The 144,179-nt window shown below is 47.0% G+C and overlaps 1 protein-coding gene across 1 annotated transcript; it reads left to right on the forward strand.

The window, feature by feature from the left end:
* The first annotated feature begins 3,902 nt into the window (after positions 1 to 3,902).
* On the forward strand, positions 3,903 to 113,212 carry LOC138520555 (E3 ubiquitin-protein ligase TRIM11-like). The gene is made up of 6 exons (XM_069632896.1): positions 3,903 to 4,071; positions 33,500 to 33,679; positions 36,079 to 36,099; positions 36,202 to 36,228; positions 49,851 to 50,401; positions 112,773 to 113,212. Exons 1-5 carry the CDS (start codon positions 3,903 to 3,905, stop codon positions 50,180 to 50,182), a joined length of 729 nt encoding a protein of 242 aa, XP_069488997.1. The 3' UTR covers positions 50,183 to 50,401; positions 112,773 to 113,212.
* Positions 113,213 to 144,179: the final 30,967 nt, after the last annotated feature.

Below are 144,179 nucleotides of genomic sequence, written 5' to 3' on the forward strand. Positions count from 1 at the left end.
AGGTACATTGGGGTGCTAGAAACATTATAGAAGGAAATAAGACTTATAGAACAATATATGGACTGGGCTGGTGATATATCTTTACTTTACAGGTTGCCCAGGTGGGGGGATCTCCACACAGGACTGTGTCTAGGGGTAGGTGCCAGTATTCTGACAATTGTTCTAACCAACTGCTTTCCTCCTATGTCTATTGTTGGTTACCTTTATTAATTGATTTGTGTGACATTTAACCAGAGTACAGTTGATGCACTTTAATGGAATCTAATAATAATTGTGGTACCACTTAGAACTGTATATATTTGCCATTGTAGATTTTCTGAGGACAAAGTGAGTTATTGTGATTGTGTACATAACCTTGAACTTAATTATATAAAGACTGTGTTTTAACTAATACAGCGTGTGGACATTCCTTTGTGGGGGCTTGGGGACTACACTGTACTTAAGAACCAGCCCGCATCACCTCCTGAAAAGCTAGGCCTTGATTGCTCGTCCATTGCTACCGCAATAGAGAATCTTGGCTGGGGTCCTCTGTGCCTCTCCTCTACCATATAGAGAGCAGAAGTACAGACCCCGCCTCCAGTCTTTACAATGAACTCCACTGGACCATCTTCCCCGACTGGCTGTACTTCTTCGCTGCTGCAAGAACTGAGTGCCAGGGGTAGAGAAATCCGTAGTCGAGTGCAACGTCTGAAATCCAGATAAAAGCTCCAGGAGTCTCCTAAGGACCCTCCAGAAGCAGGACGACCGGAGCTCGAGACCCCTCACCAAAGTGCAGGAACCAAGGAGTGATGGAAGCCCAAATGATATCTGAGATCTGTGACGGTGCTGTTTACTAAGCGCTGAAACCACGAAGTACCGCTGAACCGAAAGAGCCCGTAGCTGCCAACGACCTACAAATTGCTGCCGCAGGACCCTGCAGACGTCCTTCCTCTTGTCCCCACGACTGAGGGTCAGGAACCCACGGTCTGCACCGCTGCAACAGGACAGAATCCAGCTGGACCACTCTTCTTCAAACCAGAGATACTGTCTAGACTGGGTTGCTTACCTCATTGTCTTTGAGCTGTGCTTTTCTCAGCTGAGATTTGCTGTGGCTTACCTTTAGACTTGATTCCAACTCTGTTTTTCACAGGGTTAACAGCTTGTGATCCTACAAGTGATTTTCCTTAACAAACTCTCTAACTTTGTGCAAGACCTTGATTCTAAGAAGTGCCTCAGCTCCGTAGACTGTGTTCCAATTGGCTTTGGCTGTCCTGGCTTCCTGTAGACTCTTCTAGCACATTGACTTTGATATTGATTTTCCTCATTGGTGGTAACTATGTTTAGACTGATATTGCTGGGAAAGGCTTGTCTAGATTTAATTGGAAGATTAAAGTGCCCTCACATATACTGAGAACCTGTTTAACCTTTTCCTTCTTAAACCTTTTCCTTCTTAAACCTTTCCTTTCTGCAACCTCAGAATCTGCAAAGTATAACTAGTGTGATACATAAATGCCATTCTCCAGAATTGGATCTTTCATGGATTCACATACTGTGAATATTTCCCGTCGTCAGGCTGGGAAACCTCGGTAACTTTTAATATAGTGGTTTTCCTATGGAATATTTCGACACCTTGAGTGCCATATCGATGTCCTTATGGGTGCTTTATGCCGCACCAATGGGACGGCCACTATATAGCCCGCCCCGCGGCTTCCCTTCAGATTTCAACTGTCTTCCTAACTGTTGGGATCATCTCGTGTTCTCTCCTGAGAATTTGCTCATTTTGTTCTAGAACCTTCGCCGTTTCCTTTCCAGTGGATACTTTGGTTCTTCTAGGCCCGTCATGTCCTCTGTGGGTCAGAAGAAGTTGTTATTTTGGCCGTGTGAGACCTCCAGCCTTAAGAATGTCTATGAAGGGGGCGGCCATGCAGACTGCTTGTACTGCCTATACCCCAATCACTCTGCCAACAACTGTGCTATCTGTCGGGGGTTCTCCCACAAGACTCTCAAGGACCGGAACCGGAGACTCATTTGCTGGCTGAACGAAGGATCCTATCCGGGTTCGGAGGTGGGCTCGTCCCACGGGGGCAGGGCCTCTACTCCTTCGGCCAAGAGTTTGCCATCGCATCAGAGAGCAAAGTCGGCGGAGCTAGCGCCTACGCAGCATAGAGGCAGCGAGGCTGCGGGGGCAGGTACGGTGCCGAGTAGTGCATGGTCGGGGCCCCTTCTCATGCCAAGCCTGCGCCAAAAGTTAAGCCGAAGGACTCAGCTCCACGCCGGCAGAAGCCTGCGCAACTGTCGCATAAGGCCTCAACATCGAACAAGGAGAAGACCAGGTCTCATTCATCCTCCTCGTCAACAAGGAAATCGTCTTTCGAAGGACAGGCATCACTCTTCGTTGGGCCATGAGTCAACGAAGCACCGCTCCAGATCCTCGCCCAAACGGCCCTCTTCACCGGCTAAGGAGGTATTGGTGCAAAAGACCACGCCAACGGCTGATCTGTTCTCGACCGATCCACAGCCGATGGCTTCCTCGATGAGGGATCTTCCATTGAAGACGACTTTAACTTCTGTGACACCGTCGACGACCCTGAGGGTGACGGCCCCGTCGATGACCACACTGGTGGCTTCCCCATTGACAACCTTGCTGCCGATGGTTTCAACGACAGCCCCTCTGTTGAAGAGAGCTCCGGCGACAGAAATGCAGATGTCCATGGCGAAGCAGGTGGCTGCAGTGGATCAGTCATCTTCCAGGGAGACACTGTGGCAGTCGGGGGCAGGATTTACATCCATCCACCTGAACGAGATTCTTCAGGATGAGCCGCCCTCGCCCTATGGGTTTGGCTTGGGCCAGGAGGAGGAGGAAGAGCAGGCTTTTCTGGATCCTTTGGTTTTGGGCCTGCAGCCTTCTCTTCCATCCACGTCTGGGGGCCTGGGGACTGTCCCGCCTCAATATCCTCTGGTGAATCCGCACTCGTTGCTCTCGATGCAGGTGTTGACGACGTTGCAAGCACTCCTGGGGCAGTTGGATGCCAGACTTCCTGTGCCTCAGGTTCCGGCTGTTCAGGTGATGCAGGACTTGCCTACCATTTCTACTCAGAAGGATGTACCGGAAGCCCCTCGCAGTTGAGGGCCTCATTGCAGAAGGTCTTCCCCGGTTCGCCCGCATGCGCCTTCTCCCAGGGGGTTCAGCCCGACTCGTAGGGATCAGGAGGAAGGGGAATTGGTGGAGTCACAGCTGGATAGCGTTCCGCAGGACACTCTCAACGGTCTCCTCATCGCCCCGAAGGGCGGATACCTGGGATACTGATCCAGAAATGGATGCTCCGAGTAGCCCAGCCATCCCCGCCGGATGATATTGGAGCCTTTCATGCCATGATGGCGAAGGCCTGTCACGAGTTTGGCCTCATTCCAGAGGAGAAGAAAGACTGTTTTTTGTTTGACCATATGGGGAAGAGGAGGAAGGCAGTCTTCTTGATCGCCATATTGGATCATGTGTGGCAGGAGGGGCTGCGGACGATGCGCCACCCATTTACAGAGCCTGCGATCAAGGGCCGCCTGGAGAAAAAGTTCAAGGCACCAGAGTCAACTCCAAAGTGCCTGACGTCGCAGCCCACACCGGAATCGGTTGTTTCGGCTGCAGCTGGTAGAAAGGCCCAGACCCAGCACAAGTGTGCGACTCCCCCCAACAATGAAAGCCGTGAGCTGGATGCATTCGGCAAGAAGGTCCTCACGGTGGGGGCTACTACGGTCAAGGCTGCCAACTCGTTGGCGATCGTGGCACCGTATGACCGCGAAATGTGGCACAGATTGGCTCCTCTGTTGGACCACCTGCGAGAGCAGCGGAGAAGGAGGCGATGCTTTTGGTTCGTGAGGGGGAAGAAGCGTTGAATCATAGTAGGAAAATGGGATTAAGCAGGTTAATAATGGTGTGGTTCTTTGGAATCAACCCTGACTTCGCTGTATTGATTTCCGGGCAGAAGGTGGTAGACATGCCCTGCGAGGGGGAACATCTTTTCGGAGAGAAGATTGATGATGCGCTGAACAATATGAAGGAGGACTCTGAGACGGCGAAGTCCCTGACAGCCCTGCAAGGTAGACATTCTTTTTGCCCCTTTTGCTCCTTTCGTGTGGTCTCGGGGAACTCAAGGTTTGCAGGTTCTCTGGACAAAGGTTATGGTAAACCTACCTATTTCTCCCACGGTTTCCGACGATCCTTCCAGTCCTCACAGCAGAACTAGTAGTATCGAGGATAGTGAAAGAGAGCTCCTCCTCCTCTCAAAGAGGCCGTCAGTCCAAGCCTCAACAATGACTGCCACAAGGGCAGTCGATTAGGGGGGAGAGTGGTGCACCACGTCGACGAGTGGAAGTTGATCACGACAGACAGATGGGTGCTGGATGCCATCCAATACGGCCACTCGTTGGAGTTCCGGCATCCGCAACTACCTATTCCACCGGTACAAAGAGCTCAGCCACATCTAAAGGTCTTGCGTCAGGAGGTGCGTCTGATTCTGCAGAAGGGCGCTATAGAGACAGTCCTGAGGTCGGAAAGAGGAAAAGGAACCTTTTGTCATCAAAAACCTGAACGGAAAATGGCGCCCCATTTTGGACCCGAGACCTTTCAACAAAAATATCAAGAGCCAGAAATTCAGGATGCTAACATTGCAAGATGTCATCCGGGCCGTGCAGCCGGGGGAATTTCTGGCATCATTGAATCTCGAGGATGCATATTTTCACATCCCCATGCACCCCAGGCATCGAAGATTTCTACGGTTCATGGTCGGCAACAAGCTTTACCAGTTTTGCGGTTCTTCCCTTTGGCCTAAAGTCTGCTCCAAGGACGTTCACAAAGTGGCTGGCGCCAGTGGCGGCTTACCTCAACAGGCAAGGACACCATGTTTATCCATATCTGGACGACTGGTTGATCAGGGGGGCAACTCGTCAACAGACATCGGAATCTCTCAGCACAGCTATGCTCCTGTTACAGCGTCTGGGCTTTGAAGTCAACTTTGGCAAATCCTGTCTGATGCCCTCGAGGGACTTGGTTTTTTTGGGGGCTTATTTTCAAACAGCACTCTATCAGGTCAGGCGGGCTCGTTTGTACCGGGAACGTCAGTCACGGTCCGCATGTTCATGTCTCTTCTTGGCACCATATCTTCTTCCATCTCCCACTCATCCCGAATTGACGTCTGTTCATGCAGCCTGTGCAGGAGGTTCTCGCGTCAAGGTGGTCACAGACCCAGGGTTCCTGGTTGGACAGGGTAGTCGTCTCCAGGTCTCTGGTAGACGCCCTGCTGTGGTGGACTCACTTCAGCAATATTGTAAAAGGAATGTCCCTGGTGGAACCAGAGTTTTGGTACACAATCGTGACCGATGCCTCCCAGGTGGGATGGGGGCCTCATCTAGACCAGTTCCAGGTCAAAGGCCTATGGTCCCTCAGGGAGGTTTCGTTGCATATCAACATTCTGGAAATGAGGGCAGTTCACTGGGCACTCAAATCATTTCTACCCCTCATTCAGGACTCAGTGGTACGGATACTTACAGACAACACCATGATGATATTCTATCTACGAAAACAGGGGGGCACACATTCAAAGCTGCTGTCCAGGGAGGCTCAGGACATTTGTCACTGAGCCTTAGCACACAGGGTTCAGATCTTGGTTTTCTACTTACCAGGGGATTCAAAATGTTCAAGCGGATGCCCTCAGCAGAGCATCCGCTCAGATGCATGAATGGCGACGGAAGGATGCTCAGGTGGGGAGGATATTTGTAAAGTGGGGGACTCCCCATATGGACTTATTCGCCAGCCCACAGAACAAGCAGTGTCGTCTCTTCGCCAGCAGGTGTCTCATCCGGACTCCAGAGGGCACGCGTTCTCGTTTCCGTGGACGGGCCTGTTCGCTTACGCGTTTCCTCTGTTTCCCCTGATCAGGAAAACGATTCAGATGATTCGCAGGGTTCCATGCAGGGTGATTCTGGTGGCCCCGTTCTGGCCCGGACAGACTTGGTTCTCGGGTCTTCTTCACCTAGCTGTGGACAACCCTCTTCACCTGGGATGAGAGCCGGATCTTCTTTCACAGGACAAAGGGAGGGGGTGGCATCACAACCCAGGCTCCCTCTACCTTGAAGCATGGCTCCTGACCACTCAAGAGTTCGGGAATTTAAGGATTCCTCAGGATTGTTGCTGCATCCTGGCAGCAGCAAGGGCACCATCGACAAATGTGTCTTATGTCCGTAAGTGGAAAAGGTTCTGTAGCTGGTGTTCGCAGCAGCCATACTTACAACCATTGCAGGTTTCACCTCCACAAATCCTTTCTTACCTTCTGTTGCTAGCGAAGGAGGGTCTAGCGTTGTCATCTATCAAGGTCCACTTGGCGGCCATCTCAAGGTTCATGCAGCGGAGTAACTCTACACCTCTGTTCAGTGAGGCGTTGATTAAACATTTCCTAAGGGGCCTTTTCAGGTCTTTTCCTCAGAAAAATTTGTTTTCTCCTGTCTGGAGTCTCAACTTGGTAATCGTGGCCCTCATAAAACCACCATTTGAGCCTATGTCAATGGCGAAGATGAAGTTTCTCACATGGAAGGTCATTGTTCTGGTGGCCATTACATCCTCCAGGCGGGTGTCGGAACTGCAGGCTTTGGTCATTGATCCTCCATACCTACGTTTCATGAGGGACAAGGTTCTCTTTTCTGCGAATCCCCACTTTATTCCAAAATTTCCGTCTGACTTTCACAAAAACTCTACGATAGCCTTACCTACCTTTTTTCCTAAGGCTTCCTCTCCGGCGGAGAAGGCATTGCATTCTTTGGATATCAAGAGAGCTTTGAAGTTCTATCTGGACCGAACGATGTTGTTCAGGACATCTCGGCAACATTTTGTGGACTTTGGCCCCTCCAACAAGGGGAAGCCGATCTCAAAGCAAGGCATATCATGATGGGTCTCGTCTACAATATCTTTGTGCCACGAAAAAGCCAACCAACCTTTACAGTCAACGCCCAGGGCTCACTCTACAAGGTCTGCGGCGTCTTCGGCGGCTCTTTGGGTGGGCATACCGCTTAGTGATATTTGCCAGGCAGCGACGTGGGCAGTACCGCACACGTTTACCAGACACTACTGTCTGAATCAACAACATGCTAAGGAGATGCAAGTGGGGCGTGCTGTGCTTCAACGCCTGTTCCAGTAAGATAAGCCCTGCAGCTTCTGGGGTTTTGGCTCTGCTCATATTTTTCTTTTTTTTCGAATATCTGAAAGTAAGGTCTTTCCGTTGATGTTTGCATTACCTGTACTATAGGTCCTGTTTGCCTGTTCTGCATCTCCAGGTCTTCTTACTGCTACGTAGTCTATTCACAGCCTGTAATCCATGAAAGATCCGATGCTGGAGAAGGGAGTCGTTTCTTATCTGTAACTCAATTTCTCCAGCGTTGGTATCTTTCATTGATTCACATGTGCCCTCCGGCCTCCCCCCTTCAGGCAAACATCCTCTTCAGGTATCCTCCTTGTTTGGAGAGGTTACAATCTGAAGGGAAGCCACAGGGTTGGGGCTATATAGTGGACGTCCTATTGGTGCAGCATAAAGCACCCATAAGGACGTCGATAGGACACTCAAGGTGTCGAAGTTTTTCATAGGAAAACCATTATATTAAAGTTACTGAGTTTACCCAGCCTGATGACGGGAAATATTCACAGCATGTGAATCCATGACCAATGCTGGAGAAATGGAGTTACAGGTAAGAAACCACTCTCTTACTCTCCTTGTGAATCAAGTCACCTCAGGGTGTAGGAATTGTGTAAGAAGCATATCCAAAGATTATCCACTAACTTATGCTGATCCTGAAAAGTGATTTTAAAGTATATTGACATTGTTCCATGAATTGCCTTTTTAACGAATGCATATTTAAAACTTTATGTTAATTAAATAAATAATTATTTAGAACTGAAACCTTGAGTGTAAGTGTTACTTGGTTACTTGTAGTTATGAATTTCATTGCTACAGCTCTGCAGCTCACATTTATCCCTCTTGAGATAGGCCTGGCTGCTCAGTCACACTACCAACTTGTGTAGTACAGACCTATACCAAAAAGTGGGTTACCTAATACCAAGCAGATAAGTGTTGTTTAGTCTCACACAGTGTTACTACATCAATTCTTACCTAACAAACGTCCTGGTATAAAGTGACCCAGGCAGAAGTGGAAGTGGAAGTCCTGGTATGACCCAGGCAGACGTGGAAGTGGAAGTCGTGATATAAAGTGACCCAGGCAGACGTGGAAGTGGAAGTCCTGGTATAAAGTGACCCAGGCAGACGTGGAAGTGGAAGTCCTGGTATAAAGTGACCCAGGCAGAAGTGGAAGTGGAAGTCCTGGTATAAAGTGACCCAGACAGAAGTGGCAGTGGATGTCCTGGTATAAAGTGACCCAGGCAGAAGTGGAAGTGGAAGTCCTGGTATAAAGTGACCCAGGCAGAAGTGGAAGTGGAAGTCCTGGTATAAAGTGACCCAGATAGAAGTGGAAGTGGAAGTCCTGGTATAAAGTGACCCAGGCAGAAGTGGAAGTGGAAGTCCTGGTATAAAGTGACCCAGACAGAAGTGGAAGTGGAAGTCCTGGTATAAAGTGACCCAGGCAGAAGTGGAAGTGGAAGTCCTGGTATAAAGTGACCCAGGCGGAAGTGGAAGTCCTGGTATAAAGTGACCCAGGCGGAAGTGGAAGTGCTGGTATAAAGTGACCCAGGCAGAAGTGAAGTGGAAGTCCTGATATAAAGTGACCCAGGCAGAAGTGGAAGTGGAAGTCCTGGTATAAAGTGACCCAGATAGAAGTGGAAGTGGAAGTCCTGGTATAAAGTGACCCAGGCAGTAGAGGAGGTGGAAGTGGAAGTCCTGGTATAAAGTGACCCAGATAGAAGTGGAAGTGGAAGTCCTGGTATAAAGTGACCCAGTCAGAAGTGGAAGTGGAAGTCCTGGTATAAAGTGACCCAGACAGAAGTGGAAGTCCTGGTATAAAGTGACCCAGGCAGAAGTGGAAGTCCTGGTATAAAGTGACCCAGGCAGAAGTGGAAGTCCTGGTATAAAGTGACCCAGGCAGAAGTGGAAGTCCTGGTATAAAGAGACCCAGGCAGAAGTGGAAGTCCTGGTATAAAGTGAGCCAGGGAGAAGTGGAAGTGGATGTCCTGGTGTAAAGTGACCCAGGCAGAATTGGAAGTCCTGGTATAAAGTGACCCAGGCAGAAGTGGAAGTCCTGGTATAAAGAGACCCAGGCAGAAGTGGAAGTCCTGGTATAACGTGACCCAGTCAGAAGTGGAAGTGGAAGTCTTGGTATAAAGTGACCCAGACGGAAGTGGAAGTCCTGGTATAAAGTGACCCAGGCAGAAGTGGAAGTCCTGGTATAAAGTGACCCAGGCAGAAGTGGAAGTCCTGGTATAAAGAGACCCAGGCAGAAGTGGAAGTCCTGGTATAAAGTGACCCAGACAGAAGTGGAAGTACTGGTATAAAGGGACCCAGGGAGAAGTGGAAGTGGATGTCCTGGTATAAAGGGACCCAGGCAGAAGTGGAAGTCCTGGTATAAAGTGACCCAGGCAGAAGTGGAAGTCCTGGTATAAAGTGACCCAGACAGAAGTGGAAGTCCTGGTATAAAGTGACCCAGACAGAAGTGGAAGTACTGGTATAAAGAGACCCAGGCAGAAGTGGAAGTCCTGGTATAAAGTGACCCAGACAGAAGTGGAAGTACTGGTATAAAGTGACCCAGACAGAAGTGGAAGTACTGGTATAAAGAGACCCAGGCAGAAGTGGAAGTCCTGGTATAAAGTGACCCAGACAGAAGTGGAAGTACTGGTATAAAGTGACCCAGACAGAAGTGGAAGTACTGGTATAAAGAGACCCAGGCAGAAGTGGAAGTCCTGGTATAAAGTGACCCAGACAGAAGTGGAAGTACTGGTATAAAGTGAGCCAGGGAGAAGTGGAAGTGGATGTCCTGGTGTAAAGTGACCCAGGCAGAATTGGAAGTCCTGGTATAAAGTGACCCAGGCAGAAGTGGAAGTCCTGGTATAAAGAGACCCAGGCAGAAGTGGAAGTCCTGGTATAAAGTGACCCAGACAGAAGTGGAAGTACTTGTATAAAGGGACCCAGGGAGAAGTGGAAGTGGATGTCCTGGTATAAAGTGACCCAGGCAGAAGTGGAAGTCCTAGTATAAAGTGACCCAGACAGAAGTGGAAGTCCTGGTATAAAGTGACCCATGCAGAAGTGAAAGTACTGGTATAAAGGGACCCAGGGAGAAGTGGAAGTGGATGTCCTGATATAAAGTGACCCAGAAAGAAGTGGAAGTCCTGGTATAAAGTGACCCAGGCAGAAGTGGAAGTGGAAGTCCTGGTATAAAGTGACCCAGGCAGAAGTGGAAGTGGAAGTCCTAGTATAAAGTGACCCAGGCAGAAGTGAAAGTACTGGTATAAAGGGACCCAGGGAGAAGTGGAAGTGGATGTCCTGATATAAAGTGACCCAGAAAGAAGTGGAAGTCCTGGTATAAAGTGACCCAGACGGAAGTGGAAGTCCTGGTATAAAGTGACCCAGGCAGAAGTGGAAGTCTTGGTATAAAGTGACCCAGGCAGAAGTGGAAGTCCTGGTATAAAGTTACCCAGGCAGAAGTGGAAGTGGATGTCCTGGTATAAAGTGATCCAGGCAGAATTGGCAGTCCTGGTATAAAGTGACCCAGACAGAAGTGGAAGTCCTGGTATAAAGTGACCCAGGCAGACATGGAAGTGGAAGTCCTGGTATAAAGTGACCCAGACGGAAGTGGAAGTCCTGGTATAAAGTGACCCAGGCAGAAGTGGAAGTCCTGGTATAAATTGACACAGGCAGAAGTGGAAGTCCTGGTATAAAGTGACCCAGGAAGAAGTGGAGGTGGACGTCCTGGTATAAAGTGACCCAGGCAGAAGTGGAGGTGGAAGTCCTGGTATAAAGAGACCCAGGCAGAAGTGGAAGTCGTGGTATAAATTGACACAGGCAGAAGTGGAAGTCCTGGTATAAAGTGACCCAGGAAGAAGTGGAGGTGGACGTCCTGGTATAAAGTGACCCAGGCAGAAGTGGAGGTGGAAGTCCTGGTATAAAGAGACCCAGGCAGAAGTGGAAGTCCTGGTATAAATTGACACAGGCAGAAGTGGAAGTCCTGGTATAAAGAGACCCAGACAGAAGTGGAAGTCCTGGTATAAAGTGACCCAGGCAGAAGTGGAAGTTGAAGTCCTGGTATAAAGTGACCCAGGCGAAAGTGGAAGTCCTGGTATAAAGTGACCCAGACAGAAGTGGCAGTGGGGGTCCTGGTACAAAGTGACCCAGACAGAAGTGGAAGTGGAAGTCCTGGTATAAGGTGACCCAGGCAGAAGTGGAAGTGGAAGTCCTGGTATAAAGTGACCCAGACTGAAGTGGAAGTTGAAGTCCTGGTATAAAGTGACCCAGGCAGAAGTGGAAGTGGAAGTCCTGGTATAAAGTGACCCAGGCAGAAGTGGAAGTGGAAGTCCTGGTATAAAGTGACCCAGACTGAAGTGGAAGTTGAAGTCCTGGTATAAAGTGACCCAGGCGGAAGTGGAAGTCCTGGTATAAAGTGACCCAGGCCGAAGTGGAAGTGGAAGTCCTGATATAAAGTGACCCAGGCAGAAATGGAAGTGGAAGTCCTGGTATAAAGTGACCCAGACAGAAGTGAAGGTGGAAGTCCTGGTATAAAGTGACCCAGGCAGAAGTGGATGTGGAAGTCCTGCTATAAAGAAGTGGCAGTGGAGGTCCTGGTAAAAGGTGACCTGGGCAGAAGTGGAATTGTAAGTCCTGGTATAAAGTGACCCAGGCAGAAATGGAAGTGGAAGTCCTGGTATAAAGTGACCCAGCCAGAAGTGGAAGTGGAAGTCCTGGTATAAAGTGACCCAGGCAGAAATGGAAGTGGAAGTCCTGGTATAAAGTGACCTAGGCAGAAATGGAAGTGGAAGTCATGGTATAAAGTGACCCAGGCAGAAATGGAAGTGGAAGTCCTGGTATAAAGTGACCCAGGCAGAAATGGAAGTGGAAGTCCTGGTATAAAGTGACCCAGCCAGAAGTGGAAGTGGAAGTCCTGGTATAAAGTGACCCAGGCAGAAATGGAAGTGGAAGTCCTGGTATAAAGTGACCCAGGCAGAAATGGAAGTGGAAGTCCTGGTATAAAGTGACCCAGCCAGAAGTGGAAGTGGAAGTCCTGGTATAAAGTGACCCAGGCAGAAGTGGAATTGGAAGTCCTGGTATAAAGTGACCCAGACAGAAGTGGAAGTGGAAGTCCTGGTATAAAGTGACCCAGGCAGAAGTGGAAGTGGAAGTGCTGGTATAAAGTGACCCAGGCAGAAGTGGAAGTGGAAGTCCTGGTATAAAGTGACCCAGGCAGAAGTGGAAGTCCTGGTATAAAGTGACCCAGGCAGAAGTGGAAGTCCTGGTATATAGTGACCCAGGCAGAAGTAGAAGTGGAAGTCCTGGTATAAAGTGACTCAGACAGAAGAGGAAGTGGAAGTCCTGGTATAAAGTGACCCAGACAGAAGTGGAAGTCCTGGTATAAAGTGACCCAGGCAGAAGTGGAAGTGGGAGTCCTGGTATAAAGTGACCCAGACAGAAGTGGAAGTGGAAGTCCTGGTATAAAGAGACCCAGGCAGAAGTGGAAGTCCTGGTATAAAGTGACCCAGACAGAAGTGGAAGTACTGGTATAAAGGGACCCAGGGAGAAGTGGAAGTGGATGTCCTGGTATAAAGGGACCCAGGCAGAAGTGGAAGTCCTGGTATAAAGTGACCCAGGCAGAAGTGGAAGTCCTGGTATAAAGTGACCCAGACAGAACTGGAAGTCCTGGTATAAAGTGACCCAGACAGAAGTGGAAGTACTGGTATAAAGAGACCCAGGCAGAAGTGGAAGTCCTGGTATAAAGTGACCCAGACAGAAGTGGAAGTACTGGTATAAAGTGACCCAGACAGAAGTGGAAGTACTGGTATAAAGAGACCCAGGCAGAAGTGGAAGTCCTGGTATAAAGTGACCCAGACAGAAGTGGAAGTACTGGTATAAAGTGACCCAGACAGAAGTGGAAGTACTGGTATAAAGAGACCCAGGCAGAAGTGGAAGTCCTGGTATAAAGTGACCCAGACAGAAGTGGAAGTACTGGTATAAAGTGAGCCAGGGAGAAGTGGAAGTGGATGTCCTGGTGTAAAGTGACCCAGGCAGAATTGGAAGTCCTGGTATAAAGTGACCCAGGCAGAAGTGGAAGTCCTGGTATAAAGAGACCCAGGCAGAAGTGGAAGTCCTGGTATAAAGTGACCCAGACAGAAGTGGAAGTACTGGTATAAAGGGACCCAGGGAGAAGTGGAAGTGGATGTCCTGGTATAAAGTGACCCAGGCAGAAGTGGAAGTCCTAGTATAAAGTGACCCAGACAGAAGTGGAAGTCCTGGTATAAAGTGACCCATGCAGAAGTGAAAGTACTGGTATAAAGGGACCCAGGGAGAAGTGGAAGTGGATGTCCTGATATAAAGTGACCCAGAAAGAAGTGGAAGTCCTGGTATAAAGTGACCCAGGCAGAAGTGGAAGTGGAAGTCCTGGTATAAAGTGACCCAGGCAGAAGTGGAAGTGGAAGTCCTAGTATAAAGTGACCCAGGCAGAAGTGAAAGTACTGGTATAAAGGGACCCAGGGAGAAGTGGAAGTGGATGTCCTGATATAAAGTGACCCAGAAAGAAGTGGAAGTCCTGGTATAAAGTGACCCAGACGGAAGTGGAAGTCCTGGTATAAAGTGACCCAGGCAGAAGTGGAAGTCTTGGTATAAAGTGACCCAGGCAGAAGTGGAAGTCCTGGTATAAAGTTACCCAGGCAGAAGTGGAAGTGGATGTCCTGGTATAAAGTGATCCAGGCAGAATTGGCAGTCCTGGTATAAAGTGACCCAGACAGAAGTGGAAGTCCTGGTATAAAGTGACCCAGGCAGACATGGAAGTGGAAGTCCTGGTATAAAGTGACCCAGACGGAAGTGGAAGTCCTGGTATAAAGTGACCCAGGCAGAAGTGGAAGTCCTGGTATAAATTGACACAGGCAGAAGTGGAAGTCCTGGTATAAAGTGACCCAGGAAGAAGTGGAGGTGGACGTCCTGGTATAAAGTGACCCAGGCAGAAGTGGAGGTGGAAGTCCTGGTATAAAGAGACCCAGGCAGAAGTGGAAGTCCTGGTATAAATTGACACAGGCAGAAGTGGAAGTCCTTGTATAAAGTGACCCAGGAAGAAGTGGAGGTGGACGTCCTGGTATAAAGTGACCCAGGCAGAAGTGGAGGTGGAAGTCCTGGTATAAAGAGACCCAGGCAGAAGTGGAAGTCCTGGTATAAATTGACACAGGCAGAAGTGGAAGTCCTGGTATAAAGAGACCCAGACAGAAGTGGAAGTCCTGGTATAAAGTGACCCAGGCAGAAGTGGAAGTTGAAGTCCTGGTATAAAGTGACCCAGGCGAAAGTGGAAGTCCTGGTATAAAGTGACCCAGACAGAAGTGGCAGTGGGGGTCCTGGTACAAAGGGACCCAGACAGAAGTGGAAGTGGAAGTCCTGGTATAAGGTGACCCAGGCAGAAGTGGAAGTGGAAGTCCTGGTATAAAGTGACCCAGACTGAAGTGGAAGTTGAAGTCCTGGTATAAAGTGACCCAGGCAGAAGTGGAAGTGGAAGTCCTGGTATAAAGTGACCCAGGCAGAAGTGGAAGTGGAAGTCCTGGTATAAAGTGACCCAGACTGAAGTGGAAGTTGAAGTCCTGGTATAAAGTGACCCAGGCGGAAGTGGAAGTCCTGATATAAAGTGACCCAGGCAGAAATGGAAGTGGAAGTCCTGGTATAAAGTGACCCAGACAGAAGTGAAGGTGGAAGTCCTGGTATAAAGTGACCCAGGCAGAAGTGGATGTGGAAGTCCTGCTATAAAGAAGTGGCAGTGGAGGTCCTGGTAAAAGGTGACCTGGGCAGAAGTGGAATTGTAAGTCCTGGTATAAAGTGACCCAGGCAGAAATGGAAGTGGAAGTCCTGGTATAAAGTGACCCAGCCAGAAGTGGAAGTGGAAGTCCTGGTATAAAGTGACCCAGGCAGAAATGGAAGTGGAAGTCCTGGTATAAAGTGACCCAGGCAGAAATGGAAGTGGAAGTCCTGGTATAAAGTGACCCAGGCAGAAATGGAAGTGGAAGTCCTGGTATAAAGTGACCCAGGCAGAAATGGAAGTGGAAGTCCTGGTATAAAGTGACCCAGCCAGAAGTGGAAGTGGAAGTCCTGGTATAAAGTGACCCAGGCAGAAATGGAAGTGGAAGTCCTGGTATAAAGTGACCCAGGCAGAAATGGAAGTGGAAGTCCTGGTATAAAGTGACCCAGCCAGAAGTGGAAGTGGAAGTCCTGGTATAAAGTGACCCAGGCAGAAGTGGAATTGGAAGTCCTGGTATAAAGTTACCCAGACAGAAGTGGAAGTGGAAGTCCTGGTATAAAGTGACCCAGGCAGAAGTGGAAGTGGAAGTGCTGGTATAAAGTGACCCAGGCAGAAGTGGAAGTGGAAGTCCTGGTATAAAGTGACCCAGGCAGAAGTGGAAGTCCTGGTATAAAGTGACCCAGGCAGAAGTGGAAGTCCTGGTATATAGTGACCCAGGCAGAAGTAGAAGTGGAAGTCCTGGTATAAAGTGACTCAGACAGAAGAGGAAGTGGAAGTCCTGGTATAAAGTGACCCAGACAGAAGTGGAAGTCCTGGTATAAAGTGACCCAGGCAGAAGTGGAAGTGGGAGTCCTGGTATAAAGTGACCCAGACAGAAGTGGAAGTGGAAGTCATGGTATAAAGTGACCCAGGCAGAAGAGGAAGTGGAGACCCTGGTATAAAGTGACCCAGACAGAAGGGGAAGTGGAAGTTCTGGTATAAAGTGACCCAGGCAGAAGTGTAAGTGGAAGTCCTGGTATAAAGTGACCCAGGCAGAAGTGGAAGTGGGAGTCCTGGTATAAAGTGGCCTAGACAGAAGTGGAAGTCCTGGTATAAAGTGACCCAGACAGAAGTTTAATGTACTGTGAAGGAAGCAGGTGTTGCTCACGGTGTTAGGAGAGAAACACTGTGGCTATATCCTGACAAAGAAGTGGTTGTGTTTAATGGTGCTGAGAGAGAAGCAGTGTGATGAGATTTCAACTAAACTGTGTTTTGTGAATCAACTAAGTTGTGACGGAAAACATCCTAACCAAGAATCCCATTGGTACTGTTTAAGGAGCTTTGACTTGTGCATTTCCTGGAGGAAAATGATCTTTTCTGTGTTGAACTGTGGAGTGTTGGAAGTTTTTCTTAACATACTGACTTGGCCAAAAACTGTGTTTGAACTTTGTTTCAACCCTGGATTTTCTTGTTGTTTTGTGTTATTCAATGGAACTAACCTTGACTTAAAACCTGGGGTAGGGGAATTCGCTCAGGTTACAATCAAAGACTTGAATGTGTTGATAATACAAGTATTGCCATATGTTTTCTTGTTTATGTTTATGTATAAGTGTGAGGGTCAGAAATGTTATGCTAGAGTGTTTGCCTTCGTTTATTTAGGCAGAGAAATCCCTGTTAGAGTAGGGCAAGTGAGGCCTTGGTCTGCACTTTTGATTTAATAAAACGGCATTGTTTGAAAAATGATTTAAAAGTTGTCCGCCTCACATTTCTGACACCTCACACTACCTAAACAATTCGGAACCCCTACAAAAAACAGATCAGCTCTTTGTTTGCATAGCATTTGGTAGAGAGGGAGATTATGGGCCTTATATAAGTATGGCGGTAAGGCAACAGCGGCGCTGGTAGCGCTACCGGCACCGTTGCTACCGTACTGCCATACTACAAGTTGTGCTCGCGGGTTTCGCTCTGCCCGCCAGGACCGACCTGGCGGGCAGTGCGACACCCTCGAGCACAACTCATGGATGCACCGGCACCGTTATGAACGGCCTATGGGGCCGAATGGGGATGGGGAGTCCCTTATTGCCAGCACCCGCGAATGGGCAATTATCGGGTCCAACGACCTTGGCATGACCCGGTAATTGCCCATTCGCGGGTGCCAGTAAAAGCACGGGTCAGGGTGCAGCCGTGCCTTTGTTACAGGCAAGGCTACAGCCAGACCCATAATGAGGCCCCATGTCTCTAAATCCGCTAACTCAAAATGGATAGTCAAATGCATCCAGGTTTGCTACTCGCTATCTAAAAAATCCTTTCCTTTCACACCGAGAGCCCACTCTACTCGAGGCACAGGGGCTACTCTAGCTTTCATTGCAAATATTCCATTAGATGCAATTTGCAAAGCTGCTACTTGGAGTTCCATTCACACAACATTAATGCTTAGACACACACTCTAAAGCAGATTCACAGGTGGGTAAAGCGTTATTAAGACATCCATTTGCCACTGTCCCTTCACACAACTCACCTCCTCCAGGTACTGACGCTAATCTATGCATTGCATGTGATTCTAAGAAGATACACAAGCCTCAGAAGGCATGCATTACTCACCGTAATCGTATTTCTGATGCATGTATCTGCTTAGATTCACGTGTGCCCAGCCTGCCTCCCCTCCTGGAGTTTCACCTTTATCTTTTATACTTTGACTTTCTTGTACTCACACAAACCCTTCATGCTTGTAAAGTCACTGTATGTCATGTTCATTCCCATTTGTGTAGGTCCTGCAGATGCAAAGTGTGACCTCAGCACTTCTCAGTAATGCCATCTAATCGCAGTTAATGCCTTGTATGTATGACAAAGTCACTACATGTAAGTGCAGCCTCGAATACCCCAGTAATGTCAGGCTCTGGGCCGCTTGTCTGAGCCAAATGTTACCCGCCCCCACCCCCCCACCTTTAGTTCACAGTGGCTGTAGTTCCCAGCACAAACAATGCAGCTATGGTTCTGGCACCAACAATTTGATCGCCAGTTATGGATGACCCGCGCTTTCGCTGCAGGCTACTACTCTGCTTCCCAGACACAATGCTGGTGACATCAATTTGATATGTGGCAAGATGTAGCCTTGTGCCTTCTCTAGAACTTCAGCAACCATTAGAAACCGGATCAAACAGCATGACTCCTTGTGCATCTCTATGACCTACACACACACACACGCAAACACACACACAAACATGCACACACACGCATTGAGCATCTACCTTCCTGCACATGCACACTTGTGAACCTGCAACACACACTGCACTGAGTACAGGCAACCATGTCCAAGCTGGCAAAGTGTGTCGAAAAAACCAGTAGCTCAGAAGAAACAGTTTAGAAACACCAGGATATGGCTTTAAAGCGAGAGGACTGTAGGTCACCTTCAAGGTTTTGGGTGACGTTTGCTTCCATTACTCTGAAACACCGGATAGGGGGTGAGTCAGTATCTGATTTTGTGACATGCATCTTGGCATTGTCTGACCAGAAACTTTCCAGAAGGCTTAACTGATTCCTAGACTAGATAATGCAGCAACCTAACTCTTTCCTTGAATCACAGTTTAGGGTCTCTGTAAAATGGAAATCAACATTTAGAACAATGTGGGATGACTATTTACCTTGTCCTCTTTCTCTTTCTCTCTCTAGGATGTGAAGAGTGTCTTGAGCAGGTAATTCTCCTCTTGCCCTGATGTGCCCTCAATGTGGAATCACTTTTATCTGGTGGATGTCCTCTGTTCCTCAAATGTATTACACACTACAGACCCCGGCTCCATCTTAACTCCTGGGAGATTTACCATTTCTATGTGTGATTTAAAAATAGAGACTCTGGGTTTTACATTACCACTTGCAAGCCTCTCCCCTCTCTCTCAAACTCAGTGCGGGCCCCTCCTTCTGTATAACCCTATAGACTCTGGGCTATTAACCCGTTGCAAGCCTCTCACTCCTCTCTCAAACTCACAGTGCAGGGCCCCGCCTTCTGTATTATCCTATATACCCCATATAGACTCTGTACTATTACCCATTGCAAGCCTCTCACTCTCTCTCTAAGCCTCTCACTCTCTCTCTAAGCTCACAGTGCAGGGCCCGCCTTCTGTATAACCCTATATATCCACCTGAATGCTTGCTTCCCAGACTTGCATTAGCACTTAGCTATTCCATCATCAGTGATCCAAGGGAACTAGCAAAGATGGCTGACTTGTGGGTCTCTCACAGAGTTAACCACAGTGATCAGGGACAGGTAAGGCAGGCCAAAATTCTCCCTTCTTACAGGGCCTCAAAGTAGAAGTGGGTAAACCCCTTGTGGGTGGGTCCAAAAGGAAGGATCGCACCACTAACTCAAACGTGAGTGGGGGTTCCTCAGTAATTCCCAGACTCCCTAGCACCTGCTGGCACTGTGGAAAAACTGACCATCCCAGAGGTCAGCCTAGCTGCCCTAAAAAGACTGCTGAGCAGAGTGCCTAAAGCATGGCCTCTGGTCACCGGGAGACTTGCCCTTGTGCACACATCCCAAAGATGTCCTCAGCTTTGCTTAATGTGGGAGGGTTAAGCCCCAAAAAGGGGACAGGGAGAGGGCTATTTCCCTCCAATACTTAGCAGCATGTCCATTCCATTATAGTGCACAGCCACCCTACCACTGGAATCAGAGACACTACTTCCAGTACCACTGTTATTGACAGCACTTTTGGGCCAGAGGTTCTAACAAATAGTCCTCTGCAGGCCACTAAGTTATCTAGTGCCCACTTAAGACTTTCTCTGTCGCTAACATTTCCCTTCAGATAGTTAATTGGAAGTTAGCTCTTCCTGTTCATGTGCATGAAAATGTCCCTGGCAGTTTTTTCCTGGGAATGACTTGGAAGAGAGAGGTATCTTTAAAGGCACCGCTCTCATTCCAGGAATTCTGAAGTTAAATTCCACCCCTGTGGGTTCGATGTGTTTTTTACCTGGCATTTTTCATCACTGATTTGATTTTCACTGTTTCTTTCTGTAAAAGATGGGCAGAGGCCCATTAATATCCCTGTTCCCCCAGCCCGCCACCACCTCCCCTACCAACCCCCAACTCAGTGAAAAATTGGCAGTAAACAAATACAATGAAAAATATATGGGAAAAAGTGATCTTTCTTTTAATCACCTAGTAAAATCTCACCTGTCTTAAAAGTCGTCCTGAAATGATCACCTGCCTAAATCTCGACCTCATACACTTGCACTTAATTTACCAAAATGCCAACCCCCCCAAACCTCGCCACTAGTATTTAAACATAGAGATATGAAAGTGAAGCAATACAAACGGGGGCAATCCTCCCTTTACCCCCAATTCTATCAGAATGTAGATATCCCTGAGCCCTCTCTCTCCTCCTGGGCATCTCTCATTCAGAATGTAGAGATTCCTGAGCCCACTCTCTCCTCCCTGGGGGTCTCTCATTCAAAATGTATCCGAAAGTAGAGATTCCCAAGCCCCCCCCTCGAGCCCCCCAGGGATCTCTCCTTCAAAATGTATCATGTAGAGATTCCTGAGACCACCCTCTCCTCGCTGGGGGTCTCCCATTCAGAATGTCTCATGTAGAGATTCCTGAGCCCACCCTCTCCCTCCCAGGGGTCTCTCCTTCAAAATGTATCATGTAGAGATTCCTAAAACCACCCTCTCCTCTGCGGGGGTCTCTCATTCAGAATGTATCAGAATGTAGAGATTCCTGAGCCCACCCTCTGATCCCTGGGGATCTCCCATTCTCCAGCATGGGGTCTGGCATGGATTCACATGCTCATGAATATATTCCCTGTCGTCAGGCTGGGAATCCTCGGTAAAGAAAAAATCAGTATCAGTTTCGTTTCTGATCTGTCTTTCTTAGTAGTAACCAATCACTGGTTTCTGGGTCATACTGCCCCAGCCAATGACTGCCCTCTCCCTAAAACCCTCCCCTGGCAGCCATCCTCAGATTTTTACCGCACGTTCAAGTGTTGGGAGTCCTCGTGCTATAGCTCTGGAGCTTTACTGCGTTTGTGATTTTTTCAAGAGTCTAACACTCAGTTTTCTCGGTCAATCGAGCCTCAAGCTCCACCGTTTTATACTTCCGATCAACGGGGACCCATTTCAGAATTTTTCTACGCCCCTCAAGGGCGAAGTTTCGTTGAGTTTCCACCTCCGGAGGATCTTGAGGCCTACCCCGCGTGGTCATGGCCCAGAAAAAGGGAAACACGACGCCCGGATCCAAGCTTTTCAGGAGCTGCCCTCGATGCGGATTGCAGAACGTGTTCAAGGAGGATGAACACTCTCGCTGCCTCTACTGCCTTCATGGAGACAAAACGCACGTGGAGAAAGACTGTGCGTTTTGCAACAACATGTCAGAGCGTACCATGAGGGATCGGCAGACCCGTCTCGCCAACTGGCTGGAAGGTAAGAGCCCAGCAGGCGAGAAGAAGAAGAAAGTCGAGCGGTCTTCTAAGACCTTTGAGGGCGCTCCGGCGAGGAGGGCCCAACAGAAGACAAAGAACTGTGAGCCCACTGGGTCCGGGAGCGCCGAACCATCGGGCTCCAGGGATACCAGGCAGAGTGCATTATCCCCGATGCCATCGTCCACGAGCCAACGCTCTGGGTCGGGGAAGAGAAAGTCGGAGAACCCGGGTAAGCTTCTGGAGAAGCCCCGGTTGATCCCGACGGAGACAGCCGAGGGGGAGCGAGGCAGTGACCCTCCCCCCAAGGTGAAGGCCTTAGGTGCGTCCAAGGTTGCGAAGGCCCAGATTCACCAGGCTAAGGCCTCTATTGAAGGAGTCGTGGCTGCCCTGGCTAAACCTAAGGAGGTTGCCCCAGTGGAGACGACCTCAGGGGCGAGAGTTTCCCTGCCACCACGGAGGGAATCGTCTTCCATTCCAATCGAGAAGACCCCCGTGAAACCCCAGCAGGCAAAAGAGGGGGGGGCGTGGTAGCCCAAACGGACACGGAATCCACCTCGGAGGACGAGCTGGCAAGCATCCAGAAGCTTCTGGACGAGAAGCTCAAGGAATCCAAAGCCCGTGGGAAGGATCCCAACGAGGCCGACGAGGAAACCAACAGAAGCGACGAGCAAGATCAGGCCGTGGAGGAACCCAGGCCCCAACCGCCAGCCCCGTCGCAACCGGCCGTACCCCAGGATAATACTGGAGCTATCCTGATGGCGATTCAGGCCCTCTGCATGGAAATAAGGACAAGAATGCCCTTAACCCCCGCCGGGTCGTGGGTGCCCGGCCCATCGGGGAGACCGCCGAACAAGCAGAGAAGAATCCATCCTCCACCACCATTTCAGCCTCCGCCACCCCCATCTCCCACGGAGGGAACGGGTACTGGGACGGCGACGACGGGCACGGATGACGACGGTGACGACGACGGGATGGATCTCCCGTCGCCACCTCCTCGGGCCTCACCCCCCGACAAAATTGGCTCTTTCCACGCCATGATCGCCAGGGCAACAAGCTCTTCCAGCTCTGCCCCGAAGAGCAGAAAAAAGAGGGCTTCCTTTACCAACGACGGGAAGCCAAAAGGAAGACGGTCCTCTCTGTACCTCTGCTGGATGACATTTGGGAAGAGGGACTGGCTCTCCTCAAGAACCCTTCCACGGCCCCTGCCAGAAGAGACAGGTACGAGAAGAAGTACAGAGTCCCGGATTCAGCCCCCATGTGTCTCAGGGCACAGCCATCGCCGGATTCTGTGTTATCCGCGGCAGCTAAGAAGAAGGCGGCTGGGGCGACGGCATCAACTTCGACCTCCCCACCCGACGGTGAGGGGAAGAAGCTAGATTCTATGGGACGACGGGTGATCTCGTCAGCGGGGAAGACAATCAAAGCGGCCAACGCCCTTGCCATCGTGGCCCGCTACGACAGGGAGCTCTGGTTCAAGATAGCTCCCCTGCTGGATTTCTTCCCGGACGACAAGAGGGCTGAGGCTCTTGAGATCCTATAGGAAGGAGAAGTGGCGTCGGACCACGCCATCACAGTCGCCACGGACATTGCCGACACTGGGTTTCGCCAGATGGGCAACGGCATTTGCCTTTGTCGGCGTGGCTGGCTCAAGGCCACGGATTTCCGCCAGGACGTACAAACCAGGGTTCTGGACATACCTTTCGACGGCACTAACCTCTTTGGCAAGGCGGTAGACAAGCCGCTACAAGCCATCAAGGTGGACATGAGACGGCACGCGCTTTGGGTGTCCTTCAGCAGCGGTGGCCGCCCTTTCAGAACACCGGAGGCAAAGGCACCTTCAGAGGATCCAACAGCGGTACACCAGCATACCGTCAAGCGGCCCGCTCCTCATCGCAGGAGGCCTACCGAGGTCGGGGAAACTCAAGAGGATCTCGTCGTCGTCGCCAAGGTGGCCAAGGAGGCAAGGCGGCGACGAAGCAGGACTGAACCGGCCGTTGCGTCGGGCCCACACCTGAGCACCCCGGTGGGAGGCCGGCTGGCGAACTTCGTCAGCGTGTGGGAGTCCATCTCCACCGACCGTTGGGTGCTGGACGGCCTGGCCAACGGGCACACCCTAGAGTTCTCAAGGAAATGTCCCCGCATTCCACCCGTGGCCAGGAAGGAAAATCACGTCCCTCAACTACTTCTGGAGGTACGGGCCATGCTAAAAAAGGGAGCCATCGAACCCGTGCCAAAGGGGCTGCGGGGCTCTGGAGTATACTCAAGGTACTTCCTCGTACGAAAGAAGACCGGCGGATGGCGACCCATCCTGGACCTCCGACGACTCAACAAGTACATAAAGTCCAAGAAGTTCCGGATGGTGACCCTCCAGCATGTGCTAGCACAGCTGGAGGAGGGCGACTTCCTGTCGTCTCTGGACCTGGAGGATGCCTACTTCCACGTCCCCATTCTAAAGCGGCACCCAAAGTTTCTAAGGTTCATAGTGCAAGGACGGCACTATCAATTCAAGGCCATGCCCTTCAGATTAAAGTCAGTGCCCCGGGTATTCACAAAGTGCCTGGCACCAGTGGCAGTGCGGCTGTGCCTGCGGGGGATCCACGTCTACCCCTACCAGGACGATTGGCTCGTACGAGCAAGATCAAAGGATCTCGCCGTAGAGCACACAGCGACGCCTGTTCAACTCCTGACGGATCTGGGATTCTCAATCAACTTCCCCAAATCACACCTGGTGATGTCGCAAGTCGCCCTGTTTCTGGGAGCCAGGCTCGACACAGTGGCACGGTTAGCTTCACCGTCGGAAGAAAGTACGAAAGCCATCCTGGGCAAGGTTCAACGGCTGTTCACCACGGACGTGGCCAGGGTGAGATCCATCAAGTCCCTTCTCGGCATGATGTCCTCCTGCATCTTCCTAGTTTTCCTGTGCAGGCTGCGGATGTGACCCCTGCAAGAATTCCTCGATGCCCGTTGGATGCAAGCGACGGGCAGCTTCGAGGACAGGAACTCTCTCAACGAGACTTTTCGCCAAGCGATCCGGTGGTGGGGCTCCCGCGCCCACTTAACGACGGGCACGGATTTCCAGACCCCGGCGCATCAGGAGACAGTGATGACGGATGCGTTCCTAGAAGGATGGGGTGCGCACATGGGGACCTCCACGCGAGAGGCCTGTGGCTCCCGGAGGAGGGACACCTCCACATCAACGTCCTATAACTCCAGGCCGTCTTCTGGGCCCTCAAGTCTTTCCTCCCATCCCTCAAGGGCAAAGTGATGAGGATCTTCACCGACAACACCACCACGATGTTCTACATCCGGAAGCAAGGAGGCACCAGATCCCCAGCCATATCCAAGGAAGCCCAGGATCTGTGGCACTGGGCGGTCGCCCAAGGGATGTTTCTGGTACCCTTACACCTGGCAGGAATAAAAAACACCATTGCAGACTCGATCAGCAGGGAGCTGAGATCTTGCCACGAGTGGGAGCTGAAACAGGATCAAGTGGATTCCCTATTCCGACGATGATGCAATCCCCAGATCGATCTCTTCGCGACGGCGGCGAACAGCAAGTGCCAGAAGTTCGCCAGCAGGTTTCCCCAGCCGGGGAGCATGGGCGATGCCTTCTCATTCCCCTGGGACGGCCTGTTTCTGTATGCATTCCCACCGTTGCCTCTACTACTACGACTCATCAGCCAACTCCGACGGTCCCGGTGCAGTATGATCCTCGTTGCACCGGCGTGGCCGAGGCAGATCTGGTTCCCGGACCTTCTGGACATGTCAACGTCCCCACCAGTCAAGCTGCCGACGGACCCGGATCTTCTCACCAGAGAAGGAGGCGCCATCCTCCATCACAACCCAGCATCGTTGAACTTGCAGGCCTGGCTCCTGCAGCACTAGAGTTCGGAGGGTACGATACCCCGGCAGACTGCAAGGCGGTGCTTGCTAAGGCCAGGGCGTCCTCGACTTTCAAGTGCTACGGACACAAGTGGAAGAGGTTCTCTGTCTGGTGCCGTGCACAGAAGATTAACCCTCTGCGGATTACGGCCCCTCAAGTGCTGCCGTACCTACTGTCGCTGGCCAAGGCGGGGCTGGCCCATGCCTCCATCAAGATCCATCTAGCAGCGATCTCTAGATATACCAGAACCCCGGGGCGATCATCTCTGTGGTCTCATCGCCTGGTTAAGGAGTTCATGAAGGGACTGTTTCCGGTCATTCCCGCCGGTGAAAGCTCCGACCCCGGCGTGGGAACTCAACGTGGTGCTGAGCAGGCTCATGGGACCGCCATTCGAGCCCCTGCATGCAGCGCCGTTGAAGTTTCTATCATGGAAAACAGCGTTTCTTGTGGCCATCACCTCCGCACGACGAGTGGGAGAGATCCAGGCCCTTTCCTGTAAACCCCCTTACCTGACTTTCCACCAGACGAGGGTGGTGCTTAGGACGCACCACTCCTTCATGCCCAAGGTGCCATCGGACTTCCACCTCAACGAGCCCTTGGTGTTGCCTATTTTCTTCCCGTCACCTTTGTCGCCGGCCGAGAGGACTCTGCACTCACTAGATGTGGCTAGAGCGCTGAAGTTCTACGTGGACCGCACGAAGACCTTTCGGAAGACATCACAGCTTTTTGTGAAATTTGGACCTGTGAACCAAGGGAAGGCCCTCTCGAAGGCTTCCATTTCCAGATGGCTCTCCGGCTGCATCATGCACTGTCACTGGTTGGCAAACCGACCGCTGCCCGTCTGTCCGAGAGCCCACTCAACCAGAGCGATCGCAGCTACCACGGCGTTCCTATCTGGTGTGCCCTTGCTGGACATCTGCAGGGCTGCTACGTGGAGGTCGACGCACACCTTCACGAGATTCTACTGCGTCAACCAGGATTCCAGGGCGGAGTCCAGAGTCGGCCAGGCAGTGCTGCGCAACCTGTTCGCCTGAAAGGTGGGCCTGGTGAGGAGGTAAGAGATGCTTAATGTTGGGTTGATAAATGCTTAATGTTGAGCCTTGCCACCTCCCGTGGTTGTGGTTGTGCATGTGTGTACTGCTATGTATTCTTATATTCTCACCACTCACCACTGCAGAGGTGGAAAACATCATCCTGAAGATCAAACCGTCCAACTGCCAGGGTGATCCCTGCCCCAATCATTAAGGAATCGGCCTACGATTTGGCCCCATTTATCACATCCTTCATCAATGCTTCCTTTAAAACAGGAACTGTCCCTGACAACCTCAAGGACGCTTGATCCCTCTGCTCAAAAAACCCTCCCTTGACCCTAGCATACCCACCAACTACCGTCCTATTACTACTGTCCCGTTTTTGCTAAAAATCTTAGACCGCGCAGCATACCTGCAAATACAAGAGTACCTGGAAGCCAATAACCTCCTCGGTCTTAGACAATCAGGCTTCCGCCCCAGATACGGAACTGAGATAGCTCTACTAGACTTAAAAACTCAAATTGAAGTCCTAAAGGACAACGGCAAACTGGCCCTGTTACTTCTACTCGACCTCTCTGCAGCATTCGACTTGGTCAATCACCAAATCTTATGCAAGCATCTTCACTCTGCCGCCCATTTCTCTCTGTCAGCTACGGCCTGGATCAAATCATTCTTGAGCAATAGATCTATGCGGGTCTTCTCTCAATCTGCAGCCGCAGATCCCTCCCCTATTCACTGCGGCGTCCCCCAGGGCTCTTGCGTGTCGCCAACACTCTATAATGTTTTTACAAAACCGCTCTTTGATGTACTTGACTATCTGGGTGTCTCATATACGAATTACGCTGACGACACCCAGATAGTCATTTCCATCACTGGAGACTACTTGGCTGACACCAAAGCCCTGAATGACGTCTACCTGGTCATCCAAGCCTGGATGGCACAACACAAGTTATGCCTCAACGATGGCAAGACTGAGCTCCTCATCTTGGGCACTACGCAACGCCTTAGTAAACTTGACCCGTCTCTCCAATCGTTTATCATCGATGGCAACACCATCCAAGTTTCGAAAGACACTAAAACCATAGGCGTCTACCTTGACGCCACCTTATCCCTATCCCGACACACACATGCAGTCAGATCTGCTTCAGCATTCACCTGCAAACTCATTGCAGCCTGCAGGCCATTTCTGACCACCCCCAACGCAGTCACACTGGCCAGAACCCTCATCATGGCCAAACTCCTCTACCTAGGAACCAGCCAAGAGAATCTGAGCAAATTGCAAATCTCCCAGAATAACGCCATTAGAGCAGCCCTAAACATCTCGCGAAACCATCACATCTCAGAATCCAGATCCAATCTACACTGGCTACCGGTCAAACAGAGAATTTCACTGAAAGCTTTAGGCCTCACCCACAAATGCCTAGCCAACCAAGCCCCCCCGTATCTCTGCAACTGGCTATCCCGCCACGCGCCTACCCGCCCTCAAAGAACCACCCAGACGCACTGTTTAACCATCCCTAGGTTCAAACTACAAAAAGCGGGTGGATCAAGCTTCCCCGTCCTAGCCTCTAAGCTGTGGAATGCCCTCCCCCTCACCATCAGATCAGAAGAATGCTTCAGTGCCTTCAAGTCCAAAACGAAAGCCTGGCTCTTCAATCAGCCATGAAACGTGGATTTCTTATGTACCTGGGAGCCCTTTCCCAGCAAGCGCCTGCTCTAATATCTATTCTGTAAATAATGTGTATTGCTGTATACTCTGAATACTTTGCACTGTATATAAAGTTTGATTATATGTATTTTAATTATGTAACCATGTCTAAAGTTGCGCCCTGATGCCTCCGGGCATGACGGTGCGCGTTACAAATAAAACAAATACAAATACAAAATACAAAATGTGAATCCATGCCAGACCCCATGCTGGAGAAGGAACAAGTTACTTACCTGTAACTGTTGTTCTCCAGCATGGGTCTGGCATGGATTCACATGCGAACCCTCCCTCCTACCCCTCTGCGGCTCTTCACTTGGTCATACTGCCACTTCACGTGCTACCAAATCTGAAGATGGCTGCCAGAGGAGGGGCTTAGGGAGATGGCAGTCATTGGCTGTGGTCAGTATGACGCAGAGATCAGTGATTGGTTACTACTACGAAAGACAGATCAGAAACGAAACTGATACTGATTTTTTCTTTACCAAGGATTCCCAGCCTGACGACGGGGAATATTCATGAGCATGTGAATCCATGCCAGACCCATGCTGGAGAACAACAGTTACAGGTAAGTACCTTGTTCCTTCAGAATGTAGAGATCCCTGAGCCCACCCTCTCATCCCCGGGGGTCTCTCATTCAGAATGTATCAGAATGTAGAGATTCCCAGGCCCACCCTCTCATCCCCGGGGGTCTCTCATTCAGAATGTATCAGAATGTAGAGATTCCTGAGCCCACCCTCTCATCCCCGGGGGTCTCTCATTCAGAATGTAGCAGAATGTAGAGATTCCTGAGCCCACCCACTCCTAACCAGGGGTCTCTCATTCAGAGTGTAGAGATTCCCAAGCCCACCCTCTCCTCCCCGGAGCTCTCCCATTCAGAATGTAGCAGTTCCTCTGCCCACCCTGTTCTCCTGGGGGTCTCTCATTCAAAATGTATCAGAAAGTAGATATCCCTGAGCCCACCCACTCCTCCCTGGGGTTCTCTCATTCAAAATGTATCGATTCCTGAGTCCACCCTCTCCTCCTCGGGGATCTCTCCTACAGAATCTATCATCTAATGGTAGAGATTCCTGAGCCCACCCTTTCCTCCCCTGGGGTCTCTCATTCAAAATGTAGAGATTTTTGAGTCCAACCTCTCTTCCCCTGGGGTCTCCCATTCAAAATGTATCAGAATGTAGAGATTCCCGACCCCACCCCCTCCTCCCTGTGGGTCTCTCATTCAAAATGTATCAGAAAGTAGCGATTCAAAGCCCACGCTCTCCTCCCCGGGGGTCTCTCATTCAGAATATATCAGAATATAGAGATTCTCGAGCCTACCCTCTGCTCCCGAGGGGTCTCTCCTTCAGAATGAAGAGATTGCCAAACCCACCCTCTCCTCCCCAAGGGTCTCTCATTCAGAATGTATCAGAATGTAGAGATTCCAGAGCCCACCCGATCCTCCCCGGGTCTCTCATTCGGAATGAATCACTATGTAGAGTGTCCCGAGCCCACCCTCTCCTCTCCAGGGGGTCTCTCATTCAAAATGTATCAGAATGTAGAGATTCCTGAGCCCACCCTCACCTCCCTGGTGGTCTCCCATTCAAAATGTATCAGAATGTAGAGATTCCTGAGCCCACCCTCTCCTCCCGGGGATCTCTCATTCAAAATGTATCAGAATGTAGAGATTCCCGAGCCCACCCTCTCCTCCACGCGGCTCTCCCATTCAGAATGTAGCAGTTCCTCTGCCCACCCTCTCCTCTCTGGGGGTCACTCATTCAAAATGTATCGATTCCTGAGTCCACCCTTTCCTCCCCAGGGGTCTCTCATTCAGAGTGTAGAGATTCCCAAGCCCACCCTCTCCTCCCCGGGGCTCTCCCATTCAGAATGTAGCGGTTCCTCTGCCCACCTTGTCCTCCCGGGGGTCTCTCATTCAAAATGTATCAGAAAGTAGATATCCCTGAGCCCACCCACTCCTCCCTGGGGTTCTCTCATTCAAAATGTATCGATTCCTGAGCCCACCCACTCCTAACCAGGAGTCTCTCATTCAGAGTGTAGAGATTCCCAAGCCCACCCTCTCCTCCCCGGGGCTCTCCCATTCAGAATATAGCGGTTCCTCTGCCCACCCTGTCCTCCCGGGGGTCTCTCATTCAAAATGTATCAGAAAGTAGATATCCCTGAGCCCCCCCACTCCTCCCTGGGGTTCTCTCATTCAAAATGTATCGATTCCTGAGTCCACCCTCTCCTCCTCGGGGGTCTCTCCTACAGAATCTATCATCTAATGGTAGAGATTCCTGAGCCCACCCTTTCCTTCCCAGGCGTCTCTCATTCAAAATGTATCAGAATGTAGATATTCCCGAGCCCACTGTCTCCTCCCTGGGGTCTCTCATTCAAAATGTAGAGATTTTCAAGTCCAACCTCTCTTCCCCTGGGGTCTCTCATTCAAAATGTATCAGAATGTAGAGATTCCCGACCCCACCCCCTCCTCCCTGTGGGTATCTCATTCAAAATGTATCAGAAAGTAGCGATTCAAAGCCCACGCTCTCCTCCCCGGGGGTCTCTCATTCAGAATGTATCAGAATATAGAGATTCTCGAGCCTACCCTCTGCTCCCCAGGGGTCTCTCCTTCAGAATGAAGAGATTCCCAAACCCACCCTCTCCTCCCCAGGGGTCTCTCATTCAGAATGTATCAGAATCTAGAGATTCCAGAGCCCACCCGATCCTCCCCGGGTCTCTCATTCGGAATGAATCAGTATGTAGAGTGTCCCGAGCCCACCCTCTCCTCTCCAGGGGGTCTCTCATTCAAAATGTATCAGAATGTAGAGATTCCTGAGCCCACCCTCACCTCCCCGGTGGTCTCCACTTCAAAATGTATCAGAATGTAGAGATTCCCGAGCCCACCCTCTCCTCCACGCGGCTCTCCCATTCAGAATGTAGCAGTTCCTCTGCCCACCCTCTCCTCTCTGGGGGTCACTCATTCAAAATGTATCGATTCCTGAGTCCACCCTTTCCTCCCCAGGGGTCTCTCATTCAAAATGTATCAGAAAGTAGCGATTCCAAAGCCCACCCTCTCCCCCCAGAGGGTCTATTATTCAGAATGTATCCAAATGTACAGGTTCCTCAGCCCATCCTCTTCTCCCTGGGGGTTTCTCATTCAAAATATATCAGAATGAAGAGATTCCCGAGCCCACCCTATCCTCACCGGGGATCTCTCATTCAGAATGTATCACATTGTAGAAATGCCCAAGCCCATCCTCTCCTCCCTGGGGGTCTCTCAAATCAGAATGTAGAGATTCCCCAGCCTAACCCTCCTCCCCGGGGGTCTATCAGTCAAAATGTAGAGGTTTCCGAGTCCACCCTTTGCTCCCTGGGGGTCTCTCAATCAGAATCTATCATCTAAAGGTAGAGATTCCTGAGCCCACCCTCTCCTCCTGGAGGGTCTCTCATTCAGAATGTAGAAATTCCCAAGCCCACCCTCACCTCACTGAGGGTCCTCATTCAAAATGTATCAGAATGTAGAGATCCCCGAGCCCACCCTCTCCTCCCTGGGGCTCTCTAATTCAAAATGTATCAGGATGTAGAGATTCCTGGTCCCACCCTCTCCACCTCCCCACGGATCTCTCATTCAGAATGTATCAGAATGTATGCATTCCCAAGCCCACTGTGATGAATCCGGTTGAGTCCTCACTGATCTCCTGTTGGTAACCTCCTCTCTTGTGGCAAGGGGACGGGGGCAGCAATATGAGGGAGGACCACATGAGAGGAGGCAGCCTCTGCAGAGATGTCATGGCTCCATTCGGTGAGAAATGGTATTTCCCATGTTCCCTTGAGAATAACCTCCCCATGTCTGAAACCCTCATGGCTTATTGCCATGTTTCCACTCCCTTTCCCATGAAGAGAAGGGAAACCCCTTTGATCAGATCTGTGGATCAACCTTGCCTATTTGATGGAATTACTTTTTTCGATTCCACTTATCAATTCAATCAAAAGTGATTTACCATCAAAACCTTTTTTAATGCTCATCCAAAATCATTGGATTGATATTCCCAGAGTTTGCGAAGTACTTGGACGAAGAAGAGAGATCGAGCAATGTGGAATAGGAAAGACTGTGGACCTAGTGATCGCTCTAGTGTTTCCGGACACGCACCTGTGCCCGGGAAATGTAAGCAACCCAAACTGAGAATGGAAGGCAGCTGCTGTGGCGACTGGTAAGAGACAGTTGCACCTCTATGCACGGGGCAGAGAGACGAGAAGTCAGAACCGGTGTGGTGGGGCCAGGCTTTGCACCACTGGAGGAAGAAGGAACTGCTAAGCCGTGGGACACTGCGAGAATGCCAGGTGCCAGTGAGGAGCTCCTGTGCGTTCGCAGAAGGTGAAAAGCAGTATTCCACTTACCGGAGCCGAGGGAACAGCAGGCGTGCCGAATGGCAGCCGAGAAGGACCCTCTAAACGAAGGAAAGCAGACTGTGAGAGGGAGACTAGAGGGATTCCTTCACCGGCCACCCGCGAGAGACAAAACCAACGCCTACAGAGACCAGTGAGTCCTCCTGAGAGCAATGGGGACACCAGTGCGTGTCAGCGAGAGTGCCGAAAGCGAAATAAACCACTTTCTAACGTGTAAATGTACACAGTGTCAATATGAAAACAGCAGAACAAAGATAATATATCAAGAAGATACATTATCCAATATCATATACAAGCAGCTTTTGCTCCCATCCCCGGGGGTCTCCCATTCAAAATGTATCCGAATGTAGAGATTTCCAAGCCCACCCTCTCCTCCCCGGGGGTCTCTCATTCATTATGTAGAAATGCCCAAGCCCATCCTCTCCTCCCCGGGGGTCTCCCATTCAAAATGTATCCGAATGTAGAGCTTCCTGAGCCCACCCACTCCTCCCCAGGGGTCTCTCATTCAGAATGTAGAAATTCCCAAGCCCATCCTCTCCCCGGGGGTCTCCCATTCAAAATGTATCCGAATGTAGAGATTCCCAAGCCCACCCTCTCCTCCCCAGGGGTCTCTCATAAAGAATGTAGAGATTCCTGACCCCACCCTCTCTTCACCGGGGGTCTCTCATTCAAAATGTATCCAAATGTAGAGATTCCAGAGCCCACCCACTCCTCCCCGGGGTCTCTCATTCAAAACGTATCAGAATATAAAGATTCCTGAGCCCACCCTCTCCTCCTTGGGGGTCTCTCATTCAGAGTGTAGAGATGCTCAAGCCCACCCTCTCCTCCCCGGGGTCTCTCATTCAAAACGTATCAGATAGTAGATATTCCTGAACCCCCGCCTCTTCTCCCTGGGTGTCTCACATTCAAAAGGTTTCAGAATGTAGAGGTCCCCAAGGCAACCCCCTCATCCCCGGGGGTCTCTCATTCAGAGTGTAGAGATTCCCAAGCCCACGCTCTCCTCCCCGGGGGTCTCTCATTCAGAATGTGCTTCCCGGTAGTGACTCCTTTGCCCTTCATCACTCCCCTGCCGGTCTCTTGTTTCTCATTTATCACACGTGTGGTGCTGTCTACCCCTCTCTTTTACGGGGGAAGTGCCTCCCCTCCCTTTCGTGCATGTTGATTCAGAGCCTTCCTTTCCCATCTTTAGGAATGGCGTCTCTTTTTCCTCCCCCTTATCTCACCCTTTAGACCCCCTTTACTCTTACTTGTCACTGGAGGCCGAGGGTTATATACAGCAACTTTCTATAATTCTCAGGTGCAGTGAAGTGAAGGCTCTGAAGCCCCAGGAAGATGCCCCTGGAATGGAGACGCCGCTGCAGAGCACCACGCGACATGCCCACCTGCAGGAGAAGCTCACGGAATTGAAAGGTAGATATGAGTCCAGGCCCACCCAAGAGGTGATGCTGATCGGGAAGGCTTTTCCAACCATCTCAACACACTTATTTATTTGAAATACATGTAAATATGCACAGCTCAATGAAAAACAAACATGTCGGCAATCTTGTACTTGTATCGCGCACAGGTAGATAGCAAGCAATGGAGAGCGTCACAGTGGTTGAGTCCAGGTGCCGAGAGCCGCATACCCTGAATGGGCATTTTTGGCACTTGAGGATAGCTTCGGCATTAACTCTTCGTGGTCCATGCTAGCTAGCCATGATTGAATGAGTGTTTGATTGGATGAGCCATGATTGGATGAGTGATTGATTGGATGAGTGTTTGATTGGATGAGTGATTGATTGGATGAGTGTTTGATTGGATGAGTGATTGATTGGATGAGTATTTGATTGGTGGGGTTCCCGAGAGGTAAAAACATGTTTTTTGAGGGGTCGATTATAAGAAATGAATCTGTCATCCATGACTGGTTGAAAAAACTAAATGCATATACATTTCACTGATAATGCACTTGTTGAGTTGTACATAAAACTCATCAAATCTAGCAAAATATATAGTGGTGAGAAAAAAGATTAATTGGAAAATTAAACTAAATATTTAATTTAGTAAGTCAAAATAACTCCTAAAAAAGGATAAATGGAAGGACTGACTCAAATCATTAAAGGGGAGGGGGGACAATTAGAAGGGGACAATAAAAGGCTAACCAGTCTTTTTTACCATTTTACTTTAGAGAAGTGAGGAATACAACTTTAAAATAAATTATAATGCAGAAAAAATAAACCAAAAGGTTGTTGATATTAAAAGGAGACGTGCCAAAAGACTTCTTTCATTAAGAGAAATGTGTTGCAAAAATGAAAAGAGTTTTTATTTTGGTCAGAAGTATTGTGGTGAAAAGTCAGATCCGTTAGAATATGTGTGGCTTGGACCCTCCCCTTCCTGCAGTAGAAACTGAACGGTTCTGCAGGAACGGCTGCAAGGGCTGTTGTCCTATACCATGTGTTGGAGGTCGTAATGACGCATGTACATATGTTGATAGTGTACGGTTAGTGGTTTAGCTTCCCTGTGATTTTCATTGATAAGAGTTGGTTCAAGGCCTAATAAATATGATTGCATTTGTATAGATTCTGCCTAACTTATTAGAGTGCTCTGTGTGTGCTTAATTGAACCCATCACCACCCCACACTCTCCCAAGTCTAAGCCTTACTGCCCAGTCACACTACCTTGATAGAGTTTGGTAGACATTAGTGTCCTCCTGGTCACCAGAATAGGGGGGCCTCTCAGAATCTATCCATAGGGCTGATTCTGAATATCCTATCTTTACCACCTCAGTAGACCATGTTTCCTGATTAGAGTAGAGTAGAGAGAACCCCAAAAGGCCAATAAAGACATTATTAATATCCTGAGAGCGCTGCATCAGGGACCACTTGGCCTCTGAATAGTTTGAACACAGGTCTGACCATACTCGTGACGCAACAGTCTGGCCAACAATGTCTCAGGCATATCGGCTTCCCAGATTTCTGGACTTGGACCGGCTCAGATAATAATTTAGCTTCCCGGTCGGCTAGAGCCTGAAACTTGGCAACGCCTTTAGGGCTTGTGGTGTTGGGGTACTAGGGTATGTTTGTTCCAATGCATGAAGGTACTCTCCCAATGCAGTCAATTGCAATAGTTTGTATTTGAGAGATGCACAGTAGGGGGTAATGCCATACCTCGGGGGTCACTTTTAAATCCCCCCGAAGTATTGCTTGCACGGACACTGAGCCAGAATTGGGTTCATAATAGGAGGTCCTTTTATCAGATTTAGTGGCATGATACGCCTGATCCAATAAAGAGACTACATTATCTGTGATCTTAATGCCCTTTTCCATGGTCCTTTACTGACTGCTGAGAATGTTAAGCTCTGAAAGAGTGAGATCTGTGGGTGTGTGACCTCCCCTATGGGGTGCCGGGGAGGACAAGCCAACACATGACAATTGGACACACAGGGTGGTGGGGTGCAGTGGTGGGAGCTGGAGGGGAGGCATTAGGGGAAGGACAGGGAGTGGGGGTTGCAGTGGTGGGAGCTGGAGGGGAGGCATTAGGGGAAGGGCAGGTAAGTGGGGGTGCAGGTGTGGGAGCTGTAGGGGAGGCATTAGGGGAAGGGCAGGGAGTGGGGGTGCAGTGGTGGGAGCTGGAGGGGAGGCATTAGGGGAAGGGCAGGGAGTGGGGGTGCAGTGGTGGGAGCTAAAGGGGAGGCATTAGGGGAAGGGCAGGGAGTGGGGGGTGCAGTGGTGGGAGGTGGAGGGGAGGCATGGGAAGGACAGGGAGTGCTGGGTTATGTTTTGCAGTAAAAAAGTTTGGGGTCTAATACATCACTTGTTTTTCTTTTACTACAGAAATATTTCCTGCAGAAATGGGTAAGTTTCATTAATGGTAATAAATATATTATATTTAACACACTTCAATGTCTCGCTGGTTTGTCTGATTTCACAAACCCTTAATGTTCTTCTTGCTTTCAGATTGGAGATACGTGAAATCCTGTGAACGTGAGTACTTGTGATTTACAAATCCCAAACTCTAACCCTCCATGGGGCCTCCTGGATCTCAGGAGTCACTGTCAGGTGAGGCAGCTTGAGTCCCCTGCAGCAACGCTCGGTCATAGGAAAGGAACACGATTCACAGAGAGTCACCAGTAGGTGAGCCTGCTTGAGTCCCCTGCAGCGACACTCGGTCATAGGAATGGAACATGAGTCACAGAGAGTCACCAGTAGGTGAGGCGGCATGAGTCCCCTGCAGCGACGCTCGGTCATAGGAAAGGAACACGAGTCACAGAGAGTCACCAGTAGGTGAGGCGGCATGAGTCCCCTGCAGCGACACTCGGTCATAGGAAAGGAACACGAGTCACAGAGAGTCACCAGTAGGTGAGGCGGCATGAGTCCCCTGCAGTGACACTCGGTCATAGGAAAGGAACATGAGTCACAGAGAGTCACCAGTAGGTGAGGCGGTTTGAGTCGCTGCAAGGCGGCTTGAGTTCCCTGCAGCGACACTCGGTCATAGGAAAGGAACATGAGTCACATAGAGTCACCAGTAGGTGAGGCGGCATGAGTCCCCTGCAGCAACACTCAGTCATAGGAAAGGAACATGAGTCACTGCTAGGTGACGTGGCATGAGTCCCCTGCAGCGACACTCGGTCATAGGAACGGAACATGAGTCACAGAGAGTCACCACTAGGTGAGGTGGCGTGCGATACTCGAGGCCCGATTCTGAGCCTGCGCTAAATGCCACGTTGTAATACGACATTCCCTCCTCCAAATCCTCCCACCTGTATTCCGAGGGTGATGAGAAGAGTGGAGGAGAGATGTCGTCCAGCAGGCCAGAAAAAACATGTAAAATATGTGCAGATGGAGCGCTGCAGGGTTACCGTGCGCAGAGCACCTCTGGCCAAAATGCAAAAAGCAAAGACACATTTCTACAGTATAGAAAGTGTCGGCGAGCTTGAAGAGGCTCGGCAGCACTTTCTGTAATGCAGAAAATATGGCGCTGACAGCTTGAAAAGAAAACTTCTTTCAGACAGTCCTAGACTTTTTTTTACAGAAAAACAAACGCTTTGTAAGGAATGCCGCCTCTTTTAATAACTAACCACATCTCTTAAATCCAACGGTGGGTCATTCCAAGCCCTAGGGGCAATAGCATAGAAGGCTCCTGTTGAGGCCTTCTCGGTCCTATACCTCGAGATCATCAAAAGATCCTGATTGCTGGACCTCAAAGTTCCTATTTGTCTTTTATTTGCAAGTAGAGCTTCTACACTTCTGTGTAATGACCAATAATCTGACCAGTATTCTAGACTCCACCTGGAGCCACTGAAGAGCACGCCTTGCTGTAGAAACATGATCTCTACGTGAAAGACCCGTTACAGCTCCATTTTGTACAACCTGCAATATCTTGCAGGTCGTTTTATTAATGCCGACTAAAAGACTAGAGCAATAATCAATCTTGGCTCCCACTATCACCCTTGCTATATTCTCTGCATTCGTCTGCAATACAAGAGGTCTTAGATGAACCAATAGTTTGATATAATAAGCACATGATGAGACAACACTACACACATGAGGCTTCATGCTGAGGTGTGGGTCCCGAATAACCCCCAACGTTATGGAAACAGTCATATGTTTGACCCAGTTTTTGTGTCATGTTGGGTGAGCCAACCCCCAGCAGCTCTGTTTTTTCATGGTTCAAAGCCAATGTGTTCTGCACCATCCAGGTCTCGATCAGCGCTTCATCTGAGTCATGATTTCCAAGGAGGGGGGCGACACACTGCATATTATCTGCATCATTTATGAAATTCACCCCTTCATGGGCTAACATGGCAAAGAACGGCACTGCGAAAAGGTTGTACAAACAGGGCCAAGTACAATGTCTATGGGTACAGCTTCTGCTTTTAGGGCAAATACACTACTTTACTGAGAAAAGACGAGAGCCATTGTGATGCTATAGGGGAGAACCTGGTGGCCAGAATGGGATGGTCCACCAGGTGGAAGGCCGCTGACAGGTCCAACAACATTAGCAGAGAGGCTTCATTTTTATCCATGCCATTCAGAAGCCTGGATTTAAGTTCTAGTAGCGCCGTCTCTGTGCCAAAACCAACCCTAAAGCCTGACTGAGAATCATTCAAAATGGGATGTTCTTTCATGTGTATTGCTATTTCTCTGTATGCCACCTGGTCCCGAATTTTCAGGAGAAAAGGGGTATTTGTAATTGGCCTGAAGTTAGTAGGTATGTCAGTAGGTAATCCTGGCTTTTTTATAATGGGAGTGACCCAAGCCTTTTTCAGGACCTGAGGAACTACCCCTGTTTCAAAAGATGCATTAATTAACGGGTGCCGTTAATTAACGCCTCTTTAGGTGGTTGGCAAGGCTGTTGCTATGCCGTAAATCACGGCTTTGCAGGAGTGGCAGACTTGATATATTGCCGCCACTCTCGGATTACATCAGAATCCATTTCTTCATCGAAAAGTGTCATTCAACTGAGACACGGCACTTTTCCATTTTAACATGCACCTCTGACTCAGGCCCAGACACACGGCACTTTTCCATTGTTACATGCACATCTGAATCAGGCCTAGAGACACAGCACTTTTCCATTTTAACATGCACATCTGAATCAGGCCCAGAGACACTGCACTTTTTTCCCATTTTACCAGGCACCTCTGAATCAGGCCCACTTCTGCAATGTAACTAGCAGGAAAGCGATGCCGCAGTTGAGTAAGGCCTCTGCACTGCAAGTGGCGTGTGAATCTAATTCGAGATCAGTGATCAAGCAAACAGCCTTATTAATATTACCTGGATTCCAACTCGCCCTTGGTTTATAGTAATGTTGCTGATAGGGTCACTATCATGAGCCGGCTCAGTGTAATCTATATAGGAGAAGAGGGGAACGTGGTCACTTTCTGTTCTTGTTAAGACCTTCATATTTGGGTACATGTTGATGTTTACAAAGACCTACTCGATAGTCGATGCACTGTTGTCAGTCACTCTGGTATATCACTCTGGCGATACACCTGGGCAAAGAGCGTTTAGCATGATAAAGCCTCGGGAGTAAATCATAAATGTTGATGATTAATAGAGAAGTTGTAGGGCCACACTTCGGGGCCCAATTAATAATAGCAGCAAGCACTGAGTCGCCTGAAGTGCTGATCTTGGTGATTTGGTAAGTATTATCAACACTAATGATCAGTCCTCCTTTTGGTCGCCCTTGAGTCCCCTTGTGGCCATAGTTTGAATGGAATGGCAGCCGCCGATTTCCAAGTTATCCTGAGCCAGGTCTCCTGTAATGCCAACACACAGAAATTGGGGATGTTCTCTAATAAACCTTCAGGCTCAGTATATTGGGAGAAGACTCGGGTGTTCGAGGACAAAATGGTAAAAGTGCAGCTAGGATCTACGTGGATTTTGTGGTTGTAGAATTAAGGGTAAGCACTGCCAGCTGGTAGCAGCCAACCCTGCTTTCTCTTCCAAGGGAGAGTGGACATCAACAAGTCTTAACCCAAGAGCGTCAATAGTGACAGTAATAGCATTGCCTTGTGAGCTGGGAGATAGCTTTGATAGATTAAGGTTGACTCCCATAGGTTGGATGTAGAGGGTCTAGTAGAAAGCAAAGGAACAGGTCTTCTAGATTTCTGCCCCCCCCTATCTAGATTCATCATGGCTTAACCCAAGAGCATCATTGGCGACAGTAATAGCGTCACCTTGTCAGCTGGGAGATAGTGTTGATCGATTAAGGTTGACTCCCATAGGTTGGATGTAGAGGGTCTAGTAGAAAGCAAAGGAACAGGTCTACTGGATTTCAGTACCCCCCTCTCTAGATTCAGCCCAAACTTTCTAGATGGAGCTTTCACAATAGAACAGTCATAACCTAACTTTCCCAAATCATCATCATGCGACGTGACTAAATCTAGTCCAGCAGGATTGCGAAAATAAACTATCATGCTAGCATAGTAGGAGTCTTCTAGGAGGTCAACAATCGCGATGTCCTCCATTTGTAGAGACTGCAGAGGAATGATGTCATTGACTAAATGGAAGATGGTTGTTCGATTTGGATAATAGTCCCGACTAACATAAAAAAGGCTCTGTACTTTGAGGGCGAAGCAGTCAGCATCTGAATTAGAATGAGGGTGGTAGAGGCCCCTCTTCCCATTTACTGATTTAGCGCCTCCATTTTCCTCATGGACGGATATTAGGTGGAGCCGTTAGGGTGCGTGTCCGAAGCAATGGCGTTAGATGTTATCCCATGATTGTCCTCTGGAAAAGGGTTTCCCAAATCTTCCAGAATGTGGGAATCTTCGGGTAATGGTTGGCACTTAATAGTTCCTGTAGTCTGTATAAATGAACCAGGTGTTCCTGCGATGTTGTCTTTATTTCTGGAGGCACCTCTAGTAGAAAGAGTATTAGACTCAGCAGCTGGAAGCCTTTTGATGTAGTTTTGTTTTTTAGTAGGATGTTAAGCGGAGACTTTGGTCTTATTTCCTTCTAATGGTAGAGTGCCATATGAACCCTTATCATTGATCACAAGGGTAGTAACTCTGGAGCTGGAATTAATCAAGCCAGGCGTGTTGCTCAGGCTGGATTGCTGCTAAAATCAGCCTGTTTAGTATGAGCGTTTTTCTTGTGCGCCTTCTTTTTGCTCTTTTTAGCCTTCTATTTGTTAGCAGGTTCATTAGTGATTGAGCCCTCCTTTGACTCATTGTTGTCGATGATCACACAGTTATCCAAGCTTAAGGACCGAGCGGAGTCGCCTCCCCATTAAACGATGGCAGGAGTCCTTGACCATCAGCTCCTGTGGTATCTGCTGGCATTTACCAGGTGTAAATAGCAGGCGGAGTCCATAGGAAACCATTGGTTTAATGCCAGCATGAAATTGTGTGCTGGTGTTAAACCATGTGCTTTTTTTTGGGGGTTGGAGTAAGGATATATGATGGACAGTGTTATTGTGTTCAGTGCCCCAGTCTCCTCAAAACAACCGCTCAAGTATCTCAAGATGGAATGCCCCGGTTAACCTCCTGTCGAGCACAACTCCAAGATATTTATATTCGTCGATGACCTCTAGTTTTTGTTCTCCAAGGTACCATTCAAAACGCTGGGCTTTAGCACATGCTGCGGTGAAAAAATCATGATTTTAGATTTATTAGGATTAACAGAGAAGGGGCCTCATTATAAGTTTTGTGGTAGCCTTGCCGGTAAAACCGGCAGGCTACCGCCAAACCTGTAAAATATTCTGGCACTGCACCTGGGAATGGGCAATTATCGGGTCATTACGACCCGGCCGGACCCAGTAATTGCCCATCCGCGGGCACCGGAATTAAATGGTCCCCATTCCCATTTGAGCCCCATAGGGCTCAATGGGAATGTGGAGGTCGGATGCACCAGCACCGTTCAAAACGGTGCCGGTGCATCCGTCTAATTGTGCTTGCGGGTGCCGGTCTGCCCGCCAGGACAGACCTAGTGGGCAGAAAGGCACCCGCAAGCACAACTCATAGTTTGCCGGTCCGGAAACAACGGCACCGGCAAGCTTACCGGTGCCGTTGTTTACGGACTGGCAAACTTGTAATGAGCCCCAAGGAGTTAAGGTCAGAATATTCCTTAAGTTTAGACAAAGCAGCCTGCAGCCCTACAGGAGTACAGTCGAGCAGGACAATATCATCGGCATAACCCATACATTGTAGGGAAAGATTCCCCAATTTAGGCGGGATAGAGGTAGGGTTATGCAGCGCCGATCCCATGTCGGCCTTGTAGAGATTGTAGAGCATCGTGAAGTGTGACTATCGTAGAGAGGAGACCTGCTGGAATATTCCAACTCGGCAGCTGATTCCAAAGCCTACGCCTATCAACAGAGTCGAAGGCAGCGCTGTAGTCTATAAATGCCACATACACTGTTCTACGACAAATACTCCAGGCTTGTTGGATCACTGTTAACAGCACAAGGCAATTGGTGGATGTACTCAGGCCCTTATGAAAGCCAGTTTGGTTGAACGGTATTATGTTCAAGCTGACTGCCCAATTCCACAATTCCTCCAATAAAGAGACAAGTGAAGTTTTTTAATGGGGCGTCTAGCATGGCCAACAGCCGGTAATTGCTCGGATCAATCCTATTGCCCGTCTTCCAAATAGGCACAATGGCACTGTCCCGCCAGGATGGCGGAATCAATTGCGCTTCTGTGATCCAGCCAAATTAACCAGGGAAGGGCATTAGCCCAATGGGTAGCATCGGCTTTGATCAGGGTACTACAAATACCATCCGGCCCGGGTGCTCTGGAGGTTTTACTTCTCCCGATTAGCCTCAGAACATCAGCGGGACCCTTGGAGTAAGTCCACTTATTCTCAGATAAGTTTGTGAGGGTGTCCACCGTCGCACCACACACAATTATATCCACCATGGCAACTCGCCCCAAGGTGTTGCCAATGAAATCAACCCAAGCTGTTTACGAAACCCTGACTAAATCACCTGTCACGTGGGAATCACCCTCAACGATCTTCCTAAACTCTCTTACAGCAACATGAGAGCAGATCCTCATCTGCCACAATGATCTCAGAGGTGGCTTCACAGTCCCGGCGGGACAATTCCCTCGGTATCCTGGAATTAAAGTCCCCACAGATTATACATGGGGTACATCCAAGCTTACACTGGAGGAATAAGTCCAACTCTGACATCACCATCTCGCGTGGGGTCCTATAGGGTGGATCATAGACGTTCACAACAATAAGTTCACTGGACACCCCACAGAGCGAACCAATTGGAAAGGTAATCTTACCAACTAACAAACTAGGAGAAGTAGTAACAATCTCCAGCTCAATAAGGGGGCTCTTAACTGCGGGCAGTAGGCCTCCCTTGGGGCGACCCCATAGACCCTTGGCCGCCAGTTTATGGCAAGATTGCCAACCATCAATGACAAATTCTTCAGTAAGTCAAGTCTCTTGGAGAGTCACCAAGGAGTGGTCATCATTTTCTTCCATCAAGCCATGGCGATGTCCGCGTGTGTTCCCACTGAGCAGACTCGCCATTTGGTCAGGGACATGTGCTAAGGGCCTGGTCCCCCGTGTAGAGCCACCAATTTTGCCAGCCAAGTCCAATGAGATTTTTCCCCCTCAGAAAGGGCTGGAAATCCAGCCTCATAGTTCATTTTGGGGGCAACAGGGATTTTATTTAAGTTTAATTCTTTAATGCCAGGTAACCAGTTGTCATATCTCGTGCCCTACTCAGTTTCCACCATTACACGCTCATCTCCCATACGTCCAAATAATATCTCGTGCCCTACTCCGTTTCCACCAGCACACACTCATATCCCATACCTCCAAAATATATCTCGTACCATACTCCGCTTCCACCAGCACACACTCATATCCCATACGTCCAAATGATATCTTGTGCCATACTCTGTTTCCACCAGCACACGCTCATCTCCCATACCTCCAAATTATATCTCGTGCCATACTCCGTTTCCAACAGCACACACTCATATCCCATACCTCCAAATTATATCTCATGCCATACTCCGCTTCCACCAGCACACACTCATATCCCATACGTACAAATGATATCTTGTGCCATTCTCCGCTTCCACCAGCACACACTCATATCCCATACGTCCAAATGATATCTCGTGCCATTCTCCGCTTCCACCAGCACACACTCATATCCCATACATCCAAATGATATCTTGTCCAAATGATATCTCGTGCCATACTCCGTTTCCACCAGCACACACTCATGTCCCATACGTCCAAATGATATCTCGTGCCATACTCCGTTTCCACCAGCACACACTCATATCCCATACGTCCAAATGATATCTCGTGCCATTCTCAGCTTCCACCAGCACACACTCATGTCCCATACGTCCAATGATATCTCGTGCCATTCTCCACTTCCACCAGCACACACTCATGTCCCATACGTCCAATGTTATCTCGTGCCATACTCTATTTCCACAAGCACGCACTCATATCCCATACGTCCAAATGATATCTCGTGCCATACTCTGCTTCCACCAGCACACACTCATGTCCCATACGTCCAAATGATATCTCGTGCCATACTCCGTTTCCACCAGCACACACTCATATCCCATACGTCCAAATTATATCTCGAGCCATTCTCCGTTTCCACCAGCACACACTCATATCCCATACCTCCAAAATATATATCGTGCCATACTCTGTTTCCACCAGCACACACTCATATCCCATACGTCCAAATTATATCTCGAGCCATTCTCCGTTTCCACCAGCACACACTCATGTCCCATACGTCCAAATGATATCTCGAGCCATTCTCCGTTTCCACCAGCACACACTCATATCCCATACGTCCAAATTATATCTCGTGCCATACTCCGCTTCCACCAGCACACACTCATGTCCCATACGTCCAATGATATCTCGAGCCATACTCCGCTTCCACCAGCACACACTCATATCCCATACATCCAAATGATATCTCGTGCCATACTCCGCTTCCACCAGCACACAATCATATCCCATACATCCATTGATATCTCGTGCCATACTCCGTTTCCACCAGCACACGCTCATATCCCATACGTCCAAATGATATCTCGTGCCATACTCCGTTTCCACCAGCATACGCTCATATCCCATACGTCCAAATGATATCTCGTCCCATACTCCGTTTCCACCAGCACACGCTCATATCCCATACGTCCAAATGATATCTCGTGCCATACTCCGTTTCCACCAGCATACGCTCATATCCCATACATCCAAATGATATCTCGTCCCATACTCCGCTTCCACCAGCACACAATCATATCCCATACATCCATTGATATCTCGTGCCATACTCCGTTTCCACCAGCACACAATCATATCCCATACATCCATTGATATCTCGTGCCATACTCCGTTTCCACCAGCACACGCTCATATCCCATACGTCCAAATGATATCTCGTGCCATACTCCGTTTCCACCAGCACACGCTCATTTCCCATACGTCCAAATGATATCTCGTGCCATACTCCGTTTCCACCAGCATACGCTCATATCCCATACGTCCAAATGATATCTCGTCCCATACTCCGTTTCCACCAGCACACGCTCATATCCCATACGTCCAAATGATATCTCGTGCCATGCTCCGTTTCCACCAGCACACGCTCACATCCCATACGTCCAAATGATATCTCGCCCCATGCTCCGTTTCCACCAGCACACGCTCATATCCCATACGTCCAAATGATATCTCGTGCCATGCTCCGTTTCCACCAGCATACGCTCATATCCCATACGCCCAAATGATATCTCGTCCCATACTCCGCTTCCACCAGCACACAATCATATCCCATACATCCATTGATATCTCGTGCCATACTCCGTTTCCACCAGCACACGCTCATATCCCATACGTCCAAATGATATCTCGTGCCATACTCCGTTTCCACCAGCACACGCTCATATCCTATAAGTCCAAACTGGCTTTCCTGGTCCAATACATATGACAAAATACTGTCTGAATGGAAAAAGACAATTGAAGTAGGTTTGGTAACTTTCTCACATATATCGACTGTTTTTATATCGCTGCTCAATAAATATCGTAGAGGGATAATAGCGGGGAACAAGTCCAGTATATGGGCACGATTCAAAACTAAAGTGTCCTGGCCACAGAAGAAACTCCGGACCCTAAGGGCCCTCTGGGTGCAGCTACCCTTGCTTTTAGCCCCCCCCCCTTGTGTCAATTCAAGTGTAGGCGGTGGGCGACCCCCTGGGCTTTGCCCCCTGATATGTGACAACTCGCCAACCACTGACAGTCCATGAGGAACATTAGACTCGTTACTGGGCCCTGTTGCTTTGTGTCTCTTTCTGCATGTCTCTGTCTTGCTGTGTTTCTCTCTGCCTGTCTCTTCCTTGCTTTCTTTCTCTCTGCCTGCCTCTTTCTTTCTGTGTTTCCCTCTGCCTGCCTCTTTCTTGCTGTGTTTCTCTCTGCCTGCCTCTTTCTTGCTGTGTTTCTCTCTGCCTGTCTTTCTTTCTTGCTGTGTTTCTCTCTGCATGTCTCTGTTTCCTGCTGTTTCTCTCTGCCTGTCTCTCTTTCTTGCTGTTTTTTTCCATGCCTGCCTCTTTCTTGTTGTGTTTCTCTCTGCCTGTCTTTCTTTCTTGCTGTGTTTCTCTCTGCATGTCTCTGTTTCCTGCTGTTTCTCTCTGCCTGTCTCTCTTTCTTGCTGTTTTTTTCCATGCCTGCCTCTTTCTTGCTGTGTTTCTCTCTGCCTGTCTTTCTTTCTTGCTGTGTTTCTCTGCCTGCTAATCGTTCTTTCTTTCTGTGTTTCTCTCTGCCTGTCTCTCTTTCTTGCTGTGTTTCTCTCTGCCTGCCTCTTTCTTGCTGTGGTTCTCTCTGCCTGTCTTTCTTTCTTGCTGTGTTTCTCTGCCTGCTAATCGTTCTTTCTTTCTGTGTTTCTCTCTGCCTGTCTCTCTTTCTTGCTGTGTTTCTCTCTGCCTGCCTCTTTCTTGCTGTGGTTCTCGCTGCCTGCTTCTTTCTTGCTGTGTTTCTCTCTTCCAGTCTTTCTTTTTTGCTGTGTTTCTCTCTGTCTGTCTTTCTTTCTTGCTGTGTTTCTCTGCCTGCTAATCGTTCTTTCTTGCTGTGGTTCTCTCTGCCTGCTTCTTTCTTGCTGTGTTTCTCTCTTCCAGTCTTTCTTTCTTGCTGTGTTTCTCTCTGTCTGTCTTTCTTTCTTGCTGTGTTTCTCTGCCTGCTAATCGTTCTTTCTTGCTGTGGTTCTCTCTGCCTGCTTCTTTCTTGCTGTGTTTCTCTCTTCCAGTCTTTCTTTCTTGCTGTGCTTCTCTCTGGCTGTCTTTCTTTCTCGCTGTGTGTCTCTCTCTGCCCTCTGGGTTTATTTCATACTTTCATCCAAACCCTCACCTTTGGAATCTCAAGCAATATCCAGCATTTGCATTAAAAACACGAGAGAAGCGCCTGTGTGTGTGGGGGGTAGGGAAGGGGGCGGGCCAAGGCAACGGTCCTGCCTTTATTTCTTCATTTCTCTCCCTCCTCTTTAGTTTTCTGTCTCCTTCCCTCTCTCCTCCCTGCCTCTCTCCCTCTGCTGGGATTTCTATCTCCCTTGCTGTCTGCCTATTGATCACCAGCTCCTCTATTTTCTCTCTGCGTGTCTTTTTTTCTGCCTTTTCCTATTATTCTTCTCTATCTCCCTTTTATTCTCCCCACTGTTAGCCCCTCTATCTTTCCCTCCCACTCACCTTCTCTCCATCTCTTCTGTCTCTGCTTCTCTTGTGTCCATGTTCTCTGTTCTTCCGCCTCCTCTGTCTTTTCCTAGTATCTCTCCCCTTTGCAGGCCTGTATTCTCTCCTCTGTCTCAGCCTGTCTGTCTCTTTCTCTCTCTCCTGTATGCCTGTCTCTGTCTTTCCATGTGTCTCTTCCTGGTTAAGTTTCTGTCCATGCTCCTCTGTCACTCACCCGGTCTCCCTCTCTCGCTCTCTTCTTGTCGCCTCTTTCTCTTTCCTGTATTTCTCTGGCCTCCTCTGTTAGTTTCCCGCCTTTTTTTATCTTGGTCTCCTGTCACTACATGTCTCTCTCTTAGCTATTTCTTTCTTTTTCCCGTTCCTCCTCTGTGTGTTAGTTTGGTGCTCTGTCTTTCTTGCTTGGCTTCTCTTCTTTCCATGTCCCTTTTCCCCTCACTCTACTGTGCCTCAAAGTCCTCTCCACTCTGCTTATCGCCCTCACTCGCTCTCCTCCAGTCTCTCTCGTTCCTGTTGTTTCTCTGTGTTAGTCTGTTTCTCTTTACTGTTCTTCTCTGTCTCTCTCTCTTTCCTGTTGTTTCTCTCTGTTAGTATGTCTCTCGTTCCTGTTGTTATTCTGGGTTAGTCTGTCCCCATCTTCCCTATTGTTTGTCTGTCTTAGTCTGTCTCTCTCCTGTTGTTTCTCGGTGTTAGTCTGTATCTCTTTCCTGTTTCTCTCTTTTAGTTTGTCTCTCTCTTTCCTGTTGTTTCTCTCTTTTAGTTTGTCTCTCTCTTTCCTGTTGTTTCTCTCTGTTAGTCTGTCTCTCTCTTTCCTCTTGTTTCTGTGTTAGTCTGTCTCTTTCCTCTTGTTTCTGTGTTAATCTGTCTCTTTCCTGTTGTTTCTCTGTTAGTCTGTTTCTCTTTCCTGTTGTTTCTCTGTGTTAGTCTGTCTTCTTCCTGATGTTCCTCTCTGTTAGTCTGTCTCTCTCTTTCCTGTTGTTTCTCTGTGTTAGTCTGTCTCCCTATTTTCTGTTGTTTCTCTCTGTCAGTCTCTCATTTTCCTGTTGTTTCTCTCTGTTAGTCTGTCTCTCTTTCCTGTTGTTATTCTGGGTTAGTCTGTCTCCATCTTCCGATCTGTCTCTTTCATCTCTGCCTGTCCCACTCTGTCTTTTTCTCCCAGTCTCTGCCTCTCACTGTCTCAGATCTCCCGTCACTGCATGTCTCTTTCTTCGCTGTCCCTGTGCTGTCTCTTCACCCCTTCACTTCCTTTGCTCGGCAGAGCTGCAGGGCACTCTCTGGCCGGGAGTGAGGTGTGTAAAGATGTCGGAAGAGAAGGGGGTTGGGGGGGTGGGGGATTTCCCAGGAGTTCACTCTGTTGTATCACGAGGCTGCCTGGGGGGTGTGGGGAGGGGTGGGGGTGGGGGTGGTCTGAATAATATGAGAGGGATTATAAGTGTCTCTCTCTATTCCACCACCTCTGTCTCCCGTTCACTGTCTCTGATCTCTTCCTCTCTCTGCTTCTCATCATGTCCATGTTACTCTCTCCCTCTAAACGTGTCTCTCTCTGTTCCACCTGTGACTGTCTCCCGTTCACTGTCTCTCCTCTCCTCTCTCTCTGCTTCTCATCGTGGCCATGTTGCTCTCTCCCTCTTCACGTGTCTCTCTCTTCACTCATCCTTTCCTCCATGTTCGCTCTCTCTGCATCTTCAGCGGTTCCCTCTCGTGTCTCTGTCGTTATTGCTCTCTCTTTTCTGTCTTTAATCTGCAATATTTCTTTATTTCTATCCGACATTCACAGTCGGTCTCCCCTCTGCATGTTTTTCAGTCTACCTTTCTGAGTCTCTCTACTGTCTGTCTCTCCGTTCTGTCACTGTCTCTTCCTTGCTGTCTCGTCTCCTTCTCTCTTCTCACTGTCTCCTCTCTGCCTTCCTCAGTGTCCCTCTCCCTGCCACTCTCCTCTCTGCTTCTCTGCTGTCTCGTCTCTCCCTTTTCTCTGCAGATCTCTTGTACCCGCCTCTCTCTCCTCTCTGCCTGTCTCTTCTCTGTGTCCCTCTCCTTTCCTTTCTCGCTCTCTACTCTGGCTGTCTCTTGCATTCTTCTCTCTGTTTCTTCGTTTCCATCGCACCCCCTCGCTCCCCCATTCCTTGCAGACCCGAAGACCCCCTGGGGCCTGAGGTGAAGGGTCCTGGTGGAGGTGGATAATGGGGAATTGTGGGGAGGGGTGAGAGCTCTCCCCGTTATCTCTTGAATTTTGGGGTCACTTGGGGTTTCATTTAAGAATCGAGGAACAGCCGCATCCCCCTGTGCTGTGGGCGGGGTCTGCAGGTGTCTGGTGACAGGAAGGTGTGATTGGCTGAGCTCTCGCTGTTGCTGTGATTGACAGGCTGTTGGCGCCCTGTTATTGGCTGGTTTCTGAGCCGGGCTTCTCTCTTGCAGGTGAGGTGACTCTGGATCCTGGCACCGCGAATCCCTGGCTCATCGTGTCCGCGGACGGGAGAAGGGTGAGACGCGGACCCCGAGCCCAGGACCTGCCCGACACCCCCCAGAGATTCACTAAAGCCTTATGTGTCCTGGGGAGGGAGGGGCTGAGCTCTGGGAGGCATTACTGGGAGGTGGGGGTAGGGGGCAACCCGACTGGACCCTGGGGGTGTGTGATGAGTCTGTTCCCAGGAAGGGGGAGATTACAGCATCACCTGAGGATGGACTCTGGACAGTGGCGCTCTCGGCTGGTAAATACTGGGCTCTCACCTCCCATCCCACCCCCCTGACCCCTGCGCGCCCCCCCAGGGTCCTGGGCCTCTTCCTGGACTATGAGGCGGGCAGGCTCTCGGTCTACGATGCTCAGGACCGGGCTCTGCTCTTCACCTTCCCCGGGGCCTCCTTCCCCCGCACCCTGCGGCCCTACTTCAATACATGGAGCCCCGAGGGGGGGCTGCGGATCCTCCCGGGGGCAGGAGGGGACTGACAGCAGTGGAGCCCAGCATCAGGTAAGGGGGGGATGTGTCTGCTGTGAGGGTGGGGCACAGGTGGCTGCAGGTAAAGGGGGGCTGTGTCTATGAGGGCGGGGCGAGGGGGGCGCAGGTGAAAGGGGGCGCTATGTCTGTGGCTCATCTTTATTGGGGGGGGCACTGCTGGCCCTTGCAGTGTCCGTGGCTCACCTGTTGGTTTACTTCTGGGGGTGGGGGGGAGACTGGGGGGTTACTTCTTTCGGGTTTAGTGGTACACCTACATATCAAATGTACAACTGTCCGTCTGTCTGTTATTATGCTAACAATTGATATATTATATGTATCATCACCAAAATTCAGAGATTAAACTAAAATTATCCTGAATCTCATAAGTGTGGGTCTCCCATCCTGGTTTTTTGTTTGAATATACGTTCACCCTCCTGGGCATATCAGGACCTAGCCAGACGCCCTGTATTATTACCTGGGTTTGGGCGCTGTCCTGGGATGCTTAAGAATTGCGGGGTACCTTTGCCTCTTTTTAGTGGGGAAAGAAATGAGGTAGGCGGGCGGGCACTGTCCTCTGTTTTGGGGGGCTGGGGTTACTGTCCTGTATCTGAAAGGGAGGGGCCCTGGTATTTTGATCCAGGTCATATATATATATTTTGTAGGGGGTTAAGGGTTTTGATGGGTGCCTCGTTCGAGCGGCTCCTGTGGTTTTGCAGATTTCATTTGGGGTCTACACGGAAGGAGAGGGGGGGACACAGTGGGGTCTTTTTGTTCATGAATTGTTTTAGAATTCTATTATGTCCCTCCGCTCCCCCCCCCCCTACACTAGGGCTCTTTGAGACGCCCTTTGCATCCCCCCCCCACTCCTTTTAATCTTCCCAGCCTATCTACACCCCAATATATGCGGCTCTCACATTTACATTGCAACACTGTAGCAACTTTGCTCACACGTCACCCGCGTCCGCACAAGAAGGCTTTTCAATGTAAGTTTTATGTGCAATAGTTATTATATAATGTCCCTCTATAGGCGCTTGGTGTGGAGTCATTTCTTCAGTGATATTTCCTGTGCTTTGGAGTTTCACTTATATTTTACGGCTCATCTCTATGGCAGGAAAGCCACTTTACTTGGTTATGAATCACTATCTTTCTCGGTAACTGCTAGTCTCCCATTCCCGAGCCAACACTAACCCCTAGTGGCACATTTAGGAAGGGGTTATTTACATCCATTGGTAGGTCTCTTTCTCGCTATTATTTCTTTCTCGGTAACTGCTAGTCTCCCATTCCCTGGCCAACACTAACCCCTAGTGGCACATTTAGGAAGGGGTTATTTACATCCATTGGTAGATCTTAATACATTTTAGTATTTATTAAAAACTGTTTTATGGTTTTCTTTTTGCTGTCCTCTCTCTTGGTGACATCTTTTCAAACCACATGGTCTTCAGCTCTATGTTTGTTTTATTTAATCCTGTTAGACAGCTGCGCTAACTACATACACATTCATGTTTGCAATGATATGTTCCTTTCTATGTTTGCATTGTACTTATGTCTCCACTATTGACTCTTGGCAACTATCAATTCATTATTTTATTTTCTGAGAGAGTTTTACTAACTACTTGCACTTACCTCTGACCATCTCCCCTTCTCTAAACATTTGCACAAAACTTGGATAATTCTTCTCTGTTCCTTTTACCGCCTTTTCTTACTTACTTCATTACTCCTAATATCTTCAACAGTTTATCAAATGAACAATGTGCGTGATATATTCGGAAAAAAAAACCTTCAAGGGACGTTATGGTTTAGTTGCTCCCATAAAAACCTTCTGAAATTCAGAAAAACAACCTTAAAGGGATGCTGTGGTTGCAGCACAAAATCGGAAAACCAAAGAAATTCACCAGTTATCGTAAGCTATGCAACCATATGCACTGCTCAGAATAATAACACCGAGAACATCAAAGATGGCATCACAAATGGCATCACTAATGACATCACATTTCCTGGAAAGTTCTTTTTGTTCAGTGACAGTAAGCAGTTAAAGCATTACCTGGAGGTACTGCTTTGAGAACATGACAATCATACTCTGAAGGCGCTATATATGTGAGCCTTCACCTTGCAGCATGTTCCAAAGTTAATTTCCTTGGGGTTTGCCCTGAAGACATGGTGCACATACATGGAACAATAAGCAGGACCCAGACAGATCGTACAGTTTGCATCCTTTATATGTGTGATGGCTGACTCTAATCTTAGATTCATTCACTGGCTGTAGTATTGGTTTCCCACTTGCTAGATGTTACCTGTTTGTGCGCATAAACCCACGTGTCTAGTAATCCCTGTACACTCAGCCCTTGGCTCCAAGTGCAACGTCACTCAAGGTCCTGATAGGCTTGGACTTCACATCCACCATATCTGGATCTACTCGTCTAGTCCATGCTGGACCCATTGCCTATATCCATGGATTGTTAGATTGCTGTATTATCCACCCACGTGTCTAGTAATTCCTGTAAACTCAGCCCTTGGCTCCAAGTGTAACGTCACTCAAGGTCCTGATAGGCTTGGGCTTCTAATCCACCAGATCTGGATCTACTCTACTCGTCTAGTCCATGCTGGACCCATTGACTATATCCATGGATTGTTAGATTGCTGTATTATCCACCCACGTGTCTAGTAATTCCTGTAAACTCAGCCCTTGGCTCCAAGTGTAACGTCACTCAAGGTCCTGATAGGCTTGGGCTTCTAATCCACCAGATCTGGATCTACTCTACTCGTCTAGTCCATGCTGGACCCATTGCCTATATCCATGGATTGTTAGATTGCTGTATTATCCACCCACGTGTCTAGTAATTCCTGTAAACTCAGCCCTTGGCTCCAAGTGTAACGTCACTCAAGGTCCTGATAGGCTTGGGCTTCTAATCCACCAGATCTGGATCTACTCTTCTAGTCCATGCTGGACCCATTGCCTATATTCATGGATTGTTAGATTGCTCTATTATCCACCCACGTGTCTAGTAATTCCTGTATACTCAGCCCTTGGCTCCAAGTGTAACGTCACCCAAGGTCCTGATAGGCTTGGACTTCTAATCCACCAGATCTGGATCTACTTGTCTAGTCCATGCTGGACCCATTGCCTATATTCATGGATTGTTAGATTGCTATATTATCCACCCACGTGTCTAGTAATTCTTGCATACTCAGCCCTTGGCTCCAAGTGTAACGTCACTCAAGGTCCTGATAGGCTTGGGCTTCTAATCCACCAGATCTGGATCTACTCTACTCGTCTAGTCCATGCTGGACCCATTGCCTATGTTCATGGATTGTTAGATTGCTGTATTATCCACCCACGTGTCTAGTAATTCTGGTATACTCAGCCCTTGGCTCCAAGTGTAACGTCACTCAAGGTCCTGATAGGCTTGGACTTCTCATCCACCAGATCTGGATCTACTCGTCTAGTCCATGCTGGACTCATTGCCTATATTCATGGATTGTTAGATTGCTATATAACCCACCCACGTGTCTAGTAATTCTTCCATACTCAGCCCTTGGCTCCAAGTGTAACGTCACTCAAGGTCCTGATAGGCTTGGGCTTCTAATCCACCAGATCTGGATCTACTCTACTCGTCTAGTCCATGCTGGACCCATTGCCTATAATCATGGATTGTTAGATTGCTATATTATCCACCCACGCGTCTAGTAATTCTTGTATACTTGGCCCTTGGGTCCAAGTGCAACGTCACTCAAGGTCCTGATAGGCTTGGACTTCACATCCACCAGATCTGGATCTACTCGTCTAGTCCATGCTGGACCCATTGCCTATATTCATGGATTGTTAGATTGCTATATTACCCACCCACGTGTCTAGTAATTCTTGCATACTCAGCCCTTGCTCCAAGTGTAACATCACTCAAGGTCCTGATAGGCTTGGGCTTCTAATCCACCAGATCTGGATCTACTCTACTCGTCTAGTCCATGCTGGACCCATTGCCTATATCCATGGATTGTTAGATTGCTGTATTATCCACCCACGTGTCTAGTAATTCCTGTAAACTCAGCCCTTGGCTCCAAGTGTAACGTCACCCAAGATCCTGATAGGCTTGGACTTCTAATCCACCAGATCTGGATCTACTTGTCTAGTCCATGCTGGACCCATTGCCTATATTCATGGATTGTTAGATTGCTATATTATCCACCCACGTGTCTAGTAATTCCTGTAAACTCAGCCCTTGGCTCCAAGTGTAACGTCACTCAAGGTCCTGATAGGCTTGGGCTTCTAATCCACCAGATCTGGATCTACTCTTCTAGTCCATGCTGGACCCATTGCCTATATTCATGGATTGTTAGATTGCTCTATTATCCACCCATGTGTCTAGTAATTCCTGTATACTCAGCCCTTGGCTCCAAGTGTAACGTCACCCAAGGTCCTGATAGGCTTGGACTTCTAATCCACCAGATCTGGATCTACTCGTCTAGTCCATTCTGGAGCCATTGCCTATATTCATGGATTGTTAGATTGCTATATTATCCACCCACATGTCTAATAATTCCTGTATACTCAGCCCTTGGCTCCAAGTGTAACGTCACTCAAGGTCCTGATAGGCTTGGACGTCTAATCCACCATATCTGGATCTACTTGTCTAGTCCATGCTGGACCCATTGCCTATATCCATGGATTGTTAGATTGCTCTATTATGCAGCCACCTGTCTAGTCATTCCTGTATACTCAGCCCTTGGCTCCAAGTGTAACGTCACTCAAGGTCCTCATAGGCTTGGACTTCTAATCCACCAGATCTGGATCTACTCGTCTAGTCCATGCTGGACCCATTGCCTATATTCATGGATTGTTAGATTGCTATATTATCCACCCACGCGTCTAGTAATTCTTGTATACTTGGCCCTTGGCTCCAAGTGTAACATCACTCAAGGGCCTGATAGGCTTGGACTTCTAATCCACCAGATCTGGATCTACTCTACTCGTCTAGTCCATGCTCTACCCATTGCCTATATCCATGGAGTGTTAGATTGCTGTATTATCCACCCACGTGTCTAGTAATTCCTGTATACTCAGCCCTTGGCTCCAAGTGTAACGTCACTCAAGGTCCTGATAGGCTTGGATTTCTAATCCACCAGATCTGGATCTACTCGTCTAGTCCATGCTGGACCCATTGCCTATATCCATGGATTGTTAGATTGCTATATTATCCACCCACCTGTCTAGTCATTCCTGTATACTCAGCCCTTGGCTCCAAGTGTAACGTCACTCAAGGTCCTGATAGGCTTGGGCTTCTAATCCACCAGATCTGGATCTACTAGTCTAGTCCATGCTGGACCCATTGCCTATATTCATGGATTGTTAGATTGCTATATTATCCACCCACGCGTCTAGTAATTCTTGTATACTTGGCCCTTGGCTCCAAGTGTAACGTCACTCAAGGGCCTGATAGGCTTGGACTTCTAATCCACCAGATTTGGATCTACTCTACTCGTCTAGTCCATGCTGGACCCATTGCCTATATCCATGGATTGTTAGATTGCTGTATTATCCACCACGTGTCTAGTAATTCTGGTATACTCAGCCCTTGGCTCCAAGTGTAACGTCACTCAAGGTCCTAATAGGCTTGCACTTCTAATCCACCAGATCTGGATCTACTCTTCTAGTCCATGCTGGACCCATTGCCTATATTCATGGATTGTTAGATTGCTATATTATCCACCCACGTGTCTAGTCATTCCTGTATACTCAGCCCTTGGCTCCAAGTGTAACGTCACTCAAGGTCCTGATAGGCTTGGGATTCTAATCCACCAGATCTGGATCTACTTGTCTAGTCCATGCTGGACCCATTGCCTATATTCATGGATTGTTAGATTGCTATATTATCCACCCATGTGTCTAGTAATTCTTGTATACTCGGCCATTGGCTCCAAGTATAACATCACTCAAGGTCCTGATAGGCTTGGACGTCTAATCCACCAGATCTGGATCTAATAATCTAGTCCATGCTGGACCCATTGCCTACATTCATGGATTGCTAGTTTGCTATATTATCCACCCATGTGTCTAGTAATTCTGGTATACTCAGCCCTTGGCTCCAAGTGTAACGTCACTCAAGGTCCTGATAGGCTTGCACTTCTAATCCACCAGATCTGGATCTACTCTTCTAGTCCATGCTGGACCCATTGCCTATATTCATGGATTGTTAGATTGCTATATTATCCACCCACGTGTCTAGTCATTCCTGTATACTCAGCCCTTGGCTCCAAGTGTAACGTCACTCAAGGTCCTGATAGGCTTGGGATTCTAATCCACCAGATCTGGATCTACTCGTCTAGTCCATGCTGGACCCATTGCCTATATTCATGGATTGTTAGATTGCTATATTATCCACGCATGTGTCTAGTAATTCTTGTATACTCAGCCCTTGGCTCCAAGTATAACGTCACTCAAGGTCCTGATAGGCTTGGACGTCTAATCCACCAGATCTGGATCTAATAATCTAGTCCATGCTGGACCCATTGCCTATATTCGGGGATTGCTAGTTTGCTATATTATCCACCCATGTGTCTAGTAATTCCTGTATACTCGGCCCTTGGCTCCAAGTGTAACGCCACTCAAGGTCCTGATAGGCTAGGACTTCTAATCCACCAGATCTGGATCTACTCGTCTAGTCCATGCTGGACCCATTGCCTATATCCATGGATTGTTAGATTGCTCTATTATCCACCCACCTGTCTAGTCATTCCTGTATACTCAGCCCTTGGCTCCAAGTGTAACGTCACTCAAGGTCCTGATAGGCTTGGGATTCTAATCCACCAGATATGGATCTACTCGTCTAGTCCATGCTGGACCCATTGCCTATATTCATGGATTGTTAGATTGCTATATTATCCACCCATGTGTCTAGTAATTCTTGTATACTCAGCCCTTGGCTCCAAGTATAACGTCACTCAAGGTCCTGATAGGCTTGGACGTCTAATCCACCAGATCTGGATCTAATAATCTAGTCCATGCTGCACCCATTGCCTATATTCATGGATTGCTAGTTTGCTATATTATCCACCCATGTGTCTAGTAATTCCTTTATACTCGGCCCTTGGCTCCAAGTGTAACGCCACTCAAGGTCCTGATAGGCTAGGACTTCTAATCCACCAGATCTGGATCTACTCGTCTAGTCCATGCTGGACCCATTGCCTATATCCATGGATTGTTAGATTGCTCTATTATCCACCCACCTGTCTAGTCATTCCTGTATACTCAGCCCTTGGCTCCAAGTGTAACGTCACTCAAGGTCCTGATAGGCTTGGGCTTCTAATCCACCAGATCTGGATCTACTCGTCTAGTCCATGCTGGACCCATTGCCTATATTCATGGATTGTTAGATTGCTATATTATCCACCCACGCGTCTAGTAATTCTTGTATACTTGGCCCTTGGCTCCAAGTGTAACGTCACTCAAGGGCCTGATAGGCTTGGACTTCTAATCCACCAGATCTGGATCTACTCTACTCGTCTAGTCCATGCTGGACCCATTGCCTATATTCATGGATTGTTAGATTGCTGTATTATCCACCCACGTGTCTAGTAATTCTGGTAGACTCAGCCCTTGGCTCCAAGTGTAACGGCACTCAAGGTCCTGATAGGCTTGGGATTCTATTCCACCAGATCTGGATCTACTCGTCTAGTCCATGCTGGACCCATTGCCTATATTCATGGATTGTTAGATTGCTATATTATCCACCCATGTGTCTAGTAATTCTTGTATACTCAGCCCTTGGCTCCAAGTATAACGTCACTCAAGGTCCTGATAGGCTTGGACGTCTAATCCACCAGATCTGGATCTAATAATCTAGTCCATGCTGGACCCATTGCCTATATTCATGGATTGCTAGTTTGCTATATTATCCACCCACGTGTCTAGTAATTCCTGTATACTCGGCCCTTGGCTCCAAGTGTAACGTCACTCAAGGTCCTGATAGGCTAGGACTTCTAATCCACCAGATCTGGATCTACTCGTCTAGTCCATGCTGGACCCATTGCCTATATCCATGGATTGTTAGATTGCTCTATTATCCACCCACCTGTCTAGTCATTCCTGTATATTCAGCCCTTGGCTCCAAGTGTAACGTCACTCAAGGTCCTGATAGGCTTGGGCTTCTAATCCACCAGATCTGGATCTACTCGTCTAGTCCATGCTGGACCCATTGCCTATATTCATGGATTGTTAGATTGCTATATTATCCACCCACGCGTCTAGTAATTGTTGTATACTCAGCCCTTGGCTCCAAGTATAACGTCACTCAAGGTCCTGATAGGCTTGGACGTCTAATCCACCAGATCTGGATCTAATAATCTAGTCCATGCTGGACCCATTGCCTATATTCATGGATTGCTAGTTTGCTATATTATCCACCCACGTGTCTAGTAATTCCTGTATACTCGGCCCTTGGCTCCAAGTGTAACGTCACTCAAGGTCCTGATAGGCTTGGACGTCTAATCCACCAGATCTGGATCTAATAATCTAGTCCATGCTGGACCCATTGCCTATATTCATGGATTGCTAGTTTGCTGTATTATCCACCCACGTGTCTAGTAATTCTGGTAGACTCAGCCCTTGGCTCCAAGTGTAACGGCACTCAAGGTCCTGATAGGCTTGGGATTCTATTCCACCAGATCTGGATCTACTCGTCTAGTCCATGCTGGACCCATTGCCTATATTCATGGATTGTTAGATTGCTATATTATCCACCCATGTGTCTAGTAATTCTTGTATACTCAGCCCTTGGCTCCAAGTATAACGTCACTCAAGGTCCTGATAGGCTTGGACGTCTAATCCACCAGATCTGGATCTAATAATCTAGTCCATGCTGGACCCATTGCCTATATTCATGGATTGCTAGTTTGCTATATTATCCACCCACGTGTCTAGTAATTCCTGTATACTCGGCCCTTGGCTCCAAGTGTAACGTCACTCAAGGTCCTGATAGGCTAGGACTTCTAATCCACCAGATCTGGATCTACTCGTCTAGTCCATGCTGGACCCATTGCCTATATCCATGGATTGTTAGATTGCTCTATTATCCACCCACCTGTCTAGTCATTCCTGTATATTCAGCCCTTGGCTCCAAGTGTAACGTCACTCAAGGTCCTGATAGGCTTGGGCTTCTAATCCACCAGATCTGGATCTACTCGTCTAGTCCATGCTGGACCCATTGCCTATATTCATGGATTGTTAGATTGCTATATTATCCACCCACGCGTCTAGTAATTGTTGTATACTTGGCCCTTGGCTCCAAGTGTAACGTCACTCAAGGGCCTGATAGGCTTGGACTTCTAATCCACCAGATCTGGATCTACTCTACTCGTCTAGTCCATGCTGGACCCATTGCCTATATTCATGGATTGTTAGATTGCTGTATTATCCACCCACGTGTCTAGTAATTCTGGTAGACTCAGCCCTTGGCTCCAAGTGTAACGGCACTGAAGGTCCTGATAGGCTTGCACTTGTAATCCACCAGATCTGGATCTACTCTTCTAGTCCATGCTGGACCCATTGCCTATATTCATGGATTGTTAGATTGCTATATTATCCACCCACGTGTCTAGTAATTTCTGTAAACTCAGCCCTTGGCTCCAAGTGTAACGTCACTCAAGGTCCTGATAGGCTTGCACTTCTAATCCACCAGATCTGGATCTACTCGTCTAGTCCATGCTGGACCCATTGCCTATATTCATGGATTGTTAGATTGCTATATTTTCCACCCACGTGTCTAGGAATTCCTGTATACTCAGCCCTTGGCTCCAAGTGTAACGTCACTCAAGGTCCTGATAGGCTTGAGCTTCTAATCCACCAGATCTGGATCTACTCGTCTAGTCCATGCTGGACCCATTGTCTATATTCATGGATTGTTAGATTGCTATATTATCCACCCATGTGTCTAGTAATTCTTGTATACTCAGCCCTGGCTCCAAGTGTAACGTCACTCAAGGTCCTGATAGGCTTGGACTTCTAATCCACCAGATCTGGATCTAATAATCTAGTCCATGCTGGACCCATTGCCTATATTCATGGATTGGTAGTTTGCTATATTATCCACCCACGTGTCTAGTAATTCCTGTATACTCGGCCCTTGGCTCCAAGTGTAACGTCACTCAAGGTCCTGATAGGCTTGGACTTCTAATCCACTAGATCTGGATCTACTCGTCTAGTCCATGCTGGACTCATTGCCTATATTCACGGATTGTTAGATTGCTATATAACCCACCCATGTGTCTAGTAATTCTTGCATACTCAGCCCTTGGCTCAAAGTGTAACGTCACTCAAGGTCCTGATAGGCTTGGGCTTCTAATCCACCAGATCTGGATCTACTCTACTCGTCTAGTCCATGCTGGACCCATTGCCTATAATCATGGATTGTTAGATTGCTATATTATCCACCCATGTGTCTAGTAATTCTTGTATACTTGGCCCTTGGCTCCAAGTGTAACGTCACTCAAGGGCCTGATAGGCTTGGACTTCTAATCCACCAGATCTGGATCTACTCTACTCGTCTAGTCCATGCTCTACCCATTGCCTATATCCATGGAGTGTTAGATTGCTGTATTATCCACCCACGTGTCTAATAATTCTGGTATACTCAGCCCTTGGCTCCAAGTGTAACGTCACTCAAGGTCCTGATAGGCTTGGACTTCTCATCCACCAGATCTGGATCTACTTGTCTAGTCCATGCTGGACCCATTGCCTATATTCATGGATTGTTAGATTGCTGTATTATCCACCCACGTGTCTAGTAATTCCTGTATACTCAGCCCTTGGCTCCAAGTGTAACGTCACTCAAGGTCCTGATAGGCTTGGATTTCTAATCCACCAGATCTGGATCTACTCGTCTAGTCCATGCTGGACCCATTGCCTATATCCATGGATTGTTAGATTGCTATATTATCCACCCACCTGTCTAGTCATTCCTGTATACTCAGCCCTTGGCTCCAAGTGTAACGTCACTCAAGGTCCTGATAGGCTTGGGCTTCTAATCCACCAGATCTGGATCTACTAGTCTAGTCCATGCTGGACCCATTGCCTATATTCATGGATTGTTAGATTGCTATATTATCCACCCACGCGTCTAGTAATTCTTGTATACTTGGCCCTTGGCTCCAAGTGTAACGTCACTCAAGGGCCTGATAGGCTTGGACTTCTAATCCACCAGATTTGGATCTACTCTACTCGTCTAGTCCATGCTGGACCCATTGCCTATATCCATGGATTGTTAGATTGCTGTATTATCCACCACGTGTCTAGTAATTCTGGTATACTCAGCCCTTGGCTCCAAGTGTAACGTCACTCAAGGTCCTAATAGACTTGCACTTCTAATCCACCAGATCTGGATCTACTCTTCTAGTCCATGCTGGACCCATTGCCTATATTCATGGATTGTTAGATTGCTATATTATCCACCCACGTGTCTAGTCATTCCTGTATACTCAGCCCTTGGCTCCAAGTGTAACGTCACTCAAGGTCCTGATAGGCTTGGGATTCTAATCCACCAGATCTGGATCTACTCGTCTAGTCCATGCTGGACCCATTGCCTATATTCATGGATGGTTAGATTGCTATATTATCCACCCATGTGTCTAGTAATTCTTGTATACTCGGCCATTGGCTCCAAGTATAACATCACTCAAGGTCCTGATAGGCTTGGACGTATAATCCACCAGATCTGGATCTAATAATCTAGTCCATGCTGGACCCATTGCCTATATTCATGGATTGCTAGTTTGCTATATTATCCACCCATGTGTCTAGTAATTCTGGTATACTCAGCCCTTGGCTCCAAGTGTAACGTCACTCAAGGTCCTGATAGGCTTGCACTTCTAATCCACCAGATCTGGATCTACTCTTCTAGTCCATGCTGGACCCATTGCCTATATTCATGGATTGTTAGATTGCTATATTATCCACCCACGTGTCTAGTCATTCCTGTATACTCAGCCCTTGGCTCCAAGTGTAACGTCACTCAAGGTCCTGATAGGCTTGGGATTCTAATCCACCAGATCTGGATCTACTCGTCTAGTCCATGCTGGACCCATTGCCTATATTCATGGATTGTTAGATTGCTATATTATCCTCCCATGTGTCTAGTAATTCTTGTATACTCAGCCCTTGGCTCCAAGTATAACGTCACTCAAAGTCCTGATAGGCTTGGACGTCTAATCCACCAGATCTGGATCTAATAATCTAGTCCATGCTGGACCCATTACCTATATTCATGGATTGCTAGTTTGCTATATTATCCACCCATGTGTCTAGTAATTCCTGTATACTCGGCCCTTGGCTCCAAGTGTAACGCCACTCAAGGTCCTGATAGGCTAGGACTTCTAATCCACCAGATCTGGATCTACTCGTCTAGTCCATGCTGGACCCATTGCCTATATCCATGGATTGTTAGATTGCTCTATTATCCACCCACCTGTCTAGTCATTCCTGTATACTCAGCCCTTGGCTCCAAGTGTAACGTCACTCAAGGTCCTGATAGGCTTGGGATTCTAATCCACCAGATCTGGATCTACTCATCTAGTCCATGCTGGACCCATTGCCTATATTCATGGATTGTTAGATTGCTATATTATCCACCCATGTGTCTAGTAATTCTTGTATACTCGGCCCTTGGCTCCAAGTATAACGTCACTCAAGGTCCTGATAGGCTTGGACGTCTAATCCACCAGATCTGGATCTAATAATCTAGTCCATGCTGGACCCATTGCCTATATTCATGGATTGCTCGTTTGCTATATTATCCACCCATGTGTCTAGTAATTCTGGTATACTCAGCCCTTGGCTCCAAGTGTAACGTCACTCAAGGTCCTGATAGGCTTGCACTTCTAATCCACCAGATCTGGATCTACTCTTCTAGTCCATGCTGGACCCATTGCCTATATTCATGGATTGTTAGATTGCTATATTATCCACCCACGTGTCTAGTGATTCCTGTATACTCAGCCCTTGGCTCCAAGTGTAACGTCACTCAAGGTCCTGATAGGCTTGGGATTCTAATCCACCAGATCTGGATCTACTCTACTCGTCTAGTCCATGCTGGACCCATTGCCTATATCCATGGATTGTTAGATTGCTGTATTATCCACCACGTGTCTAGTAATTCTGGTATACTCAGCCCTTGGCTCCAAGTGTAACGTCACTCAAGGTCCTAATAGACTTGCACTTCTAATCCACCAGATCTGGATCTACTCTTCTAGTCCATGCTGGACCCATTGCCTATATTCATGGATTGTTAGATTGCTATATTATCCACCCACGTGTCTAGTCATTCCTGTATACTCAGCCCTTGGCTCCAAGTGTAACGTCACTCAAGGTCCTGATAGGCTTGGGATTCTAATCCACCAGATCTGGATCTACTCGTCTAGTCCATGCTGGACCCATTGCCTATATTCATGGATGGTTAGATTGCTATATTATCCACCCATGTGTCTAGTAATTCTTGTATACTCGGCCATTGGCTCCAAGTATAACATCACTCAAGGTCCTGATAGGCTTGGACGTATAATCCACCAGATCTGGATCTAATAATCTAGTCCATGCTGGACCCATTGCCTATATTCATGGATTGCTAGTTTGCTATATTATCCACCCATGTGTCTAGTAATTCTGGTATACTCAGCCCTTGGCTCCAAGTGTAACGTCACTCAAGGTCCTGATAGGCTTGCACTTCTAATCCACCAGATCTGGATCTACTCTTCTAGTCCATGCTGGACCCATTGCCTATATTCATGGATTGTTAGATTGCTATATTATCCACCCACGTGTCTAGTCATTCCTGTATACTCAGCCCTTGGCTCCAAGTGTAACGTCACTCAAGGTCCTGATAGGCTTGGGATTCTAATCCACCAGATCTGGATCTACTCGTCTAGTCCATGCTGGACCCATTGCCTATATTCATGGATTGTTAGATTGCTATATTATCCTCCCATGTGTCTAGTAATTCTTGTATACTCAGCCCTTGGCTCCAAGTATAACGTCACTCAAGGTCCTGATAGGCTTGGACGTCTAATCCACCAGATCTGGATCTAATAATCTAGTCCATGCTGGACCCATTACCTATATTCATGGATTGCTAGTTTGCTATATTATCCACCCATGTGTCTAGTAATTCCTGTATACTCGGCCCTTGGCTCCAAGTGTAACGCCACTCAAGGTCCTGATAGGCTAGGACTTCTAATCCACCAGATCTGGATCTACTCGTCTAGTCCATGCTGGACCCATTGCCTATATCCATGGATTGTTAGATTGCTCTATTATCCACCCACCTGTCTAGTCATTCCTGTATACTCAGCCCTTGGCTCCAAGTGTAACGTCACTCAAGGTCCTGATAGGCTTGGGATTCTAATCCACCAGATCTGGATCTACTCATCTAGTCCATGCTGGACCCATTGCCTATATTCATGGATTGTTAGATTGCTATATTATCCACCCATGTGTCTAGTAATTCTTGTATACTCGGCCCTTGGCTCCAAGTATAACGTCACTCAAGGTCCTGATAGGCTTGGACGTCTAATCCACCAGATCTGGATCTAATAATCTAGTCCATGCTGGACCCATTGCCTATATTCATGGATTGCTCGTTTGCTATATTATCCACCCATGTGTCTAGTAATTCTGGTATACTCAGCCCTTGGCTCCAAGTGTAACGTCACTCAAGGTCCTGATAGGCTTGCACTTCTAATCCACCAGATCTGGATCTACTCTTCTAGTCCATGCTGGACCCATTGCCTATATTCATGGATTGTTAGATTGCTATATTATCCACCCACGTGTCTAGTGATTCCTGTATACTCAGCCCTTGGCTCCAAGTGTAACGTCACTCAAGGTCCTGATAGGCTTGGGATTCTAATCCACCAGATCTGGATCTACTCGTCTAGTCCATGCTGGACCCATTGCCTATATTCATGGATTGTTAGATTGCTATATTATCCACCCATGTGTCTAGTAATTCTTGTATACTCAGCCCTTGGCTCCAAGTATAACGTCACTCAAGGTCCTGATAGGCTTGGACGTCTAATCCACCAGATCTGGATCTAATAATCTAGTCCATGCTGGACCCATTGCCTATATTCATGGATTGCTAGTTTGCTATATTATCCACCCATGTGTCTAGTAATTCCTTTATACTCGGCCCTTGGCTCCAAGTGTAACGCCACTCAAGGTCCTGATAGGCTAGGACTTATAATCCACCAGATCTGGATCTACTCATCTAGTCCATGCTGGACCCATTGCCTATATTCATGGATTGTTAGATTGCTATATTATCCACCCATGTGTCTAGTAATTCTTGTATACTCAGCCCTTGGCTCCAAGTATAACGTCACTCAAGGTCCTGATAGGCTTGGACGTCTAATCCACCAGATCTGGATCTAATAATCTAGTCCATGCTGGACCCATTGCCTATATTCATGGATTGCTAGTTTGCTATATTATCCACCCACGTGTCTAGTAATTCCTGTATACTCGGCCCTTGGCTCCAAGTGTAACGTCACTCAAGGTCCTGATAGGCTAGGACTTCTAATCCACCAGATCTGGATCTACTCGTCTAGTCCATGCTGGACCCATTGCCTATATCCATGGATTGTTAGATTGCTCTATTATCCACCCACCTGTCTAGTCATTCCTGTATATTCAGCCCTTGGCTCCAAGTGTAACGTCACTCAAGGTCCTGATAGGCTTGGGCTTCTAATCCACCAGATCTGGATCTACTCGTCTAGTCCATGCTGGACCCATTGCCTATATTCATGGATTGTTAGATTGCTATATTATCCACCCACGCGTCTAGTAATTCTTGTATACTTGGCCCTTGGCTCCAAGTGTAACGTCACTCAAGGGCCTGATAGGCTTGGACTTCTAATCCACCAGATCTGGATCTACTCTACTCGTCTAGTCCATGCTGGACCCATTGCCTATATTCATGGATTGTTAGATTGCTGTATTATCCACCCACGTGTCTAGTAATTCTGGTAGACTCAGCCCTTGGCTCCAAGTGTAACGGCACTGAAGGTCCTGATAGGCTTGCACTTGTAATCCACCAGATCTGGATCTACTCTTCTAGTCCATGCTGGACCCATTGCCTATATTCATGGATTGTTAGATTGCTATATTATCCACCCACGTGTCTAGTAATTTCTGTAAACTCAGCCCTTGGCTCCAAGAGTAACGTCACTCAAGGTCCTGATAGGCTTGCACTTCTAATCCACCAGATCTGGATCTACTCGTCTAGTCCATGCTGGACCCATTGCCTATATTCATGGATTGTTAGATTGCTATATTTTCCACCCACGTGTCTAGGAATTCCTGTATACTCAGCCCTTGGCTCCAAGTGTAACGTCACTCAAGGTCCTGATAGGCTTGAGCTTCTAATCCACCAGATCTGGATCTACTCGTCTAGTCCATGCTGGACCCATTGTCTATATTCATGGATTGTTAGATTGCTATATTATCCACCCATGTGTCTAGTAATTCTTGTATACTCAGCCCTGGCTCCAAGTGTAACGTCACTCAAGGTCCTGATAGGCTTGGACTTCTAATCCACCAGATCTGGATCTAATAATCTAGTCCATGCTGGACCCATTGCCTATATTCATGGATTGGTAGTTTGCTATATTATCCACCCACGTGTCTAGTAATTCCTGTATACTCGGCCCTTGGCTCCAAGTGTAACGTCACTCAAGGTCCTGATAGGCTTGGACTTCTAATCCACTAGATCTGGATCTACTCGTCTAGTCCATGCTGGACTCATTGCCTATATTCACGGATTGTTAGATTGCTATATAACCCACCCATGTGTCTAGTAATTCTTGCATACTCAGCCCTTGGCTCAAAGTGTAACGTCACTCAAGGTCCTGATAGGCTTGGGCTTCTAATCCACCAGATCTGGATCTACTCTACTCGTCTAGTCCATGCTGGACCCATTGCCTATAATCATGGATTGTTAGATTGCTATATTATCCACCCATGTGTCTAGTAATTCTTGTATACTTGGCCCTTGGCTCCAAGTGTAACGTCACTCAAGGGCCTGATAGGCTTGGACTTCTAATCCACCAGATCTGGATCTACTCTACTCGTCTAGTCCATGCTCTACCCATTGCCTATATCCATGGAGTGTTAGATTGCTGTATTATCCACCCACGTGTCTAGTAATTCTGGTATATTCAGCCCTTGGCTCCAAGTGTAACGTCACTCAAGGTCCTGATAGGCTTGGACTTCTCATCCACCAGATCTGGATCTACTTGTCTAGTCCATGCTGGACCCATTGCCTATATTCATGGATTGTTAGATTGCTGTATTATCCACCCACGTGTCTAGTAATTCCTATATACTCAGCCCTTGGCTCCAAGTGTAACGTCACTCAAGGTCCTGATAGGCTTGGATTTCTAATCCACCAGATCTGGATCTACTCGTCTAGTCCATGCTGGACCCATTGCCTATATCCATGGATTGTTAGATTGCTATATTATCCACCCACCTGTCTAGTCATTCCTGTATACTCAGCCCTTGGCTCCAAGTGTAACGTCACTCAAGGTCCTGATAGGCTTGGGCTTCTAATCCACCAGATCTGGATCTACTAGTCTAGTCCATGCTGGACCCATTGCCTATATTCATGGATTGTTAGATTGCTATATTATCCACCCACGCGTCTAGTAATTCTTGTATACTTGGCCCTTGGCTCCAAGTGTAACGTCACTCAAGGGCCTGATAGGCTTGGACTTCTAATCCACCAGATTTGGATCTACTCTACTCGTCTAGTCCATGCTGGACCCATTGCCTATATCCATGGATTGTTAGATTGCTGTATTATCCACCACGTGTCTAGTAATTCTGGTATACTCAGCCCTTGGCTCCAAGTGTAACGTCACTCAAGGTCCTAATAGGCTTGCACTTCTAATCCACCAGATCTGGATCTACTCTTCTAGTCCATGCTGGACCCATTGCCTATATTCATGGATTGTTAGATTGCTATATTATCCACCCACGTGTCTAGTCATTCCTGTATACTCAGCCCTTGGCTCCAAGTGTAACGTCACTCAAGGTCCTGATAGGCTTGGGATTCTAATCCACCAGATCTGGATCTACTCGTCTAGTCCATGCTGGACCCATTGCCTATATTCATGGATTGTTAGATTGCTATATTATCCACCCATGTGTCTAGTAATTCTTGTATACTCGGCCATTGGCTCCAAGTATAACATCACTCAAGGTCCTGATAGGCTTGGACGTCTAATCCACCAGATCTGGATCTAATAATCTAGTCCATGCTGGACCCATTGCCTATATTCATGGATTGCTAGTTTGCTATATTATCCACCCATGTGTCTAGTAATTCTGGTATACTCAGCCCTTGGCTCCAAGTGTAACGTCACTCAAGGTCCTGATAGGCTTGCACTTCTAATCCACCAGATCTGGATCTACTCTTCTAGTCCATGCTGGACCCATTGCCTATATTCATGGATTGTTAGATTGCTATATTATCCACCCACGTGTCTAGTCATTCCTGTATACTCAGCCCTTGGCTCCAAGTGTAACGTCACTCAAGGTCCTGATAGGCTTGGGATTCTAATCCACCAGATCTGGATCTACTCGTCTAGTCCATGCTGGACCCATTGCCTATATTCATGGATTGTTAGATTGCTATATTATCCACCCATGTGTCTAGTAATTCTTGTATACTCAGCCCTTGGCTCCAAGTATAACGTCACTCAAGGTCCTGATAGGCTTGGACGTCTAATCCACCAGATCTGGATCTAATAATCTAGTCCATGCTGGACCCATTGCCTATATTCATGGATTGCTAGTTTGCTATATTATCCACCCATGTGTCTAGTAATTCCTGTATACTCGGCCCTTGGCTCCAAGTGTAACGCCACTCAAGGTCCTGATAGGCTAGGACTTCTAATCCACCAGATCTGGATCTACTCGTCTAGTCCATGCTGGACCCATTGCCTATATCCATGGATTGTTAGATTGCTCTATTATCCACCCACCTGTCTAGTCATTCCTGTATACTCAGCCCTTGGCTCCAAGTGTAACGTCACTCAAGGTCCTGATAGGCTTGGGATTCTAATCCACCAGATCTGGATCTACTCATCTAGTCCATGCTGGACCCATTGCCTATATTCATGGATTGTTAGATTGCTATATTATCCACCCATGTGTCTAGTAATTCTTGTATACTCGGCCCTTGGCTCCAAGTATAACGTCACTCAAGGTCCTGATAGGCTTGGACGTCTAATCCACCAGATCTGGATCTAATAATCTAGTCCATGCTGGACCCATTGCCTATATTCATGGATTGCTCGTTTGCTATATTATCCACCCATGTGTCTAGTAATTCTGGTATACTCAGCCCTTGGCTCCAAGTGTAACGTCACTCAAGGTCCTGATAGGCTTGCACTTCTAATCCACCAGATCTGGATCTACTCTTCTAGTCCATGCTGGACCCATTGCCTATATTCATGGATTGTTAGATTGCTATATTATCCACCCACGTGTCTAGTGATTCCTGTATACTCAGCCCTTGGCTCCAAGTGTAACGTCACTCAAGGTCCTGATAGGCTTGGGATTCTAATCCACCAGATCTGGATCTACTCGTCTAGTCCATGCTGGACCCATTGCCTATATTCATGGATTGTTAGATTGCTATATTATCCACCCATGTGTCTAGTAATTCTTGTATACTCAGCCCTTGGCTCCAAGTATAACGTCACTCAAGGTCCTGATAGGCTTGGACGTCTAATCCACCAGATCTGGATCTAATAATCTAGTCCATGCTGGACCCATTGCCTATATTCATGGATTGCTAGTTTGCTATATTATCCACCCATGTGTCTAGTAATTCCTTTATACTCGGCCCTTGGCTCCAAGTGTAACGCCACTCAAGGTCCTGATAGGCTAGGACTTCTAATCCACCAGATCTGGATCTACTCGTCTAGTCCATGCTGGACCCATTGCCTATATCCATGGATTGTTAGATTGCTCTATTATCCACCCACCTGTCTAGTCATTCCTGTATACTCAGCCCTTGGCTCCAAGTGTAACGTCACTCAAGGTCCTGATAGGCTTGGGCTTCTAATCCACCAGATCTGGATCTACTCGTCTAGTCCATGCTGGACCCATTGCCTATATTCATGGATTGTTAGATTGCTATATTATCCACCCACGCGTCTAGTAATTCTTGTATACTTGGCCCTTGGCTCCAAGTGTAACGTCACTCAAGGGCCTGATAGGCTTGGACTTCTAATCCACCAGATCTGGATCTACTCTACTCGTCTAGTCCATGCTGGACCCATTGCCTATATTCATGGATTGTTAGATTGCTGTATTATCCACCCACGTGTCTAGTAATTCTGGTAGACTCAGCCCTTGGCTCCAAGTGTAACGGCACTCAAGGTCCTGATAGGCTTGGGATTCTAATCCACCAGATCTGGATCTCCTCGTCTAGTCCATGCTGGACCCATTGCCTATATTCATGGATTGTTAGATTGCTATATTATCCACCCATGTGTCTAGTAATTCTTGTATACTCAGCCCTTGGCTCCAAGTATAACGTCACTCAAGGTCCTGATAGGCTTGGACGTCTAATCCACCAGATCTGGATCTAATAATCTAGTCCATGCTGGACCCATTGCCTATATTCATGGATTGCTAGTTTGCTATATTATCCACCCACGTGTCTAGTAATTCCTGCATACTCGGCCCTTGGCTCCAAGTGTAACGTCACTCAAGGTCCTGATAGGCTAGGACTTCTAATCCACCAGATCTGGATCTACTCGTCTAGTCCATGCTGGACCCATTGCCTATATCCATGGATTGTTAGATTGCTCTATTATCCACCCACCTGTCTAGTCATTCCTGTATATTCAGCCCTTGGCTCCAAGTGTAACGTCACTCAAGGTCCTGATAGGCTTGGGCTTCTAATCCACCAGATCTGGATCTACTCGTCTAGTCCATGCTGGACCCATTGCCTATATTCATGGATTGTTAGATTGCTATATTATCCACCCACGCGTCTAGTAATTCTTGTATACTTGGCCCTTGGCTCCAAGTGTAACGTCACTCAAGGGCCTGATAGGCTTGGACTTCTAATCCACCAGATCTGGATCTACTCTACTCGTCTAGTCCATGCTGGACCCATTGCCTATATTCATGGATTGTTAGATTGCTGTATTATCCACCCACGTGTCTAGTAATTCTGGTAGACTCAGCCCTTGGCTCCAAGTGTAACGGCACTGAAGGTCCTGATAGGCTTGCACTTGTAATCCACCAGATCTGGATCTACTCTTCTAGTCCATGCTGGACCCATTGCCTATATTCATGGATTGTTAGATTGCTATATTATCCACCCACGTGTCTAGTAATTTCTGTAAACTCAGCCCTTGGCTCCAAGTGTAACGTCACTCAAGGTCCTGATAGGCTTGCACTTCTAATCCACCAGATCTGGATCTACTCGTCTAGTCCATGCTGGACCCATTGCCTATATTCATGATTTGTTAGATTGCTATATTTTCCACCCACGTGTCTAGGAATTCCTGTATACTCAGCCCTTGGCTCCAAGTGTAACGTCACTCAAGGTCCTGATAGGCTTGAGCTTCTAATCCACCAGATCTGGATCTACTCGTCTAGTCCATGCTGGACAAATTGTCTATATTCATGGATTGTTAGATTGCTATATTATCCACCCATGTGTCTAGTAATTCTTGTATACTCAGCCCTGGCTCCAAGTGTAACGTCACTCAAGGTCCTGATAGGCTTGGACTTCTAATCCACCAGATCTGGATCTAATAATCTAGTCCATGCTGGACCCATTGCCTATATTCATGGATTGGTAGTTTGCTATATTATCCACCCACGTGTCTAGTAATTCCTGTATACTCGGCCCTTGGCTCCAAGTGTAACGTCACTCAAGGTCCTGATAGGCTTGGACTTCTAATCCACTAGATCTGGATCTACTCGTCTAGTCCATGCTGGAATCATTGCCTATATTCATGGATTGTTAGATTGCTATATAACCCACCCACGTGTCTAGTAATTCTTGCATACTCAGCCCTTGGCTCAAAGTGTAACGTCACTCAAGGTCCTGATAGGCTTGGGCTTCTAATCCACCAGATCTGGATCTACTCTACTCTTCTAGTCCATGCTGGACCCATTGCCTATAATCATGGATTGTTAGATTGCTATATTATCCACCCATGTGTCTAGTAATTCTTGTATACATGGCCCTTGGCTCCAAGTGTAACGTCACTCAAGGGCCTGATAGGCTTGGACTTCTAATCCACCAGATCTGGATCTACTCTACTCGTCTAGTCCATGCTGGAGCCATTGCCTATTTACATGGATTGTTAGATTGCTGTATTATCCACCCACATGTCTAGTAATTCTGGTATACTCAGCCCTTGGCTCCAAGTGTAATGCCACTCAAGGTCCTGATAGGCTTGGACTTCTCATCCACCAGATCTGGATCTACTCGTCTAGTCCATGCTGGACCCATTGCCTATATTCATGGATTGTTAGATTGCTATATTATCCACCCACATGTCTAATAATTCCTGTATACTCAGCCCTTGGCTCCAAGTGTAACGTCACTCAAGGTCCTGATAGGCTTGGACTTCTAATCCACCATATCTGGATCTACTTGTCTAGTCCATGCTGGACCCATTGCCTATATCCATGGATTGTTAGATTGCTCTATTATGCAGCCACCTGTCTAGTCATTCCTGTATACTCAGCCCTTGGCTCCAAGTGTAACGTCACTCAAGGTCCTGATAGGCTTGGGCTTCTAATCCACCAGATCTGGATCTACTCTACTCGTCTAGTCCATGCTGGACCCATTGCCTATATTCATGGATTGTTAGATTGCTATATTATCCACCCACGCGTCTAGTAATTCTTGTATACTTGGCCCTTGGCTCCAAGTGTAACGTCACTCAAGGGCCTGATAGGCTTGGACTTCTAATCCACCAGATCTGGATCTACTCTACTCGTCTAGTCCATGCTCTACCCATTGCCTATATCCATGGATTGTTAGATTGCTGTATTATCCACCCACGTGTCTAGTAATTCTGGTATACTCAGCCCTTGGCTCCAAGTGTAACGTCACTCAAGGTCCTGATAGGCTTGGACTTCTCATCCACCAGATCTGGATCTACTTGTCTAGTCCATGCTGGACCCATTGCCTATATTCATGGATTGTTAGATTGCTGTATTATCCACCCAAGTGTCTAGTAATTCCTGTATACTCAGCCCTTGGCTCCAAGTGTAACGTCACTCAAGGTCCTGATAGGCTTGGATTTCTAATCCACCAGATCTGGATCTACTCGTCTAGTCCATGCTGGACCCATTGCCTATATCCATGGATTGTTAGATTGCTATATTATCCACCCAACTGTCTAGTCATTCCTGTATACTCAGCCCTTGGCTCCAAGTGTAACGTCACTCAAGGTCCTGATAGGCTTGGGCTTCTAATCCACCAGATCTGGATCTACTAGTCTAGTCCATGCTGGACCCATTGCCTATATTCATGGATTGTTAGATTGCTATATTATCCACCCACGCGTCTAGTAATTCTTGTATACTTGGCCCTTGGCTCCAAGTGTAACGTCACTCAAGGGCCTGATAGGCTTGGACTTCTAATCCACCAGATTTGGATCTACTCTACTCGTCTAGTCCATGCTGGACCCATTGCCTATATCCATGGATTGTTAGATTGCTGTATTATCCACCACGTGTCTAGTAATTCTGGTATACTCAGCCCTTGGCTCCAAGTGTAACGTCACTCAAGGTCCTAATAGGCTTGCACTTCTAATCCACCAGATCTGGATCTACTCTTCTAGTCCATGCTGGACCCATTGCCTATATTCATGGATTGTTAGATTGCTATATTATCCACCCACGTGTCTAGTCATTCCTGTATACTCAGCCCTTGGCTCCAAGTGTAACGTCACTCAAGGTCCTGATAGGCTTGGGATTCTAATCCACCAGATCTGGATCTACTCGTCTAGTCCATGCTGGACCCATTGCCTATATTCATGGATTGTTAGATTGCTATATTATCCACCCATGTGTCTAGTAATTCTTGTATACTCAGCCCTTGGCTCCAAGTATAACGTCACTCAAGGTCCTGATAGGCTTGGACTTCTAATCCACCAGATCTGGATCTAATAATCTAGTCCATGATGGACCCATTGCCTATATTCATGGATTGCTAGTTTGCTATATTATCCACCCATGTGTCTAGTAATTCCTGTATACTCGGCCCTTGGCTCCAAGTGTAACGCTACTCAAGGTCCTGATAGGCTAGGACTTCTAATCCACCAGATCTGGATCTACTCGTCTAGTCCATGCTGGACCCATTGCCTATATCCATGGATTGTTAGATTGCTCTATTATCCACCCACCTGTCTAGTCATTCCTGTATACTCAGCCCTTGGCTCCAAGTGTAACGTCACTCAAGGTCCTGATAGGCTTGGGATTCTAATCCACCAGATCTGGATCTACTCGTCTAGTCCATGCTGGACCCATTGCCTATATTCATGGATTGTTAGATTGCTATATTATCCACCCATGTGTCTAGTAATTCTTGTATACTCGGCCCTTGGCTCCAAGTATAACGTCACTCAAGGTCCTGATAGGCTTGGACGTCTAATCCACCAGATCTGGATCTAATAATCTAGTCCATGCTGGACCCATTGCCTATATTCATGGATTACTAGTTTGCTATATTATCCACCCATGTGTCTAGTAATTCTGGTATACTCAGCCCTTGGCTCCAAGTGTAACGTCACTCAAGGTCCTGATAGGCTTGCACTTCTAATCCACCAGATCTGGATCTACTCTTCTAGTCCATGCTGGACCCATTGCCTATATTCATGGATTGTTAGATTGCTATATTATCCACCCACGTGTCTAGTCATTCCTGTATACTCAGCCCTTGGCTCCAAGTGTAACGTCACTCAAGGTCCTGATAGGCTTGGGATTCTAATCCACCAGATCTGGATCTACTCGTCTAGTCCATGCTGGATCCATTGCCTATATTCATGGATTGTTAGATTGCTATATTATCCACCCATGTGTCTAGTAATTCTTGTATACTCGGCCCTTGGCTCCAAGTATAACGTCACTCAAGGTCCTGATAGGCTTGGACGTCTAATCCACCAGATCTGGATCTAATAATCTAGTCCATGCTGGACCCATTGCCTATATTCATGGATTGCTAGTTTGCTATATTATCCACCCATGTGTCTAGTAATTCCTGTATACTCGGCCCTTGGCTCCAAGTGTAACGCCACTCAAGGTCCTGATAGGCTAGGACTTCTAATCCACCAGATCTGGATCTACTTGTCTAGTCCATGCTGGACCCATTGCCTATATCCATGGATTGTTAGATTGCTCTATTATCCACCCACCTGTCTAGTCATTCCTGTATCCTCAGCCCTTGGCTCCAAGTGTAACGTCACTCAAGGTCCTGATAGGCTTGGGCTTCTAATCCACCAGATCTGGATCTACTCGTCTAGTCCATGCTGGACCCATTGCCTATATTCATGGATTGTTAGATTGCTGTATTATCCACCCACGTGTATAGTAATTCTGGTAGACTCAGCCCTTGGCTCCAAGTGTAACGGCACTCAAGGTCCTGATAGGTTTTGATTCTAATCCACCAGATCTGGATCTACTCGTCTAGTCCATGCTGGACCCATTGCCTATATTCATGGATTGTTAGATTGCTATATTATCCACCCATGTGTCTAGTAATTCTTGTATACTCAGCCCTTGGCTCCAAGTATAACGTCACTCAAGGTCCTGATAGGCTTGGACGTCTAATCCACCAGATCTGGATCTAATAATCTAGTCCATGCTGGACCCATTGCCTATATTCATGGATTGCTAGTTTGCTATATTATCCACCCACGTGTCTAGTAATTCCTGTATACTCGGCCCTTGGCTCCAAGTGTAACGTCACTCAAGGTCCTGATAGGCTAGGACTTCTAATCCACCAGATCTGGATCTACTCGTCTAGTCCATGCTGGACCCATTGCCTATATCCATGGATTGTTAGATTGCTCTATTATCCACCCACCTGTCTAGTCATTCCTGTATACTCAGCCCTTGGCTCCAAGTGTAACGTCACTCAAGGTCCTGATAGGCTTGGGCTTCTAATCCACCAGATCTGGATCTACTCGTCTAGTCCATGCTGGACCCATTGCCTATATTCATGGATTGTTAGATTGCTATATTATCCACCCACGCGTCTAGTAATTCTTGTATACTTGGCCCTTGGCTCCAAGTGTAACGTCACTCAAGGGCCTGATAGGCTTGGACTTCTAATCCACCAGATCTGGATCTACTCTACTCGTCTAGTCCATGCTGGACCCATTGCCTATATTCATGGATTGTTAGATTGCTGTATTATCCACCCACGTGTCTAGTAATTCTGGTAGACTCAGCCCTTGGCTCCAAGTGTAACGGCACTGAAGGTCCTGATAGGCTTGCACTTGTAATCCACCAGATCTGGATCTACTCTTCTAGTCCATGCTGGACCCATTGCCTATATTCATGGATTGTTAGATTGCTATATTATCCACCCACGTGTCTAGTAATTTCTGTAAACTCAGCCCTTGGCTCCAAGTGTAACGTCACTCAAGGTCCTGATAGGCTTGCACTTCTAATCCACCAGATCTGGATCTACTCGTCTAGTCCATGCTGGACCCATTGCCTATATTCATGGATTGTTAGATTGCTATATTTTCCACCCACGTGTCTAGGAATTCCTGTATACTCAGCCCTTGGCTCCAAGTGTAACGTCACTCAAGGTCCTGATAGGCTTGAGCTTCTAATCCACCAGATCTGGATCTACTCGTCTAGTCCATGCTGGACCCATTGTCTATATTCATGGATTGTTAGATTGCTATATTATCCACCCATGTGTCTAGTAATTCTTGTATACTCAGCCCTGGCTCCAAGTGTAACGTCACTCAAGGTCCTGATAGGCTTGGACTTCTAATCCACCAGATCTGGACCTAATAATCTAGTCCATGCTGGACCCATTGCCTATATTCATGGATTGGTAGTTTGCTATATTATCCACCCACGTGTCTAGTAATTCCTGTATACTCGGCACTTGGCTCAAAGTGTAACGTCACTCAAGGTCCTGATAGGCTTGGACTTCTAATCCACTATATCTGGATCTACTCGTCTAGTCCATGCTGGACTCATTGCCTATATTCATGGATTTTTAGATTGCTATATAACCCACCCACGTGTCTAGTAATTCTTGCATACTCAGCCCTTGGCTCCAAGTGTAATGTCACTCAAGGTCCTGATAGGCTTGGGCTTCTAATCCACCAGATCTGGATCTACTCTACTCGTCTAGTCCATGCTGGACCCATTGCCTATAATCATGGATTGTTAGATTGCTATATTATCCACCCACGCGTCTAGTAATTCTTGTATACTTGGCCCTTGGCTCCAAGTGCAACGTCACTCAAGGTCCTGATAGGCTTGGACTTCACATCCACCAGATCTGGATCTACTCGTCTAGTCCATGCTGGACCCATTGCCTATATTCATGGATTGTTAGATTGCTATATTACCCACCCACGTGTCTAGTAATTCTTGCATACTCAGCCCTTGCTCCAAGTGTAACGTCACTCAAGGTCCTGATAGGCTTGGGCTTCTAATCCACCAGATCTGGATCTACTCTACTCGTCTAGTCCATGCTGGACCCATTGCCTATATCCATGGATTGTTAGATTGCTGTATTATCCACCCACCTGTCTAGTCATTCCTGTATACTCAGCCCTTGGCTCCAAGTGTAACGTCACTCAAGGTCCTGATAGGCTTGGGCTTCTAATCCACCAGATCTGGATCTACTTGTCTAGTCCATGCTGGACCCATTGCCTATATTCATGGATTGTTAGATTGCTATATTATCCACCCACGCGTCTAGTAATTCTTGTATACTTGGCCCTTGGCTCCAAGTGTAACGTCACTCAAGGGCCTGATAGGCTTGGACTTCTAATCCACCAGATCTGGATCTACTCTACTCGTCTAGTCCATGCTGGACCCATTGCCTATATTCATGGATTGTTAGATTGCTGTATTATCCACCCACGTGTCTAGTAATTCTGGTAGACTCAGCCCTTGGCTCCAAGTGTAACGGCACTGAAGGTCCTGATAGGCTTGCACTTGTAATCCACCAGATCTGGATCTACTCTTCTAGTCCATGCTGGACCCATTGCCTATATTCATGGATTGTTAGATTGCTATATTATCCACCCACGTGTCTAGTAATTTCTGTAAACTCAGCCCTTGGCTCCAAGTGTAACGTCACTCAAGGTCCTGATAGGCTTGCACTTCTAATCCACCAGATCTGGATCTACTCGTCTAGTCCATGCTGGACCCATTGCCTATATTCATGGATTGTTAGATTGCTATATTTTCCACCCACGTGTCTAGGAATTCCTGTATACTCAGCCCTTGGCTCCAAGTGTAACGTCACTCAAGGTCCTGATAGGCTTGAGCTTCTAATCCACCAGATCTGGATCTACTCGTCTAGTCCATGCTGGACCCATTGTCTATATTCATGGATTGTTAGATTGCTATATTATCCACCCATGTGTCTAGTAATTCTTGTATACTCAGCCCTGGCTCCAAGTGTAACGTCACTCAAGGTCCTGATAGGCTTGGACTTCTAATCCACCAGATCTGGACCTAATAATCTAGTCCATGCTGGACCCATTGCCTATATTCATGGATTGGTAGTTTGCTATATTATCCACCCACGTGTCTAGTAATTCCTGTATACTCGGCATTTGGCTCAAAGTGTAACGTCACTCAAGGTCCTGATAGGCTTGGACTTCTAATCCACTATATCTGGATCTACTCGTCTAGTCCATGCTGGACTCATTGCCTATATTCATGGATTTTTAGATTGCTATATAACCCACCCACGTGTCTAGTAATTCTTGCATACTCAGCCCTTGGCTCCAAGTGTAATGTCACTCAAGGTCCTGATAGGCTTGGGCTTCTAATCCACCAGATCTGGATCTACTCTACTCGTCTAGTCCATGCTGGACCCATTGCCTATAATCATGGATTGTTAGATTGCTATATTATCCAACCACGCGTCTAGTAATTCTTGTATACTTGGCCCTTGGCTCCAAGTGCAACGTCACTCAAGGTCCTGATAGGCTTGGACTTCACATCCACCAGATCTGGATCTACTCGTCTAGTCCATGCTGGACCCATTGCCTATATTCATGGATTGTTAGATTGCTATATTACCCACCCACGTGTCTAGTAATTCTTGCATTCTCAGCCCTTGCTCCAAGTGTAACGTCACTCAAGGTCCTGATAGGCTTGGGCTTCTAATCCACCAGATCTGGATCTACTCTACTCGTCTAGTCCATGCTGGACCCATTGCCTATATCCATGGATTGTTAGATTGCTGTATTATCCACCCACGTGTCTAGTAATTCCTGTAAACTCAGCCCTTTGCTCCAAGTGTAACGTCACCCAAGGTCCTGATAGGCTTGGACTTCTAATCCACCAGATCTGGATCTACTTGTCTAGTCCATGCTGGACCCATTGCCTATATTCATGGATTGTTAGATTGCTATATTATCCACCCACGTGTCTAGTAATTCCTGTAAACTCAGCCCTTGGCTCCAAGTGTAACGTCACTCAAGGTCCTGATAGGCTTGGGCTTCTAATCCACCAGATCTGGATCTACTCTTCTAGTCCATGCTGGACCCATTGCCTATATTCATGGATTGTTAGATTGCTCTATTATCCACCCACGTGTCTAGTAATTCCTGTATACTCAGCCCTTGGCTCCAAGTGTAACGTCACCCAAGGTCCTGATAGGCTTGGACTTCTAATCCACCAGATCTGGATCTACTCGTCTAGTCCATTCTGGAGCCATTGCCTATATTCATGGATTGTTAGATTGCTATATTATCCACCCATGTGTCTAGTAATTCTTGTATACATGGCCCTTGGCTCCAAGTGTAACGTCACTCAAGGGCCTGATAGGCTTTGACTTCTAATCCACCAGATCTGGATCTACTCTACTCATCTAGTCCATGCTGGAGCCATTGCCTATATACATGGATTGTTAGATTGCTGTATTATCCACCCACATGTCTAGTAATTCTGGTATACTCAGCCCTTGGCTCCAAGTGTAATGCCACTCAAGGTCCTGATAGGCTTGGACTTCTCATCCACCAGATCTGGATCTACTCGTCTAGTCCATGCTGGACCCATTGCCTATATTCATGGATTGTTAGATTGCTATATTATCCACCCACATGTCTAATAATTCCGGTATACTCAGCCCTTGGCTCCAAATGTAACGTCACTCAAGGTCCTGATAGGCTTGGACTTCTAATCCACCATATCTGGATCTACTTGTCTAGTCCATGCTGGACCCATTGCCTATATCCATGGATTGTTAGATTGCCCTATTATGCAGCCACCTGTCTAGTCATTCCTGTATACTCAGCCCTTGGCTCCAAGTGTAACGTCACTCAAGGTCCTGATAGGCTTGGGCTTCTAATCCACCAGATCTGGATCTACTCTACTCGTCTAGTCCATGCTGGACCCATTGCCTATATTCATGGATTGTTAGATTTCTATATTATCCACCCACGCGTCTAGTAATTCTTGTATACTTGGCGCTTGGCTCCAAGTGTAACGTCACTCAAGGGCCTGATAGGCTTGGACTTCTAATCCACCAGATCTGGATCTACTCTACTCGTCTAGTCCATGCTCTACCCATTGCCTATATCCATGGATTGTTAGATTGCTGTATTATCCACACACGTGTCTAGTAATTCTGGTATACTCAGCCCTTGGCTCCAAGTGTAACGTCACTCAAGGTCCTGATAGGCTTGGACTACTCATCCACCAGATCTGGATCTACTTGTCTAGTCCATGCTGGACCCATTGCCTATATTCATGGATTGTTAGATTGCTGTATTATCCACCCACGTGTCTAGTAATTCCTGTATACTCAGCCCTTGGCTCCAAGTGTAACGTCACTCAAGGTCCTGATAGGCTTGGATTTCTAATCCACCAGATCTGGATCTACTCGTCTAGTCCATGCTGGACCCATTGCCTATATCCATGGATTGTTAGATTGCTATATTATCCACCCACCTGTCTAGTCATTCCTGTATACTCAGCCCTTGGCTCCAAGTGTAACATCACTCAAGGTCCTGATAGGCTTGGGCTTCTAATCCACCAGATCTGGATCTACTAGTCTAGTCCATGCTGGACCCATTGCCTATATTCATGGATTGTTAGATTGCTATATTATCCACCCACGCGTCTAGTAATTCCTGTATACTTGGCCCTTGGCTCCAAGTGTAACGTCACTCAAGGGCCTGATAGGCTTGGACTTCTAATCCACCAGATTTGGATCTACTCTACTCGTCTAGTCCATGCTGGACCCATTGCCTATATCCATGGATTGTTAGATTGCTGTATTATCCACCACGTGTCTAGTAATTCTGGTATATTCAGCCCTTGGCTCCAAGTGTAACGTCACTCAAGGTCCTGATAGGCTTGCACTTCTAATCCACCATATCTGGATCTACTCTTCTAGTCCATGCTGGACCCATTGCCTATATTCATGGATTGTTAGATTGCTATATTATCCACCCACGTGTCTAGTCATTCCTGTATACTCAGCCCTTGGCTCCAAGTGTAACGTCACTCAAGGTCCTGATAGGCTTGGGATTCTAATCCACCAGATCTGGATCTACTCGTCTAGTCCATGCTGGACCCATTGCCTATATTCATGGATTGTTAGATTGCTATATTATCCACCCATGTGTCTAGTAATTCTTGTATACTCGGCCCTTGGCTCCAAGTATAACGTCACTCAAGGTCCTGATAGGCTTGGACGTCTAATCCACCAGATCTGGATCTAATAATCTAGTCCATGCTGGACCCATTGCCTATATTCATGGATTGCTAGTTTGCTATATTATCCACCCATGTGTCTAGTAATTCTGGTATACTCAGCCCTTGGCTCCAAGTGTAACGTCACTCAAGGTCCTGATAGGCTTGCACTTCTAATCCACCAGATCTGGATCTACTCTTCTAGTCCATGCTGGACCCATTGCCTATATTCATGGATTGTTAGATTGCTATATTATCCACCCACGTGTCTAGTCATTCCTGTATACTCAGCCCTTGGCTCCAAGTGTAACGTCACTCAAGGTCCTGATAGGCTTGGGATTCTAATCCACCAGATCTGGATCTACTCGTCTAGTCCATGCTGGACCCATTGCCTATATTCATGGATTGTTAGATTGCTATATTATCCACCCATGTGTCTAGTAATTCTTGTATACTCAGCCCTTGGCTCCAAGTATAATGTCACTTAAGGTCCTGATAGGCTTGGACGTCTAATCCACCAGATCTGGATCTAATAATCTAGTCCATGCTGGACCCATTGCCTATATTCATGGATTGCTAGTTTGCTATATTATCCACCCATGTGTTTAGTAATTCCTGTATACTCGGCCCTTGGCTCCAAGTGTAACGCCACTCAAGGTCCTGATAGGCTAGGACTTCTAATCCACCAGATCTGGATCTACTTGTCTAGTCCATGCTGGACCCATTGCCTATATCCATGGATTGTTAGATTGCTCTATTATCCACCCACCTGTCTAGTCATTCCTGTATACTCAGCCCTTGGCTCCAAGTGTAACGTCACTCAAGGTCCTGATAGGCTTGGGATTCTAATCCACCAGATCTGGATCTACTCGTCTAGTCCATGCTGGACCCATTGCCTATATTCATGGATTGTTAGATTGCTATATTATCCACCCATGTGTCTAGTAATTCTGGTATACTCAGCCCTTGGCTCCAAGTGTAACGTCACTCAAGGTCCTGATAGGCTTGCACTTCTAATCCACCAGATCTGGATCTACTCTTCTAGTCCATGCTGGACCCATTGCCTATATTCATGGATTGTTAGATTGCTATATTATCCACCCACGTGTCTAGTCATTCCTGTATACTCAGCCCTTGGCTCCAAGTGTAACGTCACTCAAGGTCCTGATAGGCTTGGGATTCTAATCCACCAGATCTGGATCTACTCGTCTAGTCCATGCTGGACCCATTGCCTATATTCATGGATTGTTAGATTGCTATATTATCCACCCATGTGTCTAGTAATTCTTGTATACTCAGCCCTTGGCTCCAAGTATAACGTCACTCAAGGTCCTGATAGGCTTGGACGTCTAATCCACCAGATCTGGATCTAATAATCTAGTCCATGCTGGACCCATTGCCTATATTCATGGATTGCTAGTTTGCTATATTATCCACCCATGTGTCTAGTAATTCCTGCATACTCAGCCCTTGGCTCCAAGTGTAACGCCACTCAAGGTCCTGATAGGCTAGGACTTCTAATCCACCAGATCTGGATCTACTCGTCTAGTCCATGCTGGACCCATTGCCTATATCCATGGATTGTTAGATTGCTCTATTATCCACCCACCTGTCTAGTCATTCCTGTATACTCAGCCCTTGGCTCCAAGTGTAACGTCACTCAAGGTCCTGATAGGCTTGGGCTTCTAATCCACCAGATCTGGATCTACTCGTCTAGTCCATGCTGGACCCATTGCCTATATTCATGGATTGTTAGATTGCTATATTATCCACCCACGCGTCTAGTAATTCTTGTATACTTGGCCCTTGGCTACAAGTGTAACGTCACTCAAGGGCCTGATAGGCTTGGACTTCTAATCCACCAGATCTGGATCTACTCTACTCGTCTAGTCCATGCTGGACCCATTGCCTATATTCATGGATTGTTAGATTGCTGTATTATCCACCCACGTGTCTAGTAATTCTGGTAGACTCAGCCCTTGGCTCCAAGTGTAACGGCACTCAAGGTCCTGATAGGCTTGGGATTCTAATCCACCAGATCTGGATCTACTCGTCTAGTCCATGCTGGACCCATTGCCTATATTCATGGATTGTTAGATTGCTATATTATCCACCCATGTGTCTAGTAATTCTTGTATACTCAGCCCTTGGCTCCAAGTATAACGTCACTCAAGGTCCTGATAGGCTTGGACGTCTAATCCACCAGATCTGGATCTAATAATCTAGTCCATGCTGGACCCATTGCCTATATTCATGGATTGCTAGTTTGCTATATTATCCACCCACGTGTCTAGTAATTCCTGTATACTCGGCCCTTGGCTCCAAGTGTAACGTCACTCAAGGTCCTGATAGGCTAGGACTTCTAATCCACCAGATCTGGATCTACTCGTCTAGTCCATGCTGGACCCATTGCCTATATCCATGGATTGTTAGATTGCTCTATTATCCACCCACCTGTCTAGTCATTCCTGTATACTCAGCCCTTGGCTCCAAGTGTAACGTCACTCAAGGTCCTGATAGGCTTGGGCTTCTAATACACCAGATCTGGATCTACTCGTCTAGTCCATGCTGGACCCATTGCCTATATTCATGGATTGTTAGATTGCTATATTATCCACCCACGCGTCTAGTAATTCTTGTATACTTGGCCCTTGGCTCCAAGTGTAACGTCACTCAAGGGCCTGATAGGCTTGGACTTCTAATCCACCAGATCTGGATCTACTCTACTTGTCTAGTCCATGCTGGACCCATTGCCTATATTCATGGATTGCTAGATTGCTGTATTATCCACCCACGTGTCTAGTAATTCTGGTAGACTCAGCCCTTGGCTCCAAGTGTAACGGCACTGAAGGTCCTGATAGGCTTGCACTTGTAATCCACCAGATCTGGATCTACTCTTCTAGTCCATGCTGGACCCATTGCCTATATTCATGGATTGTTAGATTGCTATATTATCCACCCACGTGTCTAGTAATTTCTGTAAACTCAGCCCTTGGCTCCAAGTGTAACGTCACTCAAGGTCCTGATAGGCTTGCACTTCTAATCCACCAGATCTGGATCTACTCGTCTAGTCCATGCTGGACCCATTGCCTATATTCATGGATTGTTAGATTGCTATATTTTCCACCCACGTGTCTAGGAATTCCTGTATACTCAGCCCTTGGCTCCAAGTGTAACGTCACTCAAGGTCCTGATAGGCTTGAGCTTCTAATCCACCAGATCTGGATCTACTCGTCTAGTCCATGCTGGACCCATTGTCTATATTCATGGATTGTTAGATTGCTATATTATCCACCCATGTGTCTAGTAATTCTTGTATACTCAGCCCTGGCTCCAAGTGTAACGTCACTCAAGGTCCTGATAGGCTTGGACTTCTAATCCACCAGATCTGGATCTAATAATCTAGTCCATGCTGGACCCATTGCCTATATTCATGGATTGTTAGATTGCTATATTATCCACCCACGTGTCTAGTAATTCCTGTAAACTCAGCCCTTGGCTCCAAGTGTAACGTCACTCAAGGTCCTGATAGGCTTGGGCTTCTAATCCACCAGATCTGGATCTACTCTTCTAGTCCATGCTGGACCCATTGCCTATATTCATGGATTGTTAGATTGCTCTATTATCCACCCACGTGTCTAGTAATTCCTGTATACTCAGCCCTTGGCTCCAAGTGTAACGTCACCCAAGGTCCTGATAGGCTTGGACTTCTAATCCACCAGATCTGGATCTACTCGTCTAGTCCATTCTGGAGCCATTGCCTATATTCATGGATTGTTAGATTGCTATATTATCCACCCATGTGTCTAGTAATTCTTGTATACATGGCCCTTGGCTCCAAGTGTAACGTCACTCAAGGGCCTGATAGGCTTTGACTTCTAATCCACCAGATCTGGATCTACTCTACTCGTCTAGTCCATGCTGGAGCCATTGCCTATATACATGGATTGTTAGATTGCTGTATTATCCACCCACATGTCTAGTAATTCTGGTATACTCAGCCCTTGGCTCCAAGTGTAATGCCACTCAAGGTCCTGATAGGCTTGGACTTCTCATCCACCAGATCTGGATCTACTCGTCTAGTCCATGCTGGACCCATTGCCTATATTCATGGATTGTTAGATTGCTATATTATCCACCCACATGTCTAATAATTCCGGTATACTCAGCCCTTGGCTCCAAATGTAACGTCACTCAAGGTCCTGATAGGCTTGGACTTCTAATCCACCATATCTGGATCTACTTGTCTAGTCCATGCTGGACCCATTGCCTATATCCATGGATTGTTAGATTGCCCTATTATGCAGCCACCTGTCTAGTCATTCCTGTATACTCAGCCCTTGGCTCCAAGTGTAACGTCACTCAAGGTCCTGATAGGCTTGGGCTTCTAATCCACCAGATCTGGATCTACTCTACTCGTCTAGTCCATGCTGGACCCATTGCCTATATTCATGGATTGTTAGATTTCTATATTATCCACCCACGCGTCTAGTAATTCTTGTATACTTGGCGCTTGGCTCCAAGTGTAACGTCACTCAAGGGCCTGATAGGCTTGGACTTCTAATCCACCAGATCTGGATCTACTCTACTCGTCTAGTCCATGCTCTACCCATTGCCTATATCCATGGATTGTTAGATTGCTGTATTATCCACCCACGTGTCTAGTAATTCTGGTATACTCAGCCCTTGGCTCCAAGTGTAACGTCACTCAAGGTCCTGATAGGCTTGGACTACTCATCCACCAGATCTGGATCTACTTGTCTAGTCCATGCTGGACCCATTGCCTATATTCATGGATTGTTAGATTGCTGTATTATCCACCCACGTGTCTAGTAATTCCTGTATACTCAGCCCTTGGCTCCAAGTGTAACGTCACTCAAGGTCCTGATAGGCTTGGATTTCTAATCCACCAGATCTGGATCTACTCGTCTAGTCCATGCTGGACCCATTGCCTATATCCATGGATTGTTAGATTGCTATATTATCCACCCACCTGTCTAGTCATTCCTGTATACTCAGCCCTTGGCTCCAAGTGTAACATCACTCAAGGTCCTGATAGGCTTGGGCTTCTAATCCACCAGATCTGGATCTACTAGTCTAGTCCATGCTGGACCCATTGCCTATATTCATGGATTGTTAGATTGCTATATTATCCACCCACGCGTCTAGTAATTCTTGTATACTTGGCCCTTGGCTCCAAGTGTAACGTCACTCAAGGGCCTGATAGGCTTGGACTTCTAATCCACCAGATTTGGATCTACTCTACTCGTCTAGTCCATGCTGGACCCATTGCCTATATCCATGGATTGTTAGATTGCTGTATTATCCACCACGTGTCTAGTAATTCTGGTATATTCAGCCCTTGGCTCCAAGTGTAACGTCACTCAAGGTCCTGATAGGCTTGCACTTCTAATCCACCATATCTGGATCTACTCTTCTAGTCCATGCTGGACCCATTGCCTATATTCATGGATTGTTAGATTGCTATATTATCCACCCACGTGTCTAGTCATTCCTGTATACTCAGCCCTTGGCTCCAAGTGTAACGTCACTCAAGGTCCTGATTGGCTTGGGATTCTAATCCACCAGATCTGGATCTACTCGTCTAGTCCATGCTGGACCCATTGCCTATATTCATGGATTGTTAGATTGCTATATTATCCACCCATGTGTCTAGTAATTCTTGTATACTCGGCCCTTGGCTCCAAGTATAACGTCACTCAAGGTCCTGATAGGCTTGGACGTCTAATCCACCAGATCTGGATCTAATAATCTAGTCCATGCTGGACCCATTGCCTATATTCATGGATTGCTAGTTTGCTATATTATCCACCCATGTGTCTAGTAATTCTGGTATACTCAGCCCTTGGCTCCAAGTGTAACGTCACTCAAGGTCCTGATAGGCTTGCACTTCTAATCCACCAGATCTGGATCTACTCTTCTAGTCCATGCTGGACCCATTGCCTATATTCATGGATTGTTAGATTGCTATATTATCCACCCACGTGTCTAGTCATTCCTGTATACTCAGCCCTTGGCTCCAAGTGTAACGTCACTCAAGGTCCTGATAGGCTTGGGATTCTAATCCACCAGATCTGGATCTACTCGTCTAGTCCATGCTGGACCCATTGCCTATATTCATGGATTGTTAGATTGCTATATTATCCACCCATGTGTCTAGTAATTCTTGTATACTCAGCCCTTGGCTCCAAGTATAATGTCACTTAAGGTCCTGATAGGCTTGGACGTCTAATCCACCAGATCTGGATCTAATAATCTAGTCCATGCTGGACCCATTGCCTATATTCATGGATTGCTAGTTTGCTATATTATCCACCCATGTGTTTAGTAATTCCTGTATACTCGGCCCTTGGCTCCAAGTGTAACGCCACTCAAGGTCCTGATAGGCTAGGACTTCTAATCCACCAGATCTGGATCTACTTGTCTAGTCCATGCTGGACCCATTGCCTATATCCATGGATTGTTAGATTGCTCTATTATCCACCCACCTGTCTAGTCATTCCTGTATACTCAGCCCTTGGCTCCAAGTGTAACGTCACTCAAGGTCCTGATAGGCTTGGGATTCTAATCCACCAGATCTGGATCTACTCGTCTAGTCCATGCTGGACCCATTGCCTATATTCATGGATTGTTAGATTGCTATATTATCCACCCATGTGTCTAGTAATTCTGGTATACTCAGCCCTTGGCTCCAAGTGTAACGTCACTCAAGGTCCTGATAGGCTTGCACTTCTAATCCACCAGATCTGGATCTACTCTTCTAGTCCATGCTGGACCCATTGCCTATATTCATGGATTGTTAGATTGCTATATTATCCACCCACGTGTCTAGTCATTCCTGTATACTCAGCCCTTGGCTCCAAGTGTAACGTCACTCAAGGTCCTGATAGGCTTGGGATTCTAATCCACCAGATCTGGATCTACTCGTCTAGTCCATGCTGGACCCATTGCCTATATTCATGGATTGTTAGATTGCTATATTATCCACCCATGTGTCTAGTAATTCTTGTATACTCAGCCCTTGGCTCCAAGTATAACGTCACTCAAGGTCCTGATAGGCTTGGACGTCTAATCCACCAGATCTGGATCTAATAATCTAGTCCATGCTGGACCCATTGCCTATATTCATGGATTGCTAGTTTGCTATATTATCCACCCATGTGTCTAGTAATTCCTGTATACTCAGCCCTTGGCTCCAAGTGTAACGCCACTCAAGGTCCTGATAGGCTAGGACTTCTAATCCACCAGATCTGGATCTACTCGTCTAGTCCATGCTGGACCCATTGCCTATATCCATGGATTGTTAGATTGCTCTATTATCCACCCACCTGTCTAGTCATTCCTGTATACTCAGCCCTTGGCTCCAAGTGTAACGTCACTCAAGGTCCTGATAGGCTTGGGCTTCTAATCCACCAGATCTGGATCTACTCGTCTAGTCCATGCTGGACCCATTGCCTATATTCATGGATTGTTAGATTGCTATATTATCCACCCACGCGTCTAGTAATTCTTGTATACTTGGCCCTTGGCTACAAGTGTAACGTCACTCAAGGGCCTGATAGGCTTGGACTTCTAATCCACCAGATCTGGATCTACTCTACTCGTCTAGTCCATGCTGGACCCATTGCCTATATTCATGGATTGTTAGATTGCTGTATTATCCACCCACGTGTCTAGTAATTCTGGTAGACTCAGCCCTTGGCTCCAAGTGTAACGGCACTCAAGGTCCTGATAGGCTTGGGATTCTAATCCACCAGATCTGGATCTACTCGTCTAGTCCATGCTGGACCCATTGCCTATATTCATGGATTGTTAGATTGCTATATTATCCACCCATGTGTCTAGTAATTCTTGTATACTCAGCCCTTGGCTCCAAGTATAACGTCACTCAAGGTCCTGATAGGCTTGGACGTCTAATCCACCAGATCTGGATCTAATAATCTAGTCCATGCTGGACCCATTGCCTATATTCATGGATTGCTAGTTTGCTATATTATCCACCCACGTGTCTAGTAATTCCTGTATACTCGGCCCTTGGCTCCAAGTGTAACGTCACTCAAGGTCCTGATAGGCTAGGACTTCTAATCCACCAGATCTGGATCTACTCGTCTAGTCCATGCTGGACCCATTGCCTATATCCATGGATTGTTAGATTGCTCTATTATCCACCCACCTGTCTAGTCATTCCTGTATACTCAGCCCTTGGCTCCAAGTGTAACGTCACTCAAGGTCCTGATAGGCTTGGGCTTCTAATACACCAGATCTGGATCTACTCGTCTAGTCCATGCTGGACCCATTGCCTATATTCATGGATTGTTAGATTGCTATATTATCCACCCACGCGTCTAGTAATTCTTGTATACTTGGCCCTTGGCTCCAAGTGTAACGTCACTCAAGGGCCTGATAGGCTTGGACTTCTAATCCACCAGATCTGGATCTACTCTACTTGTCTAGTCCATGCTGGACCCATTGTCTATATTCATGGATTGTTAGATTGCTATATTATCCACCCACGTGTCTAGTAATTCTGGTAGACTCAGCCCTTGGCTCCAAGTGTAACGGCACTGAAGGTCCTGATAGGCTTGCACTTGTAATCCACCAGATCTGGATCTACTCTTCTAGTCCATGCTGGACCCATTGCCTATATTCATGGATTGTTAGATTGCTATATTATCCACCCACGTGTCTAGTAATTTCTGTAAACTCAGCCCTTGGCTCCAAGTGTAACGTCACTCAAGGTCCTGATAGGCTTGCACTTCTAATCCACCAGATCTGGATCTACTCGTCTAGTCCATGCTGGACCCATTGCCTATATTCATGGATTGTTAGATTGCTATATTTTCCACCCACGTGTCTAGGAATTCCTGTATACTCAGCCCTTGGCTCCAAGTGTAACGTCACTCAAGGTCCTGATAGGCTTGAGCTTCTAATCCACCAGATCTGGATCTACTCGTCTAGTCCATGCTGGACCCATTGTCTATATTCATGGATTGTTAGATTGCTATATTATCCACCCATGTGTCTAGTAATTCTTGTATACTCAGCCCTGGCTCCAAGTGTAACGTCACTCAAGGTCCTGATAGGCTTGGACTTCTAATCCACCAGATCTGGATCTAATAATCTAGTCCATGCTGGACCCATTGCCTATATTCATGGATTGGTAGTTTGCTATATTATCCACCCACGTGTCTAGTAATTCCTGTATACTCGGCCCTTGGCTCCAAGTGTAACGTCACTCAAGGTCCTGATAGGCTTGGACTTCTAATCCACTAGATCTGGATCTACTCGTCTAGTCCATGCTGGACCCATTGCCTATATCCATGGATTGTTAGATTGCTATATTATCCACCCACCTGTCTAGTCATTCCTGTATACTCAGCCCTTGGCTCCAAGTGTAACGTCACTCAAGGTCCTGATAGGCTTGGGCTTCTAATCCACCAGATCTGGATCTACTCGACTCGTCTAGTCCATGCTGGACCCATTGCCTATATTCATGGATTCTTAGATTGCTATTTTATCCACCCACGCGTCTAGTAATTCTTGTATACTTGACCCTTGGCTCCAAGTGTAACGTCACTCAAGGGCCTGATAGGCTTGGACTTCTAATCCAACAGATCTGGATCTACTCTACTCGTCTAGTCCATGCTGGACCCATTGCCTATATCCATGGATTGTTAGATTGCTGTATTATCCACCCACATGTCTAGTAATTCTGGTATACTCAGCCCTTGGCTCCAAGTGTAACGTCACTCAAGGTCCTGATAGGCTTGGGCTTCTAATCCACCAGATCTGGATCTACTTGTCTAGTCTATGCTGGACCCATTGCCTATATTCATGGATTGTTAGATTGCTGTATTATCCACCCACGTGTCTAGTAATTCCTTTATACTCAGCCCTTGGCTCCAAGTGTAACGTCACTCAAGGTCCTGGTAGGCTTGGACTTCTAATCCACCAGATCTGGATCTACTCCTCTAGTCCATGCTGGACCCATTGCCTATATTCATGGATTGTTAGATTGCTATATTATCCACCCACGCGTCTAGTAATTCTTGTATACTTGGCCCTTGGCTCCAAGTGTAATGTCACTCAAGGGCCTGATAGGCTTGGACTTCTAATCCACCAGATCTGGATCTACTCCTCTAGTCCATGCTGGACCCATTGCCTATATTCATGGATTGTTAGATTGCTATATTATCCACCCACGCGTCTAGTAATTCTTGTATACTTGGCCCTTGGCTCCAAGTGTAACGTCACTCAAGGTCCTGGTAGGCTTGGACTTCTAATCCACCAGATCTGGATCTACTCCTCTAGTCCATGCTGGACCCATTGACTATATTCATGGATTGTTAGATTGCTATATTATCCACCCACGCGTCTAGTAATTCCTGTATACTCAGCCCTTGGCTCCAAGTGTAACGTCACTCAAGGTCCTGATAGGCTTGGATTTCTAATCCACCAGATCTGGATCTACTCGTCTAGTCCATGATGGACCCATTGCCTATATCCATGGATTGTTAGATTGCTCTATTATCCACCCACCTGTCTAGTCATTCCTGTATACTCAGCCCTTGGCTCCAAGTGTAACGTCACTCAAGGTCCTGATAGGCTTGGGCTTCTAATCCACCAGATCTGGATCTACTCTACTCGTCTAGTCCATGCTGGACCCATTGCCTATATTCATGGATTGTTAGATTGCTATATTTTCCACCCACGTGTCTAGTAATTCTTGTATACTTAGCCCTTGGCTCCAAGTGTAACGTCACTCAAGGGCCTGATAGGCTTGGACTTCTAATCCACCAGATCTGGATCTACTTGTCTAGTCCATGCTGGACCCATTGCCTATATTCATGGATTGTTAGATTGCTATATTATCCACCCACGTGTCTAGTAATTCCTGTATACTCAGCCCTTGGCTCCAAGTGTAACATCACTCAAGGTCCTGATAGGCTTGGATATCTAATCCACCAGATCTGGATCTACTCGTCTAGTCCATGCTGGACCAATTACCTATATTCATGGATTGTTAGATTGCTATATTATCCACCCACGTGTCTAGTAATTCCTGTATACTCAGCCCTTGGCTCCAAGTGTAACGTCACTCAAGGTCCTGATAGGCTTGGACTTCTCATCCACCAGATCTGGATCTACTTGTCTAGTCCATTCTGGAGCCATTGCCTATATTCATGGATTGTTAGATTGCTATATTATCCACCCACGTGTCTAGTAATTCCTGTATACTCAGCCCTTGGCTCCAAGTGTAACGTCACTCAAGGTCCTGATAGGCTTGGACTTCCAATCCACCAGATCTGGATCTACGCTACCCATCTAGTCCATGCTGGATCCATTGCCTGTATTCATGGATTGTGAGATTGCTATATTATCCCTCCACGTGTCTAGCAATTCTGGTATACTCAGCCCTTGGATGCAAGTGTAATGTCACTCAAGGTCCTGATAGGCTCAGACTTCTAATCCACCAGATCCGGATCTACTCGTCTAGTCCATGCTGTACCCATTGCCTATATTCATGGATTGTTAGATTGCTGTATTATCCACCCACGTTTCCAGTAATTCCTGTATACTCAGCCCTTGGCTCCAAGTGTAACATCACTCAAGGTCCTGATAGGCTTGGATTTTTAATCCACCAGATCTGGATCTTCTCGTCTAGTCCATGCTGGACCCATTGCCTATATCCATGGATTGTTAGACTGCTCTATTATCCACCCACCTGTCTAGTCATTCCTGTATACTCAGCCCTTGGCTCCAAGTGTAACGTCACTCAAGGTCCTGATAGGCTTGGGCTTCTAATCCACCAGATCTGGATCTACTCTACTCGTCTAGTCCATGCTGGACCCATTGCCTATATTCATGGATTGTTAGATTGCTATATTATCCACCCACGCGTCTAGTAATTCTTGTATACTTGGCCCTTGGCTCCAAGTGTAACAACACTCAAGGGCCTGATAGGCTTGGACTTCTAATCCACCAGATCTGGATCTACTCTACTCGTCTAGTCCATGCTGGACCCATTGCCTATATCCATGGATTGTTAGATTGCTGTATTATCCACCACGTGTCTAGTAATTCTAGTATACTCAGCCCTTGGCTTCAAGTGTAACGTCACTCAAGGTCCTGATAGGCTTGGACTTCTAATCCACCAGATCTGGATCTACTCGTCTAGTCCATGCTGGACCCATTGCCTATATTCATGGATTGTTAGATTGCTATATTATCCACCCACGTGTCTAGTAATTCTGATATACTCAGCCCTTGCCTCCAAGTGTAACGCCACTCAAGGTCCTGATAGGCTTGGGCTTCTAATCCACCAGATCTGGATCTACTTGTCTAGTCCATGCTGGATCATTGCCTATATTCATGGATTGTTAGATTGCTATATTATCCACCCACGTGTCTAGTAATTCCTGTATACTCAGCCCTTGGCTCCAAGTGTAACGTCACTCAAGGTCCTGATAGGCTTGGAATTCTAATCCACCAGATCTGGATCTACTCGTCTAGTCCATGCTGGACCCATTGCCTATATTCATGGATTGTTAGATTGCTATATTATCCACCCACATGTCTAGTAATTCCTGTATACTCAGCCCTTGGCTCCAAGTGTAATGTCACTCAAGGTCCTGATAGGCTTGGGCTTCTAATCCACCAGATCTGGATCTACTTGTCTAGTCTATGCTGGACCCATTGCCCATATTCATGGATTGTTAGATTGCTGTATTATCCACCCACATGTCTAGTAATTCCTGTATACTTGGCCCTTGGCTCCAAGTGTAACGTCACTCAAGGGCCTGACAGGCTTGGACTTCTAATCCACCAGATCTGGATCTACTCTACTCGTCTAGTCCATGCTGGATCCATTGCCTGTATTCATGGATTGTGAGATTGCTATATTATCCCCCCACGTGTCTAGTAATTCTGGTATACTCAGCCCTTGGATGCAAGTGTAACGTCACTCAAGGTCCTGATAGGCTTGGACTTCTAATCCACCAGATCTAGATCTACTCGCCTAGTCCATGCTGTACCCATTGCCTATATTCATGGATTGTTAGATTGCTTTATTATCCACCCACGTGTCCAGTAATTCCTGTATACTCAGCCCTTGGCTCCAAGTGTAACGTCACTCAAGGTCCTGATAGGCTTGGCTTTCTAATACACCAGATCTGGATCTACTCGTTTAGTCCATGCTGGACCCATTGCCTATATCCATGGATTGTTAGATTGCTCTACTATCCACCCACCTGTCTAGTAATTCCTGTATACTCAGCCCTTGGCTCCAAGTGTAACGTCACTCAAGGTCCTGATAGGCTTGGGCTTCTAATCCACCAGATCTGGATCTACTCTACTCGTCTAGTCCATGCTGGACCCATTGCCTATATTCATGGATTGTTAGATTGCTATATTATCCACCCACGCGTCTAGTAATTCTTGTATACTTGGCCCTTGGCTCCAAGTGTAACGTCACTCAAGGGCCTGATAGACTTGGACTTCTAATCCACCAGATCTGGATCTACTCTACTCGTCTAGTCCATGCTGGACCCATTGCCTATATCCATGGATTGTTAGATTGCTGTATTATCCACCCACGTGACTAGTAATTCTGGTATACTCAGCCCTTGGCTTCAAGTGTAACGTCACTCAAGGTCCTGATAGGCTTGGACTTCTAATCCACCAGATCTGGATCTACTTATCTAGTCCATTCTGGAGCCATTGCCTATATTCATGGATTGTTAGATTGCTATATTATCCACCCATGTGTCTAGTAATTCTGATATACTCAGCCCTTGCCTCCAAGTGTAACGCCACTAAAGGTCCTGATAGGCTTGGGCTTCTAATCCACCAGATCTGGATCTACTTGTCTAGTCCATGCTGGATCATTGCCTATATTCATGGATTGTTACATTGCTATATTATCCAGCCACATGTCTAGTAATTTCTGTATACTCAGCCATTGGCTCCAAGTATAACGTCACTCAAGGTCCTGATAGGCTTGGACTTCTAATCCACCAGATCTGGATCTACTCGTCTAGTCCATGCTGGACCCATTGCCTATATACATGGATTGTTAGATTGCTATATTTTCCACCGACGTGTCTAGTAATTCCTGTATACTCAGCCCTTGGCTCCAAGTGTAACATCACTCAAGGTCCTGATAGGCTTGGACTTCTAATCCACCAGATCTGGATCTACTCGTCTAGTCCATGCTGGAGCCATTGCCTATGTTCATGGATTGTTAGATTGCTATATTATCCACCCACGTGTCTAGTAATTCTTGTATACTCGGCCCTTGGCTCCAAGTGCAATGTCACTAAAGGTCCTGATAGACTTGGACTTCTAATCCACCAGATCTGGATCTACTCTACTTGTCTGGTCCATGCTGGACCCATTGCCTATATTCATGGATTGTTAGATTGCTATATTATCCACCCACATGTCTAGTAATCCCTGTATACTCAGCCCTTGGCTCCAAGTGTAACGTCACTCAAGGTCCTGATAGGCTTGGGCTTCTAATCCACCAGATCTGGATCTACTCTACTCGTCTAGTCCATGCTGGACCCATTGCCTATATTCATGGATTGTTAGATTGCTATATTATCCACCCACGCGTCTAGTAATTCTTGTATACCTGGCCCTTGGCTCCAAGTGTAACGTCACTCAAGGGCCTGATAGGCTTGGACTTCTAATCCACCAGATCTGGATCTACTCTACTCGTCTAGTCCATGCTGGATCCATTGCCTATGTTCATGGATTGTTAGATTGCTTTATTAACCACCCACGTGTCTAGTAATTCTTGTATACTCGGCCCTTGGCTCCAATTGTAATGTCACTCAAGGTCCTGATAGGCTTGGACTTCTAATCCACCAGATCTGGATCTACTTGTCTAGTCCATGCTGGATCCATTGCCTATGTTCATGGATTGTTAGATTGCTATATTATCCACCCACATGTCTAGTAATTCTTGTATACTTGGCCCTTGGCTCCAAGTGTAACGTCACTCAAGGTCCTGATAGGCTTGGCTTTCTAATCCACCAGATCTGGATCTACTCGTCTAGTCCATGCTGGACCCATTGCCTATATCCATGGATTGTTAAATTGCTCTATTATCCTCCCACCTGTCTAGTAATTCCTGTATACTCAGCCCTTGGCTACAAGTGTAACATCACTCAAGGTCCTGATAGGCTTGGGCTTCTAATCCACCAGATCTGGATCTACTCTACTCGTCTAGTCCATGCTGGACCCATTGCCTATATTCATGGATTGTTAGATTGCTATATTATCCACCCACGCGTCTAATAATTCTTGTATACCTGGCCCTTGGCTCCAAGTGTAACGTCACTCAAGGGCCTGATAGGCTTGGACTTCTAATCCACCAGATCTGGATCTACTCTACTCGTCTATTCCATGCTGGACCCATTGCCTATATCCATGGATTGTTAGATTTCTGTATTATCCACCCACGTGTCTAGTAATTCTGGTATACTCAGCCCTTGGCTTCAAGTGTAACGTCACTCAAGGTCCTGATAGGCTTGGACTTCTAATCCACCAGATCTGGATCTACTCGTCTAGTCCATGCTGGACCCATTGCCTATATTCATGGATTGTTAGATTGCTATATTATACACCCACGTGTGTACTAATTCCTGTATACTCAGCCCTTGGCTCCAAGTGTAACGTCACTCAAGGTCCTGATAGGCTTGGACTTCTAATCCACCAGATCTGGATCTACTCGTCTAGTCCATGCTGGACCCATTGCCTATATTCATGGATTTTTAGATTGCTTTATTATCCACCCACATGTCTAGTAATTCCTGTATGCTCAGCCCTTGGCTCCAAGTGTAACATCACTCAAGGTCCTGATAGGCTTGGATTTCTAATCCACCAGATCTGGATCTACTTGTCTAGTCCATGCTGGACCCATTGCCTATATTCATGGATTGTTAGATTGCTATATTATCCACCCATGTGTCTAGTAATTCATGTATACTCAGCCCTTGGCTCCAAGTGTAACGTCACTCAAGGTACTGATAGGCTTGGACTTCTAATCCACCAGATCTGGATCTACTCGTCTAGTCCATGCTGGACCCATTGCCTATATTCATGGATTGTTAGATTGCTATATTATCCACCCACGTGTCTAGTAATTCCTGTATACTCAGCCCTTGGCTCCAAGTGTAACGTCACTCAAGGTCCTGATATGCTTGGGCTTCTAATCCACCAGATCTGGATCTACTCTACTCGTCTAGTCCATGCTGGATCTATTGCCTGTATTCATGGATTGTGAGATTGCTATATTATCCCCCCACGTGTCTAGTAATTCTGGTATACTCAGCCCTTGGAGGCAAGTGTAACGTCACTCTAGGCCCTGATAGGCTTGGACTTCTAATCCACCAGATCTGGATCTACTCTTCTAGTCCATGCTGTACCCATTGCCTATATTCATGGATTGTTAGATTGCTGTATTATCCACCCAAGTGTCCAGTAATTCATGTATACTCAGCCCTTGGCTCCAAGTGTAACATCACTCAAGGTCCTGATAGGCTTGGATTTCTAATCCACCAGATCTGGATCTACTCGTCTAGTCCATGCTGGACCCATTGCATATATTCATGGATTGTTAGATTGCTATATTATCCACCCACGTGTCTAGCAATTCCTGTATACTCAGCCCTTGCCTCCAAGTGTAACGTCACTGAAGGTCCTGATAGGCTTGGGTTTCTAATCCCCCAGATCTGGATCTACACATCTAGGCCATGCTGAACCCATTGCCTATATTAATGGATTGTTAGATTGCTATATTATCCACCCACGTGTCTATTAATTCTTGTATACTTAGCCCTTGGCTCCAAGTGTAACGTCACTCAAGGTCCTGATAGGCCGACATATCACCCTTTATATATTGGAAGCAATACCCTAAACACAACCCTTTGTAAGGACATTGTCAAGATTGTTACAACTGAGTGATGTCATCAGTGATGTCATTGATGATGCCATGTGTGACGTCATCTTTGGCCTGGGTGTTAGTGTGAGCAGTGCATGTGGGGGATCTTGGCAAGAAGGACACAGCGTCTCAGCTGCAGGTATGTCTGGCGGCCGTTAGTTATTGGATGGGGAGAAACTGTCTGAAGCTTAATGGAGAAAAAACTGATTTATTGGTGGTGGGTTCTTCTGCTTCTTCACGGAGCCCCTCTTCTTCCCCTCCTTCTTCATGGCTTTGGTCTTCTGCTTTTTGGCCTTCTGAGCTTGGCCCCTGTCCTCTACCTGTTCCTGTAGTCAGGAAACTGGGGTTTTTGTTTTCAGAGTCTCGGTCTGCCACAGCGCAAGTTAATTCGATATGCAAGTCTGGTTACTTCCATGTTAGGCAAGGCTGGATGGTCGTTTCCTTTAACGTACAAGTTATCGGGTCCCAGGCATGTATCTATTCACAAAATCTCCCCATAAGAGTTCGTATTGCATGGATTTGCCATGAAGGGCTGCAGTGATTCTCTCCATTATACAAATATTGGTGGCCACATGCATCCATTCATTCTTCCCTGGCACCCGATTTGCTTTCCAGCTCATCACTAGGGCGGCCCGTGCAGCCAATAACAGTGGGGCAGCCAGCCCAGGGACTCTTTTGCAGTCATCTTCACACTTTTCAAACCCAAACCGTATTAGGAGGGGGTCAGCAGTTGAGTGGACCCAGTCAAGGTCTCTGATCCACCCTAAGACCTCATCCCAGAAGATCCTGACACAGGGACATCCCCACCACATGTGCCAGTGATTTCCACGCTCCCCACATTCACGCCAGCACAGCGGGCTCGTTGACTGGAACATCTGTGACAGTCTGAACAGATCATAACAGTTTAATGGCGCGTAGCTTATACTGGCTGGCTGTCGAGACCTGTGAGGCGACTCTACACATTTTCCCCCACACGTCAGGATCAATCTCATCTCCAAAGTCTCGCTCCCATCTACCCTTCAGATTTAGAGTCGATCCCTTCCCAGCATCAATCGATTCTCTATACATGACAGAGATCAGGCCTTTAGTCTCAGTTCTAGTATTTAACAGGTTTTTGAATGGGGTAAGGTCCCTCCGCATCTCCTCCCTCCGTTTGTCCCTCGTGGAAATACCCTTGAGTTGCAGGAAGGGAAAGACCGGAAGGGGACCCAAACCCAGTGCTTCCTCCAATTCTGAAAGTCTCAAAAGTCCCATCCCTCCAGAGTTGGCCCACTCTCTCCAACCCAGCTGCGTACCAGGTCTGAAATCTTTCAAGATTAGGGATGTCTTCTCTAATCCCAGGAGCCCAGGTGTGACTCAGAGAGGACAATATGGTCCCCAGTATCGGGTGATCTCTTAATCTTCTTATTAATTTATTCCTCGGGACCCATAGCCATTCGGCAACGGTAGCTGGGGCAGGTGGTAGTTGTCTAATTTGATCCATTGGAGCCCTTTTTGTCTTCTCAGGTGAGGGATCAGGATTCTTAACTGGGCCGCCTCATAATACTTCCTGAGGCCTGGCAGGCCCACCCCAGCGGACTGTTTTTAAGTCCCTCTGTATCATTCAGCGTGCTTTTTATGGAGTGGGACTGGAATTTCTCCAGGAGAAGTTTCAACACTATCTGCCGGGCCGCTCTTTGCGATCTGAAACAGTGCGACTGCTGGTAATTCCCCAGTTTCAGCGTACCTGAATGGGTGGTGGCTCCTTCTCGGTTGCAGCGGCCCAACTGTGGAATGCCTTGCCCTTTTCGCTACGGGACATTTTTTAGCTTCTGTCGCCTGCTCAAAACCCTATTGTTCTTTTGCCCCTGATGTCCTCTAGCGCCTTGATACTTTTCTGTGAACCTGCGCTTTATAAAATTGATTAACATAAAACGAGTTATGGTTGCATATGTTACCATAGAATATTTTAAATGCAGGTATTTGTTTAAGTCCTATTATTGCGCTATATGTATGTCTGAATGAATATCACTTTGAATTGTACCCAATACAAAACTTTACAGCATATGCAATTACCAAGGCCTGCTACCTGCCCCTGCCTTCAAACACAGACTCTTAACATAAAGGGAATTCAGGAATAATGCATGAAAATGAAAGATGTACATATATATATATATATATATATTTTTTTTTATATTGTTTTATGTTTCTTATTCTAACAAGGCATACAATAAGCAGTTGCGTAGCAATTTGCTATGCAATAAATTGTGTAGCAGAGCTAGCTATTTAAGTTACCCTGTTCAATGAAAGCACAGCTCACCCTGCATTCCTCTCTTCCTCAGGGCACTTTCCACCCTCTTTTCTCTGTTCACTCCAAGTTCAAAGGGACTAATGTAAAGAGGGTGCAGCAGTAATCATCTCCTTCACTCTTAAGTACCAAAGGAATGTTTGGGAGTGTAAGGCAGAAATTATTATTTTCTTTTTCAAATAATTGCCATAAGTAATCGGGATGATACTTACATTAAGCTTACTATATCTTGTCTGTGTTAACTTTATTTTTATTTTTTTACATTCCTAAAAATGTAAGTTGTTAATGCATAATTACAGTATTGCTACTGTAAAACATTGCGTTGTCAACATGCTTCACAGTAAAGTTTAGATTAGCGTTTCTAAATATTAGTGTCAATTATATTTCATTTTGTTAGGGAAGCTGCATCATATTGAGGAATTAATACTTTTGAAAATGTACATGATCACACGGCCAAATGCTTTTGATGTCGAACCTAGTTATGTGGCCTGCTGGTTGCGTGCATCTATTGAACTAGTGCTCAACCCATGAGCTGATCCCATACTCCTTGGCATTCTGCCTTATCACCCCGTGGCTTTATACCTGCGTCCCTGAAATTGAGATGGCTGCAAACTAAAATATTCCACCTAATTTGTCCAGTTCTCTGCCTGCAGCGCCATCCACTCTGCGTAGTCTCTTTCTTTCCTCTTAAATAATGAATACACAAAGCAAACTAGATGTTTACGCAAAATTGTAAGAAGAAGTGACGACATCTAGTGACTCATCACAGTATGTATATATGGATATATATTTCTGAGGCTTGTGGATCTGCTTAGAATTGCATGCTTTGCATAGGCCGCCATCTAGTGGTACGTGTTGAGTATTACATGACTTGTTTTCGAAAGTCGGAAAGGGACGGTATTGTGTCTGTAATACTATGCCTAGTGTGACGTTCATAGTACCCATGGTCCTTCACGCATCAAAGTCCCTCAGAATGTTTTCTTTAGCCATAGTGGACGATCACAAGTTGCAGAGCTTGTGGCCTCTATTACTTATATCGTTTATACTTAAATTTAATATCGCGATCAACGACCGCGGTTATTTCTCCTCAACTGAGCTTTCGGCACACCAACATCATCAAGAGCCTCCTGATCGACTTTTGTCGCGGCTTTGGCCTACCTCAGGCCTTTGGCCTACATAGTAGAGAGAGGGGGGGTTGTCACATTCCATATATCTCTTAGAGGATGCCTACCTTTTCTCTTCCCCTCTTTTCTACCGTCACTTTTACAAGTTTCCTTTATCATGGAGAACACTACTTTTAATTTCTGCCACTCCTGTCATAAGAAGTATCCCTGGAAGGACACCCATAAGGTGTGCAATCGGTGCCTTCCACAGGATCACTCTGAAAAATGCTGTGCTGCCTGCCAGCTTTATCGACCTAGCTCTCTAAAGGACCGGTGTACTAAACGTTGGGCGGCCCACGCCATGCAGGCCGAGGCTTCCATAGAGGTGCCAGTAGGCACACAAGAGTCAGAGGAGGAGGAATTCCGCGCACAAAGTGACACAGAAGAGGAAATGGGAACAGCAGCTTCCCAAGTGCCAGTCTCCCCCTTCCAAAAGGCATGCGGGCGGCATCACTATGGAGACCATACCCAGCGACAATGGCACACACGGACATAAAAAACATGGAGAAATTCACGCTCACTCAAGAGATAAACACACAATGCCAAGCCATTAGATGAAACATTCATCGAAATATGGCCACGCAGAACAGAAACGCTCCTCCACCTGCCTGGATGCAGTCCTCTGCGCCCACATCTCGTGCATGCTATGACAGTCCAAAGAGACAAACGTTGAGCGAATAAAACATGGCCCACAAGTTTCAACTGTGCACTCAACTAACGTGCGCTGAAACAGATGCTCATTCCCACTACTGCTCACAACACCGAGTGTACTGCTCACTCCAACAAACATACTTCAAAAGATAAACAGCCGTTGAACGCACGCATTCCCAGATTTCGGTGCAAGCCCATGTGACTCAGAAAACATCACATTGCACTGAAGCCTCTTCTCCTTTGTCCCAGACTTTGGGTTGTAGCCCATATCATAACCCTGAGGATGCTACATTCCCTTTCAGAGAAACACCTACTTCAGGTTCTTGGACAAGGGAAAAATTCCAACAAACTATGGACAAAGCTCTTCCATTGTATCCTTTATGGAAAAATACCCACTTAAAGAGAAACAAATAGAATGAATGCAAGGAGAGCCTCCCTCTGAGTCCTCAGGTGCAAATAGAATGAATGCAAGGAGAGCCTCCCTCTGAGTCCTCAGGTGCAAATAGAATGAATGCAAGGAGAGCCTCCCTCTGAGTCCTCCAGGTGCAAATAGAATGAATGCAAGGAGAGCCTCCCTCTGAGTCCTCCAGGTGCAAATAGAATCAATGCAAGGAGAGCCTCCGTCTGAGTCCTCCGGGTGCAAATAGAATGATTGCAAGGAGAACCTCCCGTGAGTCCTCCAGGTGCACATAGAATGAATGCAAGGAGAGCCTCTGTCTGAGTCCTCCAGGTGCAAATAGAATGATTGCAAGGAGAGCTTCCCTCCGAGTCCTCCAGGTGCAAATAGAATGATTGCAAGGTGAGCCTCCCCCTGAGTCCCCCAGGTACACATAGAATGAATGCAAGGAGAGCCTCCCTCTGAGTCCTCCAGGTGCAAATAGAATGATTGCAAGGAGAGCCTCCCCCTGAGTCCTCCAGGTACACATAGAATGAATGCAAGGAGAGCCTCCCTCTGAGTCCTCCAGGTGCACATAGAATGATTGCAAGGAGAGCCTCCCCCTGAGTCCTCCAGGTACACATAGAATGAATGCAAGGAGAGCCTCCCTCCGAGTCCTCCAGGTGCAAATAGAATGAATGCAAGGAGAGCCTCCCTCCGAGTCCTCCAGGTGCACATAGAATGAATGCAAGGAGAGCCTCCCTCCGAGTCCTCCAGGTGCACATAGAATGACTGCAAGGAGAGCCTTCCCCTGAGTCCTCCAGGTACACATAGAATGAATGCAAGAAGAGCCTCCCTCCGAGTCCTCCAGGTACATATAGAATGAATGCAAGGAGAGCCTCCCTCCGAGTCCTCCAGGTGCAAATAGAATGATTGCAAGGAGAGCCTCCCCATGAGTCCTCCAGGTACACATAGAATGAATGCAAGGAGAGCCTCCCTCCGAGCCCTCCAGGTGCACATGGAATGAATGCAAGGAGAGCCTCCCTCCGAGTCCTCCAGGTGCAAATAGAATGAATGCAAGGAGAGCCTCCCTCCGAGCCCTCCAGGTGCAAATAGAATGAATGCAAGGAGAGCCTCCCTCTGAGTCCTCCAGGTACACATAGAATGAATGCAAGGAGAGCCTCCCTCTGAGTCCTCCTGGTGCAAATAGAATGAATGCAAGGAGAGCCTCCCTCTGAGTCCTCCAGGTGAAAATAGAATGAATGCAAGGAGAGCCTCCCTCCGAGTCCTCCAGGTGCAAATAGAATGAATGCAAGGAGAGCCTCCCTCCGAGTCCTCCAGGTACACATAGAATGAATGCAAGGAGAGCCTCCCTCCGAGCCCTCCAGGTACACATTGAATGAATGCAAGGAGAGCCTCCCCCTGAGTCCTCCGGGTACACATAGAATGAATGCAAGGAGAGCCTCCCTCCGAGCCCGCCAGGTGCAAATAGAATGAATGTAAGGAGAGCCTCCCTCTGAGTCCTCCGGGTACCCATAGAATGAATGCAAGGAGAGCCTCCCTCCGAGCCCTCCAATGTGCAAATAGAATGAATGCAAGGAGAGCCTCCCTCCGAGTCCTCCAGGTACACATAGAATGAATTCAAGGAGAGCCTCCCTCCGAGCCCTCCAGGTGCAAATAGAATGATTGCAAGGAGAGCCTCCCCCTGAGTCCTCCAGGTACACATAGAATGAGTGCAAGGAGAGCCTCCCTCGGAGTCCTCCGGGTACACATAGAATGAATGCAAGGAGAGCCTCCCTCTGAGTCCTCCAGGTGCACATGGAATGAGTGCAAGGAGAGCCTCCCTCTGAGTCCTCCAGGTGCACATGGAATGAGTGCAAGGAGAGCCTCCCTCCGAGTCCTCCAGGTACACATAGAATAAATGCAAGGAGAGCCTCCCTTTGAGTCCTCCAGGTACACATAGAATGAATGCAAGGAGAGCCTCCCTCTGAGTCCTCCAGGTGCAAATAGAATGAATGCAAGGAGAGCCTCCCTCCGAGTCCTCCAGGTGCAAATAGAATTAATGCAAGGAGAGCCTCCCTCCGAGCCCTCCAGGTACACATTGAATGAATGCAAGGAGAGCCTCCCTCTGAGCCCTCCAGGTACACATTGAATGAATGCAAGGAGAGCCTCCCTCTGAGTCCTCCAGGTGCAAATAGAATGAATGCAAGGAGAGCCTCCCTCTGAGTCCTCCAGGTACACATTGAATGAATGCAAGGAGAGTCTCCCTCTGAGTCCTCCAGGTGCAAATAGAATGAATGCAAGGAGAGCCTCGCTCTGAGTCCTCCAGGTGCAAATAGAATGAATGCAAGGAGAGCCTCCCTCCGAGTCCTCCAGGTGCAAATAGAATGAATGCAAGGAGAGCCTCCCTCCGAGTCCTCCAGGTGCAAATAGAATGAATGCAAGGAGAGCCTCGCTCTGAGTCCTCCAGGTGCAAATAGAATGAATGCAAGGAGAGCCTCCCTCTGAGTCCTCCAGGTGCACATGGAATGAGTGCAAGGAGAGCCTCCCTCTGAGCCCTCCAGGTGCAAATAGAATGAATGCAAGGAGAGCCTCCCTCCGAGTCCTCCAGGCACACATAGAATGAATGCAAGGAGAGCCTCCCTCCGAGCCCTCCAGGTACACATTGAATGAATGCAAGGAGAGCCTCCCCCTGAGTCCTCCGGGTACACATAGAATGAGTGCAAGGAGAGCCTCCCCCTGAGTCCTCTGGGTACCCATAGAATGATTGCAAGGAGAGCCTCCCCCTGAGTCCTCCGGGTAGCCATAGAATGATTGCAATGAGAGTCTCCCTCTGAGTCCTCTGGGTACACATGGAATGAATGCAAGGAGAGCCTCCCTCCGAGTCCTCCAGGTGCAAATAGAATGAATGCAAGGAGAGCCTCCCTTTGAGTCCTCCAGGTGCAAATAGAATGATTGCAAGGAGAGCCTCCCCCTGAGTCCTCCAGGTACACATGGAATGATTGCAAGGAGAGCCCCCCCCCTGAGGCCTCCAGGTACACATAGAATGAATGCAAGGAGAGCCTCCCTCTGAGTCCTCCAGGTGCACATGGAATGAGTGCAAGGAGAGCCTCCCTCTGAGTCCTCCAGGTGCACATGGAATGAGTGCAAGGAGAGCCTCCTTCCGAGTCCTCCAGGTACACATAGAATGAATGCAAGGAGAGCCTCCCTCCGAGCCCTCCAGGTACACATTGAATGAATGCAAGGAGAGCCTCCCTCTGAGTCCTCCAGGTGCAAATAGAATGAATGCAAGGAGAGCCTCCCTCCGAGTCCTCCAGGTGCAAATAGAATTAATCCAAGGAGAGCCTCCCTCCGAGCCCTCCAGGTACACATTGAATGAATGCAAGGAGAGCCTCTCTATGAGCCCTCCAGGTACACATTGAATGAATGCAAGGAGAGCCTCCCTCTGAGTCCTCCAGGTGCAAATAGAATGAATGCAAGGAGAGCCTCCCTCTGAGTCCTCCAGGTGCAAATAGAATGAATGCAAGGAGAGCCTCCCTCTGAGTCCTCCAGGTACACATTGAATGAATGCAAGGAGAGCCTCCCTCTGAGTCCTCCAGGTGCAAATAGAATGAATGCAAGGAGAGCCTCGCTCTGAGTCCTGCAGGTGCAAATAGAATGAATGCAAGGAGAGCCTCCCTCCGAGTCCTCCAGGTGCAAATAGAATGAATGCAAGGAGAGCCTCCCTCCGAGTCCTCCAGGTGCAAATAGAATGAATGCAAGGAGAGCCTCGCTCTGAGTCCTCCAGGTGCAAATAGAATGAATGCAAGGAGAGCCTCCCTCTGAGTCCTCCAGGAGCAAATAGAATGAATGCTAGGAGAGCCTCCCCGAGTCCTCCAGGTACACATAGAATGAATGCAAGGAGAGCCTCCCTCTGAGCCCTCGAGAGCCTCCCTCTGAGCCCTCCAGGTGCAAATAGAATGAATGCAAGGAGAGCCTCCCTCTGAGTCCTCCAGGTGCAAATAGAATGAATGCAAGGAGAGCCTCCCTCTGAGTCCTCCAGGTACACATTGAATGAATGCAAGGAGAGCCTCCCTCTGAGCCCTCCAGGTGCAAATAGAATGAATGCATGGAGAGCCTCGCTCTGAGTCCTCCAAGTGCAAATAGAATGAATGCAAGGAGAGCCTCCCTCCGAGTCCTCCAGGTGCAAATAGAATGAATGCAAGGAGAGCCTCCCTCCGAGTCCTCCGGGTGCAAATAGAATGATTGCAAGGAGAGCCTCCCCTGAGTCCTCCAGGTACACATAGAATGATTACAAGGAGAGCCTCCCTCTGAGCCCTCCAGGTACACATAGAATGAGTGCAAGGAGAGCCTCCCTCGGAGTCCTCCAGGTACACATAGAATGAATGCAAGGAGAGCCTCCCTCTGAGTCCTCCAGGTGCAAATAGAATGAATGCAAGGAGAGCCTCCCTCCGAGTCCTCCAGGTGCAAATAGAATGAATGCAAGGAGAGCCTCCCTCCGAGTCCTCCGGGTGCAAATAGAATGAATGCAAGGAGAGCCTCCCTCCGAGTCCTCCGGGTGCAAATAGAATGAATGCAAGGAGAGCCTCCCTCCGAGTCCTCCGGGTGCAAATAGAATTAATGCAAGGAGAGCCTCCCTCCGAGTCCTCCGGGTGCAAATAGAATTAATGCAAGGAGAGCCTCCCTCCGAGTCCTCCGGGTGCAAATAGAATGAATGCAAGGAGAGCCTCCCTCCGAGTCCTCCGGGAGTAAATAGAATGAATGCAAGGAGAGCCTCTCTCCGAGTCCTACGGGTGCAAATAGAATGAATGCAAGGAGAGCCTCCCTCCGAGTACTCCGGGTGCAAATAGAATGAATGCAAGGAGCGCCTCCCTCCGAGTACTCCGGGTGCAAATAGAATGAATGCAAGGAGCGCCTCCCTCCGAGTCCTCCAGGTGCAAATGGAATGAATGCAAGGAGCGCCTCCCCCTGATTCCTCCAGGTGCACATGGAATTAATGCAAGGAGAGCCTCCCTCTGAGCCCTCTGGGTGCAAATAGAATGAATGCAAGGAGATCCTTCCTCCGAGTCCTCCAGGTGCAAATAGAATGAATGCAAGGAGAGCCTCCCCCTGAGTCCTCCAGGTGCAAATAGAATGAATACAAGGAGAGCCTCCCCCTGAGTCCTCCAGGTACACATAGAATGATTGCAAGGAGAGCCTCCCCCTGAGTCCTCCGGGTACAAATAGAATTAATGCAAGGAGAGCCTCCCTCTGAGTCCTCCGGGTGCAAATAGAATGAATGCAAGGAGAGCCTCCCTCTGAGTCCTCCGGGTGCAAATAGAATGAATGCAAGGAGAGCCTCCCTCCGAGTCCTCCAGGTGCAAATAGAATGAATGCAAGGAGAGCCTCTATCAGAGTACTGTGGGTGCAAATAGAATGAATGCAAGGAGCGCCTCCCTCCGAGTCCTCCAGGTGCAAATAGAATGAATGCAAGGAGCGCCTCCCCCTGATTCCTCCAGGTGCACATGGAATTAATGCAAGGAGAGCCTCCCTCTGAGCCCTCCGGGTGCAAATAGAATGAATGCAAGGAGAGCCTTCCTCCGAGTCCTCCAGGTGTAAATAGAATGATTGCAAGGAGAACCTCCCTCTGAGTCCTCCAGGTGCACATGGAATGAATGCAAGGAGAGCCTCCCTCTGAGCCCTCCAGGTGGCAGGTGCATGCCGTTTTACAGCCCCATGTTACTACTTCTGCACATGATGAAGTCATTGACATAGATGAAGACAATAATGACTCTGATGATGATCAATATTGTGATGAGGATGATTATGCTGCTGATGACCAATTCTTCATCCCCTCCCCTCCAGATGCAGATCAGCCAGTACCTGATTCTCCTGTGCATGATCAGGTCTTGTACAATGATCTGCTCAAAAGGGCAGCAGATCACTTTAGGATACAAACACAAGACGTCCCCCAAGATTAAGACTTGGTAGAGGAGATGCTCGAAGAGAAATCTGCAGTAGGTCAATGTATACCTTTACTACAGTCACTAAATAAAAGGATACAGCCCTCTCTAGTTACACCATCTCTCACCAGGGCTGTTAACCCCAGAATTGAAAATACTTTTCAGCCTGCACCTTCTGAGCCTTTGTACACCAAGGGCCATCTCAAACCTGACTCCTTAGTGGTTACCACCACCCGCAAAAGAGCAGGGACACCATTAACTTCTGCTGAGGCACCCCCTGAAAAAGAGAGCAAAAAGCATTACGCATTAGGGGAAAAGGTAGCAACGTCTGCCGCACACCAGGTGCGAATTTCTAACAACACAACCCTGCTCCCCAGTTACAACAGGTCCCTTTGGGATAAAGTACAAACTCAACTAGATTCTTTCCCAGACCCTATTCATACAGAAATTCTAAAAACTGTCAATGAAGGCAGACCGTTGCAAATAATATTCCACTCAGGGGGGGTCTACGACCACGTTTTAGCTCACTGCACTCTTCACAGAGGAGAAATGTCCATTTGCATATCAGTCTGGTTTCACCCATAAGGGCAGTGCAGCACCAAAATGCAAGGCAATTGGCCTCTGAACAAGACTACCATCAGAGTGAACGCCCCAGTCTCATGTGAATGTGCTGTGAGAAACTCATGGTGACCAGAAGTAAGACAAACACAAGTGAGCACAGTTCAAGGTTGTTTGTTGAACAATGAAAATGGTATGCGGGTTGGAAAAACTCCTAATCTAAACCTAGATCTAAGATGGGGACATGCGTCGACCATCAAATGGAAAATAAGGCAGTCCCAGTGATGTCAAGTCAAATAAAAAGGCCTATACTAAGAAACCTATTGCCAAACCTTACAACTATGACAGAAAGGGGTGTGGGATAGTCTTCAAGAAAAGAAAGAAGTGTCCTCAAAATAACAAATCAGGCTGCAATAGCGCAGGTCTCCCTTCCCCATGTCTCTAGCACGGGGCTAATGTGGGAGCTTGGAGCACAGCACGGTCTCAGGCCTCACCAGCACAAGACGGCAGTTCCAAGGGCGGTTCTCAAGACGTCGATGGCCACGTCTTGTGTCCTTAGAAAGTCTCTTGCCTTTGGGCCTGAAGTGTTCAAACACTAAAACCAAAATGTTCCTTTCTCAAATGAAAGTTTGTTTCCAAAACTCAATACGGGTGAAGGTTTCATCCCTGGGTCCCCCTCTTCTGGGCTGACCCCCTTTGTATTGTATCGCTCTGTTACAGTTCAAATGTTCACGGGATTCACGTCCCTTACTTTTATTCACCAGGTGGGATTCACTTCCCCTACTTTTAGACAACTTGCGGATCAAAGTCTTTCGATTGTACAGGGCTTTTGCTCGACCCTCATGTATGACCACTTTGCTTCCTTTGGCGGCCTTCGTATGGCCTTCTGGTTTCTGTAGTTTCTCAATATGGGGCTCGACCAGAGTCTCTTGAGTTGACACCCACCTGGTGTCGGTTTCCCTCTGCAGCTGGTTTCCCCCTTTATACTTTCAACAGTTCATAGTTCATTACTTCTGCTTCATAAAGGTGCCATTTTGCGATTTTCACTTAACACAATCCGGCTTTTATCGGTTCTTCCCTTGACTCACCAATTGTGCATAATCGCGGGGCTTTTAGCTTCTTTGGAGTCAAGTGCGGGAGTGTCCTCAGCTCTGCCTCATCTGCATAGGCTCGCCCCGTGTACCGTTGACATCTGCAGCAGCACACTTTGGCTATTGTTTGCAGTCTCAACTTCTCCTCCAAAAAGGTTCCGCGGGTCTGGGAAAAAAAGGGCAAGGTCACTTTGCTCCTTGTCACGCTCTCGCTTCCTGATGCTTTTCTACTTCTTTTGAACTGCTGTGTTGTGCTGTGAGCCGTGTTCGCCTCTCTCGTACTGTGCTCTCTGGCTCCACCTTTTATCCCTGTGAGGAAGGGAAAGGGCTGTCAGGTGTGTGTGATTTTGATCAATTGCCTGAGTTTGCCTGACCCTGGTATTGGGATATGTCAGGTAAACGGCTCCTGTGTTAGTCTGTTGTCCGTTATGTTGTGCGAGAGTGTTCATGGTGAGATGGGGGCGGGGGCAGTGGTTTGGACTTTCCTTTGTGAGAGGATGGGGAAAAGGTGTTAAATGAAGGGGGATACCGCGTCTCACCCGTCGGTGTCCCACTCCCGAGGACCCACCATCCAGGTGATCCTCCCTCACTGGTCCACCCCCAGGAACTGGATCCAATAGCGATGGCCGTGTCCTGGCCACCTGGATGACGGATCCCACGGACTAGCTAGGGAGACACCTTCAGGTTTCTCACAGTGCTCATTGCATCTCGTGCTACAAGTAACAATATCTGCATCACTGTTTCTCATGTCAATCCACGTCCCTCTTTCTCTTTCCATCGTTCCACCGTGCGCACTTCTGTGACGCTCATGAAATGAACGTTTCCTGTGGCAATTTCAATGTCTGAGCCGCTACACTAGAGCCGGCAAGCTCGATTCCAGATAGGCTGAAGAGGTCACATGATATTCTCAGACTTCTTTTATGTCTATGTCTCAATAGAGAGTTAGCTGAAGTTCCCATATTATGTTATAAAACCATGCAAATGATCATGCAGAATCGTCAGGGGAAGTAGCTTGCAAACATGTTCCACATGTTGATTTATAATACAGTCCTTGCTTTGGATATCTGTATGTTCATCGTTCCAAAGAAGCTTGGGACGTCATCTCTGTTATCCAGGTGGCCAATGAGATGCGATTATCGAAGTATCTTATAAAATCTTGGATGTACTGATGTTGCAGGAAATGCATTTGCAACATTTGCCTAGAATGGGTTGGAATGCAATTCCATAGTGTGCATTAGCAAAGTATTAGAGCACCGACTATCCTCATTCACAAGAAACATGCATCTATATTTTTGAGGCAATGCTCTTCTTAACGTGCATAACTAGAATGGAAATATTCTAAAAGTAGGCAAGAAAGTATCAAGATGTGTTCTTTCCACTGCTTCACTGATCCTAAAATGGGTGCATTTTGTCTTTAATATTCCTCAGCAGAGAACAAGGCGTCCATGATGAGAAAACTTGCCGTCCAGGGCGACAGAAGTGGGTGCCCCATCCTGGAAGAACATGCCTTACCATTCTGCGAGAGTAGGTTCTCCATCAAAGTGAAAACATGGCGTCCTGATCAAATCCATTTTCCAAGACATTTACTTCATGTGTTCCCTCTTCAGGGAGATTTTCTGTTTAATAGAGAATTATTTGGGGGGAAATCAATAAAATATCGCAATAATTGAGAGATAGAAGTCTGCTGAGCAGTATACAAGAAGCTGGTGATGACGAATTCTGCATCTTCTAACTGTTATTCTATCCTGATATATACGATTATTAAAAATGATTAATATTTCCCTGCTTTCTTATGTTAGATGTGTAGTGCCAATATGTGAAATCGAAACAAGCAATAAATAAAAATTCTTTTGATTGGACATAAGCAATCACATGGCTTCATCCATTTGATATAATATTGAAAGCTATGAGCAGCAACAGGGGCATGTTTTGAATGGGGTAAAAGAAGCAATGTCTAAAATGGCCGACACCTTTCTGAGCCTGATGATACAGTGAGTATTGTCACTGCAGTGTCATCTCAATGTTGCATAGTTAAATTTGAGTTGTGATGTCATTTCTACATGGGAAATTCTCTTTTCTGCCCCCTTTTTTGTATGTATTTTTATTTGTGAAGCCACCAGAGGAGGGGGGTGTTTGGGCGCAGAATTCTGTGTAGGGTGCGGGGGGGGGGTTGTGGGTGTGTATTGGATTTCTAGTTCTTAGAGATCAGCACTCCTCTAACTCAGATACATACATACATACAGACATGATTTTTTTTTGTTTCTTGTCAAAGGCAGTGATTTTTTCAGGAATTTTAAAGCTGATTAAGGCTTGGCTCATCTCTGCTCCTTTCTCACTTTTACTTTATCTCTCACAGGTTACACACTTGGGTTCATCACCAGCCTCCTCACACCTACCTCTGTAGCACTTTCTCAAGTTTACAGGACTAGAGTATAACCCGGGCAGTGTATACAATGAATCATGTTACCATGGAATAAAACAAGAAATAAGGCACTTCCCATGACCCTTGAGCTTCTGATGGCAAGAAATTCTCTTGTTACCCAACTGCCCCCAGTGCTTTGTGCCGTTGTTTATTTTGTTATGAGTAAAAGTGAGTGTGTGTGCCCACGCGCTTGTGTGTGTCCCAGTCTCTCCATATCTGTCTCTGTCTACGTGTGTGTCTCTCTCTATATATATTCTTGTCTCTCTTTACTGCTCTGTCTCTCCCTCTGTCTCACGCTCCCTTCCTGTCTACCCCCTCTCTCTCAGGGACCACGCTGTCTGTAGTATGCAATGTATTTTCTCTTTCCTCTCTCACCATCTCTCCCCTTCTCTCCCTTTTGAGTCTGTGCACTGAGTAGGAGTCTCTTTTGCTGTCTCTCGTCCTCTCTCACCTTCTCCCTCTAGAGCCTGTCCACTGAGGCGAGGTCCCTCCCCCTAGTCTCTGTCTTCCGTCTCCCAAGATTCCTCTTACTTAGGGTGACCAGATGCCCAGGTTTTGTCGGGACTGTCTGTCATGGTTAAGCATTTGGGACATTCTGCCTGCCAACTCAAACCTGTTCCTGCTCGAAATGAACCACTACTAAAGTCACGTGGTAAACGGGTTTCCCAATATGTGCTGCCCGCATTTAAACATGCTCAGCAGACTCAGAAGGTCCGGCGTGTTTGTTTTCCTGGTAACTGGAGGTTAGGAACACAGTTGCTAAGGGAAAGGAGCCGGCGTCTAGTACGTCGGCGGCAGACTCACGTGACTAAACCTTCTTAGTTCCGCCCCTAGTGACATTTCATTGCTTCTGATTACGCTGAATTTCTTGTACCTGAAGTTACGTGCTTACCTTGTTTTCTGCCTATCGACCTTGCCTTTTGGAGTGTCCGAGTTCTGTTTTCTCTTGTCTTCTTTGCAATCACTCCTACGACCCGGTCTGTCTTCTGCTTACCCCTTGCTTTGTTGTTTGACTCATCGGATTCCAGGACCCGGGCTGCCTTCTAGACCTCGCCTTCGCTTTTGCCCTGGTTTTGTTGTTGCCCGCCACGACCATGATCCAGATTGCTCTTATGACCTTGCTTCTGCCCTACCCACGGAATTGTTACCTTCTTGGCTCCACGACTCGGAACTGCTTCTTGGATTACTTTGCCAAGTGACTTCCCTTCCATTGTGCTGCGGCCTCACACACGGACTAGATACTTCCTTTCGTGTGTGTTTCAGGCATCCTCATTTCGTCGGGGATAGGTACTGGACTCATTAGGCGTCCGCGTGCCTACGGGAATAGTCTGTTTTGGAACTTTTGTTTATTACAAACTTTGCCTCGGTTTCTGGATATATCAAGACTCAAGGAACCCTGGTGGTAAGACTCATATTCCTCTGATCATTCTTACCTTTGTTTTTCTTACTATTCTTGTACTGATTTTTGTGTACTTGTTTGCAGACCCGATTAACTATTGCTGTGCTAGTGTGAATCTTAGTACCCATTTAAAGCTTCTGCTTCATTAGCACAGGTTAGTGGGGTTTAATTGCTTGTTTCCTTGGAATACGTAAGGGTGTTGCTTTTTACTAACCTTGCGTGTTTCCTTTGCAGTCACTGTGTCTCAGGGGTATCCAGTCTTTCAATTAATTGATCCTTCTGCATGTTTATTTTACATCCAGAGGGTTACATTAGTAGGAAGAATTCTTCTTCACGACGGGGTCACATTTTGGAAGGAGTATTCTGACACTGTCCCGGAATTGGGTGTTCTGTCCCTGCCCCCATCCTGAGAGTACTTTATATTTGTAAACTCTGTCCTGGTTTTTGGGAGAGATGAAGAGGGTGTTCAGTAGCTGCCAGTTGGCAAGTATGCACAATCCCGCACATAAAAATGAGTTGCAACGCACTTGCAAGTCAAAATAGTATTTTGCATTCCAATAAATGTTATAATTGACTCTACAGGTTGGCCTCAAATCACCAGTCTTTTAGTTAACAGTTGTAGCACTGTTAGAGTTGCATGCTGTAGCCTGTTGGGAGTAATACATCCAGAATGTGCGAAGAGGTGGCAGTGAACCATGTCTCTGTGATAAAGAGTGCATCTAAGTTGGGTGGTGATGAGGTCAGCAATGTCTACTGCATTTGGTACCACAGAATGAGCATTGATGAGCATGAGGTTGCATGTGTGTTTAGGAGGTGATATGGGTGGTGATGAGGGCTGCGGTTGAGGTTCTGTGAGTTGGACGTGCATGGGAGCAGGGTGTGGACTGAGTGTGTTCATGGTAGGATTGGATGGTAAGGGGTGAGTGAGTTGTGATGCACCTGCTGCTCGTTGACCTGGGAGTGGGTAGAGCAGAAGTTGCATCCCTTTCCAGGCACTAACAATGGAAATGGGTTGCCCAGAGGGTGTGGGGAATCAGCATCAGAGGGAGAGGACAAGGTGTTGGACAGGATCCCAAGAGTGGTGGATTTGTGAGCCTCGCAGCCTGTAATTATTGTAAGCAGAAGAGTCACTGGAAAAATGAGTGCCCTAACAAGCCCCAAAGGAACTTTCCACCCCCTACTCCTAAATCCACCCAATTCCCTAACCCGGATGTGCCACGATTTACCCCGAGCAAGGTATGACCTGCAGCCCCAGATGAAGATCAGAACCTGGACAGCCCAAGAGGAAAACCTCACCATGAATCCATTGATACCTGTAGGTCAGGAAAGTCCATATGTAAAGTGTACTATTGAAGGGCAAACCATTTCATGTATGGTAGATACGGGATAGTAAGTCTGCCTTATGATCCGATTGTTTTCCCGTTGTCCCCCTGTCATCTACTATGATTAATGCAGTGGGTATTTCCAACACTCCAGTCCCACAACATGTTACTGAACCAGTATCAATTAGCTTAGGTCCTATCACCGGCAAGCATGCTTTCTTGCAAAGTCGTTCTGCAACTGTGGGTTTTTCAGGCATAGACCACCTTTGCAAACTGAAATATGCCATCTATTGCACTCCAGACAAAGTATTCCTGGACATCTCTGACAGTATCACCAGGGCTGTATTAGGTACACTTCACGGGTTTCCGTCCCAAGATTCAGACCCAAAGGAAGTTATGTCTCTAGATCTCACTGAATCATTATCCCCGGTCCCTTACTGCTTATGGTCAGTGCACAATAACAAGGTGGGATGTATTCAGGATGCAGATCCCATATAAATCTGAGTTGTCCAGTCCAAACTGCTACCCAGAATTCACAATATCAGTTGCGCTGCAAAGCAGGAACAGGAATTGCCACTATTACGCAGTCACTCCTGAAATGGGGAATTATAATCCAGACCAGTAACCCCTGTAACATTCCAATACTCTGTGGGAGCCAGGAAAGAATACCTAATGCTTTCTGCAAGATCTCTGTGCTGTAAACTCTCTAGTGCTATCCTTATTTCTGCTAGAATGAAATCAGCACCTATATTGTCCTGTATCCCACAGACAGCGACAGATTTTACATTTGTAAATCTCTGCTCTGCATTTTCCCCCTATATAACGATCCACCAGACAGTAGATCCATGTTTGCCTTTTGTTATCATGCCATCCAGTATACTTGGACCCGCCTTCCTTAGGGCAACACTGAATCTCTGACCTTGTTCTTTCAACAGCTGAAGAAAGACCTTTTAAAGAAATTCTCAGGGCACTCTGTATTCATTCAGCATGTAGACATCTGGCATCACCCCCCTACAGCACTTGTAAGCAAGATACCTTACTATTGTTTACTGCATTAGCTAGTTAGGGGCAAAAGCATCCAAATTGAAGTTGCAGCAATGAAGAGAAAGAGTACATTATTTAGGACATAACATCATAGGGTATTGAATGTTAACACCAACGTGCACTAAATCCACTCTTAAAGGGCTCAAGCCTATGACGATTACTCAGATGCAGGTTTCTCTGGGCATGGCAGGGCACTGTAGACCATGGATCTCAGGCTATGCAGAGGCTGTTGTTTTTTTTGTTTATTTATTTATTGTGCGCACCAGACCCTCGGGTATCAGGGTGCAAGACATAAGAATATGTTCAGCTTAGTTACATAGGTAAAAGACATACAGCATAAGATCATATAATATAACGCAATTTACATACAGGGCTAATTACAAAGTAATAGGAGTCAATATACAGAAAAATGTACAATGAGAAAGAGCATGAAAAGTCGGGTACAAAGTATAGCAAGAATATTTAAGCTAGCATCTGCATAGTGATGGCCACTATGTCATGGCGATTTACTTGTCATTTTCTTTTAGCCAAACAGCCATGTTCTGTCTAAATTTGGCAAAGGTTTGGTATTCTCTTAAGGGAGGAGGCAAGGAGTTCCACAGTTGAGCTGCCTTAACTGGGAAGCTGGATCCCCCAATGGTGGAAAGTTTAAAGCGTGGTACAAGGAGACAGTTGGAATTGGCTGATCTGGTCGGTCTGAGGGATGTTTTTCTGATAATCCTATCCATTAAGTAAGGCGGTGCTTTATTATTTAGGCATTTGTGGGTGAGGGTGGCAATTTTGAGTCGAATTTTGTCAAAAGTAGATGGCCAATTGTATTTTCTCCTGGTAGAGGAGATATGTTATTTTCTTTTTATATTTAGTGCTGCTCTCAAAGCGTTGTTCTGGAGTACCTGAATTTTTTGGATGATGTGTTTCCTCGCACCAATGTACAGGGCATTACAACAATCCAATTTGGAAAGTATGAGAGCTCTGGAGAGAATTAGACAGCTGTTTGTGGATAGAAATTGTTTGCCTGCTCTGATTAATTTGTACGTATATGCAGAAGAAGATGCCAGGGAATTAACTTGTTTTGTAAAATTTAGGGTGGCATCTAGATGGAAGCCTAGGGTCTTCACCTGATTGGCTACTTTGATGTCATTGCCGTCAATGGTGAGGTATGCGTAGTCCGGACTTAGTTTGGACAAATGGGCCGTGGTGCCTAGGATGATAATCTCTGTTTTATCATCGTTCAGGCAGAGTCCATGAGTGGCCATCCATGCCTGAACAATGCCATAAATTCTATTTACCAAAGCCAGGTCCGTGGCGTAATCTCCGGTAAGAGGTAGAAGGATTTGGGTATCGTCTGCATAATCTTTGTAGGCGATACCCAAATGGTCCATTTTGTCAAAAAGCAAAAAGGGGCTTGGTGAATACATTATAGAGAATCGACGAAACGCAGGATCCCTGAGGTACACCACAAGTAATGGGGATGGGATCTGCTGATGCCGAGGGTGAGAAAACTCTCATAGACCTATTGCTCAGGAATGACTCTATCCATGTTATAGCTTCCTTGGAGAAATGGGCTGCAGAGTCCAGGTGGCTGCATGGGAGTTAATGGTCTACCAAGTCGAATGCAGCCGAGAGGAGGAGTAGGGCTAATTGACCCTTATCTCTGAATTCATCTATTTGGGCCTTAAGATCAATTAGAGCTGTTTCCGTGCCATGTTGAGGACGGAAACCAGATTGGCGAGATCCCAGTAAAAGGTTAGATTCCAGGAAATTCTGGATTTGAATATATGCCACTTTATCTAAGATTTTTAAGAGAAATGGCACAGTAGTTCTAGGTCTGTAGTTTGTAGGTATGGATGGGTCAAGGGTTTGCTTTTTAATGAGGGGTAGAACCCACGATTCTTTCAGATTGTTAGGGACAGTACCTGATGTGCCTAAATTGCACTTGGAAATAGCATAGACTATTGTACCCACCTGCACCTGTGCTATTGCAGTCCACTGTGTCTACTCTTGAACTAGCCTACCTACTATTAGCCTTCTGTGCCCAACTTGGACTGCCTTCATCCCACTGCCACTATGCACCTTCTATGTCCTAATAGATTCCTACTAGTTGCTATACTTACTTACTTTACTATACCCTCCTTTACTACGACTTTAAATAGCACTCATACTCCTCCCACCATGCCAGCTAAAACATCTCTTAAGCTTAGCCCACAGCAAGATCCCTCTATCATACAGACACCATGTAGTACTGCTGATAGAAATACAAGACTGCGTGCACGCTTATCCAAACTATATGAAATACCAGCAAAAAAAGCAGATAGACTAAACTACCTAAAAAGGAACCTACCCCACAAAGTATCTACAGAGCCTATTTCAGGCCTGACTAATTCTAATGGACCCAAACCTAACTCTGCCAGCCATATTAGTATAGACAATCCTAGATCCAATTTACCATATGCTTCAGAAACCCCTTTATCTAATCTTAAAGGGGCCCTAATAAATGCAAGATCCTTAAATGCACACGCAACCGAGATATCTGACATCATCTTAACAGATAACCTTGACTTCCTGGCCATCACAGAATCCTGGCTACATGATGCCGCAGGCCCTGCCCTCTCTCTGGCAGTCCCTGATAATTATACTATCCCGAGAACGGACAGACATGTCTCTTGAGGAGGAGGAATCGCAATTATTGCTAAAACTAACCTCTCCATGAGATTAGCCACTTCACCTACTTTGAAATCTTGTGAATGCCTAACAGTCAAAATACCCACTGCCACCCCCCAAACGTTGAATATTCATCTTATCTATAGACCACCAGGCCCGATGGGAACCTTCCCTGAAGATATCTCCATGTCTTTGTCAAATAACTTAAAAAATACTTCTCAAACCCTAGTGTTAGGCGACATCAACTTGGATTACAACGATACTAAGGATCCTCAATCCATGGCCATTGCTAATATTCTGAAAGAACTAGGCTTTACCCAGAAAGTTAACCTACCCACACATGACAAGGACGAACCCTTGATTGAATTGCAGATTACAACTGTAACTTATCTATCACTACCATAGCTCCTCAAATGTGGACTGACCATCATCTTCTGTCATTCACATTGGTAACTAAATCGGCTATAGCTCAGACCACCCCGCTTGCCCCACCTACTCTAACGAGGAACAAAAAAAATATTACAGTAGACAAACTACTTCCTCACATACTACCTAACCTTAATTCCTTACCTGATAACATGGACCCCAACTTTCTAGTTGAAGAATACAACAAAGCTATGACTATTGCCTTTGACGATATTGCCCCTCTCAAACTAAGGAAGAGTAAACCTAAAAAACACCTCAACACATGGTTCACTCCACATTTAAAAATCTAGGACTAGTCAAAAGAAAATGTGAAATTGCTTGGAGACTCTCTCCCTCAGCAGAAAATAAAATAAACCTCATCAATATCTCAAGCCAATACAAGAAAGACATCGTCCTGGCTAAACAGGAGACGTATAACAACAGAATATCACAGTCTAAATCCAGTACCAAAGAACTGTTCACAATCTTAAAAGAACTAGAAACACCCATTTTACCACAGGAAAATTGTACCAAAGACAAAATGTGGTGTACTGATATTCAGCATGCACTAACTAACAAAGTCTCTAGCCTACAAACTAAAATCGCCCAAAAGAAAGCTTCACCAGCACCTCTATCCACTCCCAACAAAGTGCCGCTGCCACATTGCAAACAAGAAACACGTTTCAGCTTCTCTGTTATTGAGGTGGAGAAAATCATACTTGGACTCAAACCATCTAACTGCAAGGGTGACCAATGCCCAGCACAACTTATCAAGGATGCTGCTAGAGAACTTGCACCCTTCATCTCTAAACTTATTAACGCTTGTTAAACTGTTGCTGTGGGTAGGGCACCAAAAAAGTGAGTTATCCACCACCCATCACATATTACATCAATAGCTGGAAACATTTGCAAAGTCAAGCCTCCATTGTTCTTATAGGGGTGGACTGACTATATGCAGGGGGTTTACTGACAGATACACCTGGGCTCTTTGTTCACCAGATGGCGATGACTGAGCAGATGCCACCTTTTGGGGCTGATTGGGTTCCTAATCGGGTACAGTATTTAATATAGCAGGATTGTACGGATTGAGGATATCCGTTCAGTGGGGATTCTGTGATAGATTGCCATCTGGAAGGGTGTGAAAGCACTTGCCTTTTTGATTATTTATATAACATTATGCAGGTAATTCGGTTTCTGAAAGGGAGGTTATGCTTCATGACAAAGTTATACTGCATACACATGCCTTTGTTGAGACAGCATCGTTGCGCCCTCACCGTTAGCACCAGTCCTGCAGTGGCATAGGACAGGATCAAATAGTGCATATGCATACCCAACACAAAGTTATTGCAGGCAGAGGTGGCTTTTGAATCTTCTGGACCTATTTTTTCCAAACTTCATTATTGTATGCTTTAGTCAGTCTGGTAGCATGTGAATCTTTAATTATAAGCTATGCCTGGTTAGGGCATGGTGACTACTAAAAGCACAGACTTATACAGCCATAGCAATTTTATATCACACTTGTCTATGAACTGACTGACTCAATTCACAAAAAAACTCAAGGAGTTTCAAATTGGGCAAAAAACTCTCTCCACTATGACAAACTCCCACCCACACTTATATGCCTCTTCGATTTATTAGCTCCCTTCATTACACTTTTTCCCAGGGTTCCTTTCCATTCTTTCGCTACCTCCTGTTATCCACTGCGCTTGCATGGGGCCTCTTGCATCCCTTTCACTTCTTGCATTCAAATGTGGCTTACTCCACCCTTTCATTACATTTGGGAGGTCTGCCAGGCTCCCTTTTTCCACTTGTCAGTCACGATCCAAACGTGATTTTTTGACTACTCACCTGTATTCTGGCTGTCCGACGAGCGTAAGTCATGCTCGCTCGCACCTCTTTCAGCCTGCAAGCTCTTTTCTTTCTGGCGATCTGCAATATGACTCAGAGTTACTGCAGCAGCCGCCGTGCAGTCAGCTCCAAACCCAACCGTTTGATCCATGTGTAGGCATGGCAACCCCTAGCGAATCACCTCGCTCCCTCTCGCGAACTGCATTGTAACTCGGCCTTACAGGAGCAGCCGTCCTGCAGGCAGTTTACTCCCCCCTTTGTGATTGACACGGAGGCACGTCCGTCGCCAGCCAATCCGAGCGCTCCCAGGACTAAGCTCCAATGGGACCAGGCCACACGGACCCACGCCCCTGCTGCCACCGACAGCGCACACGCGCACATTTCTTAAACCTCATTAGAGCTCCATGAGCAGCAGTGAAACAGGAGCTCCCGAGCTTCACGCTATTTCGGCTGTTATTCAGGTAAGACAGCGTGATTCACGAACTGTGTCTCACAGCATGCAACAACTGCTGACACCTAATCTATATCTCTCGCAAAACTACTGTTTTGCAGACGCATTCAGCATTATCTTTTTTGCCTCCATTTCTCTTTTCTTAGAGGCAGCACCCAGCGCCTTCTCCATGCAACCCTGAGGTGATAATACAGCGATCTTTGCCCTCAGTCAGCATTAAAGTAATTACTGGGCTGGAAACTCCTCCGGTCACCGCGCCTGAGACCGGCCCCCCCCTTTTTTGATGGTACACTACAGACCTTATTCACCACTCCGCATGCCATTGTGTAGGACCATCTACTTTGGATACTCCACTGTGAGTATTCTCCCAATAAAGGCAGCTTTCTCTATGCGTTTTTTCTATGCGCTTCTCCTCAACCGTTCCTATTTAACTTTATCCATTTTCATTTTCAGTGATTGTTTTCTCTAGTGTGACCTCAATTTTGATGCAGTCTCCCCGTGGATTACCCCGGTTCCACCCCTCCAGGCACCCACCACTGGGCTTCCGAGCCCCCAACACGCCTGGTCACTTCCATTTTACCCATAGCCCACCAACCCACTAGGTAATTCTTTTTTCCTTTCTCTTTTAAAGCAATCAGGGCAATTTTACTTCATGAACAGGGGACTGCCCCTACCATGTTTTATTTATTCTTTTCATGTCTGCTTCCCCACAGGGTCAATTTGTTGTGAGGTATCTCGCCCTGAAGAAGGCAATCTTCTACTATGTTATGAACTCATGGCCAGACAGGTGGCACCTTTGCCGAAACGTTGTTTGATGATGTCAACTTGAACTTTATGAGTCCAGTATTTTGTGACACGTACATGTAGGCAGACCTGTCATTGGAATACAGGAAACAGAGCAAAATTTAGACTTAACCATTTTCAGTAAAGGAAATTTCAAAAACTTTTGTTCATTGGCTTATGATTAGGCCATGTTTCACTATTTACAGTCCATGTATCTAGTTTCCACTAGTATTCCCTCTTTTGCAATCAAATGAATAATTGAATTTTCTGTTTGCTTTCTCTCTAAGAACCAAATGAATTGATAATTGAACTTTTGTGTGTTTTCTTCTTTACTAACATTTCTAAACTATGAAACCATTTGTGTTTGCATCTATTTGTTTTTTGCATTATGTTTTTTATGTTTTTTTATTGTTGATAAACCATTTACACTTAGTTTATTCAAATTTCTCTTTGTAAAATAAACACCAAAAACTTTTTCACAAACTTGCCCTGATTGTTTTCAGAGATCCCTAATAATGTGTGATACCGATCCTGGTACGCCTTGAGAAATAATTTGTGATTAGAATCCATTGTAAATTCTATTTACAGCAGTAGGGACCCTCTTGTTATAACATGAACTGACTGGTGTCTGGTTTGACTGCCATGCGGAACAATGGACAGGATGGTGCCTTTTTATCCTCCTGCAGGAAGGACAACACCTTACTCTCAGTGTTCAAGGATCCTCACCAGGAGATCTCCTAGGAATCATTATTTGAAATGCCTCACTGACATAAAGCCACACTACCACCAGGGTGTTGACCACTGAGGTGCCTTTGAAATAAGTAGACCTGTGAAGGAGTGGAGTTAGAGTAGCCAGAAGGGAGTGGTGGCTGTGAGAGGGGTCCACCATCTTGATTTCTGTTAGGGCTCTCTACAACTGCCCCTCCAAATCTCTGGAAGGCAAGGCAATCTGGGTATGATATCGGAAGGCAAGTCTCACTTGTTGCAACAGGGATTGGGCACCTTACATCAGGCTTGCTTTAGACGAATCCCCTGTGACATGTTGCCTTTTAAAAGAAGAGGGACACCCCCTCATTCTTTGATTCATATTTGGACCCTGAAATTAGGATTTCGCTTGGCCTCTGTTGGGGATACAGTCTTTTTCAATGTCCTCTGCCATAGAGTTGAAGACAGGAGGGTCCAAGGAAGAAGAAAGCTATTCTTACCCATTCCAAAAGCACATTATGGATGAACTGCTGTGTCGGAAAGGCCTACTGCAACTGAGTTCTGTTACCCAGCATCCCTGCAAATGCCGCCTCTACAAAACCTCCTGGTTGGTGTGAGAAACCTGAGGGTGTCTCACCCGCTAGTCCCCGGGGATCTGTCATCCAGTTGGCCAGGACACAGCCATCACTTTTGGATCCAGTTCCTGGCGGTGTCCCAGTGCAGGAGGATCACCTGGATGAGGGGTCTTCGGGGAGTGGGAGTGGGACACCGGATAGTGAGACACAGTATCCCCTTCCCTGTAACACCTTTTCCCCACCCTACCAGGTACGATACTTGGGAACACAACCCCATTCCCCCTTTCCCAACATGAACACTTGCTCACGGCCGGCTCACCGTGCGCAAAAACGGACTAACACCAGAGCCGTATACCAGACATGTCCCAATACAATTGTCAGGCAATTACTGATCATTACACACAACTGACTTCATCACACTTCCCCACATGGATAAAAGGCAGAGCACGAAAGCACACTCTGAGCAAGGCAAAGCACACGAGGAAACAGCAGTTCCCAATGGCAGTGTCATACAAGGAGAAAGACGGCAAGACCAGAGAGGGTTGCAGGGAGGGAAGTGCCCGTGACCTTTTCAGACCATTACTTTTGGGAACCTTGGAAAATAAGAAACCTAAGAACGGGGACTAAAGCTGAAGAAACCTGCATTGTGTGTCAGAGGTACCCGGGGCTCTCCTGCATCGATAACCAAGGCGGGGAGGAACAGTTGCCGCCATGGTACTGTCCTTGGCTCCTACAACAAAGTAGCGCCAGTAAGGACAGCACAGTCGGTGAGTTGGCGAGACTGATACGTGACCAGCCTGTGTTCGAACCAAGGTTGCAAGCGGCAAAATTGTATGAAGAAATCTAAAGAGGAACTGTGTGTGAAACGTATGTAATGAGCAACACAAATATAATTGAAAACCAGAGGAGTGACTGAACTTTTCGAAACCAAAAAAGATACCATGGACAGAGTGGTCCGGCACCATGTGGGTGCTCATTCGAAGGTCTCTGTTAGATAGCCAACCGGTTAGCAACTGTGAAAAGGGAAATTGGAAATCGAAGTGGTCCTACAACGGGTCAAGCTAAATCCTGTGCACATTCAAAAGTCTTCGATATTTTATTGTGAACTGAAATTGGTCCGAGCCTGGCTGTATTTTGTATTTTATTGCATTTATATAGCGTTTTAATCCAAACCGCTTTTTTAATCCAAAACGCTTGAGACTAATTGTGTAAGAGGAAGGATCTGAGCCCGGCTGAGGTGAACCGTGAGTCACCGGAGAAAGAATATTCTCTGAACATTGTGAAAGGGGGATCTGAGCCTGGAAGAGGGTGATCCACAGTAACAATCATGATATAAAAGGGATCTAAGCCTGGCTGAGGGGGATCCAAGGTGAATCACAAGAATTGAGTGTGTATAAGAGGAAAGGAACTTTGTGTTTTATTTTGGTACATCAGGTCGAAGATGCCAGAATGTGTGCTTTGCTCGAGTGAGCCGCCTTGTCCGGTGCTGAAAACGTGGGGAAGGGAGGCCAATGGCCTGAACATCCTGATGTATCATTTTGTGAACACTTCTTTTTTTTTCATGAACACAACCCACACTATTTGGATTTAGTGATAAGGATTGGCAATAGTTTTTTTTTTTAGTATAGGCCTTTTTACTTTGATGAGACTGGACTAGGACTGCATTATTATTATTATTTGATGGTCGTAGTTTGCTCCCATCTGTAGATTTAGGGTTAGATAGGCGTTTATCACGCCATTTTTGAAGTTCAATAAACACCCTTGAACTGTGGTCACTTGTGTCTGTTGATACCATGCCTTCCTTACATTGGATAGGGCAGAAGAAAGGCTTCACCTTACCCCTGGAGACCTTGTACTGAATCTCCCAGCAACCCAGAAGTCACAGAACAGCCCTGGGCTCTCGTTCCCGCCTCTATACAGGTTTTTTTGTGCCACCTGCCTGTTGCCGCTTTGACAGCGCCACATGTTGGACCCAGTCGACCAGCTCAATGCTGAATAGTCGCCTCAGCAAGCTCCTGGAAGCTTGGCTCAATACTGTAGAGCCCCCAAAGGCAGCTGACAAAGGTATTTGAAGAGGCCCTTTCCCATGGTGTACCTTAAAGGACCTCAGTGATTTAAGCCCCCCTTTATCCTTTTCTACAAAAACGTATCCTTAAACATTGGTATTTACACAAATCCTTGCCTGAACACTCCTGCTTATCAACTCAGGGTGTCAATTTCACATACATTTCTGCATTCTGTATTTTATTTTCATGGGGCATTTTTATTGTTTTTAATTGGGTTGTTTGCATTTTGTCTCTTAGAACCTTGATTGGGCATTATTTTATTTTGGAACTATTGCACTAAAGCTGTTTGGGTTGCTACTGCTATCAGCCCAGACCCCTCCTGAAGACATAACCTGCCCTCATCCCACATTACCAAAAGAGGAGAAGGAGGTGCCCCGTTCAGGCTGTGCCTCTTTATTATAATTGGTATCTCTGCTGGTCTAATAGTAGTGTGGGGTGAGTTGGAGGTTAAGCCAGTACCCATCACTGTACTCTGTAGAACAGTAGTCCTTTCATCACAGATGCCCCTGGAGTGGCAGATAAAGTCAACTGAAGTCTGTTCTACTTTTAGGGACTGACACATTTTTCTTGATCTGCTTTTAACTCTTTCAGCTGTTCTTAGAGTTTCCCTTGGGCATCCTTCACGCCTCAGATCTTTCATTCGGGGGTCTTTTGGTAGCCTCTCAACATTCCACTGGACGCTAGCGCTCCCCTGAGAAAGACAATCTTATCAAGATGGAATGTACCTTCTTCTAGGAATTGCATTGTGATGTCACCCTGTGACAAATAGTGCCATTGATACAGAAAAGTAAAAATCTTGGGTGAATAACATCTGTACATAAAATAAGCTGGACTTTCTTTAGGGGGGAGGGGCACTTGCTTCTACTGACTTGTTTCCACTCTTGCAGGGTTAAGACATGGACTGGCTCATGAGGAAGCATGTGCCAATCTTTTCAATGCCCCAAGCTATAGCAGCGAGGCACGGCCAAACCCGACACCAGCTCATGACTACTGCTCATTTACCATGCCCAGGGGAGTTGCTAGGTCTGGAAAAGACCCGGGGCTAAGCTGATGTCGGAACTGTTGGGACTGGGGGCTAGCTAGTCTTTTGGCTGTAGCTCCTGAGATTCTATCCGGGGCTACAACCAAAAGATCAGGGGTATAGCCCCCTTAGCCCCCCCTAGCAACGCCCCTGACCATGCCCCATGCTATTGTGTCGAGACATGATCTATGTTCACGGGTGGTGTAGGGAAGGAGACGAGAGGTTCACTCACATAAGGGCAAAAAATAGATGAGCCTGATCAGATCCCTTTGCTAGGCTAGAAAGAACAGAAATAGAAAACGAGTAAAGGACAAGTGTCTTTCACTAGGGTCTCCTTTACAAAAGCCACTGGAACTGGGGCAACTCAAATAAGTGTCCCTGTCACTGGTGCCTTCACCAGAGAACACTGAAGTTGAGGTGACTCGGCAGAAATGGAAATAAAGTGTTCACAAAAGTCGCATCTGTCAAGCAGACAGACTATGTGTTTGGGAAGTGTAGATGGGTAGACAACAAGCTCTTACACACTGGTCACCTTCTGGCCCCTGTATGATATTCTCTGCTGCCTGCTGTGGGATGTTTTTATCCACGCATCCAAGCCCTACCTCAAAACTGTGCAGTACTGACATGGAAAACATCATGATGGCCAGAGCTTCCCAGAAAATGCACGGGGAAATGCATGAAGAATAGGCTGCCACCCATTTTTGCCGATGTAATGGGCACAGAAGGACACTGCCTAAAACCACCAGTGGACTACCCACACAGTAGTCTGAAACCATTGGGAATGGCAATGCTGATTGCCAAAAGCAAACCCATAACTGTTGGGAATTCATTTTCTTAAATCCCAAAAAGGGGTGCAGTACCAGTACTCACCACTATCAAAAAGCTGGCGTTTTAAAACAACACCAGATTTTACTTTTTTTGTGTAAAACTGAATAAATGAACCTAAAGCAAGCCAAAGAAAGACTTACTGAGAGGTGGATCCAATGTAAAGTTATATTCTGAAGTGACTTGAAGGTTTATAACAAGACTGGCTGAGCTGTGGATTTAAGCAGTTTAAGTAAATTTGGACTGAAAGACACTAAAAATCTAAATGTTTAAAAGAAATGAGTGACCTACTTTTGAGTGTCACATAGGTTGCAATTGTTTAAATGTCATGGTTTTAAACTTAGAATCAGCATTCTAGCTGCATATGTAAACATTGTCTTGACTTAAACTGGGTAACAAAAAGTGACATTGTATCTGAAACCTGGCTTAAGGAACTGAATTCTGCCCACCAACTACCCCCCATCAGGAGTGAAACTTGAGTCACAGCTGTGTTCCCAGGCCTATCTGCCTTTTGCTGGCCACACTAAGGATATGCCATCTCTCTGATAATTGAATTAAGGGGAGCCCCCACAGAATACAGGAGCTCTGAACAAAGCCCTGTCCTGACTCAGGCAAATGTTTTATTGGCGGGAGTCGTAAATGGAGCTTCCTCCTGGAAGGACAGGGGAGGGGCACTGCCTGTGAGAGCAAGCTGGCTTGGCAGAACTGGAAAAACCAGAAATTCAACCTTGTGCTGGGGGGAAACCACACCCCTTTGGGGCCAGAACATAACTCTAAAAAGATGAATAACTCATAGTACGGACTTGTGAAAATTATTTAAATGACACCATAATTCTTGTGATTTTTCTGTCCACATTTTAAGACGTGTTAGGACCCGGTGGTATGTTCAGGGGGGTTTTAGCGGAAAAGAGGATATTACTCAAAATGTGTGCATGTGAAAAATCTGACACTTCATCAACTAATGTCCATACTCCTTGCGCACATGTGTGTAAATTTGGGTTAATGTCCGAAATTGCAAAATCAGTTAAAAAGTGCAAATATTGCCATTTCTGAATGCAAGCCCCCAGGAAGAGCAGAGTTTGAACAGGGGATACCTCCTGTGATATGTGAAGGGTGCATGTAATTTTAAACAAATGTGTACCTGTGCAAATATGTTTTTTTTTATCAAATATAGATTGTGTGCAATTTGACAGGGGAGGATCCTCTGACCCATAAAACCTACAGCATCACTCTGACTCACAGTTCCTTCCCCAATCATGGGAGAGGGGAGAATTGGGCCAATGGCAAGTGTAGAGGGGTAGAGCCTAGTGATGCTGCACACACACCCATATTCAAAACAGATAAAAGCAGACAGACAGGACAGATAGGGACCTTCAAATCCATTTGCAGCTGGAAGCTCTGCCGGAAAATTCCATACCTTACCTCCATCAACCTTCAGAGCCAACACTTAGACTCCAAGATAAACAGAGACTACAGAACCTTAACCAAAAAGGCCACTGTGAGCAAGAGTATTTGTCAGCAGGCCTCAAAATCTTTTTGCAACTGAACTCTACAGACAGCCGGGCGAGCCGTCTGAATTTTGCCAAGAACTTTTGCAAGAACCCCGTGACAGAAATATCCAAAGAGAAGGCAGGACCCGACCCAGAGAACCGGTGCCTAGCAGAACCCAGGACAGGAGTGCAGTGCTGACCCAGAAAGACTGTCCGTGGCCAGAAAACCGGTGTCCAGGACAGAGAGCAGTTCCAGAGACCAGACCGATGTGCGGAGAGACCGTCCGTGGCGAGTGAAGAAAACCTGACCAGATCCGTGGCAAGGCCCATTCTGTGTTAAAATATATTGTGAGTACCTAGTAGAACTGTGCAGAACCAATCTCTTAGTTAAAATAATATAATTCAATCCTATTTTAATCTAAGTAGAACTGTCTCCTAACTGTCACCTGTCATATGTAAAGCTGTCACCTGTCATTTTCTAGTTGCAAGCTGCACTTGTCTTTTTGAACTTTAAAATTTCAAATCTGAAAAACGACCTTTATTTATTCGCTCATATCTCCGCGACCGTTTGTCATAGAGACTTGCAGTCACTTTCATCTGGAAGCTGAGATCCTTGGCTTTCCTAGGACCCCAAAAGGATATTGCTAGCCCTTGTAGTTCCTCTGTAATCGCGCCCAGCGCACCCGCGAATTTTACCGCGATTTGCAAATTTCTTCACGTGTAAAAATCTGCTGCTGCTTGCCTTCCATTTGCCAAAAATTCGTTTAACCTGCTAGTTACTCCTAGATCCTTGCTAAAGTGAGCCTGGACTAATATTAACTAGATACCACTCACCCTGAACCTCTAGAGGGAATTAAAAGCATTTTAGCATATTTTTCACTTCATTGCCAGCACATATAAAAGCATTTTGGGCCTGTGTTTCCAACTTCTGTAGTGTAAGCTTGCTGGGGTGAACTGAATCACATTTGATTGCATTTCTGAGAACTGTGTGCTTCCTTCCATTTCCTTGCATTGCATAAAGGGGGGGAGTGGATTGCCAGAGAAAAGTGATTACATTGTTTTGTTGAAATCATATTGAGTATTTTCTGTACTGCCTTTCATTCAACATTGCATCCATTTGAACTCTATAAAGCATTCTCTATCACATTATTCTTCTGTCCCCACTTACCAGTGTGCTACCTTATCCATTTCATGTCAACTCCTTAGCGATTATAAAGAGGTGTGCTAGTGCCAGACTCTCCGTTGTTAATCTTTATCATATCAGATTAAGTGTGCTATTCAATTATTAATTTATTCTAAAGTGTGATATATCTATACATTGTTTAATTTTTTTCAAATAAATCTTTTAAATTTGCAAAACAAACCTACTTCTTGGCTCAGTGGGGTCAGGGGGATTCTAAGAGAGGGGTGTTATATAGGGGTAGTCATCCAGAACGCATGAACTGGACATAAAGATATATCAAAAAGGGTTTCCATTCAGTATCCCAGACTAGGCATTGACTTAGCTGTAGTGTTGAATTGAATCCTCTTATAAATTGGGGGCTCGTCCGGGATGTTTGGATTAGATCTATCACTTGTGCAGATTAATACAGCGTGCTAGCTGACCAGATACACATATCCGGTCGGATCACCACGCTGTGTTACGCTGTAAAGCACTCCTCAAAGGAACGCTCTAAGAAAAAGGTCTGTTTTGCAAAAATAAAATACTAATTTCTGTAAGTCAGGACAGAGACCAATCTCTAGAATGACGACCTTAGTAGACATGAAAATAGCCAGAGAGCACTTCTTACATAAGTTATTTGTGAGAGGTGAGTGGACTCACCAGGACCGCATGGTCTGGTTGCAGGCCATCATGCAACAGGTCACGGAAACAGGGTCAGATACATGGAGAGATCAGGGTCCCTTACATGTGGCCCTGAGTGAACTATACATGGCTCCTAAAGCTAAGGATGAACAAGACAAGATGGTTAGGATAGCAGCATACCTGTACCTATATATGGGAGACATGCAGGATAAATGTACTGAAAGCCAAGATCTGGCGAATAAGCGACAGATGGCGTTAGAGAAGGTCCAATCTGACCTGGTCTCTTCTGAGCAGAGGCTGCAGGGGAGCCAGGAGTCCGAAAATGAGAGTAGACAGCACATCATTAAAATAAAGAGGGATATGGACATCCTGCAACAGGAAAAGGCTGACCAGGATACCAGATTTCTGGCCTTGCAGAAGGAGTACCAAGAAGGTTTGGACTCCCTACTGCAGAGCCAGAAAAAGCTGGAGCAACAGTTAGACTTCAATAGGGCATGTGCTGAGCAGGTAGTCACCCTGCAAAGCCACCTAGATAGGGAGAAGGCAGAGAGCAATAAACTGATTTTGAAAGACCTGGATACTCAGGCAGAATTTGACCAGGAGCGCCAGAAAGCTGCTGCCTTCCAAAGGCAAAGGGACGACCTGGCGGTACATATGCAGGCTCTTAGTCAGGAAAGGGATACCTTAGGCCAGGAAGTCTGCCACTTAAAAAGGAAAATGGAAGAAAATCACCTGGCCCTCCAGGGACTGGGTGACCTCCAAAAAGAACACCAGGACTTGCTAGAGCACACCAGGAGGGTGGAGGATTCTCTGGCAAGACAGGAGCAGGCCAATAGGGACACAGCTCAGGAGGTAAACCTCCTGCAGCAAAGACTGGCCCAGTTCTCCAGGACCAACCAGGAAGCACAGAGGGAAAATGAGGCCCTCTGTCAACACAATGATAGGCTCCAACAACAGGTAGCGATGCAGGAGAGACTGATAGAGTCTAGTAAGGCCTTAACTGAGGAACTGAAGGCACAAATGCAGGCTCTTGCATTGCAACAGGGAGCAGGGGCGGATAGAGATGAGGTTCGCTGGGAAAGGGAAACTCCGGAGCATAACCTCAGGAGCCCTAGTACCAGAGGCCCTCATACCTCTCAGTCCCTGGACTCTGCCACCCCCATGTTCCCTGGCGCACATGAGCACCGGGCCACAGGGATGGCAGACTACTATCCAGACAAAAGTATGGGGCTCATAGGCCAGTACCACCCAGGTATGGAGGGGCGGGCATCCGGGTATGGGCACCCAAGCACAGTGCAATTTAGTGGGGAACCCCAGGAGAGTAGGCCCATTAAGGGCATTCTGAAAACCTCTGCCCAGTTAGGTCAGTGGGGGGGGGGGTACCCAGCAAATCCTGGCCGCAAGGAGGAATCTGAAGACTCCTCTGAGCACCACAGGAAACAGGAGACCAGGTCCCCACATTCTGCCAGCCATTCCCAGGCTCGCAGAATCCGGGAAAACCTGGAAGATCTGACGGGAACCTCTGGGAGCAGTGCCTCTGAGTCAGAAGATGAATGGACCAGGGTTACCCGAACCAAAAGGGCCAATAAGGCAAAAAGGGCCTTGCTTAAGGACCCATTGAAGCAGATTAAGGCAATCAGGAGTGTCATCACGCCTTATCATAAGAACGCCAAGTACTCTGTTTGGGAACACTTGGAGCTCTATGAGCAAATGATGAAGACTTTTCATTTGAAGGACAGCCAAAGCTGTATCCAATATGTAAAGTGGACATTCTCCCCAGAGTACTCCAGTTTCTTTGCAGGGCTGGAGGACCAAAATTATTCCAGGTGGTCCACCTATAGGGCGGCCATATTAAAACATTTTTCTGTTCACAGAAATCCCCAAGAGGCTCGCAAGGCAGCCTACAACTTGCAGTGTGGGGAGGATCAGGCCCCACAAGAGTTTGTGCAAGAACTGAAACGTGCCTTTGCGCAGACCACCAGAAGGGTGCGCACAGACAGCAGAGAATTCGTCAATACATTTTTCCATGCCTTGCCCAAATACATAATGACCCAGCTCGTGAGGGATTTTCACGAGAAAAGATCTTTAGACTGGGTCATTGAACAGGCTACCCGGATCTATGAGGTGCAGAAACCGGTAGATAGCAAAAGTAATGCCCAGAAAAACCCCAAAGCCAACAGCACCCCTGCTGCTGCCAAGGTGGCAGAGGTAAAGGTCACCCCCGTTTTAGAGTTGGAGATGGGGGGGCCTAAAAACCTACCTGCACCTAATAATGCTAGGCCCAGAAGGTCTTCGGGCCAGGCACAGACAGGGAGCCAGGGAGGCAGCCCCACAAATGGGGTCCCTCGCTCTCCTGACTATGTAAGTCCCCGTTACAAGGGAAATCGACCCATCCTGGGTTATGTGTGGACTCCTCCAGCCCAAGGGGGGGGATCCAGCCAAGCACCTAGTCCAGGGAACTTCCCTCCTAACTTCCCACCGGAGGGCAGAAACTCACCAAACCCTGGGCAGAACTTCTTCCCCAGGTATCCACCCAACTTCCAGCCCCAAAATCCTCCACCCTTCTTTCCCCAATTCCCTGAGCCCAGACAACCTAATCCGGGAGAGGGGAGGCCAAGGGTGGAGGGGTACCCAAATCTTCCCAACCAGGGGTACTACCAAAGAAGGGATAGCTACCCTTCCCGTGATCAGCCCAGGGTAGAAAACAGGGCCCCGTATCAGCCTGAGCGGGTTTCCCAGTTAGAGCGCCAGGTTCAAAACATGGCGCGGGATCTGGGTCACATACTGAGGGCTCAGCAGAACCCTCAGATCGGCATGCCGGCGCAGACGCACCCAACTCTGGACCTGGTGCTCCAGAACAATGACGGGGGCAGCACCCCGATAACTCACCGGTTCCCAGGGAGGAGGCACAAAGGGAAGGGGGGTGTAAAGCCTTGAAGGAAGCTTCCTTCCTCATTTGTAAACAGCCCCTGGAAACCCAGGAACTGGAAACAAAATCTCTTGCCCCTGAAAGTCTGCCTCCTAAGGAGCAGAGGGGGTGTAGGAGAAACAAAAGACCCAAACAGACTCAGTTTGAGGAGGAGGTACAGATCTTCCAATTTGAGGGAGAGGGATCCTCAGAGGATCCTGGGAAAAGGATCTTCTCCTTCAGAGAGGGGGGAACTCCTCCCATTGAAAAATGGGTCCCAAGGGATGTCAATTCAGACTGGGGAGATGTGGAGACTGAGCTACCGCCGCCCACCATCTCATCCCAGAACCAACAGCAAGAAAATCGTCTGGTTCAAGCCCATCCTGGTGACTGCCTCCAAAAAGGGGGGGGGGCGGCCCGGAACCGGAGCCAGGGGAACCCACAATGACTCTGATCTCCAGTTGCCAATTTTTTCTTTCAGATTCCCAAGGCTCTCCACAGAATTCTGGCCAAATCTCTTCGCTAGCAATGTCCAAAACCAGAAAATTAGCCCACCAGTTGTCCAAAAATGTGCATTATCTGTGCCCCCTTGAGGAGAAGGAGGGAAGATACTATGCCCCGGTACAAGTACAGGGGCAGGGTACAATTTCAGCGCTGGTGGACACGGGATCTCAAGCTACCCTTCTGTCCAGAAGGGCCTTTGATTAACTGAATGCAGGAAGGGGAGAGAATTACCAAATTCCTCTCACCTCTCTTCCTGGACAACTGCAGAACTTTGACGGGAAGGAAATTCCCGTTGAGGGGACTGCAGACTTGGACATTAAAATTGGGCGACACAAGTTGAAACACCCGGTCATAGTTGTGACTCCAGAGGGCACCCCTTGTTTACTAGGGAATGACCTCCTGAGGAGGTTGTCACCCCTAATAGATTGCGTAAACAAGGTCCTCTGGACCCAGACTAGCCGACCAATAAAATTAAAACAGAGTGTCAACCATGTTAGTTTAAACGGCACCTGCCACATGGTTGAACAAAAACCTGACCAAGTAGAATTTCACTTCCAGAATAGCCAAATTCCAGACGTGACAGTAATAGCAGTAGGACAACAGACTGGTGATGGAGGGTCCTCTCTATTTCTGAAAATTAACCTTCCTTCCAGTCTAAAGTGGTACTCCACGCTGGAAGGAAACACTCTGAAATTCTTTACAAATCCACAATCAGATATTACCACTCCTATAGTCCAGGAAGATGTGAAATCAGCTCAGAGCCTGGCTGATATTCAGCAAATTGGAGAGCAGTTGTTCATCCCTGTTCAGTTAAATGATGGGAAGGACTCTGTTCTCGCTCGAGTGTGTGTGAACAACGGTAAGAGCTTCATCAGCAAAGCCATGTTCCGCCAACTCCCAAAAGATCCAGCCATTCCCACATTCAAACTGATAGACAAATGGGAAATGGACCTGGAAGCGCCTAATTCCAAACATCTCCTGCCAAGCAGGTGCATGCTCAAAATCTCCATTGGCAACAAGAGCATAGTCCATAATTGTTGGGTCGTGCGAGACGTTACTGCCGCCTTTTACTTAGGCAGTGACATTCTCAATCGCTTTGCCATTAGTTTGGACCTAATAAACTTCAAAGCTTGGTCCCGATTAGCGGATAATCCCATGGGCTTTGATGATCCAGAAAAAGCATTTAGGTCAGCTCAATTGCTACCTTATGCAGTTGAAATTCAGATCAAAGAGGAAGTCACCATCCCAGAAAGGACCCGACAATTCTCCCTGGAAGTGAAAGCTAAAAGAGGACAACATTTGAAAAACCCTGATGCTTACATACATCTAAATGCTTCTCTCCAACTGCAAGGGTTAGGGGTAAACCCAACTCCATTAGTCAACATAGAACATGACACCATTCTAATAGAGGTGGATAACAGCGACTTAAAGAGTATTACTCTAGCCGCAGGCACCATTATTGGAATGGCGGTTGATGACCGACATTTTTCCATAGATTTAGGTAATGAACTGTTAGGGCCAATCCCCAAGGACTGCTTTGACAGTGACAGTGATGACAATACAACACCAGACAGGATTTTTACCCGCCATGGGGGGAACTTCCTGGTGTACACTTCTTGCCCTTATGGTAAGGAAGATGTGACTTGTGACTTCAGAAGGGATGAGGTGATTTTCCAGGTCCATGAGGGCTGCCTTTCCCACCTGAAGCCTCCAGTCCAAATCAGCACTCTGACCAGGGACTTCTCCACCCAGCTGGAGGAGGCCGCTGAGATAGCCAAACCAGAAGTCTTTCCAGGCTTCAGGCAGATGGTGGAAGAGAGAGTCAACCTAGCTGATGCCTGTGTGACTCTGGAACAAAAGCAAAAGTTGAAACAAGTTTTCTTGGATTTCCAAGATCTCTTTGCGGTAGACACATATGACTGTGGTCGCACTGACATCCACACAACAACAATCCCCACGGACCCTGGCATGACTCCAGTGTTTGTGAAGCAATATCGCTTGCCTCTCGCATCAATGGAGTCCCTTACTGAAATAATTAAGAACCTTGAGTCCCGGGGAATAATCCGTCCAGTTCACAGCACCTTCAATAATCCGGTGCTGGGAATATTGAAGCCAAACGGCCAGTGGAGACTCTGCGCCGACCTCAGGGAGCTCAACAAACGGGTCCATACTTCCCGATGGCCTCTGCCCTACATTGACCAAGGGCTGGCCCAGATCCAGGGGTCACAGGTATTCACTGCAATAGACCTGACCAATGGATACTGTACTGTGCCTGTCAGTAGGGAGGACCAATACAAGCTGGCTTTTACCTTTGGGGTCCAGCAATACACATGGACCCGGACTCCCTTCGGATACCTTAACTCCGATAATGAGTTTAACATTTTCCTACATAAGGCCATGCCCGACCTGGGTGCGAGGGGTAACCTGGCTTATGTAGATGATGTCCTCATCAAAAGTTCATCTGTGGAGGAACACATAGCGGAGATCCGTTATGTTCTGACCCAGTTGAGGGCCGCCGGAGCAAAACTTTCCTTTCAGAAAGCACAATAGTGTAGAACCCGTGTTAATTTCTTGGGGCATGAGATTACTCCTCAGGGTCTCTGTCCCCAGGAAAAGAAAGTGGAAGCACTTCAAAAATTGAAAGACCCCACAACTCTGCGGGAACTAAGGAGCCTCCTTGGACTGACTAATTACAGCAGAAAGTTCATTGAGGGCTACGCAGAGATCACCAGACCCCTGATTCATCTCCTGAAGGGGGGGTCAAGTGGGAATGGGGTCCAGAACAATCCGAGGCAGTAAGACAACTCAAAAGAAGCCTCTCACAAGCGCCTTGCCTAGCTTACCCTGTCAGAAACAAGGAGTTCTTCCTGGAGACGGGGTTCTCTAATACGTGCTTGACAGCAGTATTATACCAAAAGCATGACAAGGTCAATAAAGTAATCTCCTATGTGAGCAAAACTTTATCCTCTGTGGAGGAAAAATTTAACGATTGTGAGAAGGCACTCCTGGCAACGGTGTGGGCATTGAAGAATTACCGCCAGTTTATCCATGGGGAACACATCATAGTGGAGACTCCACACCAGCCTTTGCAATATCTCCAAAGTGACAGAATCCGGGCCGGAAATGTGAGTAATTCCCGAATTACTTCCTGGATTCTATCAATGCAAGGCTTTCCTGTGGAGGTCAGATATGGTCAAAACAAGAAGAGTCCCCTCGCGCAAGGTCTGGCTGACTTGCATGATTGTGCCAGAGAAAACTGTCTCGAGGACGAAAGTCTAAAAATCAAGGACAACACGGAGGCATACCTTAATTCCCCACACAAAGTCTTTGAAGAGGACAAGTGTGAGGGAATGCCCACTGTATATGTGGATGGATGCTCTTACCATGTTGACAACAACGGGGAGAAAGAACTGGTGGCTGGCGTAGGGAATGCATGGGTGAATGAGTCCCCAGAACCCTCCGCTGGATACAAAATTGGTCCCCAAAGTAGTCAGGTGGCAGAATTGATGGCGGTGCATCAGGCCATCCTCACTGCTGTCCAGCATCAACTCCACGAACTGGTCATAATCACAGATTCGGATTATGTACGGAACGGGTTCGTGGAGCACCTGGTTAATTGGAAAACCAGAGGCATGTTATGTGCTAACAACAAACCCTTGAAACATGGGAAGTTGATCCAAAACATTGATGATCTGGTCACCTCGAATGAGATGACCATCTATTGGAAGAAGATCAAGGGTCATTCCAAAGTAGAGGGACCAGACAAAACTGGAAATGACTTAGCTGATCAGCTGGCCAAAACTGGGGCCATCCAAGGGGATCTAATTGAGATTGAGTCCCTGTTGGGGGAAATCCAGGTCACTGCTATCACTAGGTCCCAGACAAATGCTCACAACGACCTTTCAATTGCACAATGGAGCAAGGAGACCCCTGATGCTGATTTAATTACAGCTCAGAAAGGGGATCCAATAGTTGCTAAATTTTACCAGCACCTTGAGGACCCTGAGAACTTTCCCCTGATGGATACCGATTACACTGGGAATGAGGACCTAAGAGTGTTGATGAAATGTCCAAAAATGTTCCGGATCCAAGACGGTTTGCTGGTAAGGAAATCCAAAGCTGGCCACGATCAGTGGGTGGTTCCTCCCTCATTCCGAAGCCTGATGTTAAGTCAGGCCCATGATGCGGCCACCGCCGGTCACAGGGGGTTTCACACAACATTGGAAATCTTAAGAGAGGTTGCATACTGGCCACACATGGGGCAGGACCTCGACCAATACTTGAAGGGTTGTCTTGTGTGTGCACAATTTCAGCCGACATCCCTCACACACCGGGCGCCTTTACAAAAGAGGGGGATGACACTGCCATGGTCAGATTTACAAATTGACTTTGTAGGCCCCGTGATTCGCTCTGCTAGGGGGAATAAGTACATGTTGACTGTGACATGCTTGTTTACCAAGTGGGTGGAATGTCTCCCAGCCCCAAACTGCAAGGCAGAAATGGCAGCTGCCTTGATGATTAACCACATCTTTTCCCGTTTCGGTCTACCTCAAAGGATTGAGTCAGACAGAGGTAGCCACTTCACCAGTGAAGTGATGACAAAGATGTGGGAGATACTGGGGGTCAAAAGGAAGTTGCACATTGCTTACCGGCCAGCTTCTTCTGGGGCAGTAGAGAGATATAACCGAACCATTGTGAGCATATTAAAGAAGTTTGTGGCAGATTCTGGGCCAAGTTGGGATATCCGATTACCTCTGGTCCTAATGGCCATCAGATCTACCCCTTCATCTGCAACTAAAATGTCACCATTTGAGTTGATGACTGGGCGCAAGATGGTGCTTCCGCAGCATTTGCTCTATAGGACCCAAGAGCAGACACTGATAAATGCCTCCACAACTCATGAGTATGTGGAGAATTTAAGGAAACATCTTCAACATGCTTTTGCTTATGCTCAGCGGAATCTAGAAAGATCGGCTGATAGCATGAAGACCCATTATGACCTGAAAACTTCCAGGAAGGAATATCAGGTGGGGGATCGGGTCTATCTATACAATTTCCAAAGAAACCAGGCAAAACAGCGGAAATTCTTGCCTACATGGAAGGGACCCTTTGAGATCATCGACAAGATCTCCCCTGTGGCCTACAAAATCCACATCCCCAAAGGTCATTTGGCAGAGGGGGAAGACAAGTGGGTCCACATAAACCAGTTGAAATGTTGCCATCCCAGGCACACTCTGCAACAACTGGAGGAATCCTCTGGAATCCTAGCGGGTACTGTCTCAGACTAATTCAGTTCCAATCATAAAACATACCACATCTAGTCTCTAAAATATTGTGATTTGCATGAAACTGTCTCTTAGTTATCCTTTCTTTTTTAAAAATAAGAATGTAATGTTAGGTTATTGTGAAATGTATATGCTGCCACACTATCTCAACAGTTGTGGAAAAACGTCTATGAGTAGGTATTGCCGCTCTTCCTTTGTCGTCCTAGGAGAAAGAAAACCTGGAGACGGGCCAAGGAGGACGATCCGGAGACCGGGAGCAGAGACGCAAGGGGCCCAGAGTACCGCTCAATATTCCCATCAGGACCGGCGAGGAGAACCGATCGATCAGTACCGGATGAAGGAAAAGATGCTGAACTGTGCCATCTATTGGAAGAAGATGAGGAAACATCCCAGGTCTTGCGAGTCCCATTAGTGAAATAGAATGGCCATCGCAAGAGGGGGGCTTGTGGGATGTTTTTATCCATGCATCCAAGCCCTACCTCAAAACTGTGCAGTACTGACATGGAAAACATCATGATGGCCAGAGCTTCCCAGAAAATGCACGGGGAAATGCATGAAGAATAGGCTGCCACCCATTTTTGCCGATGTTATGGGCACAGAAGGACACTGCCTAAAACCACCAGTGGACTACCCACACAGTAGTCTGAAACCATTGGGAATGGCAATGCTGATTGCCAAAAGCAAACCCATAACTGTTGGGAATTCATTTTCTTAAATCCCAAAAAGGGGTGCAGTACCAGTACTCACCACTATCAAAAAGCCGGCGTTTTAAAACAACACCAGATTTTACTTTTTTTGTGTAAAACTGAATAAATGAACCTAAAGCAAGCCAAAGAAAGACTTACTGAGAGGTGGATCCAATGTAAAGTTATATTCTGAAGTGACTTGAAGGTTTATAACAAGACTGGCTGAGCTGTGGATTTCAGCAGTTTAAGTAAATTTGGACTGAAAGACACTAAAAATCTAAATGTTTAAAAGAAATGAGTGACCTACTTTTGAGTGTCACATAGGTTGCAATTGTTTAAATGTCATGGTTTTAAACTTAGAATCAGCATTCTAGCTGCATATGTAAACATTGTCTTGACTTAAACTGGGTAACAAAAAGTGACATTTTATCTGAAACCTGGCTTAAGGAACTGAATTCTGCCCACCAACTATCCCCCATCAGGAGTGAAACTTGAGTCACAGCTGTGTTCCCAGGCCTATCTGCCTTTTGCTGGCCACACTAAGGATATGCCATCTCTCTGATAATTGAATTAAGGGGAGCCCCCACAGAATACAGGAGCTCTGAACAAAGCCCTGTCCTGACTCAGGCAAATGTTTTATTGGCGGGAGTCGTAAATGGAGCTTCCTCCTGGAAGGACAGGGGAGGGGCACTGCCTGTGAGAGCAAGCTGGCTTGGCAGAACTGGAAAAACCAGAAATTCAACCTTGTGCTGGGGGGAAACCACACCCCTTTGGGGCCAGAACATAACTCTAAAAAGATGAATAACTCATAGTACGGACTTGTGAAAATTATTTAAATGACACCATAATTCTTGTGATTTTTCTGTCCACATTTTAAGACGTGTTAGGACCCGGTGGTATGTTCAGGGGGGTTTTAGCGGAAAAGAGGATATTACTCAAAATGTGTGCATGTGAAAAATCTGACACTTCATCAACTAATGTCCATACTCCTTGCGCACATGTGTGTAAATTTGGGTTAATGTCCGAAATTGCAAAATCAGTTAAAAAGTGCAAATATTGCCATTTCTGAATGCAAGCCCCCAGGAAGAGCAGAGTTTGAACAGAGGATACCTCCTGTGATATGTGAAGGGTGCATGTAATTTTAAACAAATGTGTACCTGTGCAAATATGTTTTTTTTTTATCAAATATAGATTGTGTGCAATTTGACAGGGGAGGATCCTCTGACCCATAAAACCTACAGCATCACTCTGACTCACAGTTCCTTCCCCAATCATGGGAGAGGGGAGAATTGGGCCAATGGCAAGTGTAGAGGGGTAGAGCCTAGTGATGCTGCACACACACCCATTTTCAAAACAGATAAAAGCAGACAGACAGGACAGATAGGACAGATAGGGACCTTCAAATCCATTTGCAGCTGGAAGCTCTGCCGGAAAATTCCATACCTTACCTCCATCAACCTTCAGAGCCAACACTTAGACTCCAAGATAAACAGAGACTACAGAACCTTAACCAAAAAGGCCACTGCCAGCAAGAGTATTTGTCAGCAGGCCTCAAAATCTTTTTGCAACTGAACTCTTCAGACAGCCGGGCGAGCCGTCTGAATTTTGCCAAGAACTTTTGCAAGAACCCGGTGACAGAAATATCCAAAGAGAAGGCAGGACCCGACCCAGAGAACCGGTGCCTGGCAGAACCCAGGACAGGAGTGCAGTGCTGACCCAGAAAGACTGTCCGTGGCCATAAAACCGGTGTCCAGGACAGAGAGCAGTTCCAGAGACCAGACCGATGTGCGGAGAGACCGTCCGTGGCGAGTGAAGAAAACCTGACCAGATCCGTGGCGAGGCCCATTCTGTGTTAAAATATATTGTGAGTACCTAGTAGAACTGTGCAGAACCAATCTCTTAGTTAAAATAATATAATTCAATCCTATTTTAATCTAAGAAGAACTGTCTCCTAACTGTCACCTATCATTTGTAAAGCTGTCACCTGTCATTTTCTAGTTGCAAGCTGCACTTGTCTTTTTGAACTTTAAAATTTCAAATCTGAAAAACGACCTTTATTTAATTGCTCATATCTCCGCGACCGTTTGTCGTAGAGACTTGCAGTCACTTTCATCTAGAAGCTGAGATCCTAGGCTTTCCTAGGACCCCGATATTGCTAGCCCTTGTAGTTCCTCCGTTATCGCGAATTTTACCGCGATTTGCAAATTTCTTCACGTGTAAAAATCTGCTGCTGCTTGCCTTCCATTTGCCAAAAATTCGTTTAACCTGCTAGTTACTCCTAGATCCTTGCTAAAGTGAGCCTGGACTAATATTAACTAGATACCACTCACCCTGAACCTCTAGAGGGAATTAAAAGCATTTTAGCATATTTTTCACTTCATTGCCAGCACATATAAAAGCATTTTGGGCCTGTGTTTCCAACTTCTGTAGTGTAAGCTTGCTGGGGTGCACTGAATCACATTTGATTGCATTTCTGAGAACTGTGTGCTTCCTTCCATTTCCTTGCATTGCATAAAGGGGGGGAGTGGATTGCCAGAGAAAAGTGATTACATTGTTTTGTTGAAATCATATTGAGTATTTTCTGTACTGCCTTTCATTCAACATTGCATCCATTTGAACTCTATAAAGCAT

This window comes from Ambystoma mexicanum, chromosome 13 (assembly GCF_040938575.1).
Source record: "Ambystoma mexicanum isolate Mex_15411 chromosome 13, UKY_AmexF1_1, whole genome shotgun sequence".
In the NCBI taxonomy this organism is placed as follows: domain Eukaryota; kingdom Metazoa; phylum Chordata; class Amphibia; order Caudata; family Ambystomatidae; genus Ambystoma; species Ambystoma mexicanum.

What these genes read in the sequence shown, in the direction of transcription:
- LOC138520555 (XM_069632896.1), top strand. Translation starts at nt 3,903, where the DNA reads ATGGTGTGGTTCTTTGGAATCAACCCTGACTTCGCTGTATTGATTTCC. An exon ending in GAAGCTCACGGAATTGAAAG is followed by an intron (nt 33,680 to 36,078) that starts GTAGATATGAGT and finishes CTTTTACTACAG; the next exon opens with AAATATTTCCTGCAGAAATG. An exon ending in ATACGTGAAATCCTGTGAAC is followed by an intron (nt 36,229 to 49,850) that starts GTGAGTACTTGT and finishes TCTCTCTTGCAG; the next exon opens with GTGAGGTGACTCTGGATCCT.